Source organism: Pimephales promelas, chromosome 14, assembly GCF_988280905.1.
Source record: "Pimephales promelas chromosome 14, fPimPro1.hap1.1, whole genome shotgun sequence".
Lineage (NCBI taxonomy): Eukaryota > Metazoa > Chordata > Actinopteri > Cypriniformes > Leuciscidae > Pimephales > Pimephales promelas.
In genome coordinates, this window is record NC_142782.1 from 615,192 (window position 1) to 759,370 (window position 144,179).

Here is a 144,179-nt window from a genome sequence, read left to right on the forward strand (position 1 = left end):
AGTTTTGGGAAGATTGGAGAAACTTAATTTTTCGCCCGAAAAAAAAAACGTAAGGGGTACCACTGTCGTTTTTTTTTTCGGGCCGAATTTTTGAGTTTCGATACCTCAGCTCTGGAAGGGGCTAGAGCCTCCATTGTTGCACTCAGGTCTAAGTCTCGTGGCCCTCTATCAGAATCCAGAGTTTTGGGAAGATTGGAGAAACTTAATCTTTCGCCCGAAAAAAAAAACGTAAGGGGTACCACTGTCGTTTTTTTTTTTTCGGGCCGAATTTTTGAGTTTCGATATCTCAGCTCTGGAAGGGGCTAGAGCCTCCATTTTTGCACTCAGGTCTAAGTCTCATGGCCCTCTATCAGAATCCAGAGTTTTGGGAAGATTGGAGAAACTTAATTTTTCGCCCGAAAAAAAAAAACGTAAGGGGTACCACTGTCGTTTTTTTTTTTCGGGCCGAATTTTTTAGTTTCGATATCTCAGCTCTGGAAGGGGCTAGAGCCTCCATTTTTGCACTCAGGTGTAAGTATCATGGCCCTCTATCAGAAACCAGAGTTTTGGGAAGATTGGAGAAACTTAATTTTTCGCCCGAAAAAAAAAAACGTAAGGGGTAAACGTAAAACGTAAAAAACGTAAACGTAAGTACCACTGTCGTTTTTTTTTCGGGCCGAATTTTTGAGTTTCGATACCTCAGCTCTGGAAAAGGCTAGAGCCTCCATTGTTGCACTCAGGTCTAAGTCTCGTGGCCCTCTATCAGAATCCAGAGTTTTGGGAAGATTGGAGAAACTTAATTTTTCGCCCGAAAAAAAAACGTAAGGGGTACCACTGTCGTTTTTTTTTTTTCGGGCCGAATTTTTGAGTTTCGATATCTCAGCTCTGGAAGGGGCTAGAGCCTCCATTTTTGCACTCAGGTCTAAGTCTCATGGCCCTCTATCAGAATCCAGAGTTTTGGGAAGATTGGAGAAACTTAATTTTTCGCCCGAAAAAAAAAAACGTAAGGGGTACCACTGTCGTTTTTTTTTTCGGGCCGAATTTTTGAGTTTCGATATCTCAGCTCTGGAAGGGGCTAGAGCCTCCATTTTTGCACTCAGATCTAAGTCTCATGGCCCTCTATCAGAATCCAGAGTTTCAAGAAGATCAGAGAAACTCAAAATTTCGACCCGAAAAAAACGACACTTGTACCCCTTTCGTTTTTTTGGGGGGGCGAGAAATGAAGTTTCTCCAATCTTCTCAAAATTGTGGATTCTGATGGAGGGCCATGAGGTTTAGACCTGAGTGCAAAAATGGATGCTCTAGACCCTTCCAGAGCTGAGATATCGAAACTCAAAAATTCGGCCCGAAAAAAAAAACGACAGTGGTACCCCTTACGTTTTTTTTTTTTCGGGCGAAAAATTAAGTTTCTCCAATCTTCCCAATTTCCCTATCAGCAATTGCTTGGTTGTTCTACTGTTAGTTTCACTGCTTCTGTTCTCATTTATCAGTTGCTTTGGATAAAAGTGTCGGCTAAATGAAATGTAAATGTATGAACTCCACCTATGGGGCATGTTGTCAAATAAAGGCAAATTAAGAAAAAGCAAACACTGTTTTAATGAAACAAAACTACAAGGGCTGAACGATTTTGGAAAATAATCTAATTGCGATTTTTTTAACCAATATTGCGATTGCGATTTAATATGCGATTTAAAAAAAAGTTATTTACCTTCTGTATTAGTCGACAAAGACAAGCAATAAATCATTGTACAGTGGGGATGGGAATCTTTAGATAGCTCATGATCCAATCTACTTTTTTTCTTATTAATTAATCTTAATAACTCTTAAAATATGTATTTAATTACATGTGTAAAAACACATACTTTAAAAATAAATATAAAAAAAATTTAATTAAACCAATTACATGTTAAGAATTTTAAATAGGCTATATAAAATAATATAGCTTCAAAATATAAAAGCTAGTAAATAAAGAGAAACAACAAAAAAAACGAGTGGTCTCAGTATTTAAAAGTAGGCTGTCTGAATGTTTTTCAGTCAAGAGCTGGATGATTTCCCCTCAGTTTAGATACGATAAGCTGCATTCACACTAATGCATCTCTTTTGAAATTGTAAATGTGGTTTGTCCTGTTGGTTTAAGATATAACTAACCGTGTTTACATCAATTTCGCGTCATAAAAGCATTTTGACATGCAAGTACATTTACCAATGAGTCGCTCACGGCCGCATGCACGAGCGCTCTTCACAAAGCACGTGTTAGTATTTTAAAATAAAAGCAGCCTTCTCGTGATTTTCATGGTTTTAATAAGCCAACTGCATTCCAAAAGACATAAATAATGCCTCTGTGAAGCATTTGTAAAGAAAATACCCGCGGGAGAGAACGCGCACTGCAAGTATGACGTTATAACATCAAGCAAAGCCGCAAAACCTGTTCAATGAAGCCCGCGAATGTCCTTGTAATTTGGTTCAACCCCGACCTTTATAAAATAACGTTACTATGTTTTGTAAGGTTCGAGCGGTGTCGTGTGTGTGTGTGTGAGTGGGGAAGAGAGAGAGAGCGAGAAAATAGAAGCAAGCAGATTCAGAACACGGTGCGTTTCTAAAGCACGCGCAGCGTGACGGAGGACAGAACTAAACATTTAAGTTATGGTTACACTTTAGATCTTAGTAGGATTTTATTTTAGATTTCAGCTTCCAAAGATTATAGAATATATTTGAGGTAAAACCATTAAAAACTGCATTCTGTCCAGCGCAACGTCCTTAATCACAGCATAAGATGAGGAGACTGAGGGAAAAAGAGAGAGAGTGATCGAGATGAGGAGAGAGCAGGTATTGACAAATAATCTACTGGACGCTGAAATTAGGTTATTTTTTGCATATCTCCAGGGTCTCTCTCTTAATTCTTGAACTTCCTTCACTTTTTGATTAATCCTGTATACAATAAATACAGTTTAATGGAGAAGTGCTTTTCCCTGTATTTCTTTCAGGGCCAGTCAAAGTATAGAAGGGGCCAGCAAAACTCTGATCTACTGGCCCCGGGGGCCAGTGGGGATTTTTTTTATGTTGAGCCCTGCCCGTACACACTCATAAACTCCCGTACACACATGTAAACACCCGTACACACCTGTAAACACCTGTACACACCCGTTTTATTCTAAACTGTTTTAATTACTCTGATTTCTTTTGATTATTTTAATTTTCTCTATGTAAAGCACTTGGAATTACCATTGTGTTTGAAATGTGCTATATAAAAAAACTTGCCTTACCTTGCCTAAACACCCGTACACACCTGTACACACCTATAAACGCCCGTAAACACACGTACACACTGCAGACCCAGAGGCATCATTCATAGTTTACTGCGCATTTCATTTGAAGAAATCTGCCAGACATTTGGAATCACACTCTTTGTCAAATTCATATTTAAACTCTTGGTAAACACAACATTTGTTCTTGCTACCTGTGTGTGTGTGTGTGTGTGTGTGTTCTGTTTGTATTTAAAAAAAAAAGGAAGCTCTGAAAAAGAAAAGAAAGCCCCTCTAATCTCTCTCTTGCTCTCCCTTGCACACACACACACACACACACAAACAGAGAGAGAAAGAGGTGTTCACTTCCTCCTCTTGTCATCTGTTGACTAAAACACACAGGTCACAACATGACTGAAAAGCAGTTTCTGAACGGAGGTAAAGAGGACGCGCCTCAAAGAAATCCAGAGAAAAGTAATAAAAGTACAAAAACAAAACAATAGGATTATGAAATTTGTGATCAAACAGTCTCTCTCTCTCTCTCTCTCTCTCTCTCTCTCAAACACACATGCACACACACACACACACACAGTAGGATGTTGTGTAAAGCTCTATTACAATTTTTGCATCTCCACTTTCTAAAGAGACCCCAGAGTATATTCTAGCTCATAACATGAACAGGAAACCTTTATACTTTATCAAAAGCTGCTTTTAGAAAACGGTCGCTTCCAACACTTTACAAGGCAGTCTAACACACCACCCAAACACTGCGATACACACTCTCTCTCACACAGGCAGGAAGTCAGAAAGCTCGAACACCTCAGACGTGTTTTACCAACACTGCTCCTGAAGGCACATGGATGCCTCTCTAATCTGGTCCTGAAGTCTCTAATAAACTGATGAGTTGAATAGAGTTTGTTTAATTGGGAAGTGTGTAGAAATAATGTTAGCAAACGACATGTTCGGGTACTGTCTTCCAGATCAATGTTCAAAAACTGACAGAACAACTCCTGAAACTCAGTTTGTAAGGCCGAAAGAGGGTTTGTGCCGACCCGCACTGTTAGTAAATCTGGCCCTTAAACATCATGTCCGATGTGAGGTGTTCAGGAGCACCTTTTCTTTCTCAAGTCCTCCAAGTCTTGCATTTATCTGGATCTCAAGGAGAACTGGTGTTCTGGCGGGTCAATCCCCCTCAAGCTCAGATCCAGAGTCTCGGATCATCCTTCAGCTGCATCAGTGAGTTTGTACGGGTACCTCAGTGTGCGAGTCCTTCAGAATAACTCTGGTCTTGGTTGAGACGTGCACTTGTGAGGATTCTTCAGTTTCATCTCGCACTGCATCGGTGAGAATGGAGGATTGGTTTGGAGAACGCTCATTGTTGTGGTGTTCTGGCGGGTCAAACCCGCTCACGCTCGGGTCCAGTGTCCTGGAGCCCCAGTTCTGAACTGGGAATAGAAAAAGGCTTTAGTTTATTATAATCCACCATTGCTAGGCTTATAAGAGACAATAGAAGAGTAACAGGAACTACTTTGTTTTGCCACAGATTAATTGTCTTGCTTTGGTACAGCGGAAGCCTTGCTAGTGCAAAAGAGTCATTTTAAAACTCGGATTGACTAGCTAAATCCTCATTTCCACAACACACACAGCTTTGGTCACAAACTGAGAAGCTGAATCGTTTGAAAAACACACACAGCAGTCGCCAAAAGAGGATGTCCAGCCAAGGAAACCCAACAGCCCTTTATTTAAACCGGTTAATCAAAATATATTGAGGATTTTGAAAGCATCTGATGTAGTTGTGCTGGAGTGTTCGTGATGCAACGGCTGGATTGGAGGATCTATTAGCAGCGAATGTTGTTTTTTTGCTGCATATACATGGAAAATAACAGACACGAAACTCACGAAACAGCTTTACACAAATTAGCAAAGACAATACTGAACAATGACCAGAAGAAACTGAGGATTTAACAAGAGCTCAACAAGACACAGGTGTGCAACATAATCAGTAACTGTAGAAGCTAGTGGTCACACTGCTGGGCTATGTGCTGTTATATAGGGTTAATAACCAGCAGCTGATGTTCATTTATGGAGATCTGAGATATTTGAAGCTAATAAGAACAAAAACAGTATAAACATCTGCATCACTTACCCTTCAGTGCATGACCCAAATCTGGTTTGTCAGGCCCATATGCCATCCTCGTCATCCTTAAACAAACACACAACATATTACTATATATATAGAAATACCCGGTACACAAAACACTACATAAATTACGCTTTCTGATTCTAATTCAAAGTCCTAATGATAAGATCCCAGATAGCAAACTGACATTGAATCAATGTGGAAATATGACATCGAAACAACGTTGATCTGACATTGTTTTGCTCATCAAATTAACGTTGAACCAACGTCAGACGCGTCATTCTTTCAAAACTAACGGAAAATCAACTTGAAATCAACGTTGAAAGCAAACAATTTTCGATTTTCATTTAGCTTTGAAGAATGACGCGTCTGACGTTGGTTCAACGTTAATTCGATGAGCAAAACAATGCCAGATCAACGTTGTTTCGATGTCATTAGAAGACGTCGTTTCCACGTCGATTCAATATCAGTTTGCTGTCTGGGATATCACACACAGGGCCCTATCTCACACCCAGCACAATCTTGCGTTTCGTGTTTGATACTTGCGTTTCAGATCGTTAAGATAGGGCGTTTGTGTGAGTGTGTTTGCGTGAGAGTGTGTTTGACCTGCTCCGGCTCCGGCGGGGGTGAGATCAGTTCCCGCTGCTGTCCGTGAGGAGAAGGATGATGGGAATACTGTGGACGAATGTGTCCATCTTCATAATGTTCTGCCATGTGCTTCATCCTACTATGAGCCTGATGGACAGGATCAGTATCAAATTATTCATTTAAATGTTAATACATAGTAGCTAAACACACTTAAGTGGGAACCACATACCAATAAAAACCGTCACAGTAGTGTGTGTGGTGTAAATCCACAAAGACGAGATGTGTGACGCAGAATGCACAATACCAAGAAAGTTTAATAAACACAGAGAACTAGAAAACACTACAGTGCCTGTAACATTAATGACACCGAGGTCTTATAAACAGAGATGATCGTTAACAGGTGAGACTCGATTAGAAACCATGGTAACAAACTAGAAACGAAAATCCACTCCCTGCTGAAAAAAACAATAGAAACCATTACAGAATTCCTAATGGTTTTAATGGTTATAAAGGGAAGTGTATTGGTTTTAATGGAAACTTTAATGGTCCTAGTAGGTCTCTATTGGTAATTCGTTTTCTTCTATTGGTGGCATATTTTGTCTTTTTCTCTGTATTGGCTTTAATTGAAACTGTGATGGTCCTAGTAAGTCTCTATTGGTAATTTGCTCTCTTCTATTGGTGGTATTTGTTTTCTATTGTATACCATTAAGGACCAATAGAACACCTTTGAAAATTATAGGTTACATGTTGGTATCTACTGGACACCATTATGAACCATTAGGACTCCAATAAATTTAGTGTTTCCTTTGGTTTGATAATAATGATTAAATGTAGGCTACACATGATTAATAGGCTAGATACAGTTTTTAAAAACTGGTCATAGCCATTGGTCAAAACATTGGTCCCATCATGTGATTTCAGGTTTAACAGCTCTTGTCGGGAGTGATCAGGTCAAAACCTGACCCACACACATAGGTTGTCCTAACCATTAAATATATTCAAATCATGACCAATACAAATTTGTAATGGAAACCATTAAATATGCTCAAATCATGACCAATACATGTTTGTAATGGAAACCATTACAAATCAGAACCAATACAAACTGTAATGGAAACCATTAAATAGATCATAACCAATACAAATTTGTAATGGAAACCTATACAAACCAATACATCCTAATAGAATATGGCCCAAACACACTACGTAATGGACACCATTTTGTAATGGTTTTAATGGTTAATGACTGATGGTTTGTAATGGTTTTGTAGTGGAAACCATTACCATTTCTGTAATGGTTTCTATTGTTTTTTTCAGCAGGGACTGTGACACGTGTCTCTGCGCATTTGAGCTTTTACATCGTTCAAAACAACCCAAAGAGATTCTAGAGTCATTGGAAAGCCAGACACGCCAGCAGGATCGAAAGGTACTTTTTAAGAAGTTTATTATTATTATTGTGTTGGTATCTGTAGAAAATCAGTGACGGTCACCAGAAGAGGCAAAGCTCCTGCAACATGTTCTCAAAATGAACATAACAGCAAAGAGAAAAACAGGGTTTGTAATTTTATGAACTTCCAAATTCATCCGAATCAAATACACAATAATACAACACAAAAGCTGTTGAGATATACTCGTCACAGAGCATTCGCTCAATCATCGTGTGTGTGGACGGCACAGCGGTTCCCATCTCTCCCTCAGTGAAGCGGTGATAAACAGATAATGGCCACTTCCCTCAAATTCCTTCTCTCCTTCCCGACTGTTTACAAGTCATGTGTTTGGCCTAGAGACAACATTCCCACAAACCCCCTCAGACACTGACTCACAAACAGTCTACATGCATGTTACCGTCAATGTTGGTTACGGGCAGTGTTTATTGCTAAATATTTATTAAACCTTTGTGAATAACTCAATGAGGCACTGGGATTAAATGCACTGAATTCCAGATGGAAATCTCGCTCAACCGGTGTCCATTTAACTAAAACTGCGTGCTCCTCATCATGAATTAAACATCAAACACGGACAAGTGATTGAGAAACAGAGACTGTGACAAATCCCACAGCACACGCCGTCTGAAGGAGCGTCATAAAAACACAAGCTATGCTGCATGTTCTCCATTGGTTTGAAGCACGTCATCGATGAAGAGTGATCAGTGAGCCAGAAATCGAGCACACACTGATTTGGCTGTGTCCACTGTCCAGAATATTCATATTTAGTTTGGGATCTTGTCATATTGAGCCTGGTTCAGACAGTGTAACATCTTTCCCAAGCCTGAGGAGCGGTTACGGACAGAGGAAGAGTTTACATCATCTCATAACATCAGCTTTACACACTTTTAACATCATTTCAGCTCATTTTGATATTTGAATACCTTCTGTTTGAGATGCGACGTGGATTCTGATCACCGTATGAGGCAGAAGTATTTATACGCGACTCAAAAGACTAGTGCCCATAGTAAACATGACCGCTTGAAGAAATCAGACAGATCATGAACGTTATCATAATCATGTTTTTATTTATCCGTCAGAACGTCTCGTGTCTTTATACCGGACTGTCTGATATCCATATTTAGCTCTGCGTATGTCATAAAATAGTGTTTTTCGGGAGCTTCTCTGTGTCTCTGACTGTACCGGGAGAGTGATAACGCTCCTCAGGTCGTGTTTTTGGTGGAAAATGACGCAAACCACTTTATTTCTGTGTGACTAATGTGCAATGTTGACGCAAGTTGACTCATTAGGATCAGTGTGTCACTTTACACTGTAAACCTGTGGAGAAACATCAGCGCTTGGCTTTTAAATCTTCAAATAAACAACTAAAACGCCAGCAAACGCTCACTTTTATCATGTAGGTTTTGCGATCTTTCCAGTGATTTCTTTCTGATTAGTTTTCTGATCAAACTTCCACTTGTTGAACTGATGTGTGTGTGTGTGTGTGTGACGTTGATCAAGACAGGTTTTAGTGTCTATTGTCTATTGGCTTATGTACTCGTAGTGATGATTGACAGGACTGGATGATTGGGATTACTCACGTACATTGAAAGACTAAAACCACAGGGGGAATGAACTGACCTGTTGATTCCTGAACCTCTCCTTCTCTCTCCTCAAGGTCATCACGTCTTCAGGGGTCGACATGTTCCTGGCGGGAGACAGTTCTCGTGGATCCTGTCCTCCGGCGGCCAGAAGAGCCTGGTGTCTGATGGGAAGGGGAGGGAGGGGGTTACGGTAAACCATTACTTAAATAGAAGCAGACACAAACACCAAATACAGTAAACACACAACCGAGAACACAGCAGGAGCGTTTCGGTGATAACTCACAGTCCCCGGCTCCTGTGATCGGAAGAATCGAGGCTGTGTATAATTAGACCCAAACGATCCGGCAGGGAATCTTAACAAACCGCTGCCATTAGACTTCTCTAAACATATCTCTCTCACACAGAGAAACTATTGTTTGACGCAACTGTAAAAACCATGAACCATTTTTTGATCCTGTCTGATTCGCTAGATTCTTTGAACCAGTTCTGCAGGTATTAAGCCACTTTTCTGTTGTCTTAATCTGTACACATTTTCCCGTGCATTGTTTTGAGAGCCCAATCTCTTTCCCAGACCACAAATGAGTTCACTTTATTTATTAGAGCAGTTTAGTTTTTTAGGGATCTGGCAGCCATTAGCGTGAGCTGTAATGAGGAGAAGTGTTCAGAGGAGAGGGAAGGACAACAGCACATGCGGACTTAAAGAAAAATTAATTCTGTCATCCTTTACTTTCCTTCAAGTTGTTTCAAACCTGTAAGAGTTTCTATCTTTGTGTTCAACAGAAGAAAGAAACTCATACAGGTTTGAAACAACTTGAGGGCGAGAAAATTATGACAGAAATTTCATTTGTAAGTGAACTATTCCTTCAACAGCAGCTGTTGCCAGTGTCATTCGGTTGGGAGCTACTTAAAAAAGTAGACTGAATTTACATTCGCAACAATTTCAAACACGCTTATGTCTATTGTGTAAAAGTAATAAAAGTAATCTGCATGTTTAGACACCACATATCAAGTAAAAGGACGTGATTATCGGCTGGTTCCACAAAAAAAGTTTATATTAAAAGTAAATATTTCTCCCTACTGGATATGAACATAAAAAGGCTAGATTAGATGTTTTAACTGGCTATTTATTTTACATTTAGACACCTTTGTGTTCGTCATACCTCTTCAGAAAAGTGTGGACCATTTTTATATTTTACTTGAGTACATACCCAGACAGCAAACTGACATTGAATCAACGTGGAAACGACGTCTCTCATGACATCGAAACAACGTTGATTTGCTCATCGAATTAACGTTGAACCAACGTCAGACGCGGCATTCTTCAAAGCTAAATGAAAATCGAAAAATTGGTTTGCTTTCATAACGTTGAAACAACATTGATTTCAAGTTGATTTTTCCGTTAGTTTTGAAAGAATGACGCGTTCGACGTTGGTTTAATTCGATGAGCAAAACAATGTCAGATCAACGTTGTTTCGATGTCATATTTCCACGTTGATTCAATGTCAGTTTGTTATCTGGGTATCTAATAATCAAAACTCTCATCATGAGGACAAAACAAAGTTAACAAGTAATTTAAAAGTTTTTCTTTCCCTGCCAACTCGAAATAATTTTCCAAATTCTAACACTGTTTATTATGAAATGCTCTTTATATGCTGAGTAATATTGTGGAATATATGAAAGACATCTAAAGACGCCACACATTAAATTAGTCTCGGTTTAGTTGAACGGTCGGAGTCATCTGTGTGACAGATAAAATAAGTGTATTAGCTGCAGTGTTTTAGCAAAAGTGTGTATTTTGCTTCTGCTGCTGAAATGATGGGTCGTGTGCGGCGCTTTAGTGTTCAGTGAGGGACGGAGAGAGGGATAGGGAGCTTGAACAAAGCACTATTGGCTCTATATTAAAATTTTAGGTAACACTTTACTTGAAGGGGTGTGCATAAGAGTGACATGACACCTTCATAATCATGACATGACACGTCATGAATAGGGTTGGGTATCGTTTGAATTTGAACGATTCTGATTCCGATTCCGATTCCTTGTTTCGATTCCGGTTCCTAACGATTCTCGATTCCGATTCTTTTAAGAGGCAGGGTCAAAAAAGTTTAGCTAACCTTGCTAACCAACGGCCTTTCTGAAGGAAATACTCCTCTCACAAATACTCCTGTTGTCACAAATTTAGCATTTTGCCGAGATTTCGTTATTTTTAGAAAAGTGAAGTCACACTTTGGACCGCCGACGTAAGCTACTCATGTTCGACTCGCGCGGTTATGCCAACACTTCCGGTAGACGCTTCTTCGTTTGTGTTGTTCGGCGGTTTCTTCTTCCGCTCGGCGGACTGTGAATATCGAAACTAGGAATCGAAATTGTAACTTTTGAACGATTCCGGGAAAAACGAAAAGTTAGTCTCGGTTCCAATCGATACTCGATTCTCGATACCCAACCCTAGTCATGAATATGAAGGAGGGTTTATGCATGTTTATGACAACTGTGTCATTAAGTGTCATTCGCTCAATTATGACATTTTTAATGCAAATATGACATTGTTTGAGATGTCTTGGTTATGACAACTTGACATAAACCAATACATCATAACCTGTCAGTGTTTTTGTCATGACAATTTAACATTACCAAGTCATAAACATGACATAACAGATTAATTATCAAACTTAAGAAACCGCTTAGCTTTATGGGTTAGCATTACATTAAACTGTCATGTGATTGGTTTTGACGTTGTCATGATGAGGCCATTATAACTGTGTCATGAATATTTTTCAGTGGTACACATTTAATTTGTCATTAAAATCTTATAATGGTCACGGTCTTTGTTTATAATGACAGTCTTATGCACACCCATTCAAGTAAAGTGTTACTGAATATGATAGATATAGCTCTGAAAGATGATTCCCATAATCAGCCCTGAGTGTTTGTGTGGTGAACCGCTCCGCTGTTTGACGAGCTGCTCACTTTAATTTGTAGAAACGGTAAAATGCCGCAATTATAACACTGGGCTGGATCATTCCATCATCTACAGGGAAAGTGAAATTAATGTTGTGTCTTATAACCAGTCCCATAAGGCGCTGCTCATATAAAGAAGGAAGGAAAGGTTGCGCAGGAACCAGAGGAACATGAACACTGACGGGTCAGCGCTGTTGAAGACCTCACTTTAAGCGCAGGATCTCTGCGAGCTGTTGACTGTGGTCGTCTCGTAACCGGCTCAGCTCAGCGTCGTGTGCAGAAAGAGTGTCCTGTGTAGAAGAAAGCCGCTGCCGCGTGGCGTCCAGCTCTCTCCTGGTGTTGTCCAGAGCCGCCATCAAACCCTCCAACTATGAGAAGAAGATTATATATAAACATTCAGCTGTTTATCACACCAGATCCATGTATATCCTCCAGTATTCATCATAATTATACACAAACACACTAAACTAGCAAATTAACGTTTGTACTTTTCACATTTGTATTGGAAACACGGAGGGATCAAGATAGGCTGGAGAAGTACGTGTCAGTGAAGCTCTTTGCTATAACTTCACCAAAAGATTACTGGACCTGCTTTGCCCTTTAAATAAAGGCAAACAAAGCCTATATTCACAAAACTGTTGTTCTGCCGGAAGACTGACCAGTGTGAACTACACTTTCCCCGTTACAGAAATCCACAAAAAAATGTGGGGAATGCCAGAAAAGCAATGCTAACGACCCGGATAAGGAATCCAATCCCAAGATATACACAGATAGAAAATAGTCTTAAATCTACAACTCAGTGTACTTTCTCTATTCCTGAATAAATCAGCAATATAAAGCTATATTCAATTTCTGAGGACAGTTATAATGTGTGAGAACTGAACGAGGACTCGTACCTGTGTGTGAGTGTTGGGAGTCACTTCTCCGGTTTGTCCCGGGTTCGCAGACTGAATCTGGTTCTTCTCCTTCACTTGTCTGCAACACAACAGAATATTTCAGGTGCAATTTCAGCAATTTCGGAGTCTCCATCTCGATCGCTCTAGCGCCACCATCTGTCCAAAGTTGCACTTATGTTTATGCTAATAACTTTTGAACTGTGAGGGCTAGAAACAAAATAATTTTTCCCTGGCTCATGACGATTCAAATCATGAACATTTTCCCACCATTTTATCATGGATAGATGCACTATTATGATGGATAGATGCACTTTAATTATGGATAGATCCACTTTTGTGATGGACAGATGCAGTTTTATGATGGATAGATGCACGTTTATGATGGATAGATGCACTTTTATGATGGATAGATGCACTTTTGTGATGGATAGATGCAGTTTTATCATGGACAGATGCACTTTTATGATGGATAGATGAACTTTTATGATGGATAGATGAACTTTTATCATGGACAGATGCACTTTTATGATGGATAGATGAACTTTTATGATGGACAGATGCACTTTTATCATGGACAGATGCACTTTTATGATGGATAGATGAACTTTTATGATGGATAGATGCACTTTTATGATGGATAGATGCAATTTTATCATGGAGAGATGCACTTTTATGATGATATGTGCACTTTTATGATGGATAGATGCACTTTTATTATGGATAGATGCACTTTTACGATGGATAGATGCACTTTTATGATGGATAGATGCACTTTTATGATGGATAGATGCACTTTTATTATTGATAAATGCACTTTTATGATGGATAGATGCACTTTTACGATGGATAGATGCACTTTTATGATGGATAGATGCACTTTTATTATTGATAAATTCACTTTTATGATGGATAGATGCACTTTTACGATGGATAGATGCACTTTTATGATGGATAGATGCACTTTTATTATTGATAAATTCACTTTTATGATGGATAGATGCACATTTATGATGGATAGATGCACTTTTATTATGGATAGATGCACTTTTATGATGGATAGATGCACTTTTATGATGGATAAATGCATTTTTATGATGGTTTTGTTGGGGGATCTATCCCTTTAAACTCAAGGAGATATGGTTGTCATGTACCTCTCCAGCTGGAGGATCCTCTTGTCCTGCTCCAGGCGTTCAGACTGCAGGTCCCGCAGGAGAGCCAGCACTCGCTGCACTTCAGCATTACACTTCTCCTCCTCCTCTTTATGACGGACCGCTTCTGTCTGGAGAACCTGCACTCGCTCCGACAGCTCCGGGTTCCAGCGAGCAACACACTCCGCTTCACACACCTTCACTCCAGTCAAACAAACACAACAGAGTCAATAGCAGAAATATTCTGAAAACCACTAGATTCAGGAATTGCATTGACTGACATACAAACCACAGTCAGAGTGATCTAATTAATGAAGTTTTTAAATAGTAACCCCACAAATTATAGCAAGTACTACATTTAAAAATAATATCACTAGAAAAATCTGTGCCAATTCTGGACGGTTCATCTGACCCCAAAGGTCTAATTTTATCTTTACACTTTAAAATTAAAAATCAAATTTGTATTGCACAAATTTAAAAACATGAAGGAGCCCACAAAGCCCTGATTACAGACACACAAAACATGATATTCAACATAATACAATGTCACAGATCACTAAATTAGATCAATTAAACGCAAATCTGTTTTGAGTTTGCACAGCATATTTTTCAACTAAATACAGAATTTTTTTATGCATTTTGGTTGTTCATTTACACAACGATAGCGTTTTAAGGGCCTGAAAACGCAAACTTTTAAAAATGGGCTTTAAAGTGCACGTTTTTGAAAACGATATCGTTATCGTCTCTGTGTAAACTACAAAAAAGATGAATTTGTGAAAGCGGTGACATCATGTGTGTTACGTGCGTTTACTCAGTGACATCGCCACCTACTGGCCTGACAGCAGAATACAGTGCTTTAACCATTCTGACGGACGGATCATTTTGCCGAAAGTTGTCGCCTGTACGCAAAAAACACATCCATTTCTAGCACATCGCTGTCGTGTCAATGTACTCTAAATCATACGAATGTTGGCATTCAGATAAAATGACAAAATTAAGTGTTTACTTTACAAATAGAAAAATAAAATCTTACCGTCATGAATGCTTGTTTGGATATTCTATCATAAAGTACAGTTGTACAATTGTAATGTTGTTTGTTCAGATAATCAAAAATTATGCAATGAGATATGAGTGGGTTGCGTATCATATCTATAAATAAAGGCTTTGGATGTAGAACAAACACAAACACAGATTAAAATTCAACCAATCAAAATCATCCCGACAGTGACTTTGTTTTTTCTTAGTTTGAACATGATATTCCTCATAACTGCAACAAAGCAATAAATCCCATCCAGTAAATCTGCAGAGGCCTGTGGGCTATATCCCATTATCTGCGATCGCGAGCCGATACTGTTATTAGCGCTGTAAAGTCTCGGGGTGTTTATGAATGCTCCTCTTGTGAAACCACCACTACATGTGGCATCATGACAAGAAGAAGGTATAATTATCCTAGACTGATGCCTGTTTACTCAAGAGAATATAAAAGAAACATTCTCATAAACTTTGATTGCCTCGACATGAAGAACAAAAAGGGATAACGGGGAGATGAGGACATATTTAGTGTCAGAGACTGTTGGAGTGCAGTGTTGCTGAAGGAAAGGGGACGGTGACACCGAGGGGTCGCACCCGCTGACGGTGTTCATTAATTCCACATATTTGTTTTATAACCCAATTCGCAAAAGTAATCATGAAAATTAGGCTCAAAAATTGGGTACTAAGAAGCAGCGACAATTTGGCCACATTAAACTGCAGAAAAAGAGAGAAACAGAAGCTCTTAAATTAATATTTGACATTATCTTGATATAATGCAGATTAAGCGTATGTTTACACGACAACGATATGCATCTCGGTCGCTCTTCACTTTTTCAATGAAATGAATGTACAGTATTTTATTTTGCTAATGTTTTTATGTAATATTTTGTATTTTGGAGGGAATTTTTATCTGATCAGATCATTCTGCTGGTCCACGGACTTCTAATAATGAGAATACTTGTCTCTCACCTGGACCTTTCCTTTTTTACGTCTCAGGTTTCTGATTATGTTCACCTGTGTTTTGTTTAGTTGTATTTCAGTTCATCTCTCTCTCTCCACGACCAAAAACATTACAGATTTAACTGGATTGCAGGTTTTTGGAGAGCAAAAGTGATGCAACTCTACTCCCGTACCTCTTTCTCTGAGAGACGCTCCTGTAGGGAGGCGAGTTTGCTTTTCAGCTCCTTATTTTCGTTCTTATGCATTTCTGCCTCTTCGATCTGTCACAGAAGATAAAGTAGTGGTTAATCATTTGCATACAGTAAACTTCTTCTAGAACAAAGATGGCAGGGTTTCCACTCCGACTCCTGGCGAGACGTGACCACAGGCTTTAGCTCATGTCTTCAGGATCTCCAGGCAGATGAACTCTTCAGGTGAGTGTGTAGGTGTGTGAGCACCTTCTCCGAGAGAGCCTCCTCCAGTGCAATGAGAGCGGTGTCGGAGTTGCTGGAGTCGTTCTGCAGAGACGTCACTCGCTTGCCCAGACTCTCCAGCTGCTTCTCCCGGTCCTTCAGCTGCTCCTGCAGGTTCTCAGACTGACACACACACACACACAATTCATCACTGTGAACACTTCATTTGCCAAGTAATTATGAGGAGAAATACTTAACCCTCAGGTGCTCTTCCGTCATTTCTGACCGAAAAAGTTTCTGTTTTGAAATTGTAAAAATCACAGCTTCATCGAAATGTTACAAAACTTGGTGACTTTTATGGCATTGGGTATGCGAACACAAAAAAAACTGAGGTCATGATTCGAGCATGCTAAGTGGTCGTAAAAAAAATAGTCACACTTGTGCTCTTTGGTCAAAAATGACCGACCCATAGGAAATGAATGGGAAATTGACAAAAAAACAAAACATTTCTGAATTTTTGTATGTACAATCGACAAATCGGGCACAATTCTAAAAAAAAGTACACCGCAGGAAAGTGGTGACGCTCTACAACATCTAGAGTGCAAAACAGACACACCCACCAACACACACACACATACAAACACACTTTTATACACATACACACCAATACATTTTGATTACAAAAAGTATGTTTTGAATTTCTAAAAATCACAGCTTCATCGCAATGTTACGAAACTTGGTGACTTTTATGGCATTATGTATGTGAACACACAAAAAAGTTGAGGTCATGATCTGAGCATGCTAAGTGGTCTTAAAAAAATAGTCACACTTGTGGTCTTTGGTCAAAAATAACCCCCATAGGAAATGAATGGGAAATTGTAAAAAAAAAGAAGAAAAAAAATGGTGAAGTTTTGTTTGTCAATTTTTTTTATAAGAAATAGTTTTTGAGATTGTTTCAATTATATATTCAAATCCAACAACAAAAAATGTGTTGATAAACAGCTGGGGAATTCACATGCCTCTCCATAGAGAGCTGTACATGCCATCTAGTGGTTACACCATGATTCTACGCTTTTTCTCTATACTGTAACCAGATGGTGATCATTTTCTTCAAAAAATATTTTTTTAAATATTATAGAACAAAAATAAATTGCATTGGTTTTACTGGGATGGAGAAAGTTTCATTTTTAGGTGTCCGGTCACTTTTGACCGGGAGGATAACAAGTGTGACTCTGAAACGAAGAGCACCTGAGGGTTAACATAAACCTTGCATGGGCCCAATTTAAAAAATAAATACAACTACAACTAATAATAATAATAATGCATTTCCAAGAATTGGTTACATCACTTCAGTTACGACTTCAGCAAAGATGCAGTGTGTATGTTTCTGCATCTAACGGCTGATAAACTTCATTGATACTCTGGTGCTCTTCACATGTCGGTCCAAAAAATTTTGTAATTTCAAAGAAATGAATGTACTATATTGCATTATTTTTTTATTTCATAATCTGTATTTTTAGGGGATTTTATTGTATTAAATTATATTTACGCTGTATTTACAACCAATATATTAACTTTTGAGCATTTAGACCTGAAAATGAAATTGAAGTAATTAAATAACACTGTGGTAAATCTTGAATGCTTCGGATCACAGACTGAAGTTTGATCTCTTTTCAAAGACGAGACTCGGTGAAAAGGTTGAAAAAGGTGAACTTAAAAAAAAGTAACAGAATTTTATGTTTAAATACTATTTTAAAATTTTAAATGAAATGTGTATTTTCAAAAACACGTTTTACAAAAAAAATCTAAACAAGTTGTGTTACAAATTTGAGCTTGATATCTCAAAAAATGAGTGAGATGAGTTCAGCGAGATGTTCGGCTGCAGTACCAAACGCTTCCACTAGAGGAAACTCGTCTCTCATTCATTTCCAATGCGTTTCTGACCGCGAGGAGCTCAAGAGAGGCTATTCTTTTAGGACCATTTAAACTATTCAAATCATGTCTATTATATATATATATATATATATATATATATATATATATTGTGTGTGTTCATGCACAACAAAAGTCTTCTCCGCCTCCCCAAACCACCAACAGAGCAAACCGTGGCCTTCATCAACTTGCTTTGACTTTTTTTATTTTGCATTTCAGAAAAGTAATATTAGGTGTGTGATCTTTTGAATTTTGATTTAACTACACTGAATTTGCTGTGATTATCCAGTTGATCTGTGAAATGTATTTGAATTGACAAAATAAGCAAAAACTTATCTCAACTAATTTATTTGAGTTAGTAAAACTAACCCCAAAAAATAAAAATAATGATTGGGAGATGAAAAGAGTGAATAAAAGCATTCTCTTACAGCTTTGTGTATGGTGTATTCAGATTAACTACGAGTTTCTCCAGGCGAGATATGCTCCAGATTTCCATGTGAATTTGGCTGTAATTGAGAGCATCTGTGGGGCCGTGAGAGAATCGCTGCATTGGTGTGTGTTTAAACAAGACTCTCTCTGTGCTGCTCTAAACTCAGAACATTTGTGCTCTTAATTGAGAGAGTTTGGCTCCAATTACATATGCAGATACACCACTGAAACCGCCACAGGGGTCCAGACGACGACCGGTCCAAGCCGCCTCAATTTGTAGCACATCCTCACAAGTCACTTTCAGAAGTTTGAAGCATTCTTGAGATGGACATGTAGCTCAAGTCTTCATATTTAGTGTCAATAACATCACAGGATCATATCTGTGACATATCTTCTCGTCACCAACATGCACAGGTGATATTAACTGGACATTATCGTCTGATCCAGTCAGTTTCTTCAACACAATACAGTGTACAGTTTCATCTAAAATCCAACATACAGTCTGCAAAATCTAAACCTCTTAAAAGATTATCTTTTAAGCAGATAGCAGTTGTGGGAGGGGTCTGTGCTAATAGGGAGGAGTTTGTCAGCAGTTGTGGGGGGGGGTATTTACTAACAGGGAGGAGTCAACAGTTGTGGGCAGGGTCTGTGATAATAGGGAGGAGTCAACAGTTGTGGGCAGGGTCTGTGATAATAGGAAGGAGTCAATAGTTGTGGGCGGGATCTATGCTAGAAGGGAGGAGTTTGTCAGCAGTTGTGGGTGGGGTCTATGCTAATAGGGAGGAGTCAACAATTGTGGGAGGAGTCTGTGCTAATAGGGAGAAGTTTGTCAGCAGTTGTGGGCGGGGTCTGTGCTAATAGGAAAGGGTCAACTATTGTGGGAGGGGTCTGTGCTAATAGGGAGGAGTTTGTCAGTGGGCGGGGTCTTTGCTAAAAGGGAGGATTTTGTCAGCAGTTGTGGGAGGGGTCTGTGCTAATAGGGAGGAGTAAACCATTGTGGGTGGGGTCTGTGCTAATAGGGAGGAGTTTGTCAGCAGTTGTGGTAGGGGTCTATGCTAATAGGGAGGAATCCACCATTGTGGGAGGGGTCTGTGCTAATCGGGAGGAGTAAACCATTGTGGGAGGGGTCTGTGCTAATCGGGAGGAGTTTGTCAGCAGGTGTGGGCGGTTCTGTGCTAATAGGGAGGAGTTTGTCAGAAGGTATGGGCGGGTCTGTGCTAACAGGGAGGAGTTTGTCAGCAGGTGTGGGCGGGTCTGTACTAATAGGGAGGAGTTTGTCAGCAGGTGTGGGCGGTTCTGTGCTAATAGGGAGGAGTTTGTCAGCAGGTGCGGGCGGGTCTGTGCTAATAGGGAGGAGTTTGTCAGCAGGTGTGGGCGGGTCTGTACTAATAGGGAGGAGTTTGTCAGCAGGTATGGGCGGGTCTGTGCTAACAGGGAGGAGTTTGTCAGCAGGTGTGGGCGGTTCTGTGCTAATAGGGAGGAGTTTGTCAACAGGTGTGGGCGGGTCTGTGCTAATAGGGAGGAGTTTGTCAGCAGGTGTGGGCGGGTCTGTGCTAATAGGGAGGAGTTTGTCAGCAGGTGTGGGCGGGTCTGTGCTAATAGGGAGGAGTTTGTCAGCAGGTGTGGGCGGGTCTGTGCTAATAGGGAGGAGTTTGTCAGCAGGTGTGGGCGGGTCTGTGCTAATAGGGAGGAGTTTGTCAGCAGGTGTGGGCGGGTCTGTGCTAATAGGGAGGAGTTTGTCAGCAGGTGTGGGCGGGTCTGTGCTAATAGGGAGGAGTTTGTCAGCAGGTGTGGGCGGGTCTGTGCTAATAGGGAGGAGTTTGTCAGCAGGTGTGGGCGGGTCTGTGCTAATAGGGAGGAGTTTGTCAGCAGGTGTGGGCGGGTCTGTGCTAATAGGGAGGAGTTTGTCAGCAGGTGTGGGCGGGTCTGTGCTAATAGGGAGGAGTTATACACACTTTGGGTCCTGTCTTGGTACAGTACTGTTGAATGAAGCATCCGCATGTAAAACTGCTGATCATCTGAATCGCAAGCTGAGGTTCTTCAACAGTCAGCAGTGCTTTTCGAGAATGTCTTGTGTACCTTTTTCTGCAGGATGTGGATCTTCTTCTCCTTGACCTCCAGCATGTCCTTCAGGTCACATATCTCACTGTTCAGAGTTCCCTTCTCTTCTATAAGATCCTGGATCTGTTTGCTCTTTCTGTTGAGGAACGACTCTCTCTCCTCCAGACGCACACGCAGAGCGTCCACCTTCAGGAGCAAAAGCAATCCTCAAACAAGGCTTTATTTATCACTATTTTATAAAAGTCAACAGGGAATCAATCGTGGACAGTGAAAGATGGAGCGAGTGGAACTTAAGACAAACCCAAATCTCCCACATATAAAGTGTAACCCAACCTCCTCCTGCTGAACCTGTGTAGGTTTGTAGATAATTCGCATAATTCCCTCTTCTGATCCTGATTGGCTGAGCAGCGTCTCTTAGCCCCGCCCTCAAACACAAATGTGTATCTGAGACTGGGAGAGTTCGGCTCGTGTTTTCTGAGAGTGAGACGGTAAAACCCACGCCATCGTTACTGTTCGCATCACTGTGATCAAGAGCTGAGACTCAGCATTCTGACCAATCACAGCAGAGCAGCTCTCAGAGAGGCGGGGCTTAGAGAGGCTGAATCTCCAATGGAAGCGTTTCAGGCACTGAGAGAAAGAGCTGAAGCTGCGCTGGAGATTATGAGGACATTAGTGTGTGTGTGATCATGGATGAATGTGGATCTGTTGTAGGAGACGCCAGAACAGAATAATGGAACTTTAAGATGTTTCCTGGTTATTTTATAATCATAATAGACACCTATTCAAGTCTGATAAATATGCAGGTTACAGCGTTTCAGACTATTAAATATGCAGTGAGATGTGAGAGCTGAGGATCGGGTTACTCCGAGAGGTCCAGCGCTCGATTGTGAAAAACAAAACACACCAGAAAACATATTTAGTGTCCAATGAATAAATATTATATTTCATATGAGCTGTAGAGATGGCATGCAGCCAAAGATGTGTGTGTGTGTGTGTGTGTGTGTGTGTGTGTGTGTGTGTGTGGACTGACCTCGGCTTGAAGGACACTCGCTCTGTGTTCTTTGGCTGTCAGAGACTCCTTCAGGACCTCGATGTGCTGTTTGCAGTCTGAGTTCTGATTGGTCAGCGCTTCGAGCTTCGTTTGCAGTGTCGTCGAATCAGAATCTTTCTTTACTACTTCCTGTTTCAGCAGATCAATCTGAGACAGATAAACAGACACAACAGACATGGGCACCCATCAGTTGAGAACAATATAGAGTCACCAAACACACTGAAACACACACACACACTCCAGAAACACACACTCACGACTGACCCGCGGCAGATTATCAAATAACAAAAGTTTTAAAAAAAAGTTATAAATTGTAAAGCTATAATTTCATATTTATGAAAATTATTTATGAACATTATTTTATATAAAATTTTCATTTTATGAAACGTTAGAAAAATACTAGAAAGACAAGTTTTTGAATTTGAGGTTGATTTCTTAAAAAATGAGCTTTCGGTGAGAGAGTGTGTGTGTGTGTGTGTGTGTGTGTGTGTGTATCCCTCAGTGTGTGTCTCTCTCCATCTGTGTGTGTGTGTGTGTGTGTGTGTGTGTGTGTGTTGTCACCTTGCTCTTCATGAACTTGGAGTGGTTCTTGTACACCTCCACGTGTCTGAGCTCTTCTCCTCGGCCGTCTGTGTGTAAAAGCCTGTTCGTCTTCATGGTTTGGATCTCGTCCTCCAGGTCTCGAATGTTCCTCTCCAGTGACGCCAGTTTGGTGTCCTGTGTGTGTGTGTGTGTGTGTGTGTGTGTGTGGGACGAGTAGAAGAAGAGAAGAGACGTGATGTCGGAGGAGGAAGGAGGACAAACTGATTTTTAACCAAGCAATCAATGAAGCGTGTGTGTGTGTGTGTGTGTGTGTGTGTGTGTGTGTGTGTGTGTGTGTGTTTACTGTACCTTCCATATGAAATCAGGCTCATAACAGAAAGCTGGGGATGTTCTCTGAAACACACATTCACATCAGAACACACTTTATTAAGAATAGGCTACATATAAAGTTACAATAGTAAGATTCTGCTCGCTCTCTCTCTCTCTAACACACACTTTCAATAAGGAATAATGAGCCAAGCGACATACAGATCCGTGTTACACACACACACGTTGCAGTTTGGGAACGTTTGACTGGAAGGTCTTGATGCGTGTATTGTTCATTTTCATGACATGTTTTATTATGTGTTTGTCTGGGGTGTGAAGAGATGAATGTGTTCCGGCTCAATGAGGGATCATGGATTCACTTCTTCACCCATTCTCTGGCGCCCTCTGCTGGACACTGCCAGTCCTTCCATCATCATCATCATCATCATCTCATAGTGGGCTTAGTGTTGAATTATTCAGTGTATCTGGAGATTGTGTGATTTTAAGATTTGGTTTGTATAAATTCCTCACGAGTCCCTTAACCGGTTAACTGGTGCGCAGATTCGCTCTCTCTCTGTGAAGCACTTTAGTAATCATCATAAATTAGGTATCGTTAGATTAAACACTCAAACTTCACCCTGTCAGGACTGATTGAAATATATCTCGAAAATACATACATTTTCCCCATAAGGAAATTGATTTTTAACGATAACTTCTAAAGCCAGACCGACTGCAAGCCCTGATTAACATGACTCTGTGCTGAAGCAAACACTTACTACAGGAAAAACTGGCATTTACATGAAAATGTTAGTTCAAGAATTAAAAAAACTAAAGTAAATTAGTACTTAATTCAAGCATGTAGAAATGCAAGCGTAAATATCAACGTTATTAATTACTCAACTTTTCTGATAGTTCCCATCATGCACTGCATGGGGCTTGAGGTGATTTTCACTGTTTCCAGCTGTTTCATCAGTGCTGGTGTTGTCCGGATTAGCAACTGGCCATTTCGTGACATGAAGTTCATTTTCTACTCAAAATTACTCAAATACAAAAAACGGTTCATGTTTCCGTCGCCAAGCCTACCCAGTATTGAGGGTTTTGCGTTCTCTTAAAGGGATAGTTCACTTTGAAATTAATTTTTGATATGTTTTATCTTACCTCAAGGGCATCCAAGATGTAGGTGTCTTTGTTTCCACAGTATTTTCAATTTTGACATTTTTAGGTCAAACCGTTCTTGTCTGTCAGTCATATAATGTAGGTCTATGGTCACCACCTCAAAGAGCAGCACAGAGAAGTCCAAATTAAACATGATTTAATGACTCGTACATGTAAGTACACATTGATGGCCTAAGACACGAAACGAGCGGTTTGTGTGAGAAAACCAACAGTATTTATATCGTTTTTACCTCTTGTAACCACAGCCACGTCCAACTGATCTTAGGGTACGGGCGCTTCGGTCTGCACATGTGCCGGAAGTGATCTTTCACGCGGTTGTGAAAAAAAAAAATCAACATTAGGGGTAGGGTTAGGTTAGTTGTCTGTTGATATATCGAAATCGTCTTCCATTGTGATTTCCTGTGTATCTAAATATGTTTAGATCTCCACAGTGAAGGGCAACTCTTCTGAAATCTCTGTGTAAACAATGAGTGACGTACACACGCGAGAGAGACTCACCACTTGCGCAGACCGAAGCGCCCGCACCCTCAGATCAGTTGTACATGGCTGTTGTTATAAGAGGTAAAAACGATATAAATACTGTTCGTTTTCTCACACAAACTGCTCGTTTCGTGTCTTAGGCCATCAATCTGTACTTAAATTTATAATGTAAATGTAATGTATAATGTAATCATGTTTAATCTGGACTTCTCTGTGCTGCTCTTTGAGGTGGTGACCATAGACCTCCATTATATGACTGACAGACAAGAACGGTTTGACCTAAAAATATCAAAATTGAAAATACTGTGAAAACAAAGACAGCTACATCTTGAGGCAAGCTAAAACATATCAAAAATTAATTTCAAAGTGAACTATCCCTTTAAAGTGTAATTTTCGACATAAAGACAGTGTCTCTCACAATATTGTGTTAATCGTGTGTGTGTGTGTGTGTGTGTGTGGATCTGACCTTGGCGCTGACGGCTCCGGGCTGCGGGGTTCTGTGGTGTAACTCCTGCGGGGGAACTCGATAGAAGCACGGGTGCCGGCCGGTCATTCTCAGCTCTCTCCGCCGCTCTCCGAGCTGAAGAACGATCCCCTCGAGCTCACTTTAACAGAGCATAAACTCGGACTTTAGTGATGGCTCGGCTACATGTGTGTTTGTTCATTTCTTCTATACATGTCATCGCTGAGCAACAGGTCTCTGTCTCATCTATTATTCATTGAATTTTCTTTTCCTTTTTATCTCTATGGCTTCCTTCCCTCTCAAATGTGATCTGGCCCTTTAAACGCTCTCAGGCGGACCTCGTCAATAATTCATCGCAGGTTCGGGTGTGTAGAATATGTTGACATGTGTGAGTCCAGCAGAATGACTGAAGTGTTTCTGTAACTCGAGTCGATGCTCGACGATCAGACAACAGAACGCTTTTAGACTTTCTCAGTTCAGGTTCAGAGGATTTATTTGTTCCCACATTAATTTCACACGTCTAGTGGCCTATTACTATGTGGTTTTGTTTCATTTAAACAGTGTTTACTTTTTTTTTTCTAGATTTACCTTGAAAGAATGGAAGTGAACCTTTTTCTCATGGTTCTAACTTCTAGGCAATTGATAAATACACTAAGTTTGGTTATGCATGGTGTGTGTGTGTGTGTGTGTGACGACGAGCCCGTGTAAGTGTGTGTCCGATCGCCTGTACATGAAGAGAAAACATGGGGTCACTCTGCTGAGAGGCTTCATGTGTGTGTGTGTGTGTGTGTGTGTGTTTCTGAGGCTTGTCCTCCTTGAGGAAGAGAGATGTATTCATCACTAAATCATATCTCAAACAGACAATCAATCAAGCAGAGCCAGAACTCGAGATACATGCCCTCATCTAGCCCTCCAAAATATGGAAACCTGAGCAAAAACGCATATGTTTAAGCTAAGCAGTTCATTTGAAACAAAATTCTAGCCCTGTAATGAAAACTGGCCAATGCATGTACAGCAGAAAACAACAAACACGCCTCAAGACACTCCTCTAATGCACGAATTATTAAATATTCAAGAAAACCACCTTTTTCTTCAGAAAAAAATATGATCATTAGTACCACTTCCTTTTTTTTTGGCAACATTATGTCTCTTGCAAGAGTTACACACTATTCTACTTTTTCTACATATTCATAATAATAATAACAATATACTGTATATATATCCCATACTAAACAGAACTGAACTTTTATAAAGTGTTAAATATCACTGCAGAAATAGTCAAAATTGTAGTAAAGATGTAATCGGATTCAAGAAAGTAACTATGATAATAATAATAATAATTAATTGGCTATGAAATTAAATAAATACTCTTGGTCAAACAATAAGTCTCGAGATAGAGCATGTTATTTCCAGACGACTCTTTAACGCCTTAAAGGAGTAGTTCACTTTTAAAAAAAACTTTTGCTGATAATTTACTCACCCCCGTGTCATCCAAGATGTCCATGTCTTTCTTTCTTCAGTCGAAAAGAAATGAAGGTTTTTGACGAAAACATTCCAGGATTTTCTCCATATAATGGACTTCAGTGGGAACCAAACGGTCCAAGGTCCATTTCTTTCCCATTTGGTTCCCATTGAAGTCCATTATATGGAGAAAATCCAGGAATGTTTTCATCAAAAACCTTAATTTCTTTTCGACTGAGGAAAGAAAGACATGGACATCTTGGATGACACGGGGGTGAGTAAATTATCAGCAAAATCACACAATTGTCACAATCTTACAATATAATAAATGTGCAAAAACATATATATACAGTTATGTCTTTAGAGGCGCTTTTATAAGTGAATGGATTGCTAAGCTCTAGAAACTGCAGAGCTATTTTAGATGAACTGCGTGCGTGCGTGTGTGTGTGCGTGCGTGCGTGTGTGGAGCTCGCTGTGGTCGACAGCTGCATCACTTCCTCATCAGGGACACTGCCCTCCTCTGCTCTTACACAGATGTTCACATGTTAAAGGTTAAGAGTCTTTCATTTTTATACCATGAATGAAAAAAATGCTAAATGAAAAGTCAATGGCACATATGAGTGAAAAGCAGACTTACATAATAGATTCCCTCTGCAGAAAACGGCATGTTGATGAAGAGCTTCATCTCCAGGAGTCATCCGCTTCTGTACACTTGTGTTATGCTTGAATTCTTGGTACAATTTTTAAGTTGTAGAATTGACCTTAACTGAATTCAACACAAATTATGAAAAATATCATTTTAAATCTCTATGAAAAGGATTGCAACTAGTTTGTTATAATTAAAAATTTTAATTAGATTTTAATTATATATATATATATATATATATCTCGATTCTCAAAGAAATTAACATTCCTGAGCTAATAAACATTTTCCATCCAGGTAGCTGAGAAACAGACTTAAAAAAACAAAACTTATTTTATTTTTATTTCAGGTCAGCTGTAACGGTTAATCGTGAAATTGTAGGTCAAATTGACCGAACATCAAAATGGTCAGAAATTATGTACACAAAAGAGTCAAAACTTTGCAGGCACGTCCATATGACCACAAATGAGAAAGTTACAAAATGTAAAAAATTAAAAAAATTAAAAAAAGTGAAAAAATTACAAATATGTGAAATTTTATATATATATATATATATATATATATAATTTCACATATTTGTAATTTTTTCACTTTTTTAAAATTTTTTAATTTTTTACATATACACAAAAAATTTAAATTTTTTACATATATACAGCTGATATATATATATCCTAGGTTAGCCAGCATTTTAAACCAGTCAAACTGATAATAAAAAGGGCATAAAAAAACTGACATAATAAAAAGGGTTAAATATGTTAACAAATTTAAATGCAATTTTGGTGCTCAAAGATGAGTTTTAAGGGACACAATTATTGACTACAGGGGGACTTTAAACTGTTACACAGCCACAATCCCCGACCAAAAATCAACTAAACAACAGGACGACATAAAAGACATATTCTCCATACATATAAACTACATATTCTCAATACACGTTAGCCTTTTTATAAGAAGCCCTCTGTGACATTTTTGTTGTAGGCTTTGACATTGTCAGAAACAAGAGCGACACGCAAGTCGTTCCAGAATAGCGGCTGCACTCGCGGGTTCTTGGGCCACGACAGGACGGACTTCTTACAGAGCCGTTTCCTCATCTGGAGGTATTTGAACTTGGGGAAGACAAGGTCCAGCAAAACGAGAACGGCAACATCCACTTTCTCGTCTAGAAGCCGCTGCTGAACCAGGAGAAAGGCTTGTCGGACAATCCCACTTGCGTGAGTGTAGCCACTAGGGCTGGTCAACACGAACACCGTCTTCCTGCTGCTGTAAACCGCCTGGTGGAGGTTCTCTATGCAAGACACTCCAGGCAACCAGTCCCGCTCCTCAAGGCAAAGCCGAAAGCGCCACCTCCCCCTGTTCTCCAATCTCGCAATCATCTCCTTGTAGATCCAGTCTCTGACGGCCTTGTTGCTCGTGTCGAAGACCACAAACGCGTCGTACTGGTTATCGGCCGTGTTCCCGTTGGCTGGAGTGTGTCCCTTGTGTCCAGTCCATAAAATCTGGATGCAATACCACAGATCCCAACCGTAGAGATGCTTTAACAGGGGGATGCCGGTCGCGGCCAACGTCAACAATAACGTACAGAGTAAAGCGAATCCCCCAAATATCTCCTGGCAGGAGCGAAGGTCCACCGAGAGGACGTTCACGCCGGCCAATGACTCTGGGTAGGCACAGTGGACCTGCGTGGTGAGGTGTGGGATATCCAGTTCAGTTTCTCTGAGGAATTTGGCAAAGCCGGAGATAATGCAACTACAAATAAAAGGATTGGCATGCAGGACAAGTTTGCAGGAGGACGCGTTATTATTCCCCCCAGCCGGACAGAAAGCATCGCCTTTATGAAACGACAAGGGAAGCGCCTGTACGTCAAGGATCCTCAGCTGGTTGTGGTTGAGCATCAGGTGTTTAAGGTGTACGGCCTGACTGAGGAAAACCCTTGGGATTGCAACTAGCCGATTGTGACTTAAGTCCAGGCTTACGAGACGCAGCTGAAAATGGATGTAAGGTAAGAAGGAAAGCATGTTTGAGCTGAGGTTCAGGAAACAGAGCCGTGTGAGGACGGAGATGTTTGCCCAGGGGAAGTAGCTCAGCAAGTTGGAGTCGACTCGGAGCGCCTGGAGGCTCGAAGGCAAGTTGACCATCACCTCCGGGGGGAACGATTTCAGATGGTTTTCAGAAATGTCCAAGTGCGTAAGGTTAGTAAGACCTTGGAAGAAATGCTCGTATTGGTTACGCCTCGAGTCCCACATTATGTCCAAACGATTTCCCGAGAACACGAAATACTTCAGGGAAGTGCTATTAAGAACGTTAGAGATTCGCAAACCGATGTGATTGTTCGCTAGACTCAGTATTTTAAGAGACGTCAGGTGCGAAAGGAACGTGAAGCGATGTCCCATTCCCTTCATGACAAAGTGGAATTCGTTGTTGCTGAGATCGAGAGCTTTCAGCGTCCCGCTGACCTCTCGAAACGCCTTTTCAGAGTACAGGTCGATGCGGTTGTGCGCCATGTTAAGGAAAGCTAGTTTGCTTAGACTCGAGAACTGTAGGCCGTTTAAAGATTGGCTGATGTAGTTGTAGGATAGATCTATGCACACCACGTTTTCCATGCCGCTAAAAGTGCTTGCATTCAGCCATGGGATGTTGTTTTGAGAGAGGTCAAAAAACAGGCTTTTGGAGCAGATCTGCTTTTTGAAATGCCACATGGAGTAGGAAAAAGGACAGAGATCTCCGTCGTTAGAGTTCAGCTCTGGGACTTCTGGGATTTCCAAGTTGTAACGACCACGGTCGTGACGTTTATCGAGGGTCCGGTAGTTGTCTTCAGAATTGCAGGTTGAGTAGCATGGACTGAAAGCCAGCATGTTTTGGGAAAGGCCCACCCTTCTTAACTTCCTCATTTTGCTAATCGAATCAATGCTAACGGAGCAGATGAAGTTCATGCGGAGCTCCAGGGACTCAAGTCGAGGGAGTTTGATCAGATGTGCGAGGCTGTGGTCCGACAGTTCTTTGAAGAATAATCCGCTCAGATACAACTCTCTCAAAGCCGTCATCTTCTCTATGGCTGGGGACAGAGTCAGCTCAGAGAAGGTGTTTAGGGGTTCATAGTTGTACAGCAGACTGAGGGACACCACATGCTGGAGCTCCTCGTAGAAGGTGCCATTCTGTATGGCATAGGCTAGAAAGTTGTCGGATAGATCCAGATCTCGGAGGTTGTGTAGCTGCAGGAAGAGACGCCGGGGAAGCGTACGAAGAGAGTTTCCTCGCAGACTCAGACTGACCAGAGAGTCGTTCTGATGCAGAAACGCATCCGGATGCAGATGCAGAGACTGGTTGTTCGGGCATGGGAAACAGGGTTCGGACGCATGGTCGCATCTTTGGCAGTTCCACCCGAGGTTCAGATGTCGTAGATGTGTCAGATTCCCAAAAGACTCTTTGTTAATACGTTCAATCTTGTTCTCCTCCAAATCTAGGCTTTCCAGTGAAAGTGGGAGATGTTGGGGAACCGCGGTCACATTGTTGTAACTAAGGGTGAGGTTCAGAAGCTCAGGAAGACCCTGAAACACACGCGGGTCGATAAAGTAAGACTGATGACACGGGTTGGCGTAGAAACAATTCTTGCTGAGCTGCAGTTGTTTTAGTAGAGGTGTACCGAGAGGTTTGACGATGTGAAAGATGTTGTTGAATTCCAGTCCTAAGACCAAAAGCTGCTTTGGCAGAGGAGGGATGCTCTTCAGGCTATTCCCTGCTAACTGGAGCGACGTTAGGTTTCGGAGCCCGACGAATGCTTCTGGATCCACTTTCAGGTTGCATGACGGCCATCCCTGCTCTTTGAGTTCTGGGACACAGTTCCACATCAAGCTGAGATTCTTGAGATTGGGTAAACCAGAAAACGCATCCCCTTTAATGTAGTGTATATGGTTTAGGTTTAGGTTGAGTGATACAGCAGAGAGGGATGTGAACTTGGGGATTTTACCAAGGCGTCTGTGCTGGCAGTCGATACTTATGTGTCCGTCCTTGGAAGAGTGACTTTCACATGGATAGAATCCAGGATGCATAGTTGCAAACAGATGAAACCGAGTCAGGATGAGAACCAAAAAGCCAAATCCAAACATGGCCTAGACACATGAGAACAATAAAATTAGTTAAACACAGCAATAAAAGTTTTACCATGCTATATTCACTTGAACTATGAAGTGCATTACTTACTTATTACAGTTACTTTGTAAAGTAAAAAGTTTTTTTTTTTTCAAGTATTTAACCTTCAAATGGTCTTGTTTACACTTCTGGGCTTCAGGGTCTATAGACCTTATGCACCAGAGAAACATGGGCGCCGTCATCTTTAGAATATTGTCTTTGAACTTCCGGTTCTGTATATTTCTATGGCATCGCTGTCGAGGAGTAATTAGCTGGTGAAGTGGATTTACTTATTGTAGAGTTAACAAAAGTTATCATGAGCATTGTAATGTTTATCATAAGCATTGTAAAGCAGATTTCTTAACAAATGTCGAACGGGCAGTTCATTCATACCTATGCAAGATCGCTGTAGAAAAACAGACCAGAAGTCAAAAGACAACGAGCGCAACGCTGAAAAGGGGCGGGGCTACATAAGGTCTATACGACCCTAACAATTGATTGAGTAATTGTACAAAAAAAGTACATTTTTAATCATACAAATAATATATAATTTTTTTTGTTTACTTTTCATCTATTCATTAATGCTGTGTTTTTGGAGATATAAAGTACTTTTGTATCGATTTACAACACAATTCCTCAACTACACCATTAGCTTACATATGAAATATTATTTTTTTATGATACATTGCATTTATGCTTTAGTTCTAGGCCTTCGTTTCTGTGTAAAAATCTTTAGATTTATGCCGGATTTTTTTTTTTTTTTTGACGCATGAAGAAAATATATTTAGTTTTTTTCACATTTCCCATTCATTTCAATGTGGGGTCATATTAACCGCAAAGACCAGAAGTGTAAACATTTTTTTACATACCTTCAGAACAACCGAATCAAGTCCAGTTTTTTTGTGTGTGTATAGGAAGTCTGAAGTAATCAGGCTAAGATAATCTTAGAAGAAAAACACTGCAATGCAAGATAAGCTGCATTTACTTTTTACTATGATTTATTCACTAGTCACTAGAAGTGCATTACTAATTTGTTACATATACAAATAGAAAAGATAATAAAAGCATGCACAAATAAACTAACTTACAACATTTATTCACTGTACTATGTAGGATTTACTGTACAGATTATTGAATATGTTGTGCTGTAAATTATTTGCTTGGCTTCCCCATCATATGTACCATATTTATAACACAGAAAATCACTTACCAAAGGTTTGCAATCCAAATCTCACAACACTGTGTATCTTCACATTCACACAGGGAAGCAAAGAAATCAAGAACGCTGGGTCTGAGTATTTATATTAACAGTGTTCACCTTTTCGTGGAAGTGAAAGAAAAGTCTGGAGTAACTGAAAGCCACACACACACACACACACACTCGGGGAACAGATGTTCAGAAGTGGTGAGGCATGTGACGCAAGAAGGAGTAATATTAGTTATTCTTGGTTTACAAATGGTTTAAAAATAGTTACTGAAATTAAGAGATGGATTTCCTGACAAATGAAAGGCTTTCGGGGGTTTACACACACTATATTTTCAGCATTTGAGTTGTTATCTAACTCTATACCGATATTGATGGCGCACACATATCATACTTCAGAAACTAAATAATCTAATGTGAAAAGCGCGTAATGGAAAAAGTTTAAAATCAGCCTTACAGATTTTATTGAAAAGAATGCAGCAAGTTGTTCAGTACATATCCCAGAAAGCACCATATTACAAAATCAGATTGGCACAGATACAATTGGCCAATAACTGAAAACTAAAGCAGTAAGAACTGTAGTATAATTCAGATGTTATTTAGTGTAAATTTGATTTAATTATTTAAAACATACTTATGGCACCGTATCATTTCCATGTCTTCAAACATCACACAATATGCCTGCGAACCTCGTCGAGAGCTTTTGATTGAGTTCTGAATCAATTCAAGGAAAAAAAGAGTTAATGCCTGAGTATGGCGATGCAGCCGTTAACAATGAGAGAGATGGTTATGGTTTATGTGGAGGAAGTGACATCACAGAGAAAGGTGTTGGATGACCCAGAGAGCGGCGTTTACGAACCCATCCGATTCTGCGTCGACTTTGGACAAAGCGTGATTATTGCCTGGGTACCACAGCAATCTGCGGACACATGAATGTAGGGTCAGCTTCGTCTATACAGCGCTGCTACGGCAGCTTCACAGTGGGAACAGGAGATTACAGGAACAGAGAGACTTCGGTTCAATTCAAGTCAACAAAGTTAGTTTTGATTGATTCACTTCCGTCGTAAAGATCATCAGTGATGAACTTAACACGACACCGCTCTACAGCGTTCATTCACACACAGCAGTGTTTGAGCTCCAGAACACACACTTTAAAACACATTTTTCACGTAAATTTTACATTTTGGAGAAATAAGCTCAATATAATGTAATGTATTTATTTAAAATAATCTATTTAGCCCAGAGCCGGCTCGGCACCAGCTGACAGATGATGTAATCAATAGCCGCGTTTCCACTGCCGGGCTAGGGCTGGGCCAGAGCTAACAGCGAGCCGGGCCGAGCTAGTGGCCTCGGGCCTCAAGCACCGGGCTTGCGTTTCCACTGCCGGGCCAGTAGCCCCACAGCGCTGCCCCAGACCCCACCCCTAACACGCCTTTCAGGATCAAACGTCATAAAACCCAACCCATTTCAGCGGGTATTATGAATTAATTTATTTTTTAAATTAGGAAGATAGCATGTATATTAACTCACCTGCTGTAGTGGCTGCAATAGTGTCCCGAGAACAGTACAGGCGATTCTCCATTTCAAGCAGCGATTTTTTGCGCGATATATAACAGGCTGCGGGCACGTTTTCAAGTTATTCATTAATCGTTAACCGAGGCCCATCGGTTAATACTCGGTGCATAGTGTGCGCGCCGCAACCTCGAGATACAGAGTACATTTTTAACACCTTTAATAACTGATTGGACCCCATTTGAAACGAAATTAATTTATAGAAATAAAACGCAGCAAGTACGGAGCAGTTAAAGCCGCATTTCCATCACCCTTCAAACTGAACATGCCAATTGAAAATAAGCAAAACGTCCATTTCACAAAAACTCCGTGTCTGCAAATAATAATAATAATAATAACCATCATCATCATTATTGTAACATTTTATTAGGCTGCATATGTAGAAGACGTCTTTATCCAAAAAAGGAACAGAGCACAAATAAACACAATATTTTTGACAAATATCAGCGCATATCCAGTGGAGCACGCACTGATGGCTGCGAGACGCCCATGTGAACAGTTTCATTGCATTTCTTTTAGTGGAAACAACTTAAAATACTCTTTAATTTCTGGTCATACAGAAAATAATAATACATTATTCGCAAATAAATTTATTTATAACAAGAAAACGTTGTGCTTTAACAATTAATCAAGGCGCGCTTCATGATCTCCGTGAACTGAAGCGCGAGACCTGAAACAGCCACCGCATTCGAATTTGTTCGTTTTAAATTGGACATTTAAAGCTTTAGTCTACAGGGGTTATATCCTTTGTAGATTAAAGCTTTAAATGTCCAATTTAAAACGAACAAATTCGAATCGAAAGCCAATATCTTCTATGTTTATGTAGCTTAATTTCTCTCTAAATGTGCATCCGGAGATGGAGATATGTTTTTAGCCGAAAATCATTTAGAAAACAATAGTTTATTAATAAACAATTAATGCCTCGTTATTTTATATTATTTTATTATCAGACACATTTATTATAGCCTATAAATCACCCATAAATCCCCTTTCTGTAGGCTGTGGTTACGGCTCTTCTCATTCAGCACTGCGGGGAAAATATCATTTCCAGGTTCTAATTTGGCCTCAGAAAACCAGTAAAATATATTTTTTTTTCATATTAATTTGTCAAATATTTTAAATGTTTAAGGGGCAAAAAAATCAAACAAATATCAGAAAATTCGTCGATATGTAGGTATATATAGCCTATATATTGTTGCGCAGCATTTGGCTTAGGCCTACAGTTCAAATTAAAATGTTATGCAATTTTAAACGGTTAATCGGTTAAACATGGACACCTCTATATGTGCATCTTGCTTCAGATCATAACGTTCCATAACACCGATAAACTCCGCCTTTTACCTTGAGCACGCCTCTAGCCCGAGCTGGCCCCCTCTGGCCCAAGGTATTCGACGGGCCAGAAATCCTGGCCATTGGCCCTGAGGAAGCCCCGATCAAGCCCCGGAAGTGACAGTGGAAACGCGACTGGCCCTGACACGCACTAGCACGGCCCGGCAGTGGAAACGCGGCTAATGGCGCAGAGAATAGTGAGCTCACTATACAGTGCTCTACTCCCTATACCCCATATATAGGGGGTAGGGAGTAGTGGTTTGAGTGGAGATTTCGGACACAGCGTGTGTGTTTGAATATATATGTGTGTAGTCTCTCTCACAAATTACTTGTCTGGCCTTAAAAATTCATAATCCAGAATTGTGATTGGCTGTAATGAGCCTGATATGAATGATGGGCCGTGGCTGAGCTCACCTCACCGGCACCGGCACCGCCTTTAGCGCGCGGTAGAACTCAACGCCCTGCTTACTGGGCACACGCCGGTCCTCCTCACCCAACATCAGGAGAACTGGGGCTTTCACCTGACCAACACACACACACACACACACACACACATGAACGTTCGAGAATAACACCTCAGGATAACGGTCTGTCTTTAATAATAACCATGCAGGAATAATGAGTAGCTCTACATTAACACTTCAGCTACTACGATTAACTAATACTCAAACCAGCTTAACTGATCAGTGAATGATATCACATTTAGGAGGTAATTAAATACTTAATGAGATTAGCCTTATTAATTACTATTAACTAACTGACAAATTATAAAGAACATTCTCGTGTGTCTGAGATGATCAGTCGTCATGTTTTCTCTGAATACAGTCATAAATGCATCGCTGATCCTCAAGTGTAGGCTAGTCACTATGCGGGAACTCTAGTGATGTTCATAAGATGAGGAAGTAGTCCTTGAGTGACTAGGCAACACTTGAGGGATCAGTGATGCGTTTTATGACCACCTTGAGATTAAAAAAAGACAATTGCTAATGATTAGTAATTAATTATTAATTCTCATTCAGTAATTATTGATTACCTAATAAGGAACTGTCTTAGTCCTAAATGTGATGTTACTGGTTATTTAAGGTTGTTTCTATATTAGTTCATAGAAAAGCTGAAGTATTAAAGTAGTTCTGCATTAGTTCCTGCATAGTTAATTATTTACGTATTTATTTATTTTTTACCTTTTGAGTTTTATTTTAAATCTCTTAATAGTTTATAGTTAATTATTAATAACGCACCATTATTAGGAATAAACAACAGTGAATAATGTCTGCGCTCACCTTGCTCACGTGCTTTATAGGGGACTTGTTTAACATTTGCTCCAGAGTAGCAGGTTCAATATGAACGTCAGTGTTGTATTCAAATCCAGCTTCCACCATACACCTGAACACACACACACACACACACACACAGTCCGCCATCAGGACAACAGACAATACCACAATGCATTACTCTTACTTCACTGCACAGCAAAAGAAACAAATAGAAAAAACTACTTTTGTACTTTTTTTTTGTATTACATTGGATGAGGCACCAACTCCATATAATGTATTCTTGTTTAAATAGAATGTAATATTAAATTGAATATTAAATTGAATTTGAGGGCGGGGCTAAGAGACACTGTTCAGCCAATCAACATGTGAGGTGGGCATTATGCTAATTAGTTGCAAACCTACGCAGGTTCAGCAGGAAGTAGAATTACTGACGACTCGTTTAAGTTCAGAATCCTTTCGTTTCTGAGACAATAACTTTATTAATAATCTCCACTTTGATCTTTAAAGATCGTTAACATTTAAAACCAGCTCTATAAGGAAATATCCTAAAGAGTATAATAGGGGCACTTTAATAGTTCACATCAACGAGTATGGAAAGAATTACAAATAAAACTTTAAACTGGTGTGTAATTTCACCAGTCACACAGAAATGAGGGTGAAACAATGAACTGGTTAAATTTGATCTGAAATCCCGCTAGTGTGATTTAGTGTGATGATGTTCACGTCACATTACCAGTCGGGAATGTCTGTGCTGCCGATCATGGAGGCCAGATTCGTGACGGGGTTTCGAGCCACACACGCCTTGTAAACATCAGGATACTGGCCAATCAGATGACAAGCCAGGAATCCACCGTGAGATCCTCCAATCACAGCGATCTTCTGCTCGTCGAAGTCTCCGAGCTTCAGAACACTGTCTACCGCAAACTGATCAGAGTTCAACACACACTTTATTATACACACACAGACTAAATTATAGTATACTGTACTCTACTGCATTCCACTGTACTCTACTGTACTCTTACTCTACCTCTACTATGCTCTACATCTACGCTATCTACTGTACTCTACTGTACTGTACACTATGGCACCTATACTGTACTGTACTCTATGCTAATGTACTCTACTGTACTCTATGGTACTCTACCTATACTGTGCCTCTACTCTACTGTACTGTTCAGAAGTAAATATGCATTTCCTTCAGCCTGAGGATTATTATTTCACTTTTGGTATGAATGGGCCTTTACATTTACCAAACATAGTTTTCAAAAAGAGATTCAAAAACAAAAAAGCAAGCCCAGCCCAGGTGAGAAAAAGTAACGCAAAAGTAATGTAATGCATTACTTTTCATAAAAAGAAACGCACTTGTTTAATTGTTTGGGGAGTTGCGCAATATTGTAATGCATTACTTTGAAAAGTACTGCTTTCCCCAACACTACTGTGGTGCTTGATGATGTGATCATGTGACCGGCGAGTGCTAGTGTTTACCTGCACGTCTCTGACGTCCTGCGTACCGATGTTTCCAGGTAAGGAGGAGATGTTATCCTGACCAAACCCAAGTGAGCCTCGGTAATTCACTACAACAGGAAACACACGACACAAAACTTGCCCAAATCATTGACATCGACTCATTCCTGCCCACACGGCCCAACATTACCATATTAGCCAGGGCGTTTGGCTGAAATTCTGTCTTTTACTCATCCTCATGTCATTTGAATCTTCGAAATCATGTGTCATGGAGTATCGTAATATCGTTTTGTGAGTTCAGTATTGTGATATTAAATCATGACACCCCGGTGTAAAGTATAAACTATGACCTCTCCTCACCCAGCAGGACGCCGAAGCCCATCTTACACAGAACCGCTGTGGACAAGATCCATTCTGTCACCAGCACTGAATGAGGGCCGCCTGACACACACACACACAGAAAATCAGCACAGCAAGACGTCGACGTTTTCTTACATCACTTTTCTATTGTAAAATATAAGTGTCAGTGAGGAGCAGACCGTGTGGCATGACGATGAGAGGCAGTTTGCTTCCCTCCGTCGTTTCCTTCGGCTTCAGCAGAATCGCATCAAAGTCCAAACCAGCTAAAGAAGAACAGAGTTGTTATTTTCTCCATGCAGATATACTGTACAGTGCAACATGTGAACACTAGGACTGTCGAGATGTCATTATCACGTTTGGCCACAAGGTGGTGCTGCCCGGAACTAGTTTTGTTATTTTTGGCCAAAGCATTCAGAAGTTATAAGCAAAAATGTTTCATATCTCCTGACCACTAGGGGGCACTGGACCGAAACTGTGCAGGTCGACTCGGGTCATGCATGTCATAAAACGCACCAATGTTGGTCAGAATACGCTAAAGCGTTGTAGAGATATAGCCTCACAGTCGTTTTGGCAGGCATTGTTTCACGCATTATTTCGAGAACTGCTTAAAACACAACTGTTTGTTGGCGCGGCCTGAAGACGATCGAGTTACATTTCATAAAATCCGGAGCAACGGCCTTGGAGGAGTTTGACTTTCCAAATGGCGGAAAAATGTTCAGGCTGGAAATTGACGTTGTCGGGTGCAATCGCATCGCCTTGAGCAGCTTGATTTTGTTTCGAGTTGGTTCCAACTTTAAACAGTTGGTGGCGCTAGAGGGACTGAGTTAGAGACTCTAAATTTGCTCTATGGGCTGCCGTACACTTCCAGATTGTAAGTGGAGGAAATGGAATTGAACAATAATAATAATAATAATAATAGGAACGCCAACGATTAAAATAGTTGCCTACACCCCTTTGGTGCTCGGCCCCTAATTACATGTTTAATTGCAGTTATCTAAATGATGGGGACAGGCCTTCACACACACACACACACAGGTCATACGGTAGAGTGTGTTGTCCTGCTCAGGAGGAGGGCTGAGGTTCACAGTCTTCCAGCTGATCTGGTCCTGAGTTTGAGTCTCCTCCAGCGTGACCCACGACACCGGGCTTCCAGAACCCTTCGGCGGGAGGAAACCCACGCGCTGCAGAACACAAGTGATCATCTCAGTGCTCAGGAGGCAGCAAATAACCCACTTAATGAGCAAGTCATTCGAGACGATCTTTCAAACGTTCGTTCAAACGCTTATTTATGAACGAAGGAAATGATGGTCTTTATGAATGGGTCCTTTAGTATACACACACACACTGCTGTTTATAAGTTCGGGATTGGGACTGCTCACCAAGACTGCATTTATTTGATTAAATACAAAACAGACAGTAATATTGTGAAATATTATTACTATTTATAATAAGCGTTTTCTATGAAAGCTGAATTTATCATCATTACTCCAGTCTTCAGTGTCACATGACCCTTCAGAAATCACTCTAATATGAGGATGTGATGATCAACACACATTTATGATTAATATCAGTGTTGAAAACAGTTGTGGAGACTTTTTTAGGATTTTTTTTGATAAATAGACAGTTCAAAAGAACAGCACATATCTGAAATATAATCTTTTGTACATTTTTATATAATCTTTTTACATTGTAATCACATTTCACAAATTACTGTTTTTATTTGTTGTATTTTTAATTAAATAAATGCAGTTTTGGTGAGCAGAAGAGACTCTTTTAAAAACATTAAAAATCTTACAAATCCAAAACTTTTGAACAGCAGTGTGTGTGTTTGTGTGATTGTTTGTGTGTGTGTGTGTGGTGATAATGCTCGTGTGAATACCAGGTCTGGAGGTTGGTTTGGTGAAGAGCAGCTGATCACCATCAGATCTCTGTGAATATTTAGTAAACTCCAGCTTCCTTCCTGAGATTCTACAGTACAGAGAGATCAGAGAGAGCAATCAGTAGAGAACAATAGAGTTCAGTAGAGTACAGTAGAGCAACATGAGACAACGAGAGTAGCTATACATACGAGAGGTGAGAGACGTGACCTCACGACTCGAAGTATCAACAACCAACAGATCCTGTAATATACAAACACAAAGTCAAGTCAACTTTATTATTATACAACACAATAACAGAATCAGTGATGCAAAAACAGACTTCAAACTCTAAAAAGACAATAGAGTCAAAGTTCCGCTGTGGTCAGTTCAGTTCAGTAACTGTGTAAAGATCCTCAAATAGGAAATGAGTTCAACTCCTTTATAAAGCATCTCAGCCATCGTTCAGCTCAGCTCAGTTCATATTCAATTGTTATACAAAAAAAAAAGCATAAACATACCAGAAAATATCAAAGATGGGCCTAAATGTGTGCTATTCAGTGTTGAAAGCAAAGATGATGATGAAGGTTAAGCAAAACTACATCACTCCACCCCCAGGCTTCATTGAATCTTAACATGAGCCATTTGCGTGTCAAATTAACACATTTAACTGGGGATTTGCATCAATATAAGTGCAGAACTTGCACCAAATTTTCAGGTCATGATTCATCAAACCTGTATGACTTATTTTCTTCTGTGGAATAAAAAGCCGATATTGCGTCTGTCAGTCTGTTTAGACCCCACTGATTTAAATTGTATAAACAAAAAACGTTTTTTAACAAGTTGCTTCTTTTGTATTCAACAGAGAAATAAAAGAAACTGCAAATTGATGCAATGAATGTAATATAGTTCTGAGAATACTTGTTAGGAATTTGCAATTATCAACCATGTTAATCGGTGTCCATGAAAACAGTACCTTACGGCATCTCTGAGCGCAGGAGATCAGCACACGCTGACTGTCAGCTGACCAGCAGCGGGGAGAGAGCTTCGAGCTGTAGATCCCAGTAAAACCATCTGACACACACAGAAAAAAAAGAGATATTAAAGAGGCCAGAGATCATCTTGGTTACATACTAATACGTTTCATACGTTAATACATAACACGTTTCTGAATTCCTTGACTTTTGATTTTTTAACATAATTTCTTGAACAAATCAATAAATAAATAAAAAATTGTACACAAACACGCTCTTACCCTCTCTGGCTCTCATCTGCACATCGACCACAACACTCGTCTGCTGGGTGTACCAGTCATACTGCAAACACACCACAACTGTTAATGCTCAGACTTTACAGTCAGCTTTCATTACTTGAAGAATTGGACACACACACACACACACACACACCACACACAGTCGGCTGCACTGCTGGTGAGGCCCGAAGACGCCGGACTCCAGATAAGCGATGCGACAGTGATCAGGACTGAGCCGAGGAGAGCAGACGGAGCTGGAGTTACTGGACAACTGGTCTGAGAACACAGGTACAAGATTATGATCATCAAACATGCGATAATTATGAGGAAATGTATAGACTTACACACACTCACTCTCAAACACACACTACATATAGTCAGTACAGAATGGTTGAAGATGAGAGCTTTACCACATTTGCCACTAGCCAGATCCACGTAAAACAGAGACGACCTGCAGAAACGACAGAGCACGTGAACACCGTCCACAGGTACATCATAACACAGATACTCCTCCTCATCCTCACCTTCTGTTAGCGCAGTACTTGAGCCCCAGTCTGAACGGCTCGTGCCACCAGCCCACGAACACCAGGCCGGTGTCGCCAGGGGCCCAGAACGCCTGCGGGCAACAGGCCAGATTCAGAACCGAACAACCGAAGCAGAACTACCGCTAGAAGAGCAGGCGTGGGGTGTTCGACTCAATAATGTTCCAGTAAATGCTGAATTTCACCTCATTCTCATGGTTAGCTGTGGCACTAGCGCCCCCTATGGGTGATGTTTGATATCCTCTGTGTTGAGTTCTCTATGTGCATCACTACTACCAGTTAAAAGTTCAGGATCGGTAAGATTTTTAATGTTTTATAAGAAGTCTCTTCTGCTCACCAAGGCTGCGTTTATGTGATTAAAAATACAACAACAAACAGTAATATTGTGAAATATTTACATTTATTTTAAAGTGTAATTTATTCCTGTGATAAAGCCAACTACTCCAGTCTTCAGTGTCACATGATCCTTCAGAAATCACTCTAATATGAGGATCTGATGCTCAAGAAACATTTATGATTATCATCAGTGTTGAAACAAGTTATTTACATTTTTATTTCAGGATTTTTTGATGAATAGAAAGTTCAAAAGAACAGAATTTATCTGAAATAGTATCTTCAAACGTTTGGTGCAGTAAGAGTTGTGCTTTTTTGGGGGGGGTAAAAGAAAACAATAGTTTTATTCATCAAGGATTAATTAAATTGATCATTAAAAATGCCTATTTCAGATAAATGCTGTTCTTTTTAACTTTCTATTCATCAAAGAATCCGGGAAAAAAACATTGTACACCACAGTCTGTGACTGATTTTAACTCTTTCAGCCTTGAAGCAGAAGCAATATTAGATGTTTAAGCTATTTGCCAATCAAATCCATATATAATATGTTAAAATAAGCCCAGTCTCAGTCTGAACGCACGTCAGACACAAGCACTCGAGGGATGTACCTGTCCTGGAGAGATGTCGGAGGGCGTTCCCTCCAGAACCGTGATGTTGCTGCCCTCGACGTCCAGCACACACAGCACTGGGCTGCTCTTGCCCACCAGCGCCTCACCCCAGTCCTCGTAGTACTCGAACTGATGCCCCTGACACACACACAACGCAGATCAAGACCATTAACCAAACTAAAGCAGGGGCAGATGGCATACTCTCGTTAGATAAGAGTGTGGTCTTTCTAAACATTGACACTGTTGACCATCAGATGCTTTTATCTAAACTAACAAATTAAAGATTTTCTAGGGAGGCAATACTTTGGATTAAATCATATCTTTCAAATAGGAAACAGTGTGTGTGTGTTGATGGTGCTGCTAACTCCTCTCCCCTAGCGCAGGGCGTTCCACAAGGCTCTATTGTGGGACCAGTTTTATTTCCGCTTTATATTAATGATCTACCTGGAGTTTGTAAAAGTGTAAATGTTCAGATGACGTAGTCATTTTTACCAAATCAAGTTTATTACTGAACACAAACATAAACTGTGTTATGTGTATAATGTTAGCAAACCAGTAGAGATGACAGCTGAAAGTGTTAAAGAGTTTAAGTTTAAGAGTTTTTCTAACCTTTAATATTCTAGAGGTAAGAGTCTAATATTGAAAAATTTTATTTAAAGAATTTAAAGTATATTAGACCATTTTTGTGCTGCCAGGTTGTATGTAACAGTGAGTCAATGATTTTCTTCACATGTTCAGTATTGTTTTAAAGGGATACTCCACTTTTTGGAAATAGGCTCATTTTACCACTCCCCCAACTGAGTTAATCAGTCGAGTTTTACCGTTTTCGAATCCATTCAGCCGATTTTCTGATGTTTAGAAGAATATCAGTAAACAGACAGTTTCTGGTCTCATTGACTTCCATAGTAGGGAAAATATATATACTATGGAAGTCAATGAGACCAGAAACTGTCTGGTTACAGATATTCTTTTAAATATCAGAAAATCGGCTGAATGGATTCGAAAACGGTAAAACCCGACTGATTAACTCAGTTGGGGGAGTGGTAAAATGAGCCTATTTCCAAAAAAAGTGGAGTATCCCTTTAATAGTTGGTCATGAGACTAAAGTTACCAGGCTGGTGTCCTCCTTCTTGCCCGCGCTGCCGGCCTCCTCCTCGTCGCTGAGCGCGCCCGTCTCCGGAGCCTGCGGACGAGGGTACGGGGTCAGGCGGAGAACACACACACACAGAGTCATCAGAAAGAGTGTGTTTTGTGTAAACCTGGAAGTAGGACTCAGTCTTGGGCCGTTTCTTCTCGGCAACATACAGGAGGTGAGTCTCTGAATGAGACCAGATCATACAGCCGAACTGATCTGAGAACAGAGCACATTATCAGGTTCAGGACATCTCATTTTCCTATGAACAGCCACTGCCAACAACTAACACAAGCAAATAAACTAAAGGCTATTTAAAAATGCATGATTCTGCTCATATAATACCACACTCCATATGTTATCAGTGTAATCGTGTGTTGAAGAGCTGCACGATAAACCGTTAAGAGATGGCGATCGCTCTATTAACCCGTCGATCGGGAACATTCAGATCTGAGTCCTGATCCAGAGAGCCGGCGTCATGAGTAGATGTGAAACCGCTTCACTAACAGGCTTTCAACATCTCACTATCATTATATCTGTCTTACAATCACTCGGATGATCACAGGAGATTATAGATCAGATATAAACACTGATAAAATAGAGCTAATCAGCTTTTGAAAGTAACTTGAGGCTTCACATAAAGATTCTATTACATCGTTACTCCAGTAGGGGGAGACAAGAGACTTAAAATATGTGTCATTGAATCATTCACTCAAGAGATTTGTCCAGTAATGAAACAAGTGAAGACTTTATGAGTGAGTCATTGAATCATTCACTCAAGAGATTCGTCCAGTAATGAAACAAGTGAAGACTGTTTGAGTGAGTCATTGAATCATTCACTCAAGAGATTCATCCAGTAATGAAACAAGTGAAGACTTTATGAGTGAGTCATTGAATCATTCACTCAAGCGATTCATCCAGTAATGAAACAAGTGAAGACTGTTTGAGTGAGTCATTGAATCATTTACTCAAGAGATTCATCCAGTAATGAAACAAGTGAAGACTTTATGAGTGAGTCATTGAATCATTCACTCAAGAGATTCATCCAGTAATGAAACAAGTGAAGACTTTTTGAGTGATTCATTGAATCATTCACTCAAGAGATTCATCCAGTAATGAAACAAGTGAAGACTTTATGAGTGAGTCATTGAATCATTCACTCAAGAGATTCATCCAGTAATGAAACAAGTGAAGACTTTTTGAGTGATTCATTGAATCATTCACTCAAGAGATTCATCCAGTAATGAAACAAGTGAAGACTTTTTGAGTGAGTCATTGAATCATTCACTCAAGAGATTCATCCAGTAATGAAAAAGGTGAAGACTTTCTCATTCACTCAAACTGATTTCATTAGTCCTTCTTCTGTAGTGTAAATCCAGCGTTTAATGTTGTTTATGTGTGTATGTGGTGTTTTTAATACACTTTAACCATGTGTGCGTTGATAATTGGACAGCATTGCTGAGTATTTCCTCCTTCAAACTGCAGTGAACCAAAGACAGTCTCAAACACACGCTTTGAAATCGCTGGTGTTTCTGACGTATTTTAAGGCATGAAGAAGGAAAAACTGTTTGAATATGTAATTTTGGTGATCAAAGATGAGTTTTAAAGGATCACATGACTTTAGGTTCCCAACAGTTTGAGTACAGTGTTGAAAACCCTTCAGCGATACAGTGGGGAGGAAAGTGAAGTGTGTGATTGATTTCCTCTTACCATCTTCATACACTTTGCCGTGTTTGTTGAGAGTCGTCAGATTAATACACTTCAGCTTTCGGTTCTTGTGCCAGATCTACAGAGAGAGAGAGAGAGAGAGAGAGAGATGTGACTGACACTGAGTTACGAGGTTGACCTGCTGCCAGAAAGCCCATTAAACAAGTGGAACTGCGCTTTACTGACATTCATCAATCAATCGGTCTGCTCTTTATTCCCAAACGAGATAAAGGTGACATCAGTGCTGACGAGGGATAGAGCCTTGGGTGAAGAGGAAGAAGGGGTCGACGAAGAGGAGGAAGAAAGATTTACGAGCCGACATGTACAATATACGGTCAGTTGTCATGTGTGGGAGTCAGTCATGGACATATTATCCCCATTCTCTTCCTCAGTCTGGACATTAGGGGGAAATATCTCTCCACATATCACGAAACAGCACAGAACAGTTGGCATAAACCTCTTATCTTCAAATGTAATGCCCTTTCCACAAGATGTAAAATAAGTCTCTGATGTCCCCAGAGTGTGTGTGTGTGTGTGTGTGTGATGCTTCAGCTCAAAATACCCCACAGATATTTTTTTATAACGTGTTAAGATTGGCACTTTTTGAGGGTTTCGTGTGTGTGTCCCTTTAAAGGATAACTACACCTTAAAACAACTTTTTTTTAGTTAATGATCTGTAAGACTGGGGCTTTATTAGTACGGAGGCGTATTGCATTCACTTGAAGAAAAAAAATCTACTCTGTTTTTCTGAATTAACAAGTTAATTTTTCATGAGAAAAAAAAATTGCTCTGTTTTTCTGAATTAACGAGTTAATTTTTCATGAGAAAAAAAATATTTTGCTATGTTTTTCTGAATTAATGAGTTAATTTTTCATGGATTTTTTTTGCTCTGTTTTTCTGAATTAATGAGTTAATTTTTCATGGAGATTTTTTTTTTTTGCTCCGTTTTTCTGAATTAACTCATTAATTCAGAAAAACAGAGCAAAAACTTTTTTTCTCACGGAAAATTAACTCATTAATTCAGAAAAACATAGCAAAATATTTTTTTTTCTCATGAAAAATTAACTCATTAATTCAGAAAAACCGAGCAAAAACTTTTTTTCTCACGGAAAATTAACTCATTAATTCAGAAAAACAGAGCAAAAACTTTTTTTCTCATGAAAAATTAACTCGTTAATTCAGAAAAACAGAGTCGATTTTTTTTCTTTAAGTGAATGCAATGCGCCTCCGTATATTAGTGTTGTTCATTGATTCAAGTACATTTTTTGACATTTGGGTATGAAGTGTTTTAATTCTACAATATTTGGTGTACCAAAGTCCTTTTAGGCAAGTCATGCCACTCGGCCGCCATCTTGGCAACGCCTCCGGGCAGCTGTTTCGGACTAACAAGACCAGGCTCCTATCTAAATGAATGAGCAGAGAGTCAGAACTGCACTTTCACTGGTCACTGGGACATAAAAACTGCATGTATAGAAACAGCAGTAAAATATGATAAAAAAATAAAATAAAAAAAAAAATAAAAAAATCGCTGAAATAGTTTGATGACTTTGCCCCAAAATAAGGTTTAAAACACCTTTTCCTCACAGGTTATACTTTTAATACGCATGCGCAAGGGTTCTCTCGCTCTCTGTCGCGCGATACTGCTCGCTCTAGTTTCCGAGATTTGAACTAGTTTGCGGGATCAGCGAGCCGCTCTCGATCTGCGGGAGAACTTCCGAGAGACTTGCGATGTCTGATATTTACACAACTCACACATATCAAAGGCTAAAATGATTCCTGGCTTGACTGTTAAAAGCAGACGATTGGCTGTCCAGCGGGAGGGGCGGGGCATGTGCATACGACCGCCATCTTTGGTGTTACGGCTTTTCCCTATATAGTTGTATTAAGGATTGAGGGAGTGGCATGTCTCAATATAGAGAGCCTAAGTCCCGCCCCTCCGCTTCCGCCTCATGGGACCTTATTTCAGAAAAAAAATGAGTGGTAGTCAATGGCGAGAGACAACTTATCTTTTTATTCCGTCTGAGCTGTGCCCTCAATTACACATATGATGCTTGTCAATTTAAAAGATAATTCTGAAAGTCAAAAACGTGGCAGTTTGTCATACAACAGAAGAGTAACATTTAGTTTTATGTGAAAATCGCTCTATGAACTACATCTCCCAGGAAGCGAAACAACGAGTGAGATCCGCTGCTCGTGTGTGTGCAGTCTGGTACAAAACACTCGTAACGTTACGATTATAACATTACCCTCAGTAAAGTTAGCTTCATTCATTGAGAGAAAATGTGCGCCTTTGGGATTTGTAGTCTTTGTAATTACGCATTTTCACAGTCTTATACCTCAACGGTTTTACATCAAACTGCGACTTTCTTTACTTTAAAATGCATCTTTTAAATTGACAAACATCATATGTGTAATTCAGGGCACAATTCAAACCAGATCAAAATATTTGTTGTCTCTCGCCATTGACTACCATTCAATATTTTTCCGAAATCGACCGGAAGGGGAGGGACTTAGGCTCTCTATAATCAGTCTCTGGGTGTACGCCCTCTTCAGGCTGAACGGTGGCTACTGCAGTCGAGTTTTCGTATTGGATGTAAGAGGGTACCAGCTAACCACGCCCTTGCCTACAGACCCGTCTCCTTTAATACTTTTTATTGGCCTATTATCAGGATCCTCTGATGTCAGATATTTCCCAGCGTTAGTGTGAGGTGAGGTCATCAGTGTATCTGTGGAAGAGCTGACCTCCAGGAACTGCTTATCTTCTCCTTTAATGCTGGACTCTCTCAGCACGGCCTTCATGTCTCCGGATGGGGAATCCACACTGAGCAGCCTGAACACACACACACACACACACACACACACCGATCAGCGGATCTCAAAACCAGTGCTTACAGAACACACACACATTATACCCAGAAACTCTCCATACAGTAAATGTATACAAATTTGTGACCAGAGATGACTCCTCCGCTTTGAGCTGAAGTGTGTTTTCTGTAATCGCTAATGCTCTTTTTACACACACACTGAACAACATGAAGCATTGCTTGGTCACTGGTTGAGCTAAACTGCTATTATATAATTGTGTAGTTAAATTTAACAGATATTCAACATAATTCATGTGTGAGAGTCCAACAGAAGGACGGACAAAACCAGTCAAATATCCACTGATCTGAGACCTGAGTTCTGCCGTATTTCCGAAACTATAGCGAGTGTGATGTTGAAGGAGTGTGTGTGACTGAGATGAACATACTCTCCCTTGATTTCAGTGCAGTTCCCCGAGGGTCCGGAGTAAACCACTGACGCGTCGTCATGAAACACGATGTACTGACGACAGAACTTCACACTCTCGTTCCTCTCCAGGTCCCGCTGAGTCCACTCTGAAACACACACACACACACACATCAGACATCACTCATAACAGCCGGCAGTGTCAATCTAACACTCATAAACCATTATGTCGTGTTATAAACAGTAACATTACTCGTACACATACAATTAAACAGTTGTATACAGAATTGTAAAATTTACTATAAACATTTTTTTTTTTACCAAACACGAAACCAAAATTTTAGAAAACAATTCACAATTCCCTATTACAATTTTGATAGTGAGTATTCAAGAGACATTGAATAAAGTGATCAAATGTAAAATAACACTGGATACTGTATAAATTAAACAGATTAATCCTAATTAAAGTTATAAGTTATTCAGTTTAGAGCAGTGACTCTTTTGCGGTTTGATTAAGATTAAAAGCAGGCCGCAGGAATATTAGGCTGCTGTCACTTTAAAAATAATGCACGGATTCAATACACTGATTCTGATATTTATGAAATTTTGATGCTTTGTATCAGTATAGCAGATATTACATAAAATGCATCTGCCAATAATTTGTCTTAGTAAGATGATATTTAAATACTTAGTTTTATGATTAAAGCTCTTGTTTTAAAAAAACATAATGCAATGCAATGATGACTGAGAGATGAACTAATAAACCTTCCTTAAAGCCTGATGATCATACTCAGGATTTTTCCTTAAAAACATAAATGATGCATGGATAATCGAGTAAACATAAGTCACTTCAGGCCAGTTCAACTGAAAATTATCCTTATGTTTGCTTCATAAAAAAAACAGTAAACAGTTTCATTTATGTTTTTTTTTTACAAGTATACTAAAAAGCCTTTAACTTGCTAAAAGTCTGAAGAATCAGTCAGAGGACAGAAAACATGAAGTACAGCAGGTTTTTCAGCAAAGTTTGATCATGAGGAGAATTTAGAGGCCTCAGGAACCGAGATACAGTAGTTAGACTATATGGGGTTAATGATGATGGTCATTTAATTGTGTTTTAATAGTTGGCTTGACACATCAGTGATGAAGGTTAATAGGTGTGTTACAGTGTGATGAAGGTGTGTGATGAACCTGTGTAGATGTTGCAGTACTGTCCTCCGTATCGTGACGTCACCACAGGACCCACGTCAGCGCGACACAAGGCAGGGAAGCGACACTGATCCCGGTACAGCTGAGCGATCTCTACCGGCTCCCGGAGCACCTCACACACACACACACACACACATACATACAGACTCAATGTATGAACCACAGAACATGTGTGTGTGTGTGTGTGTGTGTGTGTGTGTGTGTGTGTGTGTGTGTGTGTGTGTGTGTGTGTGTGTGTGTGTGTGTGTGTGTGTGTGTGTGTGTGTGTGTGTGTGTGTGTGTGTGTGTGTGTGTGTGTGTGTGTGTGTGTTAAACTGGTCGTCTGCTCCCAGCACGTGACGCGGAAGTAGCTCGAATAACACCAGAGAATGCTCTGATTACACTGAGCTGTTGTTCAGCGGTTGAGAATGAGCAGTGTGTGTTCTGTTGCGGTGTAAAGAGTGAAATAAACACGTAATGATGTTGTTGTACATGATATTTGAGTGATTTGTCAGTACCTTTGAGCCCATGATGACAGCGCTGTGTGAAGTGAGTCGCTGAGAGAGGAGAATCCTGCCGTTTAACATGGAGAGCTGAGGGCGGGGGCGGCTCTCTCATTGGTCAGATGGAGCTAAGGGGGAGGAGCTCCACGAAGCGGGACGCGTCTCTCATTGGTCAGATCCGATGATGTGAGTGTTGTTTATATCTGGAACGGGACTTTTTTGTTTATATTATTTGGCATACATCATTAATCTTATAGTCATACTTGATTCGTTTCATATTAATCAGAAACCTCTTTTATCTGTGCTGTTTTAAGAATTTTAAATATATACTTCACTTAAGGGTAATAAGTAGCAATGTCTTCAGGCCCCGTTATACTCTGTAAAATGTATGTTTAACTTAAGTTATTAAGTAATTGTATCCCTTAAAACTCATCTTTGCTCTGACATAATTAAAAGGTTTTGTTTTGTTTTTAATTGGAAAAAAATTATTCATGCCTTAAAATGTCTTGAATGTAACTCGACACCCTTTACATGTTTAGTGTAACTCGTGGCCTCAAGATAGTAACTCGTGGCCACAAGTTCAAGTTCAAGTTCAAAGTTTATTGCCATTTGCACAGGTACGTTTCAGTGCAGGTACATTGGAATTCTTGTGCGTTTCTCAGAGTCAGGTATTAAATAAATAAAATAAAATAACATGAAACTATAAATCTCACATCACAATTTAACATACCGATTGTGATGTGAGATTAATAGTTTCATGTTATTTTATTTTATTTATTTAAAAGATAGTAACTCGTGGCCACAAGATAGTAACTCGTGGCCTCAAGATAGTAACTCGTGGCCTCAAGATAGTAACTCGTGGCCTCAAGATAGTAACTCGTGGCCTCAAGATAGTAACTCGTGGCCTCAAGATAGTAACTCGTGGCCTCAAGATAGTAACTCGTGGCCTCAAGATAGTAACTCGTGGCCACAAGATAGTAACTCGTGGCCTCAAGATAGTAACTCGTGGCCTCAAGATAGTAACTCGTGGCCTCAAGATAGTAACTCGTGGCCACAAGATAGTAACTCGTGGCCTCAAGATAGTAACTCGTGGCCTCAAGATAGTAACTCGTGGCCACAAAATAGTAACTCGTGGCCTCAAGATAGTAACTCGTGGCCTCAAGATAGTAACTCGTGGCCACAAGATAGTAACTCGTGGCCTCAAGATAGTAACTCGTGGCCACAAGATAGTAACTCGTGGCCTCAAGATAGTAACTCGTGGCCACAAGATAGTAACTCGTGGCCTCAAGATAGTAACTCGTGGCCTCAAGATAGTAACTCGTGGCCTCAAGATAGTAACTCGTGGCCACAAGATAGTAACTCGTGGCCACAAGATAGTAACTCGTGGCCACAAGATAGTAACTCGTGGCCTCAAGATAGTAACTCGTGGCCTCAAGATAGTAACTCGTGGCCTCAAGATAGTAACTCGTGGCCTCAAGATAGTAACTCGTGGCCACAAGATAGTAACTCGTGGCCACAAGATAGTAACTCGTGGCCACAAGATAGTAACTCGTGGCCTCAAGATAGTAACTCGTGGCCACAAGATAGTAACTCGTGGCCACAAGATAGTAACTCGTGGCCTCAAGATAATAACTCGTGGCCACAAGATAGTAACTCGTGGCCTCAAGATAGTAACTCGTGGCCTCAAGATAGTAACTCGTGGCCTCAAGATAGTAACTCGTGGCCACAAGATAGTAACTCGTGGCCACAAGATAGTAACTCGTGGCCTCAAGATAGTAACTCGTGGCCTCAAGATAGTAACTCGTGGCCTCAAGATAGTAACTCGTGGCCTCAAGATAGTAACTCGTGGCTTTAAGATAGTAACTTGTGGCCACAAGATAGTAACTCGTGGCCTCAAGATAGTAACTCGTGGCCTCAAGATAGTAACTCGTGGCCACAAGATAGTAATTTGTGGACTCAAGATAGGAACTCGTGGCCTCAAGATAGTAACTCGTGGCCTCAAGATAGTAACTCGTGGCCTCAAGATAGTAACTCGTGGCCTCAAGATAGTAACTCGTGGCCTCAAGATAGTAACTCGTGGCCTCAAGATAGTAACTCGTGGCCACAAGATAGTAACTCGTGGCCTCAAGATAGTAACTCGTGGCCTCAAGATAGTAACTCGTGGCCACAAGATAGTAACTCGTGGCCTCAAGATAGTAACTAGTGGCCTCAAGATAGTAACTCGTGGCCTCAAGATAGTAACTCGTGGCCACAAGATAGTAACTCGTGGCCACAAGATAGTAACTCGTGGCCTCAAGATAGTAACTCGTGGCCACAAGATAGTAACTCGTGGCCACAAGATAGTAACTCGTGGCCTCAAGATAGTAACTCGTGGCCACAAGATAGTAACTCGTGGCCACAAGATAGTAACTCGTGGCCTCAAGATAGTAACTAGTGGCCTCAAGATAGTAACTCGTGGCCTCAAGATAGTAACTCGTGGCCACAAGATAGTAACTCGTGGCCACAAGATAGTAACTCGTGGCCTCAAGATAGTAACTAGTGGCCTCAAGATAGTAACTCGTGGCCTCAAGATAGTAACTCGTGGCCTCAAGATAGTAACTCGTGGCCACAAGATAGTAACTCGTGGCCTCAAGATAGTAACTAGTGGCCTCAAGATAGTAACTCGTGGCCACAAGATAGTAATTTGTGGACTCAAGATAGGAACTCGTGGCCTCAAGATAGTAACTCGTGGCCACAAGATAGTAACTCGTGGCCTCAAGATAGTAACTCGTGGCCACAAGATAGTAATTTGTGGCCACAAGATAGTAACTCGTGGCCTCAAGATAGTAACTCGTGGCCACAAGATAGTAACTCGTGGCCACAAGATAGTAACTCGTGGCCTCAAGATAGTAACTCGTGGCCACAAGATAGTAACTCGTGGCCACAAGATAATAACTCGTGGCCTCAAGATAGTAACTCGTAACTGGTTTGACCCAATAAAATTAATTGATTTGTTTGAATGATTTGGTTTTTATTCATTTCCCGATAGAATTTAATCAAAATATTGACCATATTTACATATTTACATATTTAAAGAAAAGGTTTTTCTTAGTCTCATCATATTTTGTAGGTGATCAGATGAAATATCATAATATGTGTGTGTGAAAAGGACAGTGGGATACAAGTGTTTTTTTAAAATCCTCTTTTATTTTTTCCTGATTGTATCGGAGGGTCATTATTACTTTCATCACACAACATGACGTTACATCAAGCCTACTACAGGTATACACTGAAACAAACACAAAGTTTACAATGGATATATGGATACGCGCCCACAACAGTCAATGTAACACTTTATTTTTCGACCGCCTTCAAACTGTTGTCTGTTTTTTTCTTCTTTTTTCTTTAATACATGTCGATTTAAATTCCCCATCCACAAATTACATGGAAGCCGGTTTCGAGTCTTGTACAATCACAACAAGTATCGACCAAAAATGTCTCAATACATTATTTTTTGTTTTTTTTTGTTTTTTTGTTTTTTACATTTCCAAACAGTCCACATGAGCCGGTCACATACACAGTGTGATTCATTTGAATATTTATGTCTTTATTTGGTTTCTGTTCATGTCGTGAATGATGCTCCGTTTTTTAAGACTTAATTTGCACAAAACACCAGGTCGTTTTACACCTTGCTTTGAATGTTTCTTGTGCAGAAGTATAGTACAATTTACATGTTTTACAGATATATCGATGTGTTCGGGGTGAGATGGATCGGGACGAGGCCCATGCACTTCTCAAACGCAGATTGATCTGATTGTGTCCGACCTGTTTATGTGTTTCTTTCTTCGTGCCACTAATCTACTCCTACAAGAGTAACTGTTTCTAACCCAGTAAAAGGATGACGAGTGGATAAATAAACAGCACAGATAATGGCAGGTGATCTGCTTTCCCTGACATACATCACAGTCAAAAGCCCTAATGAATCAAACCTAGGGTGTAAGAATGAATGGCTTTCTTTGTATTGTAATTAAGCCCTTATATCTATGCATATAATCTCCCCTTGGTGCATTAAGTCTATGCTTTCCTGAGGTGAAAAGGATCAGACGCACACATGCACAATGAAACTAATGACACACAGTCCATATTGCAGTACAAACCGTTTTCTGTCGGTGCTTTATATATCATTATGCATTATATAACTCTCTCAGGTGCTGCCCCATATACATACTAATCCATTTACATAATATCTATTTGTTTAATAAAATATGATTCATTAAATGTCAGTATATAGTCATTTAAATCTTCTTTTTGAAAAAATAAATATATCCCAATACATATAAACAAGCCTGAACACACAGGGTGTCTGATCACTCATACGAGCCAATCACGGGCAGCCCTTCACATATAACCCTCCTCATATATTATACTTGTAGTAAAGTATTGCACCCGCTATATCATATCTATCTTTCGATCTATAGTGGACAGAGAGATGACTGGCTTTCATGTTAATCGGCGATGGGAAACATGCCACAAATATGGGAACGGGATTTCCATTCAGATTATTTACAGTACAGTTTCTCTTATACAAACAAATCAGCCCCCTAATAACGTTTGTGAAACTACTAGATTAGGTGTTTTATTTTGTTTTATCAACCATTTGTTCTCTCAGATGAGAAGTTCATTGCATAGAAGGTCTGAAATGTAAAGTCCTCTGACCAAATGTTTTGTTTCTGGTTGTTGGTCAGATTTTTTTCTTTCTTTTTTTTTTTGATTGATTGATTGATTGAACGATTACAAATGCAGATGCATACAAACACACATCCAAAATCATTCACACATACCATTAGAACATATAGCAATATTAATATTTCATTTTTTTTAGAACATGCAATCTCTATTTGCTTAAAAGATCCAACATTCCACTAAACATCTCCTGTATTTCTCCGACTAGCTTTGTGTTTTTCTTAATTATTACCATTATTTAATAAAAAATCTTTTAAAAGAAACATGGCTTTGACACCTAATGTGTTATCGTAAGAGACTGGGCATCACTATTTTAACGACTCGATAGACAGTGATCCTGAACCATAGAGATATATTACAGACTCTCCCGACCGCGACTGTAGAAACATCGAACGATTGTGCTCTTTACTGACTGACCACCATCATCTATTGCTTTTGATCTATTTCTAAACTGATCAAAATAAACTCAAACAAAATATATTTAAAAAAAAAAAGAAAAGCTGTAAACAAGTGACGATGGATTTAAAACGGCAATGAAAAAATGAAGAAACTTAATGAATTTTTAAAAAAAATGTAAAAATAGAAATAAACTTTTTCCATATACAAACGATGCGAAAAAAATAAATAAATATAAATTGTGAATAGAAAAATATCTACAAACATAGTAAGGCGACAATCGAACAACTAAACAAAAAAGATAATGCACAATATTCCAACTCGCCGATACCGTACGATTGTTGTAAAAATACCCCATCCGCAGCCTGAGGACGATTTCTGAACACTTTGGAAAGGATAATGAATAAAAAAGACCTGATCGGCCAGAACCTGATCTCTTACGACGACGTCTCGTGTGTTGGGCTTGTCCTCTTCCTCGATCTCTCGCTGATATCGTGAACAGTGTAAGGTCTTGGATTACATGCACTCCGAGTCCGCTTTACACTTTTATAGCACATAGCAAGAGAAGGAAAACAAAAAAGACAAAAACAAACAAACAGGTTTTTTTTTTCTTCCTCATTCTGGAATGTCGAGTTAAAGGACTTAGCATAGAGATGTGTGATACAGTAACCATGTTCATGATTTGCCTTTTTTTCTTCTTCTTCTTTTAGGAAAAACCTATGAAGTTTTTCTAAGTGTTCAAACTTTGCTCTTTCTTCAGATCCTGAGAGGGGAGTGAAGAGCGTTTCCCGAGAGAAACAGGGAATCACACTTCTCTGTAAGAAACTGGAGTGGGATCGTGTCAGCGTGTTTCCAGGATCGGCTTTATCGGCCTGCGTCGTGTGCTGATCGCTCTCTTGTCTGTCTCCCGAACGGCGTTCTGTCGGCCGAGAGCTGGAGACTTTCAGAGATGGTAATAACTTTGGCCATGCCGTTCGGATGGGACACAGATACTGAATTCCCAAATATCTGAAAAGAACACAGAGACGGCATTACAATCCAATCACAGACCTTTTAACGTCAAATGTCAAAATAATGACTATTTCCAAACAGGTTTCCCCATCAGACTGCACACATGTGGACCAGATGTCCTTTCAAAACTTCATATTTTAAATATACTTACAGGCTTTCAGAGCGAATAGTGTTGTCTCCATTGAATTATGACCTTGTGTTGGTAGAGTCCTGTGATTCCAGTCCTGGTTGGCTTAAAAAAACAAAAACAAAAAAACAAGAACAAATTCTATTCTATAAAATGTTTTTTTTTTTTTTACAAAACGTTGCAATATCACCAACTATTTCTAACAGTAAAGAACATGACTATGGAAGTAAAATAATGACTGTGAATTCAATGTTTTTGCATTTACATTTACATTTTTGAAACAAAAAAAAAAAAACTTGTTGAATTGCACTACTTGAAAATAATATGCATTGCATTAACCCTGCTTGCATTTTAATTGTTTGAAATTCAACATGGTTGTATATTTAAGCTGTGAATATTTCAATTAAAAAATTTTCATTAATAAAAATTCAATAATCCTTATTCACCTTTCAGATTTCACTTCCAAAATATTTATTCTGTTTAAAAATACAGCCTATAATATTGGACGGGCAATTTTTGCTTCCACAAATTCAGTGGTTCAAATTCGACATTTGACTTCCAGGAACGGCAGGAATATCAGTAGATTACCGATTGATAATCTCAATCTGTTAGTCTCCTCACCAGCAGGGGGCGCAAGCTGTGGATGACGCAACGGGTGAGAGACTCATTCATTCATAAAAACGGGTTTACAGAAATGGAGCAAGCGGTCAGTGTGTGTGATTGATCAGGGCCAGTTAATGTGGAAAAGCTGAAAAAGACACAAAAGTGTTAACATTTTGTCTTAACAGTTAATTTTGCACATGTAAGCAGCTTTCTCTACAGTGAACAAGATTATAATGTTATTCCCCAATGCTAATGTACAGATAAAATGTTAAATCGGCTGTTTATTAATGAAAACATGTGTGAAATGTTTTGAATTAAAATATACACAGCTTAAATATACAACCATTTTGAATTTCAGCCCATAGAAATGCAAGCAGGGTTAATGCAATACATATTTTTTCAAGCAGTGCAATTCAACAAGATATTTTTTTTACCACACAGGCCTAATATTATATACATATATATATATATGTGCATGAAGTTTTATCTTATACTTATCATATTTTTCCCTTACCAGAACGACCAGATAGCTTCTCTCCCTCTCACTTTCTTGTGTTGTCTTCTCTTTAAATTAAAACATTATAGCGAAACTTCATAGGTTTTTCCAGTGCAAAAATGTCCTCGTCATTGTAGACACTCTGAAATAACACACAAAAAAAATTAATAATCACTGTAAAGCTAAAGAAATGCCACCTTATAATAATTCAGTCAACTGTCCAATCTGTCACCCCACTGCATATGATAATTCTTTATAATTTGCCATAGTGTATAGTTATTATATGCAGCTAATCACATTCTGTTAATATTATTGATTACCTAACAAGGCACTGTCTCATTCCTAAATTTGATATCACTTCTTGATTAGTTCAACTTGTTTCCAAATGAGTTAGTAGTAGCTGAAGCGTTAATGTAGTCCTGGATTATTTTCTGCTGAGTTGCTTATTAATGACGGACCGTTATTCTAAAACCAGACCTCTAAAGTAATTGCACCCACCTTTAATTGTACTTCCTCACCACAAGGAGGAGAACTTCTTGCCAAACCCAGAGATGGCTGTGCCAGTCACAGATAAAAAGGAGGAAACCAAGAGATTAATATTGGTTATAAAAAGTATTCTACAATTAATTACATGCCTTTTTGCAAATGAAAAATATTTCAGAAAAAAAACATTGATTAATAATACTCTTTGACTGGCCCATGCATTACTTAAACTAGGCCTTTAAATGAGTAGTTTACTTCAGAATTATAATTTCCTGACAATTTACTCTTCCGCACGCCATCCACAATGTTCACGTGTCTCTTTCTTCAGTGGGAAAGAAATGAAGGTTTGTGAGGAACACACTCCAGGATGTTTCTCCATATAGTGTCTTCAATGGGGTCCAACGGGTCGAAGGTCAGATGTGAGTTTCAGTGCAGCTTCAAAGTCAAGGAATAAGAGTCTGATCTAGACAAACCAGCCCAATCAGGCAGAAGTACCGATCCAGTGTTTACAAAGCGAAAGTGCAAAGAGTCAAACAACGTTTACAAAAATAAAATTACAAAAAAATAAAAGGTGAAACAACGATGTCGGATGATTTTAAGGTTGGAGAAGAAAATCAGATGAGAGATTTTCGCTCTACTCAACATTTCTGAACCGGAACACGCTTGACCTTTCACCCTGATCACGTAATGTGTGTCACATCACAGCTAGTGCGAGACCAGCATTAGTGGTTAAAGTATATAAATGTGTATTTTGTCGCTGGTTTGTCTAGATCAGACTCTTATTTCTCGGCTGGATCGTGTCGAGACTTTGAAGCGTCACTGAAACTCACATCTGACCTTCGACCCGTTGGACCCCATTGAAGACACTATATGGAGAAACCCTGAAGTGTTTCTCAAAAACCTTCATTTCTTTTTCACTGAAGAAAGAAACACATGAACATCTTGATGCCGTGGAGGAGAGTAAACTATCAGGAGATTATAATTCTGAAGTGAACTAATGGACTAAAAGTACTAATTCCAGGTTGGAAACCCTGCTCACCTTCTCCTAATTTCCCAGCCTGTTCTGCAGCTCCTCCTGGCAGAATTTTAGACATAAGGCCTTCTCCATCTACACCCGTCGGACCCGTCTGACCCGCGGCGGCACTGCCGATCCCACCGGGCCTTAGAGGAGCCTTGGAGCCTAGAGAACCATGCGAACGTCGTCAACAGACACATATATCCCACTTCATACGGATATGGGTGTGTGGTGAGCAGGATTTTAGTGGCATTTTTATAATTTAAAAAAAATATAAATGGCATTATAAAGAAGTGGTTGAGTAGACTCCGATTGAATTATTGATTTGTTCGTTGCGTAACTATCAAAAAGATGCAACTGCCAAATTCAAAAAACGTCAAGTTCACCAAACTTAAACCCCATCTCTGCCACCAGAAGGCGATTCTCATTGGCATGACGTGAAATATTTAAAAAATGACATTTTTCCACAAATTGCTGTCTCTTTATTTCGGGCCATGAACTACGTATTTACATTATTGTTACCCATATATTTCTCACTGATATATTAAATTCATCATACTTGTATATTCCTGGTATTTAGTGAGAGCACTGAGCAGCACGGCTAACATTTGGTACAATTCCCACACACTGAATCCACAGTAAATAAATAAAACGCAACCATGGTATGCATATGAAAAAAATGCTGTCTTTGATTGAGATTTAAGTGAATCTAGGCCATGTTTTTTGAGCACAATTACCTATCCCGGTGAGTGGAGGTTGAGCTATTTTGGCAGGCTGGCCGGGGACTGCTTTAGCTCCAATAGCAGTGGCAGGGGTCGGCTCTGGTTTAGTCTAAAGGACACAAGAGACACACGTTCATAAAATACACCTATTCAATTCATATATTAAAACTTCTGCTTATATTGTAATTTAAAGCTCAATTGATATGGTGTAAATATATTTTATTTTTTAAAAAGAACAACAAATTCATATTTAATGTGAAATTTAACAAAATAAATGTTATGATTTAACCAATTTTTAAAAGTGCTGTTTAAAAGAAAACTATAACTCACTCTTTCAATCTATAACTTAAGCAGGCACTAAAGAAAGGGGAGTTTTGTAACAGAGCAGAGTATAGAACATACAAGAAATGTGTTAGGCATACATTTGAAACATATAGACAAAAGATTATGTAACTATGCAAATGTAAATAGTAGAATGGCATTCGAAGAAAAATAGGATTTGCACTCCCTGGGGGTGAAAATCGCCAGTGCTACAACAGAAGAGTCTGAAAGTTTCAGGTAAGCTCTTTGATGTTGTTATGCACATAGTCTTGTTTTTAGTCGGCTGCACAGAAGCATTGACAAATGTAATGGAGTATTCTTGACCTAAGATTTGAAAAAGTTATTAGACAGGATAAACAAACAGCTTCTAAGTTAGGATGTTTCTATAATATGGGCCCTGAACAACAAGGCCTATCCAGAATATTTGAGGACTATCAATGCAGTGCTGCCTTGCAAGACCTGTAATCAACCAGGTACAGGTAAAACAGATACACAATAATAAGGTTCATCTCATCTGGCCATATTGCTTTACTCTTAAAAGAATAGTTCCCCTCAAAATTAACATTTGCAGTTTTCTTTCTTTAGCAGAACACTGAATATGAACCCATTTTCCTTGGTGACTCATAAACTGCAAGTCAACGGGTGCCGTCACTTTGAGAGTCAGAAAAGCTCAAACTAAATCCCCATGGCTCCTGATGACATGTTGAAGTCTTATGAAGGAAAAACACTGCAAGAAACTGAACATTATTTGAAACATTATTATCCATAGCCTCAGGAAAATGCTCCTGTGCACATTCACTAGAGTCAGGAGCTCAAGCTTGTTCTCGCATGATGAAAACATGATAGCGAAATGGCATTTCAATGCACGACTCTGCTGTCATGGCATGGTACTGAGAACATGAGCACCACCACATCTCAAGAGCTCAAGAGCAGCTTGTGGTTAAGGCGCTGCCACTGCTTCCTTCAGCTCTCTCAATTATTTATTGGTGTATTTAGGGATGAACAAGTAGGGCTGGGCAAAATCTTCTGTTTGTTTTTCATCAGAATCATCAGCCATTTTTGTGCAGCCTTTTTTAAACTGCTTTCCTTGCTGGTGTTAAACTGCTGATGAAGGGGTTTGGTCTGCACATGCGTCCTCCCTCTCTTTCGTAAACAATATATTTCATGCATGATTTTGCCTCTGCGCATACAAGTACATCAGAGGTAGAGAGCCACTGTTGTCAGAAGGGGAGCATTACAATGCTATTTTGCTATTGTGCACATACACACTGTAAAAAATAAACCGTAATTTTTTACGGTAAAAAAACGGCAGCTGTGGTTGCCAGAACTTTACCGTTAAAAATACGGTAGGAACGTTAATGGTTTTACAGACTTAACTTAAAATTTACAGTAATAAACCGTAATTTATTTTCTGACAAAATGTGGATTTACCAACTTATTGATGTATTGACATCTGTTTTAGACCATTGTAATACACTGACAACCAACAATCATCACAGCATTGATGAATTACATGAGCAATCACAGCTCATCATAAGTGAATACTTGTATAAAGCACTACTTAATTAAATAAGCTGCACAATGTCATTCACACAAACATTAAGCACCATCATGGTAACACACATGAAATTAAAAAAATGCAATAAACATTAATTTAACAACATTAAATGTAACATATAACCTGATTAGAAAAACAATAAAACTACGATGAACCATAGTTATTTCAACAGAAATACATAAAATGTGAAGTGTCACACAGGGAATTGTGGGAATGTCAATTTACGGTTTTTCACTGTAAATTATACAATGATTTGTTCTTTTTCACTTTCAAAAACTGGAAATTTAACGGTATTTTACTGTAAAATTATTTCACAGTTATTTACCGTGTATAGTACGGAAACTTTCTGTTAACCAACTAACAGTTTTGCACTGTAGCATTTTCACAGTATTTTACCGTTAAAATCATGGTTATTTTTTACAGTGCATCATGTGAGATAAATCTCAAGGCTATGGATTACTAATAATGTTGTAAATAATGTTTATTTTTTTGCACCGAATGATTGTTTCCATTCATAAGAACACATATAGACCTTTCATAAGAATATATCATCAGGAGCCACAGGGATTCATGTCATCTGCTATTTTGACAATCAAAGAGAAAGCACCCATTGATCTGCATTTATGAATCACCAAATGTAGTAGCAAATATGCATCATCTTAAGGGTCAAATTTACTAAACAGGGCAAATTAGCATGAGAGCGCAATTCCAAAGCTACACCGATGGGAGTGGAAAGTTCTGCACGTGATCTACTGACGATGCACAAATTAAAGACCACAGACGCAGTCAGGCCAACGCAATCTAGCAGGTAGCGTAAATAAAAATAAAATTTTAAAGCGTAAAATTTTGGGGCGGTAAATAATGGCGCAAACAACAGTACATTGACGAGCGCAAACCTTAGTAAATCACTTGCAGTATTCATTTAAATAACCGTGTCCCATAAATTTTGTGCCTGAAAGGTAAACTCCTAGAAATGTAAATGCAATAAGGTCAGCCGCAAAAATAAAAGTTCCTTTTCAGCGCTAATTTTTCACAAAGTCTCTTTAGTAAATCTTGACAGTAGTTTTTTAATGCCAAAAGAGGGTTTGGGCTGGCACAAGCTGTTATTAAATCTGGCCCATAGTGCGCTACTGAAGAAAGTCATCTAGAATGGCCTGAGGATGAGTTAATTAACTAATCCTTTAATGAACCCTGAAACTCTGAAAAGCTACACTACTTACTAATATGGCTCAATCTGACTAAGCATAGACTTAAGAAGAACAGGAAAAGTCTGTGACATATTACTGCACGCATTCATAAATGTTCATTAAGTCTAAAGATAACAAACTTCCCAGGAACAAGCTGAATAGGAGACACTATGTATTTTCAAGAAAATATCTGACAATTTAATTAAATTACTTTAAGTATGTCTCAAGATATTTACTTACTGCAGCTGGGGAGGACTGTGCTACTGAGGTGGGTTGTCGAGCCATTGGACCAGTCTGGCCAGGTTTAGCTTGCAGTTGCTGGCCTTGAACTAACTGTGGTTGCGCGGTGCCCGTGGCAGATATCTGTGACCCTGACCTGGTAGCTGATGTCTGTGCCTGCTGTTGAAGCTGTGCTCTCTGGCCTTGCTGCCCATCAACAAGTGGCTGGGAGGCAGCTTGCCTGCTTGAACTCGAAGGTCCACCTTGTCCCTTCTGTCCAGGCCCAAGAGATCCTTGTTGGCGGGATGACGAGGGGTGGTCCTGCTGCTTCCTACTGGAGGACCCTTGATGTTGGGAGGACTGTTTTCCAGAGCGGGAGCTATGTTGGTGGCCTGAGGTGTCACGGGAATAATCTGAGGAATGGTATCCCTGAGAACGAGAGTCTCCCCTCCTCCCTGAAGACAAGGAGCGGGAGTCATGCCGCATGGATGGATCCTTCGAGGAACGAGATGATCGAGAGGAACGAGGCTCATCTGAGTGGCGTGAGGAGTGCCTACCAGAATTTCCACTGCTTTGATGACGCTGCTCTCTAGAGGACACATGGCGGGTTTGGCCATAATCATCTTGTGGCCAAAGATCTTCTGGAGGCTCGTCGTAATCATGGTATGTGTGTTTAACGTGGCCTCGCCTCCCAGAATGACCACTGCTGCCATAGTGGCGGGAACCACGAACATCACGGGGCTTCTCAAACCAGTCCGTCTCCTCTTGACCGAGATGGTATGCTTTGGAAACCAAAAGCAGATCACAGTCAATCTCGATGTCTGATGGTGAAAGACGATTGCACACTGAGACCATGCAAAAGAAAAAGAAGAACAAAAATAGCCAGGCTTAAAGAAAAAGCATGCAATGTATTTAAACGCAATATACAACAATTATCTCAAATGGATGTCAAAATGTCACACACAAATGAAACACCTTGGAGAAGAACAAGAGTGGGCAAAAATAAAGAGACCACACAGCAACTCATGCAGTTTTTGCAACTGAGCACAACATTGAGAGTCAGTTTTATTGAAAGCTGCATGTTGCCTGAAGACAAAACATGGGCATGCACTTGATTTTCACTTCTTTACTTCAGCTATTCACTCTCTTTCTCTGGGTGGGTGGGGGATGTTTAAAGTGGGCAGTAACGCTGGCATTCAGCTCCCAATTACCTTCGCTGTCAGAAACAGCACAATGCATATCGTCAATTATATACATATCATCTGGTTTGTAGACATGGGTCCGGGGCAGGTCTCGAATATGGTCCTGCACATCAGGTAGAGAGTGGCTTGAACCATATGAATTTGATGGATAGCCGAAAGCCCTCCCAACACCCATAAGCTTTGTCATGAGGTGGGAGTTCTCCTTTTCTGAATATTGAGACTGCAAAGTGGGGCGCACACTGTGGCCATAGTTGCTGTGGTATGACCGGTCTACACGGTCCCGTTCATATGACCTGCTTCTGTAGCCCCTCTCACAGGGAGGGATTTTGTCCATGCCATAGCCAGTTGAACGGGACCTGCCATAGCCATAGAGACGTTCATCATTATAGTAGCCCCGTTGTTGACTGTAAGTACTCCGTAGCCCATAGATGTCATCCTGAAGTCTATGGTACTGGGAACCTGAGCCATAACCCCTGGTTGTAGAGGGGCTCATGGTGTAAGAGGCCAGATCTGCCTCCACATCATGAGCTTCCTCAATCGGGGAAAACTTGGACATCTTCTGCTCAATGCCTTGTTTACGATGTTTGCTCCTCTTGGAGGACATGACGGCTGAAGGGCACAGGTTCTTTGAAGAGTGCTTTTGGGCTGCCCATGTAGGTGTCGAGTGACTGCTGTCATCATAGTAATATGATGATCCCCCACCCATGCTACTGCTTCCCACTACCCGGCCATGCGTGTTTGCCCCTTGTGCTTGGTAGCTGCAGGTGCTCTTACCCCTGCCATGATGCTGGTCGTACAGATCTGTATCACGCTCATCCTCTGGTCTGCCAAAAGAGCTCCCCCCTCGAGTGTGAAGTCCATCACTCCCATATCGCCCATGACCATCACTGCGATGTGAGTCTAAACTAGTGCCTTCTTTGGTGAGTTCACATATGTCATCGATCATGACATAGTTCCTTGGGACATTCTGATCTAGGTTGGAGGATCCATATAGGCCTTCACTGGAGTACATGGAGGGGCTTTCCATTGAATGTATATGGTCAGATAGTGTTGTCTGCCCATATGTATTGGTAGGAATTGTATTATATTGCCCATAGGAACTGGCTGTAGTGACTGTATATCCATAAGTATTTGCAACAGTTGTTGTGTATGGCCCATAACTACTGGATGAGATTGATGTGTATGGCCCATAACCAGAGGTTGCGGAGGTTGTTAAAGACCCACCATATGTATTTGAAACAGAAGAGGAGTAGGGACCATAAGTGCTTGCCATGGTAGTGCTGTATTGGCCATAAGATGAACCCAAACCAGGCTGGCTGTAACTGATATCTTGGGAAGTGGTTGTTACTACAACTGTAGGATTACTTATAACCTCATAATTAGTGGGCATCTTGTGTTCAAGGTCAGCAAGTGATGTCTGTCGTGGCTTTTGGTGAAAAGTGAGGGTGTCTGTCTGTGGCTGATAATTGCTTACTTGACTGACTGGATAGGGGGGTGCCTGGCTTGGGTATGGTGTACTGTGGGTTGGATAAGGGAGTGGACCAGTAGGTGGTAGGGTAGGCTGAAACCCAGGTTGACTTGGCTGTGCTGGAGGTAGCACTGAAGTGTCTGTTGGATATGGAGGCTGACTCTGTGGGAAGACTTGGGAAGGAAATGTCCCATGGACCTGATAAGATAGGGTTGGATAAGTCTGCAAAGGGGTGGGTTGGGGGAGAGCTTGAGCTTGGGTGACTGACGGATAGGGAGGTTGGTTGAAACCTGTGCTCTGTGGGGTAGGTGCAGCTGGATGACTTTGGGGGTACTGGTACGACATGAAAGATGATGTGGGGGGAAACTGGGCAGCAGTGTTCAGCTCACAAGTAAACTGGCTGAGTGGTGCCGTGCTAGGTCTGGTCATTAGCCCGTTGCTCTCAAAGGATGAGGCCACAGCTGTCAGGCGAAGATTGTTGAGCTCAGAGTCTGACATATAGTCTCGCGAATCACCCATGCAGCGCAGGTATGTTAGCTCCCTCCTGTCTCTATCCTTCGCCAATGTTTCTTTTCGCTGTGTAATGCCCAACTCTAGGTATCTAAGTTTGGCGTCAATTTCCTTTTCCTCCTCCTCCAACTCAGCCTGCTGTTTACGCAGCTTTGTAGATTCCTGCTCAACAGCCTTCAGCTCATGGGTCAAGTCCTTAAGTAGACTGGCCTTTGCAGCTAAACGAGAACTCCCTTTCAGAGATGGCAGAGAGGGCACAAGTATGTGGGATAGGTTAGGGGTGAGCATAGGCAGTTGTGTATCCTCTGGTGGAGGGCTTGGCAAGGTCCTCTTCACCTTCCTTAGGAGGGAGCTCTGCTGCAGGGCTGCCAGCTGCAAAGACACAGGGCCCATGAAGAGTGAAAGAGCAGGACCATGAAATACAGAGGACAACACAATGTTATATATTGGAGCAGGGGTTCTCAACTCCAGTCCTCGTGACCCACTGCTCTGCATATTGTGCATGTCTCCCTTATTTAACACACCTGATTCAGATCTTCAGCTCGTTAGGATAGACTCTAACGAGCTGAGGATCTGAATCAGGTGTGTTAAATAAGGGAGACATACACAATATGCAGAGCAGTGGGTCGCGAGGACTGGAGTTGAGAACCCCTGTATTAGAGTACTACACATAACTACAAGCATAGCTCAAACTACTGGTTTAATGAGATTTAAAACTGTAAGAGTACACATTCCTGCCCATTTTTATAAATATTGTTTTTGAAATTAATGGCATTCTGACCAAACACAATATCTTGCCTTTTTGGCCATATATACAGCAAGGCAATACATTGTATTGCTGCTGTAATAATAATGAGTTTATCTTTAAAAGAAAGAGGAGGTCTGTGGCACAAGCAAGCAAAAAAGGTCCCAGAAACTGATTGAAAGGTAATTTACTCCACTCAAGAAGGCAAAAGAGTGCATGTGAAAACATATTTTGAATGTACTTTATGAATACTGCATACTGTACTGTTAGTGGAAAACTAATAACAACACCATAACAAACAACAACAAACAACATTGAAACAATATTACACCAGCAAAACAATTGCCATTTTTTAGAAACTGGCTTGCAGACATAATAAGTAATATCACACTGCAACCTCATGGTCAAAACCACTTCAATAATTACATTTTCCTATATGTAAACAGCAGAAACACCACCAACTGAGTGATACTGTTTTCATAAAGTTCATATCGTCCCTTATACAAGGCAAGTGCAAGTTTGCAATCAAAGAGATACTAAATGAACCATACCTGACTCTGAAGGGCTTGCTGTTGATAAAGTGAAATCCTAGCCTTGGTATTTTCATCTGTGGTAGGACTGAGAGGCTTAGGGTCTGACAGAGATCTCTGAATATTCTTCATCGGGCGGGGAAGGGCCTGATGTCTCTGTGATGGCTCAGCGATGCAGGACTTCTGCTGTGGGGTGACATGTGCTTTATTCAGCCTCTCGCTAGAAGAGAATGATGTTTCTATGATGCGTTGTGGAGAAGAAAGAGGAGAAACAGGGGAATACAGCACCTGTGGAGATTTAGGTTGTTGCCGGATCAAGCTGGACAGAGACTCATTATGCAGGTGATGCTGCTGGTAACCGAACTCCAAAGGATCAGGCCTCCGCCTCCCAAACTTCCCAGAACTCTGTTGACCTGGGGAGAGTGAATCAGCTGAACCAACTAACTGGACACTGGTGGGACTGACAGTGGTAGCAATGCTTATCTGTGGAATAACTATGTTTTGAGACTGAGTCTCAGGGTCAGTTTGGCAAGCTAAGCTTTGACCCTTCTGTGTTCTCTCAGGACCAGAAATATAGTGGACAATTTCAACCTTGCTGGGGTCTGGGATGGTGACATGTATGCTCGGGGATGCTCTAACCAGCTGCTCGGTCTCTGTTTGGCAAGAACAATCTTGAATGGTCTGGATGGCAATGCTGGAGGATGTTGTCTTGGCAGTTGAAGTGGTAAATGACGGAGATGCTTCGGATTTGTGGTCTACCCCAGATTCAGCAGAATGCCTTGAGTAACGAGAACGTCTACGTCTAACTGGCTGCTCCCACTCTGCCTTGTCTTCGTCATCATCTGTCTGAACACTGCAGTCCACACTGCGCTTAGTCCGTCGTCTTCTTGATACCAGATACCTGTCCTCTCCATCTTCATCATCTGTTTGCACACTGCAATCTACTCGCCTTTGGGGGAACATTGTCACTTCTCCCTCATTTCCATCTTGCAGTCGAGGCATAGATCTTTGTTTACGCATGGACCAGATTGCTGGCTGATCTTCACTATTTCTCAAGCATATCTCTGATGTAGAATTTGGTAGTGATCTTAAGAAAACCTGAACATCATTATACAGCATATCTGAGGCCAAGTCCTGTGACTGAATCATTCTGCCAGCTTGATCACTCAGGATTTGAGTATTTGAACTGGCTGCAGCAACAGCTGTCGCAGTCTTCTGTCTCTTTTGTTCCTCAAGCTGCTGCTGTAACTGTTGTTGCAAAGATTGTATCTGGTCAAGCTGCTGTTTTTGTTGAGCTAGTTGCTCTCTCTGGAGGACCAACTGGCTTTCTCTCTCAGTTTGCTGCTGCTGCAAAACTTGTTGCTTTATAGTCTGCAATTCCTGAATCTCTCGCTGTACAAGTATCTGCTCTTTTTCTCTATGCCTCTGCAACTCTAATCTCTCCCGCTCAAGCTCTTCCTGAAGCCTTTGCTGTCGCAATTTTTCCAGCTCCACTCTCTCTCTCTCAATTTGCAAAAGTTGTTCCTGCTGTTGATGCAGTCTTTCCTCTGTTTCTTTTTCCTGAGTTGGAGCAAGGTTTCTGATAGCAGTAGTAGTAGGTCTACCTCCTTGAGATGATGGGGGTGGCTGTGTTTTGGGAGGAATAGGATGACCCTGCACTGGAGGATAAGGTTGAGCAGACGATTTAGATTGTGGTAGTTGGTGATGTAATAGAGGCTGGGCAGTGGGCTTGGCCTGAAGGTAGGACTGAGAGAGATTCATTGGTTGCAACTGGATCTCAGGTTGGCTCATTGCCATGGCCACTGGTGTTGAAATAGGTGCTGATATGACAGAACCAGCAGGTACAGAAGAGGACTGAATTGGTTGTGTAACAGTTCCAGCTACTGTTAAGCTTACTGGAGAATTGCCAAGGTACAATGGAGTATCTTGAACTGTCGTGATAGACTCAGGTACTTGTTTAGATGTTGTAAGAGGGAGAGGATTAGGTGTAGGACATTGGAAAAGTGGCTGCCCAGTCAATGGAGCTAGTGGCGATCTAGTTAGGCTTGCCAGAGGTACTGGTGTCATATTTGGAGTAGGGTAAGGTCTGTATACCCCTCTTAATAAAGGACGTAGCATAGAAGCTGGCTGGGTTGTAATTGGAACCGTAGATGCAATTGGTGTGTTTATAGTTGAATAGATCATCCCATCAGCTGATCTAATAGCTGATGGATACATAGCTCGAAGACTGGCTTGTCTTGCATTTATGAGATCAGTTAGAGCTTGACTATGGGAAAGAGGCTTTCCATCTGAGCTGTACTTGAAACCAAATCTGGGACCTTGGTGCAGATTCATTCTACTAGGCGGACCACTGCTTCTTTCGGTGCCCAACTGTAATATGTCAGGGTTACTACTGTATCTATCTATGGAGTTAAGAGCTGCACACATGCGACTTATCTCCCTAGCAGTTGTGGCACTGTACTGGGCAAGATTAGACTCTGCAAAATCACCTGAGAAATATCCATAATCGGAGCTCATATTGGTCAAGGAGCTGTACCTTCTAATTGGTAGATCAGCAACATCATCCTGACGAAGATCTGTGTAGGAGCCATATTGAAGCCCCATTCCAAGGTACCCCCCATCATAGCCATCCTTTACTGTGTCTGTGAATAATTCTCCAGAGCCATGAAAAGGGGGATCAAACTTGGCTGAATATGATGACAACCCTGCCTCTGCAAGGTTGGTTTCAGACATTGATGGTTGAAGCCGACCAGGGAGAGGCAATGTGTATGATTTAATTGCGTAATCTTGGTATGTCTGTCCATCTTGCCGTAAATCAAGTTGTTGATAGAGCTGTGGCAATGTGGAAGGTGTTCTTGATGATGGCTTAGAAGTCTCATCTGTGACTGGTTTCTGGGAGAATGGGCCACCCACACAGCTGCCACCAAACGGCAGGTTATAAACCATGTCACAGCAAGTCACTTGATTTTCTGATTTTATTTGCCCAGTTAAATTCATCGCATCCTGGCCTTCCTCTGATTTGATAAGTTGCGTGACAGTAGCTCCTTGTGCAGCACCATCTATCTGGACCATCATCACATGAGGCTTGGTGTTTGTCAGATTCATGACTCCTGTCTCTGATGGCTTTCCTCTTAACTCAAGCGAACCTCCAACACTATAAACCTCAGATGTCATAGCCGGTGAGATGACATTAACCTCTGTGGCAGTGCTTGTCTGAGTGACAAGCATATCCTTTTTGATTAGAGGTAGTTGGCTAGATAAGTTCAACTGAGCAAAAGAGGCAGCTTGTTGTTGTTGAAGTTGATGATGTTGCTGAAGCTGCTGCTCAAGAAGTTGTTGTTGTTGTTGAAGCTTCTGCTGCTGTTTAAGTAACTGTTCTTGCTGGATACTCAGGTCTTCCAGCTTAGCATCAATCTTTGGTATAGATGGATCAATTTGTGGTGGCTTGTTTGGTGCCAGGCAAACTACTGTTCCCATATCTTTGCCCAAATCAACTCTGTTTTCAAGAGGATCACAATAGAGCACAGGGTGCTTAGGCTGGGACATGAACATAGATGCAGCTACAGTAACACTGACAGTCGTAGCTATTGGTGTCAGAACATGCAGCTGCTCCTGTGTATTCAGGTTCATTATTAAGGGCTGAATAGTTGTGGATTGACGAATGGGGCTTCCTTCAACGGACCCAGAAAATCTTCGAGATTCTGTGGCTAAGGAAGTCAAATCCATTCCTTGGTCAGTCATGATAATTGGTGTTGGCTTTGTGCCAGTTCGTAGATCTACCACACTTCCACTCTGTAGCCTGTGTCCCAGCTCAATTCTTGAAGTACCGGGAACTGTGGAAATGCGACAAAGGGAAATGTTTTCCATTGACATTGATCCACGTGTGTACATGCTAGCAGTGGTGACCATGCTAGTTCCAACACTAACTTTTTCAGCTCTATAGCTTTTGTATAAACCATGCTGTGGTGATATGTGATGTGGTGGAGTATCAGGAGGGCTGACCGGAGGCGAGTAGGCTTCAAATGTTGATTGGCGGCTAAACCTTGTCGGCGAAGACAAAGGAGATGTTGCTGTGTTGACTGTAACTGGCTTGGGTGGGCTAGTGGGCTCAAGATCTTCTGTTCTAATCATAAAATGGGTATCCTGAGAGGACTGCTGTCTAAAAAGGCATGGTGAAACAACCCCATGTGAAGTCTGAGTGCCCTGTGCCATAACTGGATAGGTGTGAGAGGCATTTCCAGATGAAGCTAACATCGAAGGGATAACTGTCTGGGTTGAAAGCTCAGCTGTTCTCCTAGCAAGAGATCGTGTTGGACTATGAAGAGGAGACGAAGTGGGAGAAACAGGAGGACTCCTTTCATGGTAAGTATAACACCTGATTGAACTTGGGCCAGATTCATTTATAGCTTCTGATGACGTTGACTTATCCCTCATTTGGAGTCCTTTGCTGATTGCCATTTTCCGTGCAGCACTTTCTCTTTGGTTGCAAGCCTGAGTGATTGCAGATATTTTTTGAGACACATTTGAAACACTAGCGGTGGTTGTGGTAGTCTGCCGACCATATAAATTAGGTTGTGTGCTGGACACGGTTTGACTGGCACTAGTTTGAGAGACAGTGACGATTTCCCTGGCATACACTCCATAAGCAGCAATAGTTGTGGCAGCAACTGCTGGTGTAATACCATTTTTACCTGTTTGATTTCTAAGTCTGTCTTTGGGCCCATCTTTTGAGAAATGCTGAGTTACTCTAACATCAGGTATCCGCCCTCCTGTCCCAGTTTCAGAAAATGATACTGGCGCTGAGAGCTGAGTGGGGCTTGTGCCAGGAGTCAGTAAAGCATTGCTTTGTTCCAGCAACTTAGCGAAGGCTGAGCTTGTATCTAGTAACTGCTTTTCTGAGTAAGACACATCCATCTCCATTTGGTCGTCGAGCTGCTTTAAAATGTTTTTTGAGGTCTGGCGGATCTCTTCATAGATATCAACCGTCTCCTCGTTCTGAAAGTGAATACCATCTTGATCAGTATAGTCATATTCATCCTCAATATCCTGTCTGTTTCTAATGTCTGACTCTTGGTAGGTGTTTGTGCTGTACTGTTGTAAAGATTGCTGCGGTGCCTGCTGCTTTTGTAGTTTCTGCAACATCTCTGCTTTCCTCATCATTTCTTCATATACTTCTTCTGCACTTTTTAATTGCTTGCTACTCGAGGAAGTAGTCGTAGCAGCTGTCGATGATGTAGTTTGTGGTTTTTCGGTAGGAGAATAAAGTGACATAAAGGTTGGTAGGTTGTACTCACTACCCGATTTGTACAGCTTTGATGAAATTTCGTAACCCTCGCCATCTGAGTCAGCCGAAGGAGAGTATTCTGAGCAGGAGGATCGGTGGAGTTCCTCCATCTCGGCCGCCTGCCTTAGCTCTTCTGTTGGAGAAGCGTCCTCAATTGGGGATAGATTGCTGGGGGGAGTCTTGGATCGTTCTCTTCGTCTTTGTGCTCTAAGCTCTTCTTTGTCACGTTTTGTTTTCCGGACTGTGCTTCGTATTCTCTGTTGCTCCACTTCCCTCATCTTTTCCTGCTCCCTTAGGAGTTCTTCCTCTTCCCTCAATTCGTCTTCTTCTGAAGAATCCTCAATGGTAGGTAGGAGAGGGCCGTGGGAGCGATGCCTAGCCTTCCTCTGCTGCTTGGCCTCCTCCAGACGCTGCCTGCGACTAGGACTACTGTCACTGTCATCTTCCATAGAGGATATGGAAGTAGGGGATATCCCTGAGGAGTAGCTGGAAGTGGTTGGTGGAAGCGTGGAGGAATATTCCCCTCTCGACCTTTCTTCTGGAGAACCAGTGAGGCTTTCCATCTCCAGCTCAGGTTCTCTGTCGAGACTAAGGTCATTGTCATTGTTTAATTCCATGTCTCGACTGTAACTGCTGGTGTTGTTCAATTCGATAGTCTTGAATCTGCGCAAACCTCCTTGCGAGGCCATGAGGTCCTCTTCGGCTGATCCTTTGTACACATCACTTGCTGTTGTACTCTCCTCCTCAAAGCTACTAGAGTGGTACGTGAGACGGCGCTTTTCTTTTCCTGCATCACTAATGTGCTTTTGTGTCTTTTTTAACTTTTTGTAGCCATAGCCTTCATCCTCATCATCATCATCTTCTTCTTCATCCACATTATCCTCATCTGCACTCATCTCCATAATTTGCCTCCTCATAAACTCCTCATCAGTAATCTCCTCAGGTTCAACATTTCTTTTTTTATGGCCACTGTTCTCTCCTACAGCAGCAATTGACCTAAACTCTCCCTCAGTTGGATCTTCCTCCTCCTCCATAATGCCTTCAAGGTCCTCATCTGAGTCAAATTCCTCTGGACTGATTGATATTGAGCGAGACTGATGCTTCCTTAAGTCACCGTGTTGCTGTTTTCCTCGCTTTTTGTCCTGTGCTCTTTCACCTTCAGATGAAAATTTAGACTCTAGAAGGGGTCGCATGGAGCTCTCCAGCTTATTCAGCTCAGACGGACTTGGTGGTGTATGGTGCCCAGTCAGACCTCTCTCACTCATCTTCAGCTCTTCCTCCTGGATAAGACCAACAATTTCACTATGTGAACTGGAGATCCCATCAGAGGAATAGCCAGTGTCACTCAAACTCTGTGGGCTCCGTGATAAATCATGATTGCTGTTTGTCTTGGTGGTTTCCTGGGAGACGAAAAAACACATATACAAAAGATACACTTAGACAAACAAATGCTAGTGCACACCGTAAATTAAAATCTATTGAGTGATACTCTATCAATCAGTACACTGAGCCCTCTCTTTATAAATCTGGAAATATTCAGTTAAGAGCATGGTTCGTTGGAAATCTGGCAATACTATGCAACAAGCAATGAAGAGATATACAAGTTCACTTTGGCCTCTTTTTGAAAGTAATTTTAAGGTAAAAAATATTTAAAGGGATAGTTCACCCAAAAATGAAAATTAAAGGTCCTATATGTAACTTTTTTTTATAAAATGAATCCCTTGTTTATTGCCTGAGTTTGAAGGGGTTGTAGTCACACATTGCAATGATCCACTTTTCGGGTTTTGCTATTACCTTAGACTTATATGTGAAGTCTCCAGGTCGGATTTCCTGCGAAATCCATCAGATGTGACGTGCATGCGCGCTCCCGAGCCTCTCTATCCTACAGTCAACCATGCGACCAACGGCACTTCAGCTGACGACATGGAGTCTGATGATAACCCCCAAAACGTCCTGCCTCCAGCACAACTCAGACTCAAACACAAACTCCACATAAATATAAAAAACAAGCTCAAGCTGGTCAGGCAAAACGTGAATCTGATCGACTCGGATGAAAACGCGGATCAACATACTAGTAAACTCTAGTGAAATAGCAAGGTAAACTACATGAAACATGACATGAATACAAAAGAATGTTCCAGGATAACAAAAAGTCGGTGCTTTAGGATGTAACTTATTTTATTTACTAGATCTACTGACTAACGTCCCTCATCCACTACTATCATATTGTCTATACACATTTCCAGACACGTTCAGTACAGTAATGTCACTTCCTACGATCTTACTGATACACTGAAACTGTTCAGTTTAGTTCACTAACCGTTTTCGTTATCATATTATACATTCACCTATGTTGACATTGCTGATTTTGAAAGATACACGAATAGTTAGTGAAATGGCTTATGCTAGATAACATCACATGTCGGCTAAATGCAGTTTCTTGTAACATTATCATGGACGAGCACAGAGCATTAGTTCAAAGTCAACCTGATAAAAGTAGGCTATTATTGTAACTGCAGTGGGAGTTTACATTAGTTTCCAGCATGTTGTGTGATGATTTCGCCGTTGCGTTGAAAGTCTCCGTGTGGCCGGTAGTGAATGCTCGCTCTTGAGATCGAGCACGAGCACGAGCGCTCTTGTTGCATTCTGAAACATCACCGCTAGAGGCCGCTAAAAACCGCATAGAGCACCTTTAAGTCATTAATTACTAACCCCCATGCTGTACCAACCCCGTCAGACCTACGTTCATGTTCGGAACACAAATGAAGATATCTTTGATTAAATTTGAGAGCTGGATCACTACCACATAGGCTCCTAAGGGATTGAAACTTGACGGCCCAGAAATTCATTGAAGAAAATGTTTAAATATTCCATGTGACAACAGCGGCTCAACTATAAGTTTATCAAGCGACGAGAATTCTTTTCGTGCGGAAAAAACAACAACAAAAATAACGACTTTATTCGACTATTCCTTTTCTTCCTTCTGGACCTGAGACGAGAGTTCAAGAGATTTCCACGAATATACTTGAATTCCACGAATATACTTATAGTTGAGCCGCTGTTGTCACATGGAATATTTAAACATTTTCTTCAATGCCTTTCTGGGCTGTCAAGTTTTGATCCCTTAGGTGCCTATGTGTTAGTGAGACAGCTCTCAAATTTAATCAAAAATATCTTTATTTGTGCTCCGAAGACGAACGAAGGTCTGACGGGGTTGGTACAGCATGGGGGTGAGTAATTAATGACTTAATTTTCATTTTTAGGTGAACTAACCCTTTAACATTAATAATTGAGAAAATTTGCAAAATGATGGAGATATTACTTTGAGCTAATGGCTTACCTCATAGTATTTGGTAATACTCTGTAATTCTTTCTTTTCCTCTTTTGTAGGTGTCTGAAGCGACTCTGTTGTTCCTCTCTTCAGAGTTGGTTTATCGTCAAGGTCAGGCCCCTTAATTAGTTTGGGTGCAGTTTCCTTCCGCACTTCTTCACAAATAAATGCAGTAGTTGTAGACACAGGAGGTTTTGTAGCTGTAGTAGGCTGTACAGATGTTTTTATACCAATCGCTGGTCTAGCTAGGGGAGAAGAGAAACCACTCTGTTGAGAAACTGGAGGTTTCTGCTTTGGTGACATTGCCTGAAGGCCTTGCTGCTGCTTGCTGGGAAGTTGCTGATGCCGAGGGGAACCCGCCGGTTGACGGCTGGGAGATGAAGGTAGAACGGGAAGAGGGTCAAGTCCACCAGACATCAGTCTCTGAGTCTGACAGTTCAGACAGAGCCATTCTTTCTTCTGCAAAACAACAGGGAAGTTTACGTTCAATACTCAGAATCACAAGATGATCTTTATTTTGAAAAAGGAACAACGTAACAAATATAAAAAAGTTACTTAAAAAAACATAGAACAATGTTGCAAACAATATATTGAGTGAATACATAAATAATTTAGTAAACTGTTGAGTGAATTATTTAAAGTCACGATTAAACATGAGGTAGTAAAAAAACTTTACATCATATTGACATATATCCAAGAGTAATGGATTAAAAGAGTAAGACTCGTTCGCGTTGATTGGATTTTGAGATGTGCGTATTACACTCAAAAATGAATCAAGCTTGCAGCCGACTGTGAAAGGGCAGGGTTTGAGCGCGTCTATGTGTTCTAAAGGCGTTGCCCCTGGTAACCGATAGCGTCTCCTACCATCATGGCCGACCGGCTCAGACCCCGCCCAAATCGGCACGTGACTCCTCATTCTCTATATAGTGTTGAAATGGCAACTAGTAAATACACCAAGTTTCGTCATGCTGTCATGTGTGTAAGTATTTAAAACAATTTTGTTACAACAACTAGTTCCGCGTTACGTTATGCCCCGCGCTCCCCTACTCAAAAACATTTAGTAAACATCTTAGGAAGTTCCAAGAGCAGCCTCTGGGAATAGCTATTGACATGACGAGTACATGAGTGATTGAAATGCCCTATGCCACCCATGAGTGGTTGACCATGTCACCAGATGCCCAAATCCGCTACTATACACACACTGTTAGGACGGACACCTGTGTCATTTCGCTGCTCGTATGGACAGAAGATTGACTGACACAAACTGGGCTCTCTTGCATCATAACACTAGAATATGACACACGCATTATCAGCTTATAAACCTGCAGCGTTGTGGGATGTATTTTAATGGACAATGGGTTTGAATGAACAATAGTCATGCAGAAGAAACAACACTCATGACTGAACACAGTTACTCTACACATCACAATTCCCACCACACAGTAGAAAATGAAAACTGCTTTCTTTCTGAGAGGGATTCTGCTGGCACTCAATATTATGAACAAAGAAGGCTTAAAGACTGAGAAAGAGAGGACTGTGAAGAAAAGAAGAAATAGTTTCAGTCCACTACATTACAAGATGAGTGTAGCTCCTTACCTCCAGCAGATGTGGAGTGGGATTGAACCCACAAAGATTGCACACCTCTGTGTGACACTGGGTGCAGGACCTGTAGTTTGGCGGCTCTGTTGTTCCGACATTGAACGCAGTCTTGCATAGTGGACAGGTGACGTCCGGCTTCTGGAGAACGGGCTGAGCTGGAGGCTGAGTTGGTGGCTGCTTTAGCGGTGACTGCTGTGGTGTTGTTTGCTGTTGTTTCGGCCCTTTCTGTTGGTGCACTGGTGACTGCGGCTGCAGAGGCTGTTTTTGAAGGGGGGCTCCAGGACCTTTGGGGAACATGACTCCTCCTGGGCCTGTTTGGGCCGTGCCAGGTGGCCCTGCTGTAGGTTTAGCACTAGCCCCAATGGTAGCGTCACTAAAGATCACCCTTGTCCCCTGGGCAGGCGGGTTACGGGCGGGTGAGGGCTGCGGTGAGGATCCAGGAAGAGGGTCAACAGAAATAAGGGTGCTTGCCTGGTTTAGGAGAGACGCCCCAAAACCAAACAGTTTAGTTAGACCATCTTGAGGTGGCTCGTGGGAGGGTGGGTGATGGGCTGGGGAGCTTCCGGCACTCCGGGTCTTATCGGGTTGACCTCCAAGCCGCACTGGAGAGCCACGCCCAAGATCGGACTGCGATTGTGCCTTTGCTAAGCCAGGTAAAGCCACGGCCCCTGGATGAGGAATCCGCACTGTTTGGGCAACGTTTTCTGGACTTTTCGGTCCTAGTACCTGCCTTTGGGTATCCTTAGACCCAAACTGGGGACCTGAATGTGGTTGCTCTTTCTGTGTCTGGAGACCAGCTTGTGGCCCACTGTGAAGTCCAGTCTGGTTAGGTCCAGTAGGACCAATCTGTCTCTGGATCCCAGAGAACGCTTGAGTCTGAGGTTGGATTTTAGTCTGTGTCTGCGTTTGGGATTGTAACTGTGGTGTGGGCTGAGCTGGGGGTTGGGTCTTGGGTATGGGGTCAGCCATAGGTTGATGAGAGGGAGAGTGTATCTGCTGCTGACTCTTGGACCGTGGTGTAGTCATGTTTATTCCCAAAGCCCGCTGCATCTGGCAGTTTAAACAGAGCCACTCCTTGACCTGTTGAAGAAACACATATTAGTGCATTACTTAGAGAAAGATACACACTCCATTCAGAATTTTTGACCAAGGACACATTAAAATCACATTGCTGTGTTTATTAAGGGGCCAAGCCTGTATTGTATTTGTTCGTGTTCTCATTATTCTTCTCCCACTCTGGAAGCCCATACAACCGTTTGCAAGAATGGTATGAAATTTGGTACACATATAGAGGGCAGTCTGAACATTAACCACAGCTAATATGGAGTCTTTAACTCAATCCGTCTAGCACCACCAACTGACCCCTCATGTTTATGCTAATAACCTTTGAACTGTGGGGCTAGAAACAATTTTGTCACAGTCGACTGAAACTCCTGTCCGAAATTTGAGTCAAATCATCTTCAGACCATGCCACCAAAAAATATTTTTTTGTCGATAGACAAAACCGTTTTCGTATACCGCGTCAACAAAATTAACGGCATGATGCCAAAACGACTCTGAGGCTGTATCTCTGCAATGCTTTGGAATATTGACACCAAACTCTGCTTGTGTTATTGTCACTTTACTCTGACCACACCAAATCACTGTGGTCACAGCGCCACCTATTGGTCGCTTCTCTTCTGATGATAAGGTCAGGGCAACCTGTTTCTCATGAGATCCACCAATGGCCAACCACAACCATCCAATCAATTCCCCACGGGCAAAATCAAAACCGCCCTACATTTGTTCCAGAAGCCGTTTCACTCGGATATACGTCACATAGGCAAGAAAAGACTTCTGTTTCATCTGATATTGCTGTTATATCTGATTTTTACTCAAAACTCACTCAAAATGTATCTTCCCTCACAAAAGCACAGACATCTACAAATATAAATACATCTTTGTAAACGTATGCCTTCAAGTACTACTGACAGTGAATTCTTCCACTACACCTTAAGAATACAACATTTGGTTCCACCTGCCTTACTGAACGACAACTGACCTATCGTAAGCCCCTCCCCTTGAACGCAGATGAGCCAATGGCAGTTGAGAATCAGTTACACAGGACCGGAACTTGGACATCTTTAGGTTTCAGTGCCATAGAGAAACATGTGAAGATCCGAAGTTCTCATCGGTTTGATGGTAAATGGACTGTATAATAGCTGTTTCAACAGACCCATGGCCACCAAAGCGCTTTACATATTGCCTCACATATTACTCAATGGCACATTTAAGTCCCACTAGAATGCTCCTTGACAAGAGGTGGTCTTTCTGTGTCCAAAATTTAGCAAAAACCTTTTTTCAAAAAGGATTTTCACACTGACATCTGTCATTGTAAGACAATTAGCAACTCCGTTTGTTTGTCTAAGATATTAACTTAGAGGGTACGTGGGACCAAACTGAACTAAAATATGACCAGTCCAGCATTGATTTCATTGAAAAACAAAATAATGCCACAGAAGACACACATGCAAAAACGAAGGCATAATCAATAAGAATAAAAGAAGTCTTACCCCTATAAGGTGTGGGTTGGGGTTGAAGCCGCACTGGTTGCACGCTGTAGTGTGGCACTGGGTACACTTGTTGAAGTTTGGCGAGCCATCAACATTTGTCAACTCTGTAGTATTGCAAACTGGACAGAGCTTACTGCTGGGCATTGGTGCTATCTGGGGAACGGAGTATGGCGAAGTAGGAGCGCTAGCTCTGTCGGGAGAGACTGACGGTGAGCGGCCTCTTCGCCCGCCGCTGCTGAAGTCCACCTGGAGGTTGCGTCGGGAGGCGTGTTGTCCAGGGCTTTGGGTGGGTCCCATGCCCCCGGATGAAGGTTGAAATTGAGACTGCTGTGTAGAAGTGGTCTGGGGATGTCTAGGTCCATCATGCACTGCCTTTTTGTAAGGGCTTCCACTTGTTTGCATGCCTGGCCCCCGATCGCTAGCAGTTCCATAGCTTAGGTTTGGGCTTGATGGTGGGCCTCCTCCTCCCGCCAGCCTAAATGAAGCAAAAAGAGAAGGAGAACATCTGATTAATCTTGTGCACCGTTTTAACCTTTTAAGTAGCCTGATTTCACTGCAAGTGAGGAGCAAGCTCAGCTCAGTTATTAATTTACATCACACTTACATTGAATCATTTAACAGACACTTTTATCCAGGCCAATGCACATATATCAAGCAATTGGTACCACAATATTCACAGTACCACAATACCAAGATTCAGGAGGTTATGGTACAGACTCTAGAGAGTAATGTAGTAAAGTGCTTTGTGTGTGGTTTTGGTTTAGTTGTGAGTGTGTTTCAGCACTTTCTTGATGGTTGTGCTGGTCTCAGAACAATCTGAACAAACCCTAATTATTATGAGGCGGATACAGGGCTGAGACTTGACCCTTCTTATTGTTCACTACGTGGGAAGGCCAGCCAACTGATCAATGAATGAACGCAAAAACGTTCTAGACTGGATAAAATCATATGATGGATGAAATGTCGCATATCATCCAAACAACATGTATATTCTCAAGTTCTTATCTTCTGCACTTCAGATGTTATCTTATAACCTTTCATCAATGTACAATCTGTTTCACTCCTTTTTCTTTTTTTAAATTGAGTTTCTGTGATCACACATGCTCTATACGAACAGATTTTGGCTCCTGATTGAGAAAAACCTGTGATTACTCTTTGAAATCAATGTGCTAATAGAGTTTCTAATGAATGTTCATGTTTGAGCATGTTTGCATCCTTTTTGCTGATTTTCCATTGTGTGATTGAGAAAGAAACTCATTTTATGACATAGTAAGTATATTCTTCTCTGTCTAACCCGTCTTCAGTTATATGTGTAACTGACCAAATCCACCTGGATGTTGAGCAGAACATGTGAACTGTAAACGCTAACACCCACGCCATTCAGGAGACTGAGAGCAGGGAATAGCTTATTAATAGTAGCATCATTACAAGTTTCCATGTCATTTGAGATGCACAGTAAATCTTGCGTAAAGCCGCTTGTGAGTGGAAATGCTACTTGGAATAATGTACCATTTGCCAGATATTGATTACATATCTAAATGCAGCGGATGCCAAACTAACCATTTAAATAAAAATAACCATTTATTTTCTGCTCCAAAATAAAAAGTGAAAGTGAAAATCAAAAACATTCTCCCACATTTTTGAGCCAGAACATACTAGGGGTGTGACAATACATTGTGTCATAATATATCGCAATACAAAAATGCAACAATATGTATCGTGACGATATGTATTGTGGATAATTCATCCAAATTAAAATTGCTGTGTGAGAAATGTTTTTAAGTTATGCAATGTTTTTTAATGTTGAATATAATGTATAATAATGCATTTTATATATGCATTGCATAACGGGGGAATATTTGTAGGCAAATAAGGCAGCAAGATCATTTTAAAAGTATACATTCTTATTTTATGTCACTCCCGTTTACATATAAGTCCAGTCGTGTTGGAAAATAATCGGTCGTAATAATCGTTAAAATAATAAGTCATTCGGTTTTATCAGGTAAGTTACCGTTTGAACTGGTGTTGTGGTACTGGAGTGTGAGCGAGTGTATTTATATATTTTGTTATTCTTTATTTGACAGGGACAAATGCCCCAGAATTACAAAGCTACAACGCTAAATATCATCTGATGCCCCTGGAGAGTACCAATCACATCACACATAGAAGATAAAAAATCATTATATGCAATAAAATCTCCCCACAAATGAAAAATTAACACGATATTATCCATCTGCAATTAACAATACAACATAACAATAAAAACTGCAATCCAAATTACTATGGAATATCCCCCAATATAAACTACAAGACACAATGGCACACATTAAATCCCCCAAAATGATAAACCGTAACAGTGATGTAGTGTTGTTGGGAAGGCTCAGTGCAATGGAGTGGTTTCCCAATGTCAATGGGGATTTATTGTCCAAGCTGCATTTCACAAGGGGCAGTCAACAGAAAGTACAGAAAAACAAAAACGTAATGCTACATATACCGGTGCTAAAAACACACACACTAAACCATGACCAGCAAAAATATCTGCATGTCTCAGACACATTTAACAGTACACAACCTCTCCCCAAACATGCTCAGACAAGGGGTTAAATATACACGTTTCCCGCCAAACACTAGTGGGACGAACCATTATCCCGGGGTGGACCCTTTCTCGTAACACTCAACACAGCAAAACAGTGTTACATTACAATCTAAGTCATTTCTGGCATGCAATCATCATAATACCAACAAGCAGACATGCAACCACAAACACATCAGAGCACTCGTGTTTCTCTCACGGCTCAGACAGGAGAAGTCTCACGTGTGCTATAGTGTGCAGGATTACACAATACAGAAATAATTCAAAACACACAATGGCTCTCTATTATCCTTCATTCATTAACACGTTGAACACTTGATGTTGGGATTGTCCATCCACATGTACATTATCAACATACAATAAATAATTACCAGGTAAATTCACAATAGCACTAGACTGGCACTCTAGTGATGACGTCATTGACTCATCATCATCATCACAAGAACAAAACACACACACATATTCAGCGATCACAAACCTGACTCCTCTTTAACCACATGTAGGTGTTGTTCTTATCAGCAGTGTTTGGGAACATTACTTTCAAAGCTTTACTCCTATAAAAAAAAGTAACTAATTATGTAATTTGGTAACTTTCCATGTAAAGTAATGTGTCTTATCTCAAGTTGGCGGTGCCACTCTTTCTCTGTCAGAGAAATATAGCATTATGCTAGCTTGTTTTTTTCCTCTTCTATTTTTAATTACAAATTCTATTTATTATTTTTTTCTCAAGTGTTTGACATAGTAACGCATCCAACACTATCTCTCACTTACTCACTCCTGTCGTGTCAGAGTTTGCTGATTCATGGCCATTGATCCATTCATCAGTGAAATGATCCATTCATCAACAGCTGTCAATCACTTCTGTTCAGCGCGAGCCACAACTTCTGCTGTTAATAAAGCTCACTCCACTGTATAATCAATCTCTCATTATACATAAAGAGACACTTCACGAGCATGAACGTGTGTATATATAGACTCTTCATAAACAGATCATGGGTCTGCTGCATTACTGACATACATTTACAATAGAGAAAAATAGAACTCTTATTAACAACAAACCCGGCATAATGCTGTTCTGAGAGAGACCACAGCCAGCTGACGGGAGGAAACGTGCAAAACTACATTTCTGTCCGCAAAAAGTGACATTTTTACAATAATGCAATATTGTAAAAATCAGTTAAAAGTAAAGTTTCCCAAACATGAATAGCATATCTTGCATATCTTGTGCCTGGAGATTATTCTTTTAAAACACACTGAAACTATCGAACAACAACTCCAGGGAAGATGGGCGAGAGAGGTGATCAGCCAGTCTCTCTCTCTTTAGAGAATACACCGGAAACAAAACAAAAAAAAATTTACAGTTCAGATTTGTATACCGTACAGTCCAAAACGTTCTCTGCCAAATCATATCAGATATGCTGAAACTCCAACAATATGCAGGTTACAGGTGGAGATGGGCAGGTGGAGATGGGGAGGGGAAGTTGGGCAGGTGGAGATGGGCAGGTGGAGATGGGGAGGGGAAGTTGGGCAGGTGGAGATGGGGAGGGGAAGTTGGGCAGGTGGAGATGGGGAGGGGGAGTTGGGCAGGTGGAGATGGGGAGGGGAAGTTGGGCAGGTGGAGATGGGCAGGTGGAGATGGGGAGGGGAAGTTGGGCAGGTGGAGATGGGCAGGTGGAGATGGGGAGGGGGAGTTGGGCAGGTGGAGATGGGCAGGGGAAGTTGGGCAGGTGGAGATGGGGAGGGGAAGTTGGGCAGGTGGAGATGGGGAGGGGGAGTTGGGCAGGTGGAGATGGGGAGGGGGAGTTGGGCAGGTGGAGATGGGCAGGTGGAGATGGGGAGGGGAAGTTGGGCAGGTGGAGATGGGGAGGGGGAGTTGGGCAGGTGGAGATGGGCAGGTGGAGATGGGGAGGGGGAGTTGGGCAGGTGGAGATGGGGAGGGGGAGTTGGGCAGGTGGAGATGGGCAGGTGGAGATGGGGAGGGGAAGTTGGGCAGGTGGAGATGGGCAGGTGGAGATGGGAAAGGGGAGTTGGGCAGGTGGAGATGGGGAGGGGGAGTTGGGCAGGTGGAGATGGGCAGGTGGAGATGGGGAGGGGAAGTTGGGCAGGTGGAGATGGGGAGGGGGAGTTGGGCAGGTGGAGATGGGGAGGGGGAGATGGGGAGGGGGAGTTGGGCAGGTGGAGATGGGGAGGGGAAGTTGGGCAGGTGGAGATGGGGAGGGGGAGTTGGGCAGGTGGAGATGGGGAGGGGGAGTTGGGCAGGTGGAGATGGGCAGGTGGAGATGGGGAGGGGAAGTTGGGCAGGTGGAGATGGGGAGGGGGAGTTGGGCAGGTGGAGATGGGCAGGTGGAGATGGGGAGGGGGAGTTGGGCAGGTGGAGATGGGGAGGGGGAGTTGGGCAGGTGGAGATGGGCAGGTGGAGATGGGGAGGGGGAGTTGGGCAGGTGGAGATGGGCAGGGGAAGTTGGGCAGGTGGAGATGGGGAGGGGAAGTTGGGCAGGTGGAGATGGGGAGGGGGAGTTGGGCAGGTGGAGATGGGGAGGGGGAGTTGGGCAGGTGGAGATGGGCAGGTGGAGATGGGGAGGGGAAGTTGGGCAGGTGGAGATGGGGAGGGGGAGTTGGGCAGGTGGAGATGGGGAGGGGGAGTTGGGCAGGTGGAGATGGGCAGGTGGAGATGGGGAGGGGAAGTTGGGCAGGTGGAGATGGGCAGGTGGAGATGGGAAAGGGGAGTTGGGCAGGTGGAGATGGGAAAGGGGAGTTGGGCAGGTGGAGATGGGCAGGTGGAGATGGGGAAGGGGAGTTGGGCAGGTGGAGATGGGAAAGGGGAGTTGGGCAGGTGGAGATGGGCAGGTGGAGATGGGGAAGGGGAGTTGGGCAGATGGAGATGGGGAGGGGGAGTTGGGCAGGTGGAGATGGGGAAGGGGAGATGGGGAGGGGGAGTTGGGCAGATGGAGATGGGGAGGGGGAGTTGGGCAGGTGGAGATGGGGAAGGGGAGATGGGGAGAGTAGTTGGGCAGGTGGAGATGGGCAGGTGGAGATGGGGAAGGGGAGTTGGGCAGATGGAGATGGGGAGTTGGGCAGGTGGAGATGGGGAAGGGGAGATGGGAAGAGTAGTTGGGCTGGTGGAGATGGGCAGGTGGAGATGGGGAAGGGGAGATGGGAAGAGTAGTTGGGCAGGTGGAGATGGGGAAGGGGAGTTGGGCAGGTGGAGATGGGGAGGTGGAGACGGGGAGGGGGAGATGGGCAGGTGGAGATGGGGAGATGGAGATGGGGAGGGGGAGATGGGCAGGTGGAGATGGAGAAGGGGAATTGGGGAGGGGGAGTTGGGCAGGTGGAGATGGCCAGTTGGAGATGGGGAAGGGGAGTTGGACAGGTGGAGATGGGGAGGTGGATATGGGGAGGGGGAGATGGGGAGGGAGAGTTGGGCAGGTGGAGATGGGGAGGTGGAGATGGCCAGTTGGAGATGGGGAAGGGGAGTTGGACAGGTGGAGATGGGGAGGTGGATATGGGGAGGGGGAGATGGGGAGGGGGAGTTGGGCAGGTGGAGATGGGGAAGGGGAGTTGGGCAGGTGGGGTATGGGCAGGTGGAGATGGGGAGGTGGGGATGGAGATGGGCAGGTGGGGATGGGGAGGTGAAGATGGGCAGGTGGAGATGGGGAGGTGGAGATGGGGAGGTGGAGATGGGGAGGTGGGGATGAGCAGGTGGAGATGGGGAGGGGGAGATAGGGAGGTGGGGATGGGCAGGTGGAGATGGGGAGGTGGAGATGGAGATGGGCAGGCGGAGATGGGGAGGTGGAGATGGGCAGGTGGAGATGGGCAGGTGGGGATGGGCAGGTGGGGATGAGGAGGTGGAGATGGGGAGGTGAGGATGGGTTGATTGTGTGAAGCTCTTCCTGCACCTTTGAGGATCTGACGCTATTTTCCGATACAGTATTTATACTGTAATTTGCAGAATGTTTTCGCTCGATAACACAAGTAGGCTTAATTGTTTATCATATACAGTAAGCCATGTCTGTTTCCATTTCTCGTGTATCTCTGTACAAACATACAAAAAACGTCTGTTATTAGGCTACTGTTGGACAATCAAAAACAGGAGGATATAATCTCTAATGATCCATGATACACTCCTGCACTATCATACACTCTCACACACTCCTGCACTATCATACACTCTTATACACTCCTGCACTATCATACACTCTTATACACTCCTGCACTATCATACACTCCTGCACTATCATACACTCTTATACACTCCTGCACTATCATACACTCTTATACACTCCTGCACTATCATACACTCTCATACACTCCTGCACTATCATACACTCCTGCACTATCATACACTCTTATACACTCCTGCACTATCATACACTCTTATACACTCCTGCACTATCATACACTCCTGCACTATCATACACTCTCATACACTCCTGCACTATCATACACTCCTGCACTATCATACACTCTTATACACTCCTGCACTATCATACACTCTCATACACTCCTGCACTATCATACACTCCTGCACTATCATACACTCTCATACACTCCTGCACTATCATACACTCTTATACACTCCTGCACTATCATAAACTCCTGCACTATCAAACACTCTCATACACTCCTGCACTATCATACACTCCTGCACTATCATACACTCTTATACACTCCTGCACTATCATACACTCCTGCACTATCATACACTCTTATACACTCCTGCACTATCATACACTCTTATACACTCCTGCACTATCATACACTCCTGCACTATCATACACTCTTATACACTCCTGCACTATCATACACTCTTATACACTCCTGCACTATCATACACTCTTATACACTCCTGCACTATCATACACTCTTATACACTCCTGCACTATCATACACTCTTATACACTCCTGCACTATCATACACTCTTATACACTCCTGCACTATCATACACTCTTATACACTCCTGCACTATCATACACTCCTGCACTATCATACACTCTTATACACTCCTGCACTATCATACACTCTTATACACTCCTGCACTATCATACACTCTTATACACTCCTGCACTATCATACACTCTTATACACTCCTGCACTATCATACACTCTTATACACTCCTGCACTATCATACACTCCTGCACTATCATACACTCCTGCACTATCATACACTCTTATACACTCCTGCACTATCATACACTCGTATACACTCCTGCACTATCATACACTCCTGCACTATCATACACTCTTATACACTCCTGCACTATCATACACTCTCATACACTCCTGCACTATCATACACTCCTGCACTATCATACACTCCTGCACTATCATACACTCTTATACACTCCTGCACTATCATACACTCTTATACACTCCTGCACTATCATACACTCTCATACACTCCTGCACTATCATACACTCCTGCACTATCATACACTCTTATACACTCCTGCACTATCATACACTCCTGCACTATCATACACTCTTATACACTCCTGCACTATCATACACTCCTGCACTATCATACACTCTTATACACTCCTGCACTATCATACACTCCTGCACTATCATACACTCTCATACACTCCTGCACTATCATACACTCTTATACACTCCTGCACTATCATACACTCTTATACACTCCTGCACTATCATACACTCTCATACACTCCTGCACTATCATACACTCTCATACACTCCTGCACTATCATACACTCTCATACACTCCTGCACTATCATACACTCCTGCACTATCATACACTCTCATACACTCCTGCACTATCATACACTCTCATACACTCCTGCACTATCATACACTCTTATACACTCCTGCACTATCATACACTCCTGCACTATCATACACTCTTATACACTCCTGCACTATCATACACTCTTATACACTCCTGCACTATCATACACTCTCATACACTCCTGCACTATCATACACTCCTGCACTATCATACACTCTCATACACTCCTGCACTATCATACACTCTCATACACTCCTGCACTATCATACACTCCTGCACTATCATACACTCTCATACACTCCTGCACTATCATACACTCTCATACACTCCTGCACTATCATACACTCTCATACACTCCTGCACTATCATACACTCCTGCACTATCATACACTCTTATACACTCCTGCACTATCATACACTCTTATACACTCCTGCACTATCATACACTCTTATACACTCCTGCACTATCATACACTCTTATACACTCCTGCACTATCATACACTCTTATACACTCCTGCACTATCATACACTCTTATACACTCCTGCACTATCATACACTCTTATACACTCCTGCACTATCATACACTCTTATACACTCCTGCACTATCATACACTCTCATACACTCCTGCACTATCATACACTCCTGCACTATCATACACTCTTATACACTCCTGCACTATCATACACTCTCATACACTCCTGCACTATCATACACTCTCATACACTCCTGCACTATCATACACTCCTGCACTATCATACACTCTCATACACTCCTGCACTATCATACACTCTTATACACTCCTGCACTATCATACACTCTTATACACTCCTGCACTATCATACACTCTCATACACTCCTGCACTATCATACACTCCTGCACTATCATACACTCTTATACACTCCTGCACTATCATACACTCTCATACACTCCTGCACTATCATACACTCTCATACACTCCTGCACTATCATACACTCTCATACACTCCTGCACTATCATACACTCCTGCACTATCATACACTCTTATACACTCCTGCACTATCATACACTCTCATACACTCCTGCACTATCATACACTCTTATACACTCCTGCACTATCATACACTCTTATACACTCCTGCACTATCATACACTCCTGCACTATCATACACTCTCATACACTCCTGCACTATCATACACTCCTGCACTATCATACACTCTTATACACTCCTGCACTATCATACACTCTTATACACTCCTGCACTATCATACACTCTCATACACTCCTGCACTATCATACACTCTTATACACTCCTGCACTATCATACACTCTTATACACTCCTGCACTATCATACACTCTTATACACTCCTGCACTATCATACACTCCTGCACTATCATACACTCTTATACACTCCTGCACTATCATACACTCCTGCACTATCATACACTCTCATACACTCCTGCACTATCATACACTCCTGCACTATCATACACTCTCATACACTCCTGCACTATCATACACTCTTATACACTCCTGCACTATCATACACTCTCATACACTCCTGCACTATCATACACTCCTGCACTATCATACACTCTTATACACTCCTGCACTATCATACACTCTCATACACTCCTGCACTATCATACACTCTCATACACTCCTGCACTATCATACACTCTTATACACTCCTGCACTATCATACACTCCTGCACTATCATACACTCTTATACACTCCTGCACTATCATACACTCCTGCACTATCATACACTCCTGCACTATCATACACTCTCATACACTCCTGCACTATCATACACTCCTGCACTATCATACACTCTCATACACTCCTGCACTATCATACACTCTCATACACTCCTGCACTATCATACACTATCATACACTCCTGCACTATCATACACTCTCATACACTCCTGCACTATCATACACTCTTATACACTCCTGCACTATCATACACTCCTGCACTATCATACACTCTCATACACTCCTGCACTATCATACACTCTTATACACTCCTGCACTATCATACACTCTCATACACTCCTGCACTATCATACACTCCTGCACTATCATACACTCTCATACACTCCTGCACTATCATACACTCTTATACACTCCTGCACTATCATACACTCCTGCACTATCATACACTCTTATACACTCCTGCACTATCATACACTCCTGCACTATCATACACTCTCATACACTCCTGCACTATCATACACTCCTGCACTATCATACACTCTCATACACTCCTGCACTATCATACACTCTCATACACTCCTGCACTATCATACACTATCATACACTCCTGCACTATCATACACTCTCATACACTCCTGCACTATCATACACTCTTATACACTCCTGCACTATCATACACTCTCATACACTCCTGCACTATCATACACTCCTGCACTATCATACACTCTCATACACTCCTGCACTATCATACACTCCTGCACTATCATACACTCTTATACACTCCTGCACTATCATACACTCTTATACACTCCTGCACTATCATACACTCCTGCACTATCATACACTCTTATACACTCCTGCACTATCATACACTCTCATACACTCCTGCACTATCATACACTCCTGCACTATCATACACTCTCATACACTCCTGCACTATCATACACTATCATACACTCCTGCACTATCATACACTCTCATACACTCCTGCACTATCATACACTCTTATACACTCCTGCACTATCATACACTCCTGCACTATCATACACTCTTATACACTCCTGCACTATCATACACTCCTGCACTATCATACACTCTCATACACTCCTGCACTATCATACACTCTTATACACTCCTGCACTATCATACACTCCTGCACTATCATACACTCTTATACACTCCTGCACTATCATACACTCCTGCACTATCATACACTCTCATACACTCCTGCACTATCATACACTCTTATACACTCCTGCACTATCATACACTCTCATACACTCCTGCACTATCATACACTCCTGCACTATCATACACTCTCATACACTCCTGCACTATCATACACTCTTATACACTCCTGCACTATCATACACTCTCATACACTCCTGCACTATCATACACTCCTGCACTATCATACACTCTCATACACTCCTGCACTATCATACACTCCTGCACTATCATACACTCTTATACACTCCTGCACTATCATACACTCTTATACACTCCTGCACTATCATACACTCTTATACACTCCTGCACTATCATACACTCTCATACACTCCTGCACTATCATACACTCCTGCACTATCATACACTCTCATACACTCCTGCACTATCATACACTATCATACACTCCTGCACTATCATACACTCTCATACACTCCTGCACTATCATACACTCTTATACACTCCTGCACTATCATACACTCCTGCACTATCATACACTCTTATACACTCCTGCACTATCATACACTCCTGCACTATCATACACTCTCATACACTCCTGCACTATCATACACTCTTATACACTCCTGCACTATCATACACTCCTGCACTATCATACACTCTTATACACTCCTGCACTATCATACACTCCTGCACTATCATACACTCTCATACACTCCTGCACTATCATACACTCCTGCACTATCATACACTCTCATACACTCCTGCACTATCATACACTCTTATACACTCCTGCACTATCATACACTCTCATACACTCCTGCACTATCATACACTCCTGCACTATCATACACTCTCATACACTCCTGCACTATCATACACTCTCATACACTCCTGCACTATCATACACTCCTGCACTATCATACACTCTCATACACTCCTGCACTCTTATACACTCCTGCACTATCATACACTCTCATACACTCCTGCACTATCATACACTCCTGCACTATCATACACTCTCATACACTCCTGCACTATCATACACTCCTGCACTATCATACACTCTCATACACTCCTGCACTATCATACACTCTCATACACTCCTGCACTATCATACACTCTTATACACTCCTGCACTATCATACACTCTCATACACTCCTGCACTATCATACACTCCTGCACTATCATACACTCTTATACACTCCTGCACTATCATACACTCTCATACACTCCTGCACTATCATACACTCTTATACACTCCTGCACTATCATACACTCTTATACACTCCTGCACTATCATACACTCCTGCACTATCATACACTCCTGCACTATCATACACTCTCATACACTCCTGCACTATCATACACTCCTGCACTATCATACACTCTCATACACTCCTGCACTATCATACACTCTTATACACTCCTGCACTATCATACACTCTCATACACTCCTGCACTATCATACACTCTTATACACTCCTGCACTATCATACACTCCTGCACTATCATACACTCTTATACACTCCTGCACTATCATACACTCCTGCACTATCATACACTCTTATACACTCCTGCACTATCATACACTCCTGCACTATCATACACTCTCATACACTCCTGCACTATCATACACTCTTATACACTCCTGCACTATCATACACTCCTGCACTATCATACACTCTTATACACTCCTGCACTATCATACACTCCTGCACTATCATACACTCTCATACACTCCTGCACTATCATACACTCCTGCACTATCATACACTCTCATACACTCCTGCACTATCATACACTCCTGCACTATCATACACTCTCATACACTCCTGCACTATCATACACTCTTATACACTCCTGCACTATCATACACTCTCATACACTCCTGCACTATCATACACTCCTGCACTATCATACACTCTCATACACTCCTGCACTATCATACACTCCTGCACTATCATACACTCCTGCACTATCATACACTCTTATACACTCCTGCACTATCATACACTCTCATACACTCCTGCACTATCATACACTCTTATACACTCCTGCACTATCATACACTCCTGCACTATCATACACTCTCATACACTCCTGCACTATCATACACTCTCATACACTCCTGCACTATCATACACTCCTGCACTATCATACACTCTCATACACTCCTGCACTATCATACACTCTTATACACTCCTGCACTATCATACACTCTCATACACTCCTGCACTATCATACACTCTCATACACTCCTGCACTATCATACACTATCATACACTCCTGCACTATCATACACTCCTGCACTATCATACACTCCTGCACTATCATACACTCTCATACACTCCTGCACTATCATACACTCTCATACACTCCTGCACTATCATACACTCCTGCACTATCATACACTCTTATACACTCCTGCACTATCATACACTCTCATACACTCCTGCACTATCATACACTCTTATACACTCCTGCACTATCATACACTCTTATACACTCCTGCACTATCATACACTCCTGCACTATCATACACTCCTGCACTATCATACACTCTCATACACTCCTGCACTATCATACACTATCATACACTCCTGCACTATCATACACTCCTGCACTATCATACACTCTCATACACTCCTGCACTATCATACACTCTCATACACTCCTGCACTATCATACACTCCTGCACTATCATACACTCTTATACACTCCTGCACTATCATACACTCTCATACACTCCTGCACTATCATACACTCTTATACACTCCTGCACTATCATACACTCTCATACACTCCTGCACTATCATACACTCTTATACACTCCTGCACTATCATACACTCCTGCACTATCATACACTCTTATACACTCCTGCACTATCATACACTCTTATACACTCCTGCACTATCATACACTCTTATACACTCCTGCACTATCATACACTCTCATACACTCCTGCACTATCATACACTCTCATACACTCCTGCACTATCATACACTCTCATACACTCCTGCACTATCATACACTCTCATACACTCCTGCACTATCATACACTCTTATACACTCCTGCACTATCATACACTCCTGCACTATCATACACTCTCATACACTCCTGCACTATCATACACTCTCATACACTCCTGCACTATCATACACTCTCATACACTCCTGCACTATCATACACTCTCATACACTCCTGCACTATCATACACTATCATACACTCCTGCACTATCATACACTCTTATACACTCCTGCACTATCATACACTCCTGCACTATCATACACTCTTATACACTCCTGCACTATCATACACTCCTGCACTATCATACACTCCTGCACTATCATACACTCTTATACACTCCTGCACTATCATACACTCTTATACACTCCTGCACTATCATACACTCTCATACACTCCTGCACTATCATACACTCTCATACACTCCTGCACTATCATACACTCTTATACACTCCTGCACTATCATACACTCCTGCACTATCATACACTCTTATACACTCCTGCACTATCATACACTCTCATACACTCCTGCACTATCATACACTCTCATACACTCCTGCACTATCATACACTCTCATACACTCCTGCACTATCATACACTCCTGCACTATCATACACTCTCATACACTCCTGCACTATCATACACTCTTATACACTCCTGCACTATCATACACTCTCATACACTCCTGCACTATCATACACTCTCATACACTCCTGCACTATCATACACTCTTATACACTCCTGCACTATCATACACTCTCATACACTCCTGCACTATCATACACTCTCATACACTCCTGCACTATCATACACTCCTGCACTATCATACACTCTCATACACTCCTGCACTATCATACACTCTCATACACTCCTGCACTATCATACACTCCTGCACTATCATACACTCCTGCACTATCATACACTCTCATACACTCCTGCACTATCATACACTCCTGCACTATCATACACTCTCATACACTCCTGCACTATCATACACTCTCATACACTCCTGCACTATCATACACTCTCATACACTCCTGCACTATCATACACTCCTGCACTATCATACACTCTCATACACTCCTGCACTATCATACACTCTCATACACTCCTGCACTATCATACACTCTTATACACTCCTGCACTATCATACACTCTCATACACTCCTGCACTATCATACACTCTTATACACTCCTGCACTATCATACACTCCTGCACTATCATACACTCTTATACACTCCTGCACTATCATACACTCTTATACACTCCTGCACTATCATACACTCTTATACACTCCTGCACTATCATACACTCTCATACACTCCTGCACTATCATACACTCTCATACACTCCTGCACTATCATACACTCTCATACACTCCTGCACTATCATACACTCTCATACACTCCTGCACTATCATACACTCTTATACACTCCTGCACTATCATACACTCCTGCACTATCATACACTCTCATACACTCCTGCACTATCATACACTCTCATACACTCCTGCACTATCATACACTCTCATACACTCCTGCACTATCATACACTCTCATACACTCCTGCACTATCATACACTATCATACACTCCTGCACTATCATACACTCTTATACACTCCTGCACTATCATACACTCCTGCACTATCATACACTCTTATACACTCCTGCACTATCATACACTCCTGCACTATCATACACTCCTGCACTATCATACACTCTTATACACTCCTGCACTATCATACACTCTTATACACTCCTGCACTATCATACACTCTCATACACTCCTGCACTATCATACACTCTCATACACTCCTGCACTATCATACACTCTTATACACTCCTGCACTATCATACACTCTCATACACTCCTGCACTATCATACACTCTTATACACTCCTGCACTATCATACACTCCTGCACTATCATACACTCTTATACACTCCTGCACTATCATACACTCTCATACACTCCTGCACTATCATACACTCTCATACACTCCTGCACTATCATACACTCTCATACACTCCTGCACTATCATACACTCCTGCACTATCATACACTCTCATACACTCCTGCACTATCATACACTCTTATACACTCCTGCACTATCATACACTCTCATACACTCCTGCACTATCATACACTCTCATACACTCCTGCACTATCATACACTCTTATACACTCCTGCACTATCATACACTCTCATACACTCCTGCACTATCATACACTCTCATACACTCCTGCACTATCATACACTCCTGCACTATCATACACTCTCATACACTCCTGCACTATCATACACTCTCATACACTCCTGCACTATCATACACTCCTGCACTATCATACACTCCTGCACTATCATACACTCTCATACACTCCTGCACTATCATACACTCCTGCACTATCATACACTCTCATACACTCCTGCACTATCATACACTCTCATACACTCCTGCACTATCATACACTCCTGCACTATCATACACTCTCATACACTCCTGCACTATCATACACTCTCATACACTCCTGCACTATCATACACTCTCATACACTCCTGCACTATCATACACTCCTGCACTATCATACACTCTCATACACTCCTGCACTATCATACACTCTTATACACTCCTGCACTATCATACACTCTCATACACTCCTGCACTATCATACACTCCTGCACTATCATACACTCTTATACACTCCTGCACTATCATACACTCTCATACACTCCTGCACTATCATACACTCCTGCACTATCATACACTCTCATACACTCCTGCACTATCATACACTCTTATACACTCCTGCACTATCATACACTCCTGCACTATCATACACTCTCATACACTCCTGCACTATCATACACTCTTATACACTCCTGCACTATCATACACTCTCATACACTCCTGCACTATCATACACTCTTATACACTCCTGCACTATCATACACTCCTGCACTATCATACACTCTCATACACTCCTGCACTATCATACACTCTCATACACTCCTGCACTATCATACACTCTCATACACTCCTGCACTATCATACACTCTTATACACTCCTGCACTATCATACACTCTCATACACTCCTGCACTATCATACACTCCTGCACTATCATACACTCTCATACACTCCTGCACTATCATACACTCTTATACACTCCTGCACTATCATACACTCCTGCACTATCATACACTCTCATACACTCCTGCACTATCATACACTCTTATACACTCCTGCACTATCATACACTCTCATACACTCCTGCACTATCATACACTCTTATACACTCCTGCACTATCATACACTCCTGCACTATCATACACTCTCATACACTCCTGCACTATCATACACTCCTGCACTATCATACACTATCATACACTCCTGCACTATCATACACTATCATACACTCCTGCACTATCATACACTATCATACACTCCTGCACTATCATACACTCTTATACACTCCTGCACTATCATACACTCTCATACACTCCTGCACTATCACACACTCTTATACACTCCTGCACTATCATACACTCTTATACACTCCTGCACTATCATACACTCTTATACACTCCTGCACTATCATACACTCTCATACACTCCTGCACTATCATACACTCTCATACACTCCTGCACTATCATACACTCTTATACACTCCTGCACTATCATACACTCTTATACACTCCTGCACTATCATACACTCTCATACACTCCTGCACTATCATACACTCTCATACACTCCTGCACTATCATACACTCTTATACACTCCTGCACTATCATACACTCTCATACACTCCTGCACTATCATACACTCTCATACACTCCTGCACTATCATACACTCTTATACACTCCTGCACTCTCATACACTCTTATACACTCCTGCACTATCATACACTCTCATACACTCCTGCACTATCATACACTCTCATACACTCCTGCACTATCATACACTCTTATACACTCCTGCACTATCATACACTCCTGCACTATAGTCCTCCGCTTCAGTTATGATAAAAGCTGCGACTCGACGGCATGAAGAGTCCAACATTGCACACCTCGTCTACAGTTCATCAAGTGCATCATCATCATCATCATCATCCGGGGAAAAGTGCACTTTTTCTTTTTGGGATTTCCAGTGTGAATGCACTCTACAAAATGGCACAAAGTGCCCAGCTATAGTTTTACAGATGAATAACTCTATGCCAATGCCTGTCCATCATTTTGAAAGACATTGACAGTGGCTGTGTCCCACATCAGGAATAGTGCACTAATATGGTCCAGCGCGATCGGACAGCGTCCCAGAAGCCTTGGCAACTTTTGAATCACTTTTTATTAATGAAATAAAAGTGCTGACAGTGGTTCTGCTCGCAGTGCTCGTCTGATGATCTGCAGTAATGAAATGATCTATCTGGAAAAATAGCTTTCCGGACAGCACCATAGTGACGGATCAGGGGTCCGGGTTATAACCGGTGCGTCACACAGAACTTGTGATCTGAGGAAGTATTTACACACAAATAATGATCAATAATGCACAATAAGGCTGTTTCCACTAAAAATATAAAGCAATTATATGTATTTTATACCAGCTTTTTTGATTTATTTATTCAAAGAGAAGGCAAGGATCGGCAACTAAATGATATTAGCAATGTAATGTGATGCACATCCGTATCTCATATTCTCCAAATGTCTCGTACTCTTAAACACGGGAACACGGGATGAATATGCATATGCTAATGATATGCAGATGAGGATATAATAAAACGAGGCGTTGTCAGCTCATATATGGGTATTTCGGAGAGGAGACTCGTGTTCACACTCTTCCTCTGACTGGGGTTATGACGGGATTTAGTGCAGGTTCTGGCGTACACACACTCTTTTATAACATTTTTGTCTTTCGAACGCACATACACTTTTAGTAAAGATCCTAAAACACAGGTTTATAAACGAGACCCCTGATCCGGCCCACATACGGGCCGCGTGGAATCCCGGTGTACCAGATATAGGCCGGATGTGGGACAGCAACATGTGTGCTATCTGGGTTGTATAAACCATAACTAAAATATTAAACGTGATTCGGCTGTGGACAGTGAAATTAATTTATGCACACACTGCATTATAGGTGTTCCCGGTTGAACACATGGTATTGCAGTGCATTATGGGATTGAATGAGTGCACTCAATAATGTACACCACAACAAAATGGCTGTCTCTTGAAATTGTGGATCCAGGCGCGATTTCAACACAAGTGCACTTTCCAGAAAACCTCCTCGAGTGTTCACCGGATCTGTGGCTCAGATCATCACATTCATCACATTTTCAACCAGTGCATTACCAAATGTGATGGAAACACGGGTCTGAGGCTGTTTCTCATGGGACTTCACATGTGTAATCGTGCCCTGGCAAAACACGGATCAAGCTTTCCCTGATAGCCAATTCTTGGCATATTCTGCAACTTTCATACAGTACACAACAAATATGATTTGCAAAATGTTTCATTTCAATTCTGTAATTGAGTCTCAGGAGCCAATATTAATAACGCATATGGTGAAAACCCGGATGAATCAACACTTGGACGGAATAAAACACAGATGTGTTGTGTAGTGAATGAGTGTGTGAATGAGTGAGTGATGATGATGGCTATACCTGAAAACACAAATAACTCGTGCTATTATTAGCATGTCAGCCAGAGATCAGAGAGAGCCTGTACACACACACACACACACACACATGAGTCACGCTGAACTGAGGGACGGATGAATGAGGCGCGTATTGCAGTGCTATCAATTCTTCATGTGAAAGCACTTACAGTCGGAGCTCCTCTCTCCCTCCATCACACACACACACACACACTATATATATATATATATATATATATATATATAACCCACCGACAGCCATTTGCAGAGGATGAAACACTCGCGGACGGAGATTCTGAAGGAGTATTCTCAGAGAAACACTCATGAAGACACACGAGCAAATATATTTGCTAATCGTTTTACTAACAGAAATCATGTGATTTGAGTCATTATATAGATATGAGTCTGAGTATATCCAGCAGACTTCTATTGCAAACGTGCCGAATCTCACGGGAGACTCTGATTGATCATTTCTCGAACAACCAACAACGAATATGACGCTGTGTTTGTAATTCTCTGTGAATGCAGCGCGCGCCTGAGAAATATTCAAGCGCGTGACAGTAAATACATGTGAGAACAATTCTCCTGCCATTCACACGATCATTTACAATTCTCAGCCTCTCTCTCTCTCCATCTGTGATTGTGACTGTTTGGAGATAAAAAATAAAGTTAAAATGATGTTAGTAAATTCTATTCAATAATTTGCTGAGTTATGAGAATTTATGAGCTATTGTGTGGGTATATATTATGTAGCTTCAATTGAGAAAATAGATAGCCTATGTGTGTGTGAGATTTTATTTATTTATTTATTGTAATTTTTCAAATTAATAATAATTATTATTTTTTATCTAAACAAAATTGTACGAATTTGTTTTGTACAAAAATTCAAAGGATTTGTTATAACTAAATGTGGGTTGAGTAATGTCTATAGAATCATAGATTAGGCTATAGTAATAAATAAAGGTGTGTAAAGGTCTCTCTCTCTCTCTCTCTTTCGGCTCAGGTGTGTCGATCTCTGAACACGTCAGCTCTGTGATATCGCTATCTATAATGCCCTGTTCTTGTGTTCGTGTTCAGAGATCGTAGCCTAGAAACGAGCATCAGCATCAGCATCATCATCACCATCATCCGTTCCGCTCAGCTTCTCGCTGTCAAACCTTGATCATATTCGATGAGGAGAGCGAACGCAAGCATGCATGGCCTTTAAGCGTGTGTTTGTAGAGTAATAACGCGGTTCTTACCGATGCATCCCCGCCCTGGGTTCGAGTCCAGCCCCGGCCGCTGCGCCATTGACGGGCTTCAGGATCTGTCCAGAGCCCAGCGGTGCTGAACCGGTCATGCCCAGCACAGCGGCCCCTTCCCCAGCTTCCAGGCTCGCCTCGTTACCCATGCTCGGATCCGGCGAGCAGGCCGATTATGTTTTCTATTTATAATAAAGTCAGGGAACTCAATTATATAAAAAGATCCGCTCAGCGCCGATGTTCCTCCGCCATCATCATCATCTCTCTCTCTCTCTCTCTCTCTCTCTCTCTCTCTCTCTCTCTCTCTCTCTCTCTCTCTCTCTATCTCTCTCTCCTGCGCATTCAGTGCGCTCGAGCTCGGGTGGGAGGAGACACACACATCCAGCAACAACAGTACGCGCGCGCGTCCTCACATGCATATACACCAATGCATATGTTTATATATGCACATCTACTTCCAGGTCTACATCATCAACATCATAATCGCTCTTATAGCCATTGTGTGTCGAAAAATAGGGCAGAACATCCTTTAAGGTTCACGTGTGCTGCACTTCCACTGGCAATGAAAGCTTTTAGTCTTTTTCTCCCGCGCAGTGATTGTGCTTTACTGTGCTCTGAGTTCTCGAGGCTACAGCAGTGATGGATACTCTCAGACTGAGACTGTATGAAGAATCAGCTTGCATAAGCTGCACGTGAGGTTCAAGATGCTGTTACTGGCTCTGCTAATGCTCGAGCTCGAAGTTAATTCAGGTTTTTTTCTAGTAATAAAGTATGTTTGCAAGCGGTTTAATTTATATATTTTATATAAATATTTACATTTTTTAATATTTAAAAAAATATTAAATATTTTATTTAAAATTAATTAAATAAAATAAGTAATTAAAACTAAACCTGTAAAAGGATGCGATAAGAATCTTTATATGAAGCACCTGACAACATTTTTCTATATATGTACTATATTTTTTTTTTTCTAAGAGTGCAGATCATCAGTGTAGAGGACATCACATCCATTACTGGTTTTAGATTTGTGGAGTAAAAGTATTTATTTTGTGGAGTAAAAGTATTTATTTTGAAGTCAAAAGATCAAATTAGACCCTTGGGGTAAGACCCTGTCCTTGAACTGCCACCTTAGTGCTTAGAGCTATGTTGTCCGGGGCTATATGCCCCTGGTTCACCCAAGGCAAACAGGACCTAGGTGACGAGTCAGACTAAGAGCGGTTCAAAAAACCCTTGAGAGTAAAATTAAATCAAGGACCGAGACGTCGCCCGGTATGGAGCAGCCGGGGCCCCACCCTGGAGCCAGGCCCGGAGTTAGGGCTCGTATGTTAGGGCCTCGTATGTTAGGGCCCGGAGTTAGGGTGGCCGAGCCTCCCCCCATGGGGCCCGGCCGGGCTCAGCCCGAAGGAGCGACTTGGTGCCTTCTTGGGGACCACCTACAGGAGGAAACATAAGGGGCCGGTACTAAGAGGATCGGGCGGCAGTCGAAGGCGTGGGCATCGACAACCCGACCCCTGGACCCGGAAACTAGCTCTAGGGACGTGGAACGTCACCTCGCTGGCAGGGAAGGAGCCTGAGACGCCCGTTTCACACATACTCCGTTTGCAGTGCGTATGCGGTCCATATTTTTTCCGTACCGATGTTAACAGCGTAGACCTTTCACACTGCACGCGGATGCAGTCCGTCGATCCGTTCCAGTTGCGGTGCGTATACAGCAGTGCAGAGATCGTTTACCTGCCGAGTCTATTTCTGCTGTGCTGCAAACGCAGAAATAAAGTGACAGCGCACGGTTCGTGGTCAAAATGAACTCAAATTGACCTGAAAATCTAGTAGTTTCACCATAAATACATTTTATTCAATTAAATGTAGTAATCTCACCATAAAAGCATTTAATTAAATACTTCTTTTCATCTTTTTAATATAAGACCGGGGTTTTAAGGAAGGAAAACTACAATTTACCTCAACAAGGACATAATGAACGACACTCGTCTCACTTGTGGAAGTAGAAAAACAAGTTCTTTGCGACATGCAAGATTTATTGTATTAAAATTTAAATGCAAAAGAAAAGGCACGAGAGTCAGCTTTTTTTGTCAATTTAAAGTTTTATTTTAAAATGTAATTTAAAATGGTTAAATATCTGACCATTTGCTTGAGAAACTTAATATATAGAAGGAATGCATGGAATTATATCCCTACGTTGTTTAAATTGTGTTTAAACGTGCACGCGTCCATTCAAGTTTGTAAAAGTGTACAAAGAGAATCGCAATGCTGACAAAACTTTTATTTTAATAAAAGTTGCTGCATAACTGAATTTGAAATAAAAATAGCGAGTAGGCTATGTGTTTGTGTGGTACACCCGCGGATCAGTTACGCACTGCAAACGCAGCATATGTGAAAGCACTTTAGCGCGTGCTGGTCTTGGACCAGATACGCACCGCGACAATCACCGCATACGCACTGCAAACGGAGTATGTGTGAGTTTGAGAGGTTCTGACTAGAGATAGTCGGGATCACCTCTGCGCACGGCTTGGGCTCTGGAACCACACTCCTTGAGAGAGGACGGACTCTTCCCCACTCTGGAGTTTCCCATGGCGAGAGGCGATGGGCTGATGTGGGTTTGCTTATAGCCCCCCAGCTCAGCCGCCATGTGTTGAGTTTACCCCGGTGAACGAGAGGGTCGTTTCCCTGCGCCTACGGGTCGGGGATAGGTCTTTCACTGTCGTGTTTTCCTATGGGCCAAACGGCAGTGCAGAGTACTCAGCCTTCTTGGGGTCTCTGGGAGGGGTACTGGAAAGTGCTCCGACTGGAGACTCCGTCGCTCTACTGGGGGACTTCAACAAAGTAGCCGTCTCTGTTGCCTGTCAAGGCTGCAATCCCTTAACCAGTTGGTGGTGGTGGACACCGGAAGTAAAGGATGCCGTCAAGCTGAAGGAGGAGTCCTATCGGGCCTGGTTGGCTTGTGGGACTCCTGAGGCAGCTGACGGGAACCGACAGGCCAAGCGAACTGCAGCCCGGGTGGTTGTGGAGGAAAAAACTTTGGGCCTGGGAGGAGTTCGGTGAGGCCATGAAGGACTATTATAGAGATTCTGTCAAACTGTTCAGCGCCTCAGGAGGGGGAAGCAGTGCCCTACCAAAGCTGTTTACAGTAGAGGTGACCTCAACTGGGTGATGTTGTCAGACGGTGGAAGGAATACTTCAAGGATCCCGCCCTCACGTCTTCCATTGAGGAAGTAGAGGCTGAGGGCTCCGAGGTGGACTCGTCCATCACCCTAGCTGAGGTCACCGAGGTAGTCAAGAAACTGGTAGTCAAGGGTGGATGAGATTCGGCCTGAGTACCTCGTCTCTGGATGTTGTGGGGCTGTCTTGGCTGACATGCCTCTGCAGGTCTGGGACAGTGCCTCTAAGATGGCAGATCAGGGTGGTGGTCCCTCTATTTAAGAAGGCGGACCGGAGGGTGTGTTCCAACTACAGGGGGATCACACTTTTCAGCCGCCCTGGGAAAGTCTATGCTAGGGTATTGGAGAAAAGAATACAGCCGACAGTGGAACCTCAGATTCAGGAGGAACAGTGCGGTTCATGGGACTTTGCCCAACCAATCCACATGTGCTTAATGGATTTGGTGAAGGCGTTCGACTGTGTCCCTCGCGGCGTCCTATGGAGGGTGCTCCGGGAGTATGGGGTCCTTTGTTAAGGGCTGTCTGGTCCCTGTACAAACGAAGCAGGAGCTTGGTTCACATTGCCGGCAGTAAGTCAGACTTCTTACCAGTGCATGTTGGACTCCGGCAGGGCTGCCCTTGGGGACCACACGATTTCGTCTCTGCTCTTTGCGGATGATGTTGTCATGTCGGCTCCTTCACACCAGGACCTTCAGCATGCACTGGGACGGTTTGCAGCCGAGTGTGAAGCGGCTGGGATGAGAATCAGCACCTCCAAATCCGAGGCCATGGTCCTCAGTCGGAAAAGGGTGGCTTGCCCACTTCAGGTTTGTGGAGAATTTCTTCCTTAAGTGGAGGAGTTTAAGTATCTTGGGGTTTTGTTCACGAGTGAAAGGATGGAACGGGAGATTGACAGACGGATCGGTGCAGCTTCTGCAGTAATGCGGTCAAAGTACTGGTCTGTCATGGTGAAGAAGGCGGCTAAGCTCTTGCTTTAGAGGTCAATCTATGTTCCTACTCTCACCTATGGTCATGTGCTTTGGGTCATTACGGAAAGAACAAGATCCCGGATACAGGCGGTCGAAATGAGCTTTCTCCGCAGGGTGGCTGGGCGATCCCTTAGAGATAGGGTGAGGAGCTCGGTCACTCAGGAGGAGCTCAGAGTAGAGCCGCTGCTCCTCAACATCGAGAGGGGTCAGCTGAGGTGGCTCGGGCATCTGTTCCGGATGCTTTCCCGGGAAGATCCCCCCGGAAGAGCTGGACGAAGTGTCTAGGGAGAGGGAAGTCTGGGCATATCAGAGTCAGAATAAAATCAGAATAATTTTTCCTTTCAGAGAACTCTCTCTTTTCCTGGGATTCTGCTTTGTCTGTCATTTGTTATTTAATTATTATCAACTAAATTGTCAAAATTAAAATTTAAATACAATAGTTTATTTAGAATTTTACATTAATGACACTTTAAAGGAGTAGTTCACTTTTGTTGATAATTCAAAAAACTTTTGCTGATAATTTACTCACCCGCATGTCATCCAAGATGTCCATGTCATTCTTTCTTCAGTAGAAAAGAAATAAAGGTTTTTGATGAAAACATTTTTTCAGCATTTTTCTCCATATAATGGACTTCAATGGGAACCAAACGGTTCAAGGTCTAAAAGACAGTTTATAAAGAACTAATATAATGTTAATCAACCAACCTATTGAAATACTAATATCAGATTTGAACCATTGTAATAAAGTGACCATAGTGGCGATGAGTCACATGATGAACCACAGCTCATCATAAGTTGATTTTCCACAACCAAGAACAATATTAACATTACGAGGTCATGAACCGTACATTTAATGTAATTTTACTGTAAAATACATTAAGTTTTTAATAAAGTGAAAAAGAAAGTCATTGAATAATTTACAGTGAAAAAAAAACATAAATTGACATTCCCACAATTCCCTGCGGGACGCTTCACATTTGATGTATTTTCATTGAAATATCAGTTTCTCATTGTTTTTTTTTTTAATCAGTTATGTACTCTAGGATTTAATGTTATATTATAATGTTAAATTAATATTTATTGCATTTTTTTAATGCAATAAATATGAGGTCATGAGGTCATTCCATTGTCATTCATACAAACACTACACCATCATGATAACACACAGGAAATTAAAAAAATGCAATAAATATTAATTTAACATTATAATATAACATTAAATCCTAGAGTACATAACTGATAAAAAAAAAAAAATGAGAAACTGATATTTCAATGAAAATACATCAAATGTGAAGTGTCCCGCAGGGAATTGTGGGAATGTCAATTTATGTTTTTTTTTTCACTGTAAATTATTCAATGACTTTCTTTTTCACTTTATTAAAAACTTAATGTATTTTACAGTAAAATTACATTAAATGTACGGTTCGATCTAATACAGCTATTCACCGGTTACAGTACAGATACTTTTTTCAGCGTAGCATTTTTACAGTATTTTATGTAGTAGGCTACCTCATACTTTTTTTGGTACCACCTCACTTGTGTTTCCAAGCAAGTGTAAACAATGCTGATCACTGATTGGTCAGAGAGAACAGCGGCATTAGATTTGCGACGCAAGACACCAAACCCGCTAGATTTAACAGTCAGCAACAGCCATCTTTTTTAAAACGACCGTCACACGCAACTTGAAAAAAGTAATGACTGTATGGTGGTCAGTAGACGAGGTGTGACATCATCAAAGTACTAAACTGCAGTGGAAAAGCAAACCGTGCCAAAGTAAAGCGAGCCGAATCGAGTCGAGCCACACGGTGCGGCGCCTCAAGCAAGAGGTTTAGTAAAAGAAATATTACAGACTGATTTGAATCTCTTATGCATGTTAACTCTGATCGCCTTTGTAAAGGAAGTGGGGAACAAGTTACATTTACATTTGAGGAATACAACAAGCAATTCATCTTAAACTCATGCTATTATATGGAATATCGCAGGGTTTATTCTAAACGATTTATGGGTGCAGATCAGTATTGTATTAATAATCTTGAATGAGAAAAACTTCCTCTACTCTTCTCTGATGATGAGGGCGGGGCTATAACATGTCACTCACATGAAATCAGCCAATAGCAAACCCCCACCATCCAACCAATTCCCCACGGACAAAATCAAGCCCCACCCACATTTGTTCTTGTTTCACTCGATATACGACACAATAGAGAAAAAAAAAGACGAATGCAACTTCAGTTCAATGTCGACTTTACATTTACAAAGCTACAAATTAAAAAAAATCAAGTAAGAGCCCATGCGCAAATTGGACATAGAGGCTAAAACGATCACATTCACTAGACGGCCAAACATGCTCTTTTATAGAAACAGTTAAATAAGCAGTTTTATTCAAGTGATATTTATATATTGTATTGTATATGCATAGCGATTTTCTTAATTATTCTATATTTTAAAGTGACATTTTAAAGCAAAGGTAAAAACCCAAAGCTAGCGAAGCGTCATATACACACAAGACCGTAAATAAAACACATGACAAAATCTACAATTTGTACATGTGCAGTGACTAAAGAGAAGAAGCTTATAGTGGTGCTTCCATATGAATCACTGGCTTTTCTAGGTCAATGTTGCTCACAGAATCAGGTCACGGTGAAGGAAGAATGCAGTTCCTGAAATGGGTTTAATAGAGGAGCTCGTTCAAGCACATCACAGTTTAGCTATCAAAGCAGATTTAGAAGGAGAATCCAACACTTAGAGAAGATTGCCTTTAATTAGGGGATTTAATCTCAGTGTCGAGCTCAACTTCATGTACTAATATACTCAAAGCTCGGTTTTCACATTCACAAGAAATTGCATGGGGAGAGGAGGTGGTTCTGACAAACACCCGCATACGGAATTATTTGCGCATAGGATGTACAAATGTTTACGGATCCTTATTTAATCTAATACTGAATTCATGGAATTAATCATATAAATGATGAGTGAATGGAGCAACATCAACCATGAGCCTGATTTGTGACTGAATAAAAGGATGCTGATTTCAATAGGTTGTTAAAGTAAGATGTTTGACACATCTGATGGCGCACGGACAGAAAGAGGTGCGGGGCCGTCCTGAAGCGCCCCTGGCATCAGCATGTGAGATTATATAATGTAGCTCTACTTCTGTTTCACGAGTGAATCGTTCCGTGGAGCCAATGAGATGCACAGACCCAGATCATACACACCCACAGAAACATGTTGGATACAAGCAGAGAGGAAATTATAGGAGAGAGGAGGAGAGGATGGGAGGAGAGAGATGAGGAGGAGAGAGAAGGAGAGAGGAGATATGAGGAGGAGTGCAAATTGATAAATACATCAACCAAAACAAAACAAAAATATTTGCTTGCTTTGTAGATTTCCAGAAGGCCTTTGATTCGATTTGGCATGAAGGCCTTCTTTCTAAACTTCTAGACTCAGGTATCGGGGGCAAAACATAAAACATTATAAAAACAATGTACTCAAACAATCAGTGTGCTATTAAAATTGGCAACAAACACACTGAGTTCTTCACTCAAGGGCGGGGTGTGAGACTATCACCGACTCTCTTCAATATCTACATTAATGAACTGGCGAAACTCCTGGAAGAGTCACACTACACGACTCCACTGTAAAGCTCTGCTGTATGCAGATGATCTGGTGCTGCTGTCTCCAACACAAGAGGGTCTACAGCAGAACCTGGACACCCTGCGTCAGTTCTGTCAGACCTGGGCCCTGACCATTAACCCAACGAAAACTAAAATACTAACATTCAGAAAAGACCCAGATGTCAGGGAAAGAGACACAATTTCACCCTTGGTACGACCAAAATTGATCATGTCACGAGTTCGGGCTGAACATAGGTGCAACTGGAAAGCTAAACTTGGCCGTGAATGAACTGAAAGAGAAAGCAAGAAGGGTCTTCATGCCATCAAACAATCTATCCAAATTGAAATACCAATCCGAATCTGGCTCAAAATACTCCAATCAGTCATAGAGCCAATCGCATTATATGGCAGTGAAGTTTGGGGTCTTCTCCTAAATCACTAATTTGACAAATGGGACAAAAACCCGATTGAAACCCTGCATGCCGAGTTCTGTGAGAGTATCCTGGGAGTACAGAGGAACACACTGAACAAGGCATGCAGGGCAGAGTTAGGCCAATACCCTCTGCTAATACACGTTCAGAAACCAATCATCACATTTTGGAAACATCTAAAGATGAGTGACCCCAACTCTTATCATTTTAAAGCCTTTAAAACCCATGAGATGAACCCTGAGAAGAGCCGGCTCCTTCAGCTGGTCCTGCGGCTCCACACACACACTGACACCACTAACCTTACTCCTCCTCAGGACACACACACCCTCACACACACAATCCGGCCCAAACACATCATACAAGCACAACGAGAGAATTACCTGACCTACTGCAGAATACCGGAGTACAGTGAAAGACTGCAAACTGAGAAGAAGGATGACGAGGTACAGACTGAGCAATCACACACTGACTGTAGAGACGGCCGACACACACAGAACTGGCGGCCCAGAGAGAGACGCGTCTGCCCGTAATCAGTGATGCGCCAACACACACACACTCATACACAGTTTTTCTAAATTCTTCACAGAATTTTTAAATGTTCATAAATTTTATTTATTTTACACTGTTAATTTGTACAATTAATTTAATTTGTACATTTAGATGCTATAATGCTATATTATTTTACTATTTTGATGTCTTTATAATTATTCTATGTATTCCAAGCTTTGGCAATATTGTGTGATGTACAGTCATGCCAAAGCAATTTTTGAATTGAATTGAACTGAATATAGGAGATGAGAGGTATAGGAGAGACGAGGAGAGGAGAAATGAAGATAAAAGAGGAGAGGGAGATGAGAAACAAGTAGAGAAACAATAGAGGAGAGACTAGGAGAGGAGAAGAGAGAAACAAGGAGATGAGAAGTATAGGAGAGACAAGGAGAAAAAAGGAGAGGCGAGAAACAAGGAGAGGAGAGACGAGGAGAAGAGAGGAGAGGGAGAGACAAGAGGAGAGGGAGAGGAGATGAGAGGTACAGGAAAGACAATGAGAAGAGGCAAGGAGAGACGATAAGAGGAGAGAGAGGGGAGAGGAGAAACAAGGAGAGGAGAGACGAGGAGAAGAGAGGTATAGGAGATGAGAGCTATAGGAGAGTCAAGGAGAGGTATAGGAGAGATGAGGAGAGGAGAGACTAGGAGAGGAGAAATGAGGAGAAGAGAGAGGGAGATGAGAGCTATAGGAGAGACAAGGAGAGGAGAGGTATAGGAGAGATGAGGAGAGGAGAGACTAGGAGAGGAGAAACGAGGAGAAGAGAGAGGGAGATGAGAGCTATAGGAGAGACAAGGAGAGGTATAGGAGAGATGAGGAGAGGAGAGACTAGGAGAGGAGAAATGAGGAGAAGAGAGAGGGAGATGAGAGCTATAGGAGAGACAAGGAGATGAGAGGTATAGGAGAAATGAGGAGAGGAGAGACTAGGAGAGGAGAAGAGGAAAGAAAGAGGAAAGACGAGGAGAGGTATAGGAGAGATGAGGAGAGGAGAGACTAGGAGAGGAGAAATGAGGAGAAGAGAGAGGGAGATGAGAGCTATAGGAGAGACAAGGAGAGGAGAGGTATAGGAGAGACGATGAGGAGAAACAAGGAGAGACGATGAGGAGAAACAAGGAGAGACGATGAGGAGAAACAAGGAGAGGAGAAGAGGAAAGAAAGAGGAGAGACAAGGAGAGGTATAGGAGAAATGAGGAGAGGAGAGACTAGGAGAGGAGAAGAGGAAAGAAAGAGGAGAGACGAGGAGAGGTATAGGAGAGATGAGGAGAGACTAGGAGAGGAGAAACGAGGAGAAGAGAGAGGGAGATGAGAGCTATAGGAGAGACAAGGAGAGGAGAGGTATAGGAGAGACGATGAGGAGAAACAAGGAGAGACGATGAGGAGAAACAAGGAGAGACGATGAGGAGAAACAAGGAGAGGAGAAGAGGAAAGAAAGAGGAGAGACAAGGAGAGGTATAGGAGAGATGAGGAGAGGAGAGACTAGGAGAGGAGAAGAGGAAAGAAAGAGGGAGATGAGAGGTATAGGAGAGACTATGAGGAGAGGAGAGACTAGGAGAGGAGAAGAGGAAAGAAAGAGGGAGATGAGAGGTATAGGAGAAATGAGGAGAGGAGAGACTAGGAGAGGAGAAGAGGAAAGAAAGAGGAGAGACAAGGAGAGGTATAGGAGAGATGAGGAGAGGAGAAACGAGGAGAAGAGAGAGGGAGATGAGAGCTATAGGAGAGACAAGGAGAGGAGAGGTATAGGAGAGACGATGAGGAGAAACAAGGAGAGACGATGAGGAGAAACAAGGAGAGACGATGAGGAGAAACAAGGAGAGGAGAAGAGGAAAGAAAGAGGAGAGACGAGGAGAGGTATAGGAGAAATGAGGAGAGGAGAGACTAGGAGAGGAGAAACGAGGAGAAGAGAGAGGGAGATGAGAGGTATAGGAGAGACGATGAGGAGAAACAAGGAGAGGAGAAGAGGAAAGAAAGAGGAGAGACGAGGAGAAGAGAGGAGATTGCTGTAGGCGATAAACGTGTTGGGGGCGTGGGCGCCCTCTAGTGTCGCTCTTGGCCTTCTTCCCTATTAATCACAGAATTAGATTGACAAGCGAAACAAAAACATGTTTATTAAGCATGATCGTCCTATGGCCACTATTTTTTTAGTCTTAACTGCCAATAAAAGTCGTACATCGGCTATTACTGTCATGGGATTAATATTATAACTATTATTCTGTAGTAATGTAATGTAGACAGACTCTGCAACTAAAAGAGGTTTGGATTTTTCTTTCTTCAATTTGCACAATGAATATGGGTTGGAGCTTTTTTGAACTCATGAACTCGCCAGATTGATGAATTTAACATTAAAATGAATAAAATCCTCTTTCAGGGGCCACACCCCCGAACCCCCGTCAGCCCTGCAGCAGCCTGAGAGATTAGTAAGAATAGTAGAGGTGGTGGTAGATGTCATTTATCTACTACAAGTTACATGGTCAGATCAAATGTATTTGTACAATCCAACTGCGTAGGATTGAACGTTCTTTGTAGCATTTGGATGAACAATTTACTACAGTTGATCCTTCAAGCATTCAAGTATTTTACTCTCACACACACGGTGAGTATGTCACTCAGAAATGAATTAAAAGCAAACAAATGTTCTCCGGTTTATTGTAATAACATGTATAGTAAAAATATTTTTAATACATTCTGTACACAACGTTGCCTTAGAGGTTTACTTTCGGAAAGGCATGAGCAAAAACATTAAACCATAAAGTAAATGAAGGCTGTACACGGATGCTTAAAAAAGTTTCACTTCCATGTGAAACGCAGCGGTCGTCTTCCTGTGGAAGCGCTGCAGACGTCAGGCCACGGGCCGTATCGTCCTTTATATTCCGATCACAGGAAATTATTGCTCAGTCCAATCAGTCAGACCTTGTAAAATCAAACAAAACTACCCTTCAAAAAGCAAAAAATGCATCAACTAAACGTCTAAGCAACTCGATTCAGCCGTTTAGATTAATCAAACTATAGAGGTCACCTGAGGAGTGGTGGGCAGGTCAAAGGTCATCCAGTGGTTCAGAGCTACCCAGAACTCCACTAGACACTAAAACGCACGCAAACCTATGAAGATAAGAGACGGGCACGTGTGCGGAGGGTTTAACGCACGCCAGGTCTCCGACATTCGGAGCAGGAAACGCATCACCAAACACACACATCCGACCAATGACGTTGGTTTCGCACGAGCACGAGAGATCCTGAGGGGACTGACGTCTTCCTGCCAGATCTTCTCTGAGGTACAGGACGGGTCGAGCTCGTCTGATGTCACTTCCTGCAGCATCACTCGTTCAGGGCAAGGATGATGTCGTCCTCCAGGTCCGAGTTATCAGAGCTGTCTGCTGCGGGAAGAGGACAGGAAGAGCTCTTTTAAATGATAAAAATAAACGAATAAAACTAAACGGTAGAAATAAAGTGCAGCACAAGCAGAGGCTGCGAATGAAGATGTCGCTTGTTTTTCTCCTATGAATATATGATTGATCTGAGGAGTGAAAGCCGTATATATGATGTCACGCCAAACGCCTTCGTCTGTATAAGATGTGTGTGATGAAGCACTCTTCATAAACGTGTCTGATTTCCAGGACTTCGATGACATCATCATTAGCGCTGGGTAATAAATATCGATTTCTTGATATTAATCAATTCTCATTTTTACGAACCGATATCGATTCTTAAATCTCAAGAATCGATTAGTCATCCTGTTTCATTTGAATGAATGGGACATTGTATCGCGGCTGCGCGCATCCAAAAAATCGCAATAATCTTCGTCCTTTGTTATTATTAATATGAAACAAAGTCTCAATTTTCAAATTACGTCCATTTTCTTTAGAAATTCAAAAACATAAATAGCGTTTTGTCGCTGTGGCGTGAGATCGCTCTGGAGAAGCAGCAGCGCTGATCTCTCTTCCGGCTTAATAATACCAGTCACAGCGCCAAATAAACATGAATGAGCATCTGAAAGTGTGTTAAAGATAGAGGACAACTTATCCAAATCCGGATCATGTCACATTGATTCGCTCAATCAGCGTTTCAACCGTGGAAAGACGTCAGTTAAACAGCTTGTAATCAATGTATCGTCATATTTACCTCAGAAAACCCACATAAACTCGTTAGTCAGCTAGAAAAAATAACTCTAGAGAGGAGCATTTTGCTAAATATATACACCATATTACATATGCATTATAATCTTAATGTTCTTCAATATTTAATGCATATTTTAATAAATCTGGCAAGTTTTTATGACGGCCACCATTTAAATGTTTATATTACATATAATCTTCTGATTATAAAATAAATAAAAGTGTAATTTAAGTGTTTGTATAGCTACAAAACAGTTCATTATTACCTTCATATTAGGCTAATGAAGCCCAACTAGACTCCCATAGTTTACAGCATTAGTTCAGAGATTTGATTCCCTTGAGAAAATTTGCCATTTATTGGAACTGATATCCAAAATAATCAATATTGAATCGTAATCGAATCGAATTGTGAAATTTGTCTCAATACCCAGCCCTAATCATCATGATACTGGATGAACATCAAACTCACTGTTATCCAGCACAAGCTCCACATCTCGCTCATTATCATCAGAATCATCATCATCATCGTCGTCATCATCATCATCATCATCGTCGTCGTCGTCATCATCGTCATCGTCAGCCTCTTCATCCAGGAGGCGCGCCACCTCCTCATCGTCGGACGGAGAGAAGTCGTGCTCTCCGTCCTCCTCGCCGTTGTTCTCGTTCAGCTCGGCCAGCAGCGGGTCGGTGTCGATGTCATCGATGTCATCATCAGAGTCATCGTCGTCGTCTTCATCCTGGTCATCCTCCTCCTGAAACACACACACACCAGATCTCCGTCAGTCTGATCGAAGCCGTAGAGGCTGCAGTGCATTTCACAAGCAGGAAGTGTGCTTTCAGACATCACGTTTCATTTGAACGGTAAAAAGGAGGGTGATAAACGATTTGTACAAAAATGCACAATTGAGAATTACCAGAATGCCTCATTCCAGCAAAAACCTTCCATACACACACACACACACACACATACACACACACACACTAGGGCTGTCAGAATGGCTGAAAAGATTAATTCTAATTTCTTTCTTAAACGAGTAGTTCACTTTTGAAAAAAACTTTTGCTGATAATTTACTCACCCCCGTGTCATCCAAGATGTCCATGTCTTTCTTTCTTCAGTCGAAAAGAAATTAAGGTTTTTGATGAAAACATTCCAGGATTTTCTCCATATAATGGACTTCAATGGGAACCAAACGGTTCAAGGTCCAAATGAGAGTTTCAGTGCAAACTGTACAAAGGGCTTTAAACGATTCCAGACGATGAATAAGGGTCTTATCAAGCGAAACGATCGCTCATTTAATAAATAAATCACAAAGTTTAAGTTTTATAAGCTCAAATGCTCGCCTTGCTCTGTTCTGTGTCTTTTTCCGAGTCAATTCACTCGTTTCGTTCGTTGAATGAACCAAATGACTCAGAAAGATTCGTTTAGTCACGAACGCGCATCACAGAACAGAGCAAGGCGAGCATTTGAGCTTATAAAACTTAAACTTTGCTATTTATTTATTAAATGAGAAATCGTTTTGCTTGATAAGACCCTTATTCATCGTCTGGAATCGTTTAAAGCCCTTTGTACAGTTTGCACTGAAACTTTCTTTTGGACCTTGAGCCGTTTGGACCCCATTGAAGTCCATTATATGGAGAAAATCCTGGAATGTTTTCATCAAAAACCTTAATTTCTTTACGACTGAAGAAAGAAAGACATGGACATCTTGACTGACACGGGGGTGAGTAAATTATCAGCAAAAGTTTTTTCAAAAGTGAACTACTCCTTTAAGGTGAGAGGGGACGGAGCTGTACTGTCTGCTAAGGCCACAACAGGGACGAGCGCAATGCCCATTTATAAACCAAATCAAGAATGGCATCCTTTATTGAAATTAACTTTTGAAACATTTATTCTTAAATAAAACATTATTTCCTTAATGTGCATGAAAGGAGAATTAGTTGATGAAAGAGGTGAGCTGTCAGATGTGTGTTTATCATCAGCCTCACCTGCTCTTCCTCATCCTCCTCCTCCTCAGCGAGTCTCTGGCGGCCCACCTCATACAGGCGACACACAGTGTCCATGTTTATAGAGTCCTGATTCTGTAACGCACACACACACACACACACATGAGCTAGTGTCGAGCATGAGAAATATGGGTAGTCGACATTTTATTGTACGAATGCAACTGTAGAATTCCCGTCAGAGGAGATCAGAGATCACAGTCATCAAACCAAACACAAATCTTCATTTTAAGCAAGAGTCGGTACAGTAGTAGTACTTGAGGTTAAAAATAAACATGAGTACAATTATATAATAGATTCTTTAAATGTACTTGTGCTAAAAATTGTAATAATAAAATCTGGATCCGTAAATAAGTCTGTCCCAGAGTTATATATACACAACCGTATGAATGACTGAGAGCGCAGCGCACCTCGATGACGGCCAGATAGCAGTCTTTGGTGTCTGTGCACAGGTCGAAGATATTCCTCTTCACATCAATGGTGGCTGAGAAAGCAAACAATTTATTTTATATTCATTATTCAATACAATTATTAGCATTATTCATCAGCGTAAACAGAAAGACTGGGTTATTTTCAAAGTAATGTCCATGGACAGCTTGTCTTTTATGTAAATGCTTTTACACTAACCGGCGGACACACAATATATACTTCACAGATCACATGTTCTTTTGTAAAAGCTGAGGATGAGATACCGATGGGTTTGTAGTCGGTGGCGTCGAAGGTCCTGAAGGAGGATCCGAAGGGGCTCTTCATCTGCTGCTCCATCATGTCATCCTCATCGTCAGCCTGCAACATGGCTACACACACACACAACATCAGTTACACACACCAGAACATCAGAGAAAAACACACACATATTCATCCAGAGCACTTTACACCTCAATATCTGCAGAATAAACACAGATTGTGTGTTCTCTCTTATAACACGACGCATTCAAATGCTGTGATGAATTCCAACAGGAAAATGAACTTAAAGTATCCCTATTCTGCTCTTTCTCAGACTCTTGATGTGTTTCAGGCTCTACTAGAACAGGAATGTTGATTATTTTCCTCATATTCTCCATTGTTGCGGCTCCTCTCTTCCCAGTCTGTCAGTAACGCTCTGTTTACTTCCCGTCTCTATGAAGCCCCTCCTCCTGAAAGCACACTGTGCTCTGATTGGTCGGCTGGATCAGTGTGTTGTGATTGGTCAAGTGCTTCGAGTGTGTTTGGGAAATGTCCCGCCCCTTCCCATAACCGTCAGTTTAACACACTACTAACTAACTCCACCATCCAGACGGTCCTCAGAGGATCTGCACGAGGAGACCCAGAAGCACCCGAGGGTGTCATCGCTGAAGCCGGAGTTTGAGTCCTAATGGCAATGTGCTTTTTACATTTTCTTTTAAATAAATTTTCCAAGTCATCAAAAATCTGTGTTTGCTTTGTCAACGTGGGGTATTGTGGAAGCTTGTTTCCACCACAGAAGAAAACATTTTAAAAGATAATCGTGACTTAATTTCTCAGAATAGCGTGATATAAACCTGAGAAAAAAAGTCAGAAAACCATGATATAAAGTTGCAATTGTGTGTTATAGTCAAAATTGCATGATAAAGTCGCAATTGTGTTACAAAATCAGAATTGCAAGATAAAAAGTTGCAATTGTGGTATAAAATCAGAATTGCGTGTTATAAAGTCACAGTTGCGTGATATAAAGTTGCAATTGCGAGTTAGTCAGAATTGCGTGATATAAAGTCAGAATTGTGCAATAAAGTCACAATTGTGTTAGTCAGAATTACGTGATATAAAGTCGCAATTGCGAGATGTAGTCAGAATTGCGCAATATAAACTTGCAATAGTGTTGTAATGTCTGAATTGCGTGATACATTTGCAACTGTGTTAAATCAGAATTGCGTGTTATAAAATCACATTCACAATTGCGTGATATAAAGTTGCAATTGCAAGTTATAAAGTCAGAATTGCGTGAAACATTTGCAATTGCGAGTTAAAGTCAGAATTGCGTTATATAAAGTTGCAATTGCGAGATGTAAAGTCAGAATTGTGAGTTATAAATTCGTAATTGTGTTGTAAGGTCTGAATTGCGTGATAAATTTGCAATTGTGTGTTAAATCAGAATTGTGTGTTATAAAATCACAACTGCGTGATATAAAGTGAGTTAAAGTTAAAGTCAGAATTGCGTGTTAGTCACAATTGCGTGATATAGTTGCAATTGCAAGTTATAAAGTCAGAATTGCACAATAGTCACAATTGTGTTAGTCAAAATTACATGATATAAAGTCGCAATTGTGAGATGTAGCCAGAATTGCGCAATATAAACTTGAAATTGTGTTATAAAGTCTGAATTGCGTGATACATTTGCAATTGCGAGTTAGTCAGAATTGCGTTATATAAAGTTGCAATTGCGAGATGTAGTCAGAATTGTGAGTTATAAATTCGTAATTGTGTTGTAATGTCTGAATTGCGTGATACATTTGCAATTGTGTATTAAATCAGAATTGCGTGTTATAAAGTCAGAATTGCGCTATAAAGTTAACACAATTGTGTTAGTCAAAATTATGCATTATAAAGTCGCAATTGCGAGATGTAGTCAGAATTGCGCAATATAAACTTGAAATTGTGTTATAAAGTCTGAATTGTGAGTTATAAATTCGTAATTGTGTTGTAATGTCTGAATTGCGTGATACATCTGCAATTGTGTATTAAATCAGAATTGCGTGTTATAAAATCACAATTGCGTGATATAAAGTTGCAATTGCAAGTTATACAGTCAGAATTGCACAATAAAGTTAACACAATTGTGTTATAGTCAAAATTACGTGATATAAAGTCTCAATTGCGAGATGTAGTCAGAATTGTGCAATATAAACTTGAAATTGTGTTATAAAGTCTGAATTGTGAGTTATAAAGTCTGAATTGTGAGTTATAAATTCGTAATTGTGAGTTATAAAGTCATAATTGCGAGATAAGTCACAATTAGCTTTTTTATTTGTTCTCCTGTGGCGGACACAAGCTCCCGGAGGGTATGGAGTGCAGATCGATGGGTAATAAAGCATTAGACGGCAACATTAACTGAGGAAGAGGAGAGTGAAGGATCTGAACGTCTCTCACCTCCATAAATGACGGTTCCGTTGTTGTTGAAGACGATCCTGCACTGATCCAGCGCCGGCACAGTGTGGAGGAGATGAAACGTCCTCAGATCCCACTGGAGCTCCAGTTAAAGACCACAACTCCGCTTTCAAGCACACACACGCTTCCCAAATACACACTTGTCTACATCAACACGCACTCATCTACCGGGCAGCTCGGTGTGTTTAACTACTGCATACTTCAACCAAAAACTAAATAAATAAATACAAGGTGCTTATAGTGTTGATGCTGTCTTGTAAAACTCAGGTTAGGACGGGTTTGCTTGTTTAAGGGTTAATTGTAGATGGTATTTTAAAAATATACGTACAATGTAAAAACGAGTACGCGCATTGTATCAATTTATTTAAATTTTAGTACATAGTAGTTAAAGGCGCCTAATATAAAGTGGGACACGTTAGTTAATGCACTAGCTAAACTGAGAAATGTATTAATGTTCGTTAATACAGCTGTTCAGTGTTCGCTCATGCTAGCTCACAGTGCATTCACTAGTGTCAACACATACAACACTTGATTTAAAACCGTATTGTGAAGAGTTGAAGTCCCCCTGTGGGGAAAATCCAGCGTTAAAATGTCGTTTATGTTTAAACTACAAAATACCAATCAGATCAACGTGTGATCGTCAACTAGTGGATCTCTGAGTGAGTGAGTGGAGGCGGGGCTCATTTGCATATTCATAGAACCGCACATGCGAAATGAGGTGAGGGTGTCGAGTTACATTCAAGATATTTTAAGGCATGAAGGAAAAACGTTGATGTCATTTTGGTGATAAGGGATGAAAGCATTGCATTCTGGGGGACTTCAACAGAAAACAGAAGGATCAGAAAACGGCTTCATAATAAAACAGTGGTTCACTGAGCAGAAAAGCATACGATCTCGGTGTTGATGATGACCTCTAATCCATTGGGATGGAAAACGCCACTGATGTTCATGTTGAACTTGTCGAACTTGTGTATGGCCTGAGATGTGCGCACGTCCCACATGACCCCGTCGTTCAGGACCAGGTCGTCCGTGGGGTTGAACGTGGCACAGTTGCGCTTGTAGTTGTTGGCCAGGTCGGGGTTATTGAGGGTCAGGATTTTCTGTCCTGTCTGGATGTCATATATCTGCAGAAACACACATGGCGATATCATGTGATTAGGGATACACCGATATGAACATTTTACCAATAATTCTTTATATTAAATACACCGATGTATTTTCTTGGTTATGTGAACATTTCCCAGATTCACATTAGGGATGCACCGATATGGAAATTTTGTCCGATACCGATAACCGATAATTCATTATATTTGATAACCGATAAATATAATTTCAATTTTTTTTTCAAGCGTCTCAGCTGAAGGAAATAATACACTATTCATCGGCTTTAATATATCGGACAAATTTTCTTATTGGCCCAATAATGATAACATTAAAAATGATCGTATTAGAGCCCGACCAATAAAGGATTTTGAAGGCCCATAGAAATATTTTTAGGTTTTAAAATCCGATATATCGGCCGATATTTTTTTTTATTAAACATTGTTAGTTTTCACACACGTGTAAAAAGAAAAGCTAACTTTTCTGCACAAGATACGTTTGATACTTTTTCCTCTATGTCTAAATGTTCACTCCTCGCAAGTCTAACTTACATTTTACAATGCAGGGACTGTAACTAGAGATATGCGAGTTATAAATACAGTAATCATTACTTTATTTAGGCAGAAAAAGTTCATTGTGGTTTCCAAGCTCATTAATGTTAACGTTAGCGGTCTTCCACTGATGATAGTGGCATTAGCTAGCTTTGTGGTTAGCCATAATTTAGCAATGGATAACATCATACTGCAAATTGTAAAACATCCATTTTCAATATAACAGGCCAAGGAGAGATGATTGAAGCGTGTTTAGTCCGTTTTTATTTTATTTTTTAAATGTTCATTTATCGGCCATTATAACTCCCGATACCGATATTTTGTAAAATGCCTAATATCGGCCGATAATATCGGTCTGGCTCTAGAACGTATATCGGCCGATACCGATATCGAGCATCCCGAAATTTAATAGCATATTATAAGTTTTAAAACACAATTTTGAATCTGCATGTTTTTAGTCCTGAATAAGAGATGATTCCCTAATGTTCGAGTGACTCGAAACACAACACTGAGGAAGGCAGTGGTTAGGAAGGAGACTTGCATGTGCGATGTGCTCTTTGGTTCCTATGACTCTGTCCTGAGAGAGTTTGCTGAACTCCACATAATGATCATCCAGGAAGGAATGCCTGGAAAAGAGGATAAATTCATCAATTAAAATCCCATGTGAAGAATATGAGTCGAGTTCTGATGGCTTGTAGACTCACTTCATGATGAACACAGACTTCATCCCCCACAGCGCTGATAACGGGTAACTCCAAGATGCTGACGTCAACAGCAGCGAGCCGTCCTGACACACACACACACATTCAGACAATCACATCTGTGTACTTTGATACTAGAGGCTGATCAGGAAATCTCCACCATCTGATGTGGATGAATCATTTCAATCGCATTAATTCTTTGAATCAGCTTTATTTTACCATGGAAACTAAACAACATTATTACACAGCGCTGTGGAATGCTTGATTCTGATTGGTCAATCACACATCCAGCGGTGTATTATTCCCAGATAACAGAAACACAGACTCATCTGGTCACTGAAGACATCAGCGCTACACACTCACGAGGAGCGGTCTATCCTTCAGGAAGTTTTGGGTTTGGTGAGCTAATAAAATATTAAAACTCAGTCAAATCAATATTTTGTGCACAGTTATTTAATAAAGCTGACTCGCTCTCTCTTGTTTAATACAAACGCAGCGTGTGACTATTGTTCTGTTCATTGTTGGATTATAAGAAACAAACAGGTACGATTTTAAAACAGTTGAATCTGAAATCAATATCTCTCATACCTATTATTATTTATGTGGTGAAATGATGTGTAAAATGTCTTAAATGTCAGTGTAGTTTGATCTTGCCGCTGAAACTGCTCTCTACGTTTTGTGTTTAAAGAGCTAATAAAATTTCAACTCAGATCAAATTTGGTGTCTAATTATTAACTTGTGGCAAGTATCCGTGTAATAAGCGGATAATGTACATCCAGCCGGTTGATATCTCAGAATAAACCCCTTCAAGTGTGTGAGTGTGTATGTGTGTGTGTGTGTGTTCTCAGAATAAACCCCTTCAGGTGTGTGTGTGTGATCTCAGAATAAACCCCTTCAGGTGTGTGTGTGTATGTGTGTGTGTGTGTGTGTGTGTGTTCTCAGAATAAACCCCTTCAGGTGTGTGTGTGTGTGCTTACTCTGGAGGGCTCGAGGTGTGTGATGGCGGAGCTGTGGCAGCTGTAACTGGCCTCCTCTTGTCCACTGAACACGTTGTAGAGTTTGAGCTGGCCGGTGCACGTGCCCAACATCAGGAACCGCTCTCGAGCCGAGAACGCACAACACATGAAGCCACTCTCATCCTCCTCAGCCTCCCTGAACACTGAGATCGGGCGAAACCTGCGCGCACACACACACACTACTTCAGTGGTGACCTTAAAGTCAAGAGGAAAAAGAACGTGGATACCAGACATGGGCTAAAATATTGACTTGACTCATTTTGATAAACCGATACTGATTCCTAAATCCCATTCCTAAATGTTTTAGTCAGCGCTGCTTTCAGTCGACGCGAGAACTAAACATCCCTAAACACCATTTATAGCTCCTGCCATCCAATAATCACGATAACCTTTGACACTTCTGATTTGAAAAAGTCAACTTCAATTGAATCTTCAATTAATCAACTGCACCCTTTAAATTACGTGATATTAGTTACACACGCAATAACATCGTTTTACTGAATTAAGTAAATATAATTTCTTCATTTATCTTTGTAAAGAAATTGTTTAACTGGCAACCCTCAGATGACATCACTTCCTGTCGGCCACCGTAACTTCTGTTGGGTGCAATTCACAACCTCACCACTAGATGCCGCTAAAACTTAGACACTGCATCTTTAAGCACTTGTAAACTTATATTCATGGTGTATAAATATAGTATTGGTATTAGAGCTATATTCATCGAGACGAATCGGGAACCCAAGCACCCGAACAGATACCCAGAGACCCCAGTAAAGAGCACCTGACCCGATACCCAGAGACCCCAGTAAAGAGCACCTGACCCGATACCCAGAGACCCCAGTGAAGAGCACCTGCTGAAGATGAGATGCCTGTCGAAACAGCCTCCGTCCACTCCGCCGTATTTGGGGTACACGACCCGGCGAGTGTGTCGCGGGGTGAAGTTGGTGGGCGCCTGGCGTCTCTGCTTGGGCTCGGGACACTGATGAGGGGTGAACAGGCTGAAGGGGGGACACGTCGTCACCGGGTTCTTGCAGCGCGCGTGCTGCTCACGCAAATACTCCGTTATTATACTGCAAACAACAACACATGGCACAATTATTCTTAGAAAAACTGTTAGTTTCAGTGCTTGATTCTGATCAATAGCAAGTGTTTTATTCACGATGACACACGGCTATGACCGCTTCACCCAACGGCTCTATGTATCACTACACAACACCCCTAGCAACCACTTTTAGCAACGCAAACACATGTTTGATCTCATTAATGTTGATAAGCTTATAGAGTGACTATTGTGAGAGATCGAGTAAGCGAGTGTCCCTGCATTTACAGCAGATACAGCATCTTCAGGTCAGTCCTATATGCGTAATATCTGTTTAAAGGCCCGCAGCGATATCTTGTCCTACAGTTAAGGGGTTTTCCCGTGCCCTATATCAGTGGGTCTTGCTTCTCCGTTCACAAGTTTGAGTCCTTTCAAAATAAAAGTCTTCTCTACTAATTCACTCATAAAGTCCGTCTTCGCCGCCATCTAATGACGAAAACCTTCATTTAATTTCTGTTGCTGTTTACGGTCAGGGACTATTTTTTCCAGCGGAAGGAAGATTTTTTTTTGTGATTTTACCAAGTGATTTTTAGTGATATAGGTTAAATAGTTGCATTGATACATATTTTTTTGGATACAAATCATTTCTAGGCCACAATCAACACCATGGTGCGACCAATTATTTTACAACTGATCACCTAATAGTTTCTGATGTCAGAAGGGCTTTTATTTGGGGTCGGGCTTTTAATGTTGTTTTTTATTTACTTTAACACAAACCATGTGTGCGTTGATAAGTGGACAGCATTGCTGAGTATTTCCTCCTTAAAACTGCAGTGAACCAAAGACAGTCTCAAAAACACGCTTTGAAATCGCTGGTGTTTCTGACGTCACAAACGACCTTGTAACCAATCAGATCAACGTGTGATCGACAACCAGTGAGTGAGTGAGTGGAGGCGGGGCTCATTTACATATTCTTAGAACCACGCATACTAGATGAGGCAAGGGTGTCAAGTTATATTCAAGATATTGCAAGGCATGAATACATTTCATTTTGGTGATCAAAGAAGAGTTTAAAGGGATAAAATTATTGACTACAGGGAGACTTTAATACTCTGGTCCACTACGTGTGTCGGTCACGTTTTTTTTTTGTAAATTAAATGAATGTACTATATTTTAGTTTGATAATGTTGTTTTAAGGGGATTTTGTGGTACTAAATTACATTTACGCTGTATTTATAATCCATTTATTCACTTTTTGAGCATAAACCTGTAAATTAAACTTCAAACTTTAACAGTGGTAAATCTTGACTTCTTTAGAGCGACTTTTAACGTTGGTCTCTTTTCAAAGACAACACTTCAAGATTATTGCTGAAGTGAGAAAAGTTGTGTTCGGCTGGAGTACCAAACGTGTCCAATAGATAAAATTTGTCTCCAATTCGTTTCCAATGCGCTCGTTTCTGACCGCGAGGAGCACAAGAGTGACTGTTCTTTTCAGGGCCATTTCACCTGTTCGAATCGTGTCCGTGATTTTTGTGTGTGTTTTTTTATAGCAAGTGCTAAAACCTTTATCAGCGATGTACCATTCCAATGAAGTAAAAAATTCTAAAAAAACCAAAACGTAAAATCTTTCAGTCAAAGATGCCCGAAAAGCACAGGACGCTAGGCATATAAGCAGAGACTAGCACACCTGTCTAGAGAAGGTGGAGAGGGCAGATGTCGGTCCAGCTGCTTCTTCATAGCCGGACTCTGAATAAAAGCGCCATGATCCGATTTCTGTCTCAACACTTTCGGCCTCTTCCCTCCAGCGGCGGGACACGGTGACGGTCGTTCCCGCGAGAACACGATTCGCCCGATTAGCGGAGAGCCGTTGCTGTGGTGAGAAACGACAGGCGACGGCGGGGGCGGAGCCTGTGAGGTCGAGGGGCGGGGCTGCAGGTGATGAGAGGTGTGGCCACCCAAACGAGCCGCAACTCCGTTAGTGAGCCGAGGAGTCCGAGGGATGCTGGCGGCAGGAGAAGGAGGCGTGGCCACAGAAACGGGAGTGAACGGCGGCACGCTAGCATGTGCTAGCGCATGTAGCCCCATGGGAAGCTCAGCTTCCTTCGTTAAAGCCGTAGCCGTGTCAGAAAGACCTTTAGATAAAAGATGATTCCGAATTAGCAGAAGTAGTTCCTTCTCTGGAAACGAGATGCGCGACTGCGCCACGACATTAGCTCTCTGCAGCCGCGCTAACGACACGTCAGTGCCGATCAACAAAGGCTTCCCGGACACTCGCTCGATTAGCTCTGCTGCAAACTTGCAGAAGCGCACGTGTTCGCTACGCTTGTCCTGAAGCACCGGCTCCTTCATGAGCTGCTGGATCTGACCGCTGCTGAATAGCGGAAGCTTGCTAATGATTTGCCGTACTGCTGCGCTACGTGCTAATCCAACCAAGGCTTTGCACGCTAACGCGCGGATCTGGTCAGCATCGGTGATTGGCATCTTGATGGTCAGCAGGGACAGCAGGACTTTGATCCCATTGTTGGACTGAACCACGTTCCACATCTTGGCTAGCACGCTCTCGCTCGCGCGGTGGCTCTGCGGCAGACGGCGGCGTGGCGTTCCCGAGATGAACTTGCCGATGCTGGAGACGCGCTTGTCCGGAGCGCAGACGCAGTTTATGATCACCTGCAGGGCCGACTTCTGGATTTCGGCGTCGTTTACGAATACTTCACCCTCAGCGACGACCAGCACGATGCTCATCCCTGCAGGACACAGGAATCACATTTAACACGTGCAGAAATTAGATTAATAGTGGATTTCCATATAGAACAAACGCATGCAATATCAAAAATCTATCATTCTGTTAAAATCAGTATTAAATCAAACATAAATTCTAGTTTTGTTTTTTAATGGAATATTGCAGAGTTCATTGTAAATGATTTATCAGTGCACATCATTATTGTTTTAACCCTCTGGTGCTCTTCGAGTGTCAGTCAAAATTGACAGAAATGTATTTTCTATTTCAATAAAATTAATGTACTATATTTTAGCTCAATAACGTTTTTATTTAATATTTTGTGTTTTTGGAGGATTTTATGGTACTAAATTATATTATGCAAAAATGTTCATTTCTGTGGATCTCTGCATCACATGTCTGTGCAGGTAGAGGACATGTCATTGTTCAGGCAGAGGCTTGAAGCATTAACGGCTATATATGGTAGAGTAAACGGCATCGGGCCCTGTCTGCTCACCGACAGTGGAGATGGAGGAGCCGCTCTCGTCCAGCACCGCCACGTTCTCCGACAGCAGAACCTGAGTCTTGGGGATGACCGTCAGGATGCTCAGGATGTCCAGCGCGTACCGCACGGTGTCAGCCCTGACACACACACACACACCAGAGCGGCAACGTCACTACTAAAGGGTTTACACAACAGTGCAACAGATCTTTTCAAAAATGGTTAAAATCAGGAGCACATACATTTTTTTATTATTATAATTATTAATACATTTATTTATTTATTTTTTCAGGGGCTGGTTGATTAAGTTGGGGTAATGGGTAAAATACAAAACATGTCACTGTAACAATAAAAAAATGTGTTGACATATGTTCATGATCAGAAAAGCTAGGACATGAGCACTTGTGTATTTAGGGCGCAATATGCTGAATATTTACATTGTGTTTTTCCACTGTAGAAATAAATGCAACTTGAATCACGAACAAATGACTAGGGATGCACCGAAATGAAAATTCTTGGCCGAAACAGAAAACCGAAAAAGAGGAAACCAAGGCCGAAAACACCGAAAGAAATATAACGCCAATTATTAGCATCATTGCATTTATGGCTATGACTGTGTACAAACGTTACTAAAATCAAGGCATTGCAATTGCATAAATTAATATAAGATTTTCAAAGAATAAATCAATTACAAATTATGCAAATATTTATTTAGCACAATGCACAGTATAAAATAAAATTCAAACTAAAATGTTTTTGACCCCACTCATGTGTACATTAAATAATAATCTAATGGCCTGCAGAAAGGTTTTAAAATTAAATGTTCTCTCATAAAAACAAAGCCGAGCGCGAACTTCTTCTCATCACACCAGCACCCAGTTTGCACATCTAAATTAGTTTCTTACATTTTAAAAATTTAGCATACAATACCATAAAAAGCATTTTTAAATGAACAAAGGTCCATGATTAATACAAATGTACATGAAACATGTTTAATGAATGTAGAAAATATTTAAGAGAGCATTAATTTAGTTCTATACATACAGTACATGTTCCCATATATTTTTTTTTGTAATGTCACAAGTAATAATCTCAGGGTGAAAAAAATTTCGGTGGCCGAATATTCGGTGCATCCCTACAAATGACTAATTTGAGCATATTATATTGGAGAATATTGTTTTTAAAGTAGTACAGTTGCACAGCACACTGGCGCTCAGATCAACCCTTAAGCGCTTTCAAAATAAAAGTCCTGCTTCCAAATAAGAGAAAAGCAAACACTTCAATAGGTCTTCGTATAGAGTTTACTGGGTTTAACTGATCAACGGGGACGGTAAACTAGGCTTGTGTTCACAGTGCTTCCATTCGCTTCCCACACATCAGCCTGATACAAATAATAATAAAATGTATACGTTATATAGAATATCGGCCGATATATCGGTCTACCAATAGCAGTTTGTGTATGTGTGCGTGCATGTATATACACAAACACAACACAAACCCTACCAAGTGGTAGACCAATATATTTAACATAGACATTTCCATAAATATATATAAGCCGATGTATTGGTCAACCACAAGCAATAACACTTACAAACGATATGAGTGGTATTACAAGACTGTATTGCGGTACACTTGTTGGAATCGTATCATAAGAGATAAAAAGGTGTATATTGATACACTTCATAATCAACCAAACTTAAGAATATTGTGATTTTTGCTTATATTTGCCACTGCTACATCAGTCTGACATGTTGCGATCACATGACCGGCCGAACTCGACTCGCAATATTACCCCTTTTCCACCGAAGCAATTTTAGAGGCGGTGTGTTTCGACTAGAGCCAGGCCGATAAAGGATTTTGAAGGCCGATACCGATACAAATATTTGTTGGTTTTAAAATCCGATATATCGGCCGATATTATTATTATTTTTATTTCAGAAACGCGCAACAAAATATTAACAGATTTCCCTAACATTAGTTATTTATATACGAGTTTTAATTAAAATAATATGATAATGCATTTTAAAAAGACATTTTTTCTATTGTCACAACAGAACGGAGGAACATCAAAATATATTAAAGTTCTGATAAATAAAATAATAATTAGTCCCTACATTGCCTTATAGTTATAAGCTACCTCACAATTACAATGCCTTTACCTGCACTTTTTGACAACACTCGTGACATGGTTGAAGCGTGATTCGTCCGTTTTTATTTTATTTTTTAAATTTTCATTTATCGCCCATTATAACTGCCGATACCGATATTTTAGAAAATGCCTAATATCGGCCGATAATATCTGCCTGCCGATATATCGGTCTGCCTCTAGTTTTGACAGCCAAAGAACCGGTTCTCGGCCGGGAAAATTGATTCCAACTCTTTGCAGGACTAGAACCGTTCTGGTCATGCTCACGTCGGGGACTGGGGGGGTTACTGTGACCAACAACACGACGGGAATGGGAAAGCTGAGACGTATGGCAGCACAATGGCGTTCGCTGGGCTCTCTAGTCAGTGGAAAAACAAACCGGTTCTGAGAAGGTTCGCAAGTTGAACCAGCACCAGTTCCCAACCAGTTCTTTTCTGGTGGAAATGTGACATTTATCATCATTGACACTTTTACTCATGAAATTTGTGCAAACTGCATGTATTTCAACTGTTCTGCAACCCGAAACCTTTGCTTTTTGGATGCTGCTCCATTCACACCGATAGAAAGTCCAAGATGACTGCCATCAGAAAGTTTACTGCGATACATCAAACAAAATGCCTGTTTGCACCTTTGATATCACGTGTACACAAACACCTCAAACAAAGCAAGCCAGACTCCGTTCCCTGCTCCCAGCATGCCTGGCGCTCACCTGCCGTAGTAGGTCCTCCAGTCGCAGGCGATGGAGATGAGCTGAAGCAGCAGCTGGACGCAGGACAGGATGTGGAAGACCTCGGCGGGCTCCCAGTACAGGCGCGCCGGCCCGAACTCGATCAGGAACTCCACCATCTCCACCACCTGCTCATGTGTGTAGGAGCACGCCTGCAACACCAACGGGACACTTCAGCATCACCACGACAACTAAAAGATATCGCTTTTCTTGAAGAATGAAAGCAGCATCGTATACTTGCATCATATATTCATATGAGTAATATCACATGCATAGACATGTGAAACGGCTCTATATCAATATCACACGGGTGAAAAAACATTGTTTTTAGAGATCCACGATATACATCGTCCACCATATCGGTTTCGGCCGATATACACTACCAGTCAAAAGTTTTGGATCGGTATGATTTTTTGTTTTTAAAAGAAGTCTCTTCTGCTCACCAAGGCTGCAATTATTTTATAAAAAATACAAAAAAACAGTAATATTGTGAAATATTATTAAAATTTAAAACAGCAGCTTTCCATGTGAATATATAGTGAAGTGTAATTTATTCCTGTGATCAAAGCTGAATTTACAGCATCATTACTGTTGCTGATTACACATCAGTTTTCAGTGTCACATGATCCTTTAGAAATCATTCTGATATGCTGCTTTTATGCTCAAAAAACAGTCGTGTTGAACAGTCGTGTACCATTTTCCCCCAAAAATTCTATGACGAATAGAAAGTTAAAAAGAACAGCATTTATTTAAAACATAATCTTTTCTTACATTATAAATGTCTTTACTGTAACTTTTGATCAATTTAACTCATCCTTGATGAATAAAAGTATTTTCTAATTTCTTTCCCCCAAAAAATAAAAAATAAATTCTTACTGACCCCATACTTTTGAATGGTAGTGATTAATGTTACAAAAGATTTCCATTTCAGATCAATTCTATTCTTTTGAACTTTCTATTCATCAAAGAATCCTGAAATAAAAATGTAAAAAACTGTTTTCAACATGGATAATAATCATAAATGTTTCTTGAGCATCATATTATAATAATTTCTGTAGGATCATGTGACACTGAAGACTGGAGTAATTATGATAAAATCAGCTTTGATCACAGGAATAAATTACACTTCACTATATATTCACATAGAGAATTGCTGTTTTAAATTGTAATAATATTTCACAATATTACTGTTTTTTTTAAAAATATTTTTTTAATCAAATAATTGCAGCCTTGGTGAGCAGAAAAGACTTCTTTTAAAAACATAAAAAATCTTACCGATCTAAAACTTTTGACCGGTAGTGTATGTTCATTTTATTGTTATCGGCCTGATAAGACAATTTGTCTGATATATTAAAGCCGATCAAAGTGTAGATTTCCTTCAGATGAGACGCACTGTTCACCATGATGGTGTTGAATTGCTTGAAATATGATTGTAATCACTTAAAAAAAAAAAAATACAGATCAGTCCAACATTGGCTACATAAAATTATCAAGAGAACATGATAAAATTGTGTGTTTGGGACATGGATTTTAATTTTGAAACTTTTGTTTTTGTAATCAAGCTCTCAAAAATTAGATACAAATTGGAATTTATATTTATCAGCCAATATATCATTTATCGGCAAAATGTTCATATCGGTGAATCCCTAATATAAAACAAAGGGTAATTAATTAATTCCTGTGACCAAAGCTGAGTTTTCAAATAAGGAATAAATTAGTTCACTACATACTTGTATAGTGGTCGACCGATATATGGGCCGATATTAGGCATTTTTAAATATTGGCATTGGCAGTGGGACTTTTATTTTGACGCATTACTTTTATTTTTGAACACAGCACCTGATCAGCGATCACACAGCGCTCACTCACATTCTCCGTCTTCATTTACCGTCAACATTCAGCAAATGCGCATCTAAATTTGCATTTGTAAAGCATTTGTAGTCGTACTATAGATATATAATATATATATATATATATAATATATATATATATATATATATATATATATAGATAATGTAAATATAAATTTGGTATTTATATCGGCCACCTTGCTCTCTCAGATATCGGCATCGGTCGACCACTAGACTTGTATATTCACATGGTTTTCCGAGCAGAGGAGACTCTTTCAAACATCATTAAAAACGTTTAATCTGTAGTGTATATTTCAGACGCCAGACAGCATGACCGTGACATCACTGAGGTCACATGGCAGTGTGGCGAGCGCACGCACCTTGTAATAGGGCTGTGGGTGTATGAGCGCCCCCCCCTCGGTCCTCTGCAGCGACTGCTTGACCTGCTCCACCTTGATGCTCAGGTGCGCCTCGAAGTACCTGCGCAGGGCCATGCAGGTGTGTTTGGCCGTCTGCCGGCTGGAGAAGATCTCGTCGTCGCTCAGCAGTGCGCCCTGGTCCTCGGGGTTCAGGATCTCCAGCGTGCTGATCTACAACACAACACACACCTCAGGCTAACACTGCTGCTACACAGCTTTAGCATACCGTTACGACACGCCTGAGCCTTTATTCTAACTGTAGCGCTGGAAATATGCTTTTCTTACTCAGTATTTTAGTCTGGTTTCCAGTCCAAATATCGGAAAATTCTTAAATCAAGATGGATTTACCATAAGATATTATGTCTTGTTTTCTCAGAGGGAATAAAAATGAAGTGAGTTTTTTTTGTGCTTAAAACAAGCAACATGATCTGCCAATGGGGTAAGAGAAATAAATTGTTTCCGTCTTGAATTAATATTACGTTATTTTTCATTATTTTAAATATGATTTATAGCTGTACTGAAAGTGGATGTTTATTTCAATCACTTAATCATATTAAAATTGTGTAACATTTATGAATTGGATTATGTGCTTATTCATTTGTTTGCGAGTGCAGTGTGATAGCAGAGACTCCGCCCACACGCTCCTCTGATTGGCTGAGAGTTTGATTGATTTGGTTGCGAGTGCAGTGTGATAGCAGAGACTCCGCCCACACGCTCCTCTGATTGGTTGAGAGTTTGATTGATTTGGTTGCGAGTGCAGTGTGATAGCAGAGACTCCGCCCACACGCTCCTCTGATTGGTTGAGAGTTTGATTGATTGTTACGAGTGCAGTGTGCTAGCAGAGACTCCGCCCACATGCTCTTCTGATTGGTTGAGAGTTTGATTGATTGTTCCGAGTGCAGTGTGCTAGCAGAGACTCCGCCCACATGCTCTTCTGATTGGTTGAGAGTTTGATTGATTTGGTTTCGAGTGCAGTGTGCTAGAAGAGACTCCGCCCACACACTCTGATTGGTTGAGAGTTTAACTGATTGTTCCGAGTGCAGTGTGCTAGCAGAGACTCCGCCCACACACTCCTCTGATTGGTTGAGAATTTGATTGATTTGGTTGCGAGTGCAGTGTGCTAGAAGAGACTCCGCCCACACACTCTGATTGGTTGAGAGTTTAACTGATTGTTCCGAGTGCAGTGTGATAGCAGAGACTCCGCCCACACGCTCCTCTGATTGGTTGAGTTTAACTGATTGTTCCGAGTGCAGTGTGATAGCAGAGACTCCGCCCACACGCTCCTCTGATTGGTTGAGAGTTTGACTGATTGTTGCGAGTGCAGTGTGATAGCAGAGACTCCGCCCACACACTTCTCCTGATTGTGAATTGATTTCGTAATGGTGTGGTGTCTGGCGTAAACATGCAAACAGCTCATAGCTGTAATCGTACCCATCGCACCGCCTCCGGTTAGGACACGGACTTAAAGACAGAACGTTCACTTTGGGTTTTAACTCTTATTGTCTGATCCCTACGCCCTAAGAAGAGCTCACCAGGTTGACGAGCCGGCGCAGGCCGTCCTGCTTGTCGAAGAGGTCGAGCACGGCTCTGAAGGAGAAGCAGATGGAGAAGAACATGGTGGCGTGGCAGCAGCCGGAGGCGTGGGAACACTCCAGCAGCCACAGCGTGTAGCTCACCACCTCCGCCAGCAGCGAGTGCGGCAGCATACACACCTGAGAGAGAAGAGCACACACACCTGAGACACCAGCACACACATCTGCAATAATAATACACTGTTTCTGATAGCACCTTTAACGCTGTAAGACTGTCGGCGCTGTGTTTGCGAGTCGGTTTGAGAGCCGATTGAAACTGAAACCAAATGGCTAGCTGGATAATTCTTTTTGCATACGAAACCAGACGTTACATATTCAGATCACGCCTCCAACATGCTCCTGTTGCGCTGTCTTCACCCTCTAATGAGTCTGTACAAATTGCGCAATATGAGTTTACAACAAAAACACTAGAATGCATTGCACCTCTGTGGACGTGTTCAATAGATCTGCGATTGCGTTAGGTCTTCCGATGGCTCATGAAACACTCTGTGCACTACGACCCCAGGGTTTGCCACATTTCCGACATTTCCTGCGACATTTCCCTCCCCGCTGTATACGCTTTCCCTCAATGCTACTCCCCGCACGCCACTCCACGCAAATTTGGGAAGGAAGGACGGTTTTGATGTATGATCAATTTATAATGAAGCAATATTCTCATCAGTGTTCAATCAGCTTTGATATTAAAATTTGGATATTGCAATATCTGCACCTGGGAGCTAAATTTGATCAATGAATTAAATTAGAATAATAAGATACTAAAGGCCTGTTACTCTAAGGCTGATCAAATTACATCCTTTACACTGAAAAATTACAACTGCATTAAATAATGTTATGAGATCGTTTTAAATATTTTTGAATATACAAATAAGAAACATTGAAAAGAACAATACTTTTAAACATAACACTAAACCTCCAGTAGGGGGCGGCAGGAGACTGTTCTAACGAGCGAGTCATTGAATCATTCACTTAAACGATTTGCTCAAATGGCTGATTCGTTCATGAATGAGAGAGCTGTTTATGAATGAGTCATTGAACCATTCACTCAAACGATTTATTCAAACGCTGATTCGTTCAGTAATGAAAACACAGTGACGTGATCCTGTGAGATGTGTTCCGGTTCTTTGTTTTGGGACTATTTTCGCTGCTGAAACTGAACAAAAACAGTCAATACTGTGTCTAGAATGTAAGTGACTTGATTAAGACTGTTGAACGTCCCATATTCAGTGGTGATGGTGTTCAGGAACAGCACGCGTCGTGTGAGACTGCTAAACTGTATCGTGTGTTAAAAACATAAAACTCCACATTAGAGAGCCTCAACAGCACAACCTTGTTCCCGTCAGTAAAACATTAATCATAAACTACTGATCGCAGCTTACTATAAATATAATACAATCTGAATCATTCTCCTGTTAGTGATTCCCTAGTTATTGACGTTTTAATCAGGATACTGGTCCGGTCGGGCTTGTACAATTCTCTTTTACTCGTCGCTTTAAAACATCCACTCGTCCCGCACACGTGCTAATGCGCTCGCGACAGCATCTCACCCGCTCCATGGCGTCCTGGTTGTACGCGAGGTAATAGAGACACAGAGAGACGCCGGTGGCGGCCATGGAGGGCCGGGGGATCTCCAGCAGCTTCGGCACTCCTCCGTGGGCAACGAACTCGGCAGCAAACTTCTTATGCAGGAGCAGAGATGCAAGATACTGAAACACAGAGCAGGAGAACGAGTAAACATCGGGCTGATAAACCACTAAACAGGCCTCGAGATCACATGGTGTTTCTGATCGAGAGAGACATTGAGCTGTGGAGTGTGTGATGAGTGTGTGATGAGTCTGGTACCTTCAGCGCTTCGAATGTGAGCTGGACGTCATTGGTCTGCTTCAGGTCCATGTAGTGCATCAGCAGCTCTCGAGCACCGAGCTGCATGAACACAGCTAACAGCTGCACACACACACACACACACACACACACACACACAGGTTCAGGCTACTCATGAGTTATCAGATGGCCTTTCACACAGCTTTAAAATGGGGGAGGGGGGGGAGGGGGGGGGGTATGCCTTTATTTATGCCTGACAATGCCTTTAAAAAGGAAGTGTGTGTTGTGTTGGACGTCGATAATAATGTTTTCGTGAAAGATGCACCACGCGTTTCCATGTGATGTGCATTTAACTATGCATAAAACCTTTGTGAATAATGCAGGATTATATAATAATACAAAATGTTAATAAACAATGCACAAAATATTAATCTGCATATTCATAGAGCCACGCATACTAAATGAGGCGAGGGTGTCGAGTTACACTCAAGATATTTTAAGGCATGAAGACATTTCTTCAAGGAGAAACTTTTAAATGGGTCATTTTGGAGATTAAAGATGAGATAAGGGATAGAAGTAGACCTCGACACCTCTTGACAACAAAAAAGTTGCTTTTTTTAATTCGACAAATATTAGAAACTTGAATTTTTATTTGAGAGCTAGGGGTGCACGATATTGACAAAAATGTGATATTGCGATATCGATAATGAATATTGTGATATCGATATTTTTAAGTGGATGTAAAACTACAAAAGTTATTGGAAAACGCATCAAAAAAAGATTAATAAATAAAACAAGTTCTTACAACATAAGATGTATTTCAGCTGACAGTCATATTGGACTGGTACAGCATGAATAAATAAATAATAACCATGTCTACAGAACAGGACATGTTACTAGTTGTGTACACTACAATGTAAAAGATAATAAATAAATAAAGTCTATCTAACACACTATGCAACATAAACGCCACTATATATGCGTTTTCTTTGACCGGATAGTTATCTGATCGTGAAAAGAACAGGTGTAACGTTAAATGCCCCGTGAAACGCATTCATGACGTGTTTGAATCTAATCGCTCAAACCACTTCAGGAGGGGGTCTGGGCCGCATTTCAGTCGAAACTGGACAAATGTATATGCATCTCGTTGTTGAAACCACATATGTAAAATGTACTCCTTCCAAAAGCGCTAAAAATGAGAACGTTACAGGCTTGTCATGTTATGGCCAGATATGACGACGCGCGCGACTGCAACACGCATCACCGCAGATCAGCTGAGCATCTCTTCATCAAGCCAATGCGCAACTATCGCAAATCAAAGTGAAAGTAAGTCGCAGACGCTTTTCACAGTTATCTTCATTAAAAGTAAATAAACGAACTGATCTTATTTTACCTGATGATCATAAAACGCAGCTCATAACTGTTGCTTTCGGTGACGTGCACTCCATTAAATCTGCATATAGCGCGGGAATTGAAGATCGTATTTTGATAAATCAGATAGCTATCCGATCAGTGAAAACGCATGAAGTTGCCAGGTGCACCGTGGCCGCGGCACACACGTGTGCCGGACCAAAAGACCCGTAGCAGAGGCTTTCGGTTAGCACACGCGGCCCGTTACACCCCTAGCCAGATCATAAGCTGGTTCAGAAATGACAAAAACGTCTTTCTCGTTAAAGGTCATTTACATTTTTTTATGAGCACAAACACTCGAATACAATAGTAGCTACCACAGAGCAGATTAGACTCTTGCTGTAACAGCTAGCCTAGCCAAGTCTAACTCCTTCATTGTAGCGGCCAAAACCGTTTCAAACAACTGTGTTCATCCATATCCATCTAGCAATGTTAACTATTCGTCATTAACTAGTCGTCATCTCACATCTGGCCCGCCTATATCAGATAACCCGATGTGATTGGTGCAGCTCGGTTAATGAGCATCATTCCTCGATGAGCAAATACAAGGCTGCAGGCTAGCTCTGTCCCCGTCAGTGTGTGTGTGTGTGTGGTCACCTCCTGGTACTCCCCCAGCGGGGTGAGGTACTGCAGGATCAGCCGCTGCTCGATCTCGGGCGTGAGCGGGAACAGGTGATAGTTATTCCCGATGACCCAGGGGCTCATCTCGGACCAGCTGCTGTTGGACAGCTCGCTGAAGTTGCGCTCCGGCTCCGGCAGGGAGAAGTTCAGCTTCTGCTTCACCTTCCCGCCGTTCTCCCTCTTCCTCCAGCTCCTCAAGCCCTCCAGCGGCGCCTCGCTCTCCTCCGGCGGCACCGCAGACGCCGGCTTCATCAGGCCTTTCACGCCCGCGTTGGAGCGGCCCAGGCTCCTCAGCGCACACACGGGCTCCGCGTCCGGGCTCTCCGGCAGAGCGCTGGGAACGAACTCTCCGTCCACCGTCTCCTCGTCCAGCGGGAGCAGAGGAGCCGGACTCTTGCTCGGACGCTTGCCGTCTCTCCGGCTCTCCGACTCCTTGTCCTGAAGCTCCCTCAGTCTCTGCAGCATGAGAGGAACCTGCACACAAACACGCCGAGTCAAAATATATAACACACACATCCCTCAACTGTGCACATCATTGCTTTGAGCTTTAAAGGTGTAGTGTGTAAGTTAACAGCATCTAGTGGTGAGGTTGTGAATTGCACTCAATGATCCTCATAATCTTCAATCTGAGTAACTTCCTCCTTCAAAGACATCTTTATAAGGCCTTAAATTTGATTCACAGGGACCCTTGTGTTACATACACAATGTCATTCAAAAGTTTGGGATCTGTAAAATTTTTAATGTTTTAAAATAAGTCTCTTCTGCTCACCAAGACTGCATATATTTAATTAAAAATACAAAAAACAGTAATATTGTGAAATGATATTACAATTTAAAATAACCATTTTCTCTTTGAATACATTTTAAAATGTAATTTATTCCTGCGTTTAAAGGAGTAGTTCACTTTTGAAAAAACTTTTGCTGATAATTTACTCACCCCCGTGTCATCCAAGATGTCCACGTCTTTCTTTCTTCAGTCGAAAAGAAATTAAGGTTTTTGATGAAAACATTCCAGGATTTTCTCCATATAATGGACTTCAATGGGAACCAAATGGCTCAAGGTCCAAAAGACAGTTTCAGTGCAAACTGTTCAAAGGGCTTTAAACGACACCAGACGATGAATAAGGGTCTTATCAAGCGAAACGATCGCTCATTTAATAAATAAATAACAAAGTTTCAGTTTTATAAGCTCAAATGCTCGCCTTGCTCTGTTCTGTGATGCGCGTTCGTGACTCTCCTGTTCGAACTCGTTCATCAAAATGAATGAATCTTTTCCTGAGTCAATTCGTTCATTTCGTTCATTGAATGAACCAAATGACTTCATCGTCTGGAATCGTTTAAAGCCCTTTGAACAATTTGCACTGAAACTCTCATTTGGACCTTGGACCGTCTGGTTCCCATTGAAGTCCATTATATGGAGAAAATCCAGGAATGTTTTCATCAAAAACCTTAATTTCTTTTCGACTGAAGAAAGAAGGACATGGACATCTTGATGACATGGGGGTGAGGAAATTATCAGCAAAAGTTTTTTTTTAAAGTGAACTACTCCTTTAAAGCTGAATTTATCATTATTACTCCAGTCTTCAGTGTCACATGATCCTTCAGAAATCACTCTAATATGAGGATCTGAAGAAATAAATACTTTAATTCATCAAGGATGCACTAAATTGACCAAAAGTGACAGAAAAGATATTATCAATGTTACAAAAGATTCTGTCAGCATAATTGATTAATTTAGTGCATCCTTGATGAATAAAAGTATTTATTTCTTCAGATCCTCATATTAGAGTGATTTCTGAAGGGTCATGTGACACTGAAGACTGGAGTAATGATGATAAATTCAGCTTTATCACAGGAATAAATTACACTTTACTGTATATTCACAAAGAAAACACTTATTTGAAACCGTCAAAACAATATTACAGTGTTTTTGTTGTATTTTTTATCAAATTAATACACAGTTGTTTCTGTTTGTATTTGATGCACTCGCTCTCGTCTTGGACTGGGGATTGTCTATTGTACATGTATTATTTTGTTCTCCACTGTTATCGTGACGCACCCTAAAGGCACTCTATAAATGAAAGGTCATGTCCTCCTGGCCTCACCAGCACAGAGTTCTCCTCGCGATAGTTGGCGGCGATGTCCTGGTTCTCCATGGCTCCGGCTAGCAGGCCTGTGGCGTAGATCCTGAGCGGCTGATCCGCCTCCTGGGCCCATTTAAACAAGCGCTCCACAATACCGTCCTGTCACACACACACACACACACACTTATAATCCGCATGCAGACACGAGGAAGCAGAAGCTGTAGGGCTGTTTACAGCTGGTCTGTTCTGTGATATGATCATATAAATGCCCTCCGAAGCGCATTCGAGACATGAACCGATCAGGAGGATATCACAGATGAAACTAAACGCATCTGGTTGCTGAAACCACATATGTAAACTTTCCTCCTTCCCAACAACGCTAAAACTAAACATGTGAGTGCGTGTTATAAGCTACACGTCATGTTACAGCCAGATGACACCACAGATGAGCATCTATCGCTTAACTATCGCAAATCAAAGTGAAAGTGAGTCGCAGACGCTTTACATTCTAGAGCCCGACCGATAAAGGATTTTGAAGGCCGATACCCATACAAATATTTTTAGGTTTTAAAATCCGATATGCTTTTTTTTGTTTTGTTTTTTCAGAAAGGCGCAACAAAACATTAACAGATTTCCCTAACATTAGTTATTTGTAGAGTTTTAACCAAAATAATATGATACTGCATTTTTTCTAAAAGTTTCTTTTATTGTCACAACAGAACAGACTGATAATAGTGGCATTAGCTAGTTTTATGGTTAGTCTATGATGAACCATAATTTAGCAATGGATTACGTCATACAGCAGATTGTAAAACATACATTTTCAATATAACAGGCCAAGGAGAGATGATTGAAGCGTGTTTCGTCCGTTTTTATTTTATTTTTGAAATATTCATTTATCGGCCATTATAACTCCCGATACCGATAGTTTGGAAAATGCCTAATATCGGCCGATATATCGGTCTGGCTCTATTGCATTCATAATCTTCATTAAAAGTAAAGAATGATCTTATTGCGCTCTCTCCTATGGCGGTGTTTGGTTTTAATCAATGAAATGCAGCTCATATCTGTTGCTTTCGGTGACGTGAACTCCATTAAAGGGAATATAAACTCTGTCAGTAATGACTCTCGCTCATGTTGTTCAACACCGTAAGACTGTCGTTCATGTTCAGGACACACATTAATATATCTGTGATTACATCTGAGAGCTGGATCACTCCTCCATAGGCTTCAGAGGGATCGAAAGTTATTAAAGACATCATTAAAATAGTCCGAGTGACTACAGCGGCTCAATCTTAAGCGGCGAGAATACTATTGGCTGACATTGGTCACGAGTGTGATGCTGGCCAATAGTAAACCTACGTTCTGAACACAGTTACACTACGTGAACAGAAGTAGATGAAGAGGAGTTGTATAAAGTCTTTTTTTTTTGTTGAATATTCTCGCCGCTTGATAATCGACATGAGGGAGTGTGATTACTGACATTTTTGGGTGCACTATCCCTTTAAATCTGTATATCGCGTGGGAATTGAAGATCAGATTAATATCCGTTTAGCGAGACCCATGTGTGTGTCCAGGTGTAGATGTGATGGTGAATCAGACGAGTGTGTGTGGGGCGGTACCTTCTCCTGGAAGACCACCGCGGTCTCGAGGCCCGGCATGATGTTCAGCAGGAGTCTGCAGGCCGCGGTGTTCAGCGGCACCTCTCGACTGCTCATCACGTACGAGTTCACCAGCTGGAGGCGCACAACTCAACATCAGAACACACACACATTCGAACATAGGCCGCGTTTCCACCGAGATCACCAGGAACCTCGCCTGTTTTAAAATCTTTGTTGATTCGAATAGTAAACGACTGTTGCCGCACTATAAACAGACGGCGGGTGAAATAAAATGCTGCGTGCAGTTAACCAATCAAAATGCAGCATGAAATCAACCAATCAGCACGTTCAGCGAGTCCCGCCTCTGACAGTTCCTGAACTGAGATGTAATCCGTCTCGCGAGCAGGACCAGCGGTGTAAACACATGAGTAACACCACACAGTTCATCACTCCTGGTGGAAACGCAGCTACACATGATCAATGCCAGCGGGAATACAGTTAAAAGTGCAATTACGGGATAAAATATCAGGAAAATATCACACAAATGACACAGCAAGAGTGTTTAAAGGGCTGTGGATGGAGAGAGTCCAGATAGGATTAAAGTTCCTTACAACACAACTTTACATTTGTGTAAAAAAAAATTAGCTAGAAGAATTAATGAGTTTATCAAAAAATATTGTCCCTTTACATCTTTATCAGAGTTGTGCAGAACAAACAAAACATCTTTGTAGAAGAAAGAAAAACTCTGATGAAAATGTGTGTTCAAAGAAATCTTTCTAAAACAGACCGATTAAAGCTCTCAAACAAATAAAACATCTGAAAAAATAAATAAAATGTGTATTTTGATTGAAACTTTGTATGCAATCAGTCACTACCATTTTTAAACTACATTTTATTACCACTATTAATTAAATGTAACGTGTATAGTGAATGATGCTGTGTCTCAGTTCAATTGACGATGTGCTTGTGCATCCAGTCTCACCGCATTCATGAAATCATCGTTCTTGAACAGGATTTTCAACAGGTGTCCCAGCATGCACTCTGGATCTGCCCGTCCTAGAGCAAAACAGGAAGTCAGTGTTACAGTCCTGGACGCAGGGCTCCACATTAGACAAGAGGATGTTTTCTAAATAATTCTCTTTATTCTAAATAATTGAATTTAGTGATCAAAGATGAAGCATATATTTAATAAGATGGGGGGGGGGTGCTTTAAAAAGTGCAGATATTACAATATGCAGATTTAATACATCAAATATACACACACCCACCCACACGTTTTCCACATATTAATGCTGATGATATTAATAAGCGGGCGCGCACCTGGATGGCGGTCATCGAACGGGTCCGGATCCGCCTTGTGATACGCCTCCGTCTCCCGCTCCACCAGATCCGAGATCCTGCAGATCCACATCAGTCACATGACCACAGTAATACTGGCGTGCCATTGAGGAATACATTCGTTGTCTCTTACTCGATTAGTAATTGAACAATTAAAAGCATATTTAACAGGAGTTCATGACAGATAATTCATTAAAATGCACATTATTGTTTCCTTGACATTACCCAGAAGAAATGCATGCTTTAGCCAGCCCAGTGTCTGTGAACGTCAGTCCTGGTTAAACATTAATGTGTTGGGCTGCACATTACGAAACATGGAGTTACTCTAAAAATCTCATTAATTATTAGCTATGAAATATATCGTCATGGTGTGATTTCTGTACTAATTACTCTAAAAGTATTACATTACATTTCAGCAAATCCCTTCTACATCAGTAACAGCCGGCTGAACATGGAGAGAGATGTTGATTCTTGTTAATTTTTTTAAATTAATAATATAAAACTGCATGAATTATTTTTGAAAGTATTTAAATTAAATCATACATTTTAAGGTTAGACGTCACATTTTGAGGTTAAATTTCATTGCATTTATAATTTAACAAATTTAGTTTAAATACAATTGTGTTTCAAAAATGAAATAAAGTCTTACGGGATTGGAACGACATAAGCAAACGCAAACACATTTATTTAAAACAACGTTTGGGTGAACGCTAGCTTTAATTAGATACGCTCACGTTAATCCGTCTTTACTCTCGATGTCTCACATCTCGGTTTGTGCGGTTCAGATATTGTTTTATTATAACCGATACTGATTATTTGCATGTTCTATAATAAACGATATACAGAAGCGAAATTTGTTTATTAGTGTTTTTGACTATTATCACTTTTTTTAATACTGTAATTTCTGTAATTTCACTTGCTTCTACATATATAAATAAGAGTCCAAAAGAGTGCTTCTGTCACAAAAGTGTACAAAGTCTAATATTGTATTATAACGATACTCAGCGTATATCTTCTTCGCTGTTACGTGTGTGTGCTCAGCAAGACTCTTTTGTGTTTGAGCGCCCCCAAGTTGTGTTTTACTGTAACTTTAGCAGCTCCAGACAAATGAGCAAAAGCGCAAATCTCATTGGTCGAATAGGTTTTGACGCCAATAAACAAAA

At 41.3% G+C, this 144,179-nt stretch overlaps 5 protein-coding genes across 11 annotated transcripts in view; all 5 read right to left on the minus strand.

Annotated features, from left to right (window-relative positions):
- Window positions 1–3,320: 3,320 nt before the first annotated feature.
- LOC120481300 (ELKS/RAB6-interacting/CAST family member 2) lies at window positions 3,321–27,051 on the minus strand. 2 transcript variants are annotated; one of them, XM_039674886.2, is made up of 15 exons: window positions 26,900–27,051; window positions 24,805–24,943; window positions 22,725–22,769; window positions 22,395–22,550; window positions 21,813–21,980; window positions 20,801–20,968; window positions 16,406–16,543; window positions 16,142–16,228; window positions 13,980–14,173; window positions 12,829–12,907; window positions 12,140–12,300; window positions 9,015–9,138; window positions 5,968–6,096; window positions 5,368–5,423; window positions 3,321–4,666 (listed from the first exon to the last, which is right to left on the minus strand). In XM_039674886.2, the coding sequence occupies exons 2-14, from the start codon at window positions 24,889–24,891 to the stop codon at window positions 5,397–5,399; spliced, it is 1,563 nt and encodes a 520-aa protein (XP_039530820.2). In that variant the 5' UTR covers window positions 24,892–24,943; window positions 26,900–27,051; the 3' UTR covers window positions 3,321–4,666; window positions 5,368–5,396. The 2 variants fall into 2 exon arrangements, with proteins under 2 accessions (XP_039530820.2, XP_039530819.2); XM_039674885.2 differs by lacking the exon at window positions 26,900–27,051 and having other exon boundaries at window positions 24,805–25,984.
- A 519-nt stretch (window positions 27,052–27,570) lies between these two features.
- Window positions 27,571–32,525, minus strand: tlr9 (toll-like receptor 9). The gene is made up of 2 exons (XM_039674882.2): window positions 32,241–32,525; window positions 27,571–31,011 (listed from the first exon to the last, which is right to left on the minus strand). The coding sequence occupies exon 2, from the start codon at window positions 31,006–31,008 to the stop codon at window positions 27,850–27,852; it is 3,159 nt and encodes a 1,052-aa protein (XP_039530816.2). The 5' UTR covers window positions 31,009–31,011; window positions 32,241–32,525; the 3' UTR covers window positions 27,571–27,849.
- Window positions 32,526–32,674: 149 nt separating this feature from the next.
- On the minus strand, window positions 32,675–50,753 carry LOC120481299 (acylamino-acid-releasing enzyme). Its single transcript, XM_039674884.2, has 23 exons — window positions 50,595–50,753; window positions 50,080–50,209; window positions 48,914–49,040; window positions 48,406–48,493; window positions 45,667–45,742; window positions 44,084–44,175; window positions 43,936–44,007; window positions 42,825–42,962; window positions 41,866–41,957; window positions 41,752–41,792; window positions 41,496–41,617; window positions 41,345–41,405; window positions 41,066–41,163; window positions 40,302–40,353; window positions 40,113–40,201; window positions 39,276–39,414; window positions 38,413–38,496; window positions 38,234–38,314; window positions 37,895–37,983; window positions 37,143–37,333; window positions 36,416–36,518; window positions 35,550–35,656; window positions 32,675–33,153 (listed from the first exon to the last, which is right to left on the minus strand). Exons 1-23 carry the CDS (start codon window positions 50,661–50,663, stop codon window positions 33,048–33,050), a joined length of 2,247 nt encoding a protein of 748 aa, XP_039530818.2. The 5' UTR covers window positions 50,664–50,753; the 3' UTR covers window positions 32,675–33,047.
- Window positions 50,754–54,065: 3,312 nt separating this feature from the next.
- Window positions 54,066–102,110, minus strand: bsna (bassoon presynaptic cytomatrix protein a). 4 transcript variants are annotated; one of them, XM_039674760.2, is made up of 14 exons: window positions 101,821–102,110; window positions 80,661–81,135; window positions 78,106–79,188; window positions 76,519–76,968; window positions 68,183–74,578; window positions 67,916–68,077; window positions 64,651–66,991; window positions 63,461–64,221; window positions 60,170–60,263; window positions 59,457–59,597; window positions 58,433–58,489; window positions 57,953–58,076; window positions 56,860–56,940; window positions 54,066–56,705 (listed from the first exon to the last, which is right to left on the minus strand). In XM_039674760.2, the coding sequence occupies exons 1-11, from the start codon at window positions 101,967–101,969 to the stop codon at window positions 58,449–58,451; spliced, it is 12,093 nt and encodes a 4,030-aa protein (XP_039530694.2). In that variant the 5' UTR covers window positions 101,970–102,110; the 3' UTR covers window positions 54,066–56,705; window positions 56,860–56,940; window positions 57,953–58,076; window positions 58,433–58,448. The 4 variants fall into 4 exon arrangements, with proteins under 4 accessions (XP_039530694.2, XP_039530693.2, XP_039530692.2 ...); XM_039674759.2 differs by having other exon boundaries at window positions 67,916–68,080; XM_039674758.2 differs by having other exon boundaries at window positions 67,916–74,578.
- Window positions 102,111–113,176: 11,066 nt separating this feature from the next.
- dcaf1 (ddb1 and cul4 associated factor 1) overlaps window positions 113,177–144,179 on the minus strand; it is a 33,653-nt gene continuing 2,650 nt past the window's right edge. The window contains exons 3-26 of one of the 3 annotated variants that reach the window (XM_089119215.1): window positions 142,999–143,075; window positions 142,661–142,734; window positions 141,700–141,813; window positions 140,099–140,236; window positions 137,970–138,467; window positions 135,984–136,085; window positions 135,689–135,847; window positions 134,085–134,264; window positions 132,514–132,723; window positions 130,266–130,435; window positions 130,083–130,151; window positions 127,426–127,550; window positions 125,880–126,936; window positions 124,005–124,223; window positions 123,115–123,313; window positions 122,141–122,223; window positions 121,978–122,062; window positions 120,675–120,908; window positions 119,767–119,860; window positions 117,354–117,458; window positions 117,072–117,145; window positions 116,647–116,739; window positions 115,129–115,411; window positions 113,177–113,918 (exon numbers count right to left, since the gene is read on the minus strand). In XM_089119215.1, the coding sequence (XP_088975341.1) occupies window positions 113,863–113,918; window positions 115,129–115,411; window positions 116,647–116,739; window positions 117,072–117,145; window positions 117,354–117,458; window positions 119,767–119,860; window positions 120,675–120,908; window positions 121,978–122,062; window positions 122,141–122,223; window positions 123,115–123,313; window positions 124,005–124,223; window positions 125,880–126,936; window positions 127,426–127,550; window positions 130,083–130,151; window positions 130,266–130,435; window positions 132,514–132,723; window positions 134,085–134,264; window positions 135,689–135,847; window positions 135,984–136,085; window positions 137,970–138,467; window positions 140,099–140,236; window positions 141,700–141,813; window positions 142,661–142,734; window positions 142,999–143,075 (4,498 nt within the window). In that variant the 3' untranslated portion in view covers window positions 113,177–113,862. Of the gene's footprint in view, window positions 113,922–115,128; window positions 115,412–116,646; window positions 116,740–117,071; window positions 117,146–117,353; window positions 117,459–119,766; window positions 119,861–120,674; window positions 120,909–121,977; window positions 122,063–122,140; window positions 122,224–123,114; window positions 123,314–124,004; window positions 124,224–125,879; window positions 126,937–127,425; window positions 127,551–130,082; window positions 130,152–130,265; window positions 130,436–132,513; window positions 132,724–134,084; window positions 134,265–135,688; window positions 135,848–135,983; window positions 136,086–137,969; window positions 138,468–140,098; window positions 140,237–141,699; window positions 141,814–142,660; window positions 142,735–142,998; window positions 143,076–144,179 lie in introns of all 3 variants that reach the window. The other 2 variants (XM_089119214.1, XM_039674744.2) reach the window with 2 other exon arrangements.

Excerpts from the sequence above, each read along its gene's own strand:
- LOC120481300 (XM_039674886.2), bottom strand. The coding sequence starts at position 24,891 with ATGACCGGCCGGCACCCGTGCTTCTATCGAGTTCCCCCGCAGGAGTTA. Across the intron at positions 16,229-16,405 it reads AGGAGGCTCTCTCGGAGAAG|ATCGAAGAGGCAGAAATGCA; the intron begins GTGCTCACACAC and ends CTTCTGTGACAG. Across the intron at positions 6,097-9,014 it reads AGAGGTTCAGGAATCAACAG|GCTCATAGTAGGATGAAGCA; the intron begins GTCAGTTCATTC and ends CCTGTCCATCAG.
- tlr9 (XM_039674882.2), bottom strand. The coding sequence starts at position 31,008 with ATGTTTGGATTTGGCTTTTTGGTTCTCATCCTGACTCGGTTTCATCTG.
- LOC120481299 (XM_039674884.2), bottom strand. The coding sequence starts at position 50,663 with ATGTTAAACGGCAGGATTCTCCTCTCTCAGCGACTCACTTCACACAGC. Across the intron at positions 44,176-45,666 it reads CGGCAAAGTGTATGAAGATG|ATCAGTTCGGCTGTATGATC; the intron begins GTAAGAGGAAAT and ends CTCTGTTCTCAG. Across the intron at positions 37,984-38,233 it reads GGGCTTCGGCGTCCTGCTGG|TGAATTACCGAGGCTCACTT; the intron begins GTGAGGAGAGGT and ends TTCCTGTTGTAG.
- bsna (XM_039674758.2), bottom strand. The coding sequence starts at position 101,969 with ATGGGTAACGAGGCGAGCCTGGAAGCTGGGGAAGGGGCCGCTGTGCTG. Across the intron at positions 81,136-101,820 it reads CCCAGGGCGGGGATGCATCG|GCTGGCGGGAGGAGGAGGCC; the intron begins GTAAGAACCGCG and ends TGCTTCATTTAG. Across the intron at positions 74,579-76,518 it reads GTATTACCAAATACTATGAG|GAAACCACCAAGACAAACAG; the intron begins GTAAGCCATTAG and ends TTCGTCTCCCAG.